At 42.2% G+C, this 117,909-nt stretch overlaps 2 protein-coding genes across 4 annotated transcripts in view; both read left to right on the forward strand.

The window, feature by feature from the left end:
- Positions 1-6,714: 6,714 nt before the first annotated feature.
- Positions 6,715-98,319, forward strand: PIP5K1B (phosphatidylinositol-4-phosphate 5-kinase type 1 beta). 3 transcript variants are annotated; one of them, XM_054178468.1, is made up of 13 exons: positions 7,378-7,446; positions 24,093-24,223; positions 38,618-38,735; positions 49,330-49,482; positions 51,187-51,486; positions 65,600-65,811; positions 69,000-69,083; positions 69,184-69,232; positions 69,745-69,829; positions 72,638-72,793; positions 74,381-74,525; positions 86,346-86,463; positions 97,600-98,319. In XM_054178468.1, exons 1-13 carry the CDS (start codon positions 7,378-7,380, stop codon positions 97,600-97,602), a joined length of 1,623 nt encoding a protein of 540 aa, XP_054034443.1. In that variant the 3' UTR covers positions 97,603-98,319. The 3 variants fall into 3 exon arrangements, with proteins under 3 accessions (XP_054034441.1, XP_054034442.1, XP_054034443.1); XM_054178466.1 differs by lacking the exons at positions 86,346-86,463; positions 97,600-98,319 and adding an exon at positions 6,715-6,798 and having other exon boundaries at positions 74,381-74,555; XM_054178467.1 differs by lacking the exons at positions 7,378-7,446; positions 86,346-86,463; positions 97,600-98,319 and adding an exon at positions 6,715-6,798 and having other exon boundaries at positions 74,381-74,555.
- An 8,702-nt stretch (positions 98,320-107,021) lies between these two features.
- The window catches only part of FXN (frataxin), a 12,702-nt gene continuing 1,814 nt past the window's right edge, over positions 107,022-117,909 (forward strand). Inside the window, exons 1-4 of the mRNA XM_054178464.1 lie at positions 107,022-107,205; positions 109,016-109,098; positions 110,373-110,493; positions 115,223-115,320. Coding sequence (XP_054034439.1) covers positions 107,080-107,205; positions 109,016-109,098; positions 110,373-110,493; positions 115,223-115,320 — 428 coding nt within the window. The 5' untranslated portion in view covers positions 107,022-107,079. The remainder of the gene's footprint in view (positions 107,206-109,015; positions 109,099-110,372; positions 110,494-115,222; positions 115,321-117,909) is intronic.

Consider the following 117,909-nt stretch of genomic DNA (forward strand, 5'->3'; position numbering starts at 1 on the left):
TTTTTTGAGCAGTCTGCAGTCCCATTATGACATTGGGGTTTTTTTATCTTCCTACATTAAAAAACCCCAAGGATTAGAAAGTGGATATCTCTAATAAATAGGTTATTCAAAATGCATGAAAGTATTGCTGACTGCAAAATTTAAGTGTGATTTGGTTTGGGTTTTTTGTTTGTTTTTTATTCCTCATATTTGAAAGTATAGATTATGCCTGCATGGATGAGCAAGGAGCTTCTGAAGGAAATCTCATGGAAGAAAGATACAGCTCATGAAAGAAGGGACTTTTCACATAGGAGAACTATAGAGAAGTTGCTAGGGCACATAGGAAGGTAACAAGGAAGGCCAAAGCCCTCTTGGAACTAAAACTGGCAAAGAAACTAAAAGAGAATAAGAAGACCTTATTTAAATATATCAGTAGGAAAAAGAAAAATAGGGAAAGTGTGGACCCACTGCTGAATGAGGAGACAGCCCTGAAAGCTGAGAAGGTGGAGAAGGCAGAGCTGCTGAATGCCTTCTTTGCTTCAGTCTTTACTCCTAAGACTGAACTTCACTATGAAGTCCCTGGATGAAAGAGAAGAAGCCTGGAGAAGGGAGGACTCTCCACTAGTCAAAGAAGACTGGGTTAGGGATCAGTTACATAAATTGAATATCCACAAGTCCATGGGCCCTGATGAGATGCACCCAAGAGTGTTGAGAGAGCTGGCTGATGTTGTCGCTCTACCACTCTCCATCATTTTTGCAAATATCCTGGCAGACAGGAGAGGTGCCTGAGGACTGGAGGAAAGCCAATGTCACTCCAGTCTTCAAAAAGGGCAAGAAAGAGGTTCCAGGAAACTACAGACCAGGGAGCCTCACCTCCCTGGAAAAATGGTGGAGTGGTTCATTCTGGAGATCATCTCTAGGCACTTGGAAGAGAAGAAGGTTATCAGGAGCAGTCAACATGGATTCACTAAGAGGAAATCCTACTTCACTAATCTGATAGCATTCTGTGACATTGTAACTGAATGGGTAGATGCAGGGAGACCAGTGGATGTAGTCTACCTTGACCTTAGCAAGACTTTTGACACTGTCTCCCATAACATCCTTGAGAGCAAGCTCAGGAAATGTGAGACAGAAGAACAGACAGTGAGATGGATTAGGAACTGGTTACAAAATAGAGCACAAAGAGTGGTGCTCAATGGTGCCAAGTCCAGCTGGAGAGCTGTAACTAGAGGAGTACCCCAGGGATCAGTGCTGGGTCTGGTCCTGTTCAACATCTTTATCAACAACATTGATGAGGGGACAGAGTGACAGAGTGTCTGCTCAGCAAGTTTGCTGACAATACCAAACTGGGAGACTTGGCTGATACACCTGAAGGCTGTGCAGCCATTCAGCAAGACCTGGACAGAGTAGAGAACTGGGTAGAGACAAACGTAATGAGGTTCAACGAGTGCAGAGTCCTGCACTTGGGAAGGAATAATAAACTGCACCAGTACAGGCTGGGAGGTGAACTGCTAGAGATCAGCCCTGTGGAGGACTTAGAAGTCCTGGTGGATAACAAGTTATCCATGGGACAGCAATGTGCTCTTGTGGCCAAGAATGCCAAGGGGATCCTGGGGCGCATTTAGAGGAGTGTGTCCAGTAGATCAAGGGAGGTTCTCCTCCCCATCTACTCTGCCCTGGTGAGACCTTACCTGGAATATTGCATCTAATTTTGGGCTCTCAAGCTCAAGAGAGACAGAGATCTACTTGAGAGAGTCCAATGGGGGGTTGCCAGGATGATTAAGGGTTTGGAGCACTGCCTCATGAGGAAAGGCTGAGAGACCTGGGGCTTTTTAGTCTGGAGAAGAGAAGACTGAGAGGGGGTTTAATAAATGTTTATAAATATCTGAGGGCTGGGTGTCAAGAGGGAAGGGATAGACTCTTCTCTGTTACACCCTGTGATAGGACAAGGGGTATTGGATATAAATGACAACACAGGAGGTTCCACCTCAGCATGTGGAGGAACGTCTTCATTGTGGTGGTCACAGAGCACCGGAACAGACTGCCCAGAGAGGTTGTGGAATCTCCTTCTCTGGAGACTTTCAAGACCCATCTGGATGTGCAACCTGTGTGAACTGTGCTAGATTCTATGGTCCTGCTCTGGCAGGGCAGTTGGACTTGATGATTTTCAGAGGTCCCTTCCAACCACTAACATCCTGTGATCCTGTGATGTCAGTTGAAAAAGCTAGCAATATGTTTTCTTTCAAAGATTCTCTTTCTGTATGTATTAGCCACAGTAGAAGCCTGCCAGGGAAAATGTTTGTCACAAAATCTGGGGAGGGGAAGTAAAAAATTAAATATCAGCCATGACAAGGCAGCAGTTTGATTTGGAAGCTGTGGGTCTGTCAAAATTAATGCCTTATGCTGTTAGTAAAAGGTTAATAACTGCTATATAAGGAAATTTCCATCAAAAAATCAAGAACAAAAAAGAGAAGCTGAATCAGAAGTTCACATGTTATCTGTTATCTCAATTTTCAAAACTGTGGCTGCATGGTGGGCAGGGCAGAGTTGACATAGTGACATTAATAGATGAGGGGCGAGCAACTGATGTCATTTACCTGGACCTGAGCAAAGCCTTTGATACTGTCCTGCACCACATCCTGGTCTCCAAACTGGTGACACATGGGTTTGATGGCTGGACCACTAGATGGATAAAGAACTGGCTTGATGGCCACACCCAGAGTGGCTGTCAATGGGTCCATGTCCCAGTGGAGGCCAGAGACAAGCGGAGTCCCTCAGGGATCAGTCCTGGGACCAGTCTTGTTCAACATCTTTGTCGGTGACATGGACAGTGGCATTGAGTGCACCCTCAGCAAGTTTGCTGATGACACCAAGCTGTGTGGTGCAGCAGACATGCTGGAGGGAAGGGATGCCATCCAGAGGGACCTTGACAGGCTGGAGAGGTGAGCACAAGCCAACGTCATGAGGTTCAACAAGACCAAGTGCAGGGTCCTGCATCTGGGTTGAGGCAATCCCAGACACAAATCCAGGCTGGGCAGTGACTGGCTGGAAAGCAGCCCTGAGGAGAGAGACTTGGGGGTGCTGGTGGACGAGAAGCTCAACATGAGCTCTCAGTGTGCACTTGCAGCCTGGAAAGCCAATCAGATCCTGGGCTGCATCAAGAGAAGTGTGGCCAGCAGGTCAAGGGAGGTGATTCTCCCCCTCTACTCAGCTCTGGTGAGACCCCACCTGGAGTACTGCGTCCAGTTCTGGAGCCCCTATTACAAGAGGGATATGGATGTGCTGCAACATGTCCAGAGAAGGGCCACGAGGATGATCAGAGGGCTGGAGCACCTCTCCTATTATGACAGACTGAAGGAGTTTGGGCTCTCCTGGAGAAGAGAAGACTCCGAGGTGACCTAATTGTGGCCTTCCAGTATCTGAAGGGGGCCTACATGAAGGCTGGGGAAGGACTTCTAAGGAAATCAGGTAGTGATAGGACTAGGGGGAATGGAATGAAGGTGGAGGTGGGGAGATTAAGGCTGGATGTGAGAAGGAAGTTCTTCCCCATGAGAGTGGTGAAGCCCTGGCATGGGTTGTCCAGGGAGGTGGTTGAGGCCCTGTCCCTGGAGGTGTTTAAGCCCAGGCTGGATGAGGCTCTGGCCAGCCTGATGTAGTGTGGGGTGTCCCTGCCCATGGCAGGGGGGTTGGAACTAGATGATCCTTGTGGTCCCTTCCAACCCTGACTGATACTATGATACTATGATCTGGCTAGGCAAAGAAATTAAAAAGGCACCCATGTAACTTTAAAGGAAAATGCATATGGTCCTTTTCCACCTGAATAGTGGAAATTGCAGTTTGTGTTACCTAAGAGGCATATGATTCAACAATTCCAATATGAGAAACTAAACTATAAATGATACCTTCTTCATTTAAAGGTTGAAGCATATATTGTCTAGGTACTACTCTTTTAAGTCTATATTTAGGACAAGGAGATTTTCTGAATAGAAAGTCGAAATTAAAGGCTTTAGACTTGTGCCTCAGAAACTAAACATGTCAGGCCAGTTTTCACTGCTCACTACTCATGAGGTCTTTGAGAGCTTTTGGGGAAAACGCTCTTTAAATTTCTGCTGGGCTTTCATTATCACATAGGGTAAGTGTTGTCTAAGAAGCTGATTAAGAGATCTTTTTAGCCCAGTCTTTCACTGAATACCAGTAGCATTTTTTTATAATAGATGTTTTCCTGCTCCATTCCACCTTCCTCCTCATCTTGCTTTATTGTAATTTTGCCCTTTGTGAGATACATGCAGTGATCCAATGCTTTAGTTACAGTAGTTTCTTGCTATTGTGATAAATATTACAGCTGAGCCTGAAAGCAGGTCCAATGCTGTTAAGTTTTGACCCACGTTTATGATGTTAAACAGCAGAACTAACAGTAGCTCTTGCTATGCATGATACAAAGCACATGAGAAGGCACCCTGCACCATTTCAGAAGCTACAGAGCAGGGAGAAATAAGATTAAAAAACACCTGTTTGTTGGGTTGGGTTTTTTGGTTGTTGTTTGTTTCTTTTCTTGTTTGTTTGGGTTTTTTTTAAATAATATTAGCATGGAATATGATACAGTTGTCACAGTAAAAATCTTGAAAGGTGCTTAATACAACCATAATTAAGTTAAAGCTGAGTGCTCTGTTTCTCAGAGCATTAGAAACTGAAACAATTCTATTCCAGATGCCTCAGGGAATTAAATAAATTGGCATAGATAGGAAAAATTTACCTTCATGGTGGATGAATGGCAGTAGTTACTGAACATGGGATCTCATTGTCTGTTTTCCTGTCCTTGGCCGTATTACAGGAGGGTATTTTCACAAGAATGAAGTATTCTTGAATTATTTGTCTGACTATGCTGGGAACAGGCAGGCTTTTCTTCCATGTCAGGCATGAGCATTCTCTTGATAGATTCCTACTGAAAGAAAATTCCTATGTTGCACTCACACTTGGCTTTTGCTGACTGTTTAGAGAATAATACAGCATCTTGTAGCGATAGTCATGAGTATCTGTGCAGAATGACTTGGGGGGTGGAGTGGCTGGTGGTTTTACCCAGGGATCAGTAGATAAAACAGTCTTCCTCCTACTGCTGATTAAAATTATATTTCTTTTCTTACAGAAGATATCTTAACAGAAGTTCTTGATGTCTGTATTTACATATTGATAGAGCTGCAAACATGTGTCAGAATTAATGTTAAACTTATGAATATAGGTAGGTTAGCTAAAGTACATTCCGGTGTAAAAGCTACCAAACCCAAGCTGTTGTCTTTATGTAGGAGTTTGATGTGTAAGATGACACTAATACATGTCCAAGTAAAGGAATTTTGATTAAAATACATTAATTGCGTGAAGGCTACAGCAAATGTGGCTGTTACTGGTATGTAGCAGTAGAAGACTGCTTTCTAAGAAGGCATTGTTTTCTCAGAATGCCCAGGTTTCCATTTGTTGTCTTGGGTGCAGTTAATAGCCTGCTTCTCAAAAGGGTGGTTGTAGCCAGGAAGGAGTTGGTCTCTTCTCCCAGGCAACCAGCACCAGAACAAGGGGACACAGTCTCAAGCTGTGCCAGGGGAGGTTTAGACTCAAGGTGAGGAGGAAACTCTTCACCGAGCGAGTTGTTCATCATTGGAATGGGCTGCCCAGAGAGGTGGTGGAGTCACCGTCCCTGGAGATGTTCAAGAGGAGATTGGATGTGGCACTTGGTGCCATGGTCTAGTCATGAGGTCTGTGGAGACAGGTTGGACTCGATGATCCTCAAGGTCTCTTCCAACCTCAGTGATACTGTGATACCGTATTGCATACTTTCCAGACTACTGGAAAACTAAATATGGTTAATGAAGTTCTGGGAATATTTTTTTGTAATCGGTATTCAAGTATGCACAAGGTGCATTGAAATAAAATGAGATCTGTATTCTCTTCCAGTGTGGTTGAGAAATTAATTTGAAGAATAGCTTTACTGATGCAGCTTAAAACAGGTGTGGAAGATGGGAGGGAGAGTTCATTGTAAAGAGGTATTACGTAGTACTTGACTATGTAATGTTTTCTCATATGTTTAGTCAAGCTGTTTTAACAATGAAAGAGCTCACCTCTGGAAGACTACTCACAGAAGTTATGCTGGTAGTAACTACCATTATGGAAAACTTCCAAACTAAGTTTATTTGTTACCTACAACTACTCAGTTTGCAGTCCTCCAAACTGCCATTCCACTTGCTTTTTTTTTTTTTTTGCTTTGGTGGAATTAAATTACAGACTGTTCAAAGTGAATGGGGTTTATAAGTATTTGTCTTTTGAAGTCCTCATGGAGAAAGATGTATAATTACACTACACTCCGGCGCATGTGTGTCTACTGCTCTACATAAATATTCTATTGTAGGGTTGCTGGTGTTGGATGATGGGTTGGATGTGATGATCTTAAAGGTCTCTTCCAACCTGGTTTATTCTACTCTACTTTACTCTGCTCTACTCTACTCTACTCTATTCTGTATCTTGGACAAGGGAAAATCAGACTGCACAGCTTTTATCCTACGTAATACTGTTAGTTCCTTTAAATGACCTATTAGTAACCAAGTTATTTGAGATAATTCATGAAAAGTGCCACTTGTAGATGGTTTCTTACTTTGGCTGAAGAATAGTGGAAAAAAGAAATCTAAAGCTGTTTTGTGAGATGTAAATATGTGATGGGATATTGATAACAGCTTTTTTTTTTTTTTTAATAGGTTCTGATAAACATTAATCACACCAGTGAATGGCTTGATCTCTGCTGTCAGCTCCAGATGACTTTTCCTGTTGTTCATAAGGGTACGTATGCTTCCAATGGGAACGCTGGCAAAATCTAGAATGATTTTAAGACATATTTTTGCTGCAGCTTTTTGTTTTACTCACTTTGGCAGTCTCATGTGGAGTGTCTTGTTCAGGTGATCTCTAATTTATTGGTTTATTCTTGATGTAGCCTTGCTTTACAGCTATAATAATATGCGATGTTAAATACCGCCTTGCTCCTCTGAGGAGATACAGCAAAGGCCTTGGACCTCTGAGACATGCCACTGGCTCACAAGCTTCATAGTTTGGCCCATCATTGTACTTTCCTATATCAGGCTGCAGAACAAGATTTCACTGCATGGTCTTCCTGTAGACCTGCATAATGCTTTGCAGAAGGAGAAACAGAGGATCATGTAAATTCAGTTATGTGCTGGGCATAGTCACGGTGCAGTGCTGCCCTTTTAGTCTTCCTGGACAATCCTAGATATGACACAGTCCATGGCAACTCACTGTTCCTATAAAAAGTTTGAATTTAGCAAAAAGTTGACAGCAAACTGTATACTGTTCTCTGAATATTTTCAAAAGCAATTTATTTATTACTTAAACTTCTGCTGTTAGATGTCGTCTGTTACTGAAAATGGTGATGTAGCTGTTGGAAAGCCAAATGAAGAGAAAACATATAAAAAGGTAAGTAAGCCTTACAGCCTTTTCATAGCATATTTTTCCCTTCATGTTAGAAATTCATACCTGCTGTAAGTGAAATATATTTCCAAACTGACTAAATACAAGAACAAACAAAACACATTCCATGCATTTTTGAAGGTATTTTATTCCTCTCTGAAATCTGGTAGAAAAAGACCTTTCTACTTACTGCAGGCTGTCTATTTGAAAACTTGTTCAGTTTAAAGTATACACTTTTGCTAGATTGACTGAAATTCTTTGCACTTAGCAACAGATATACCTCTGGGCATAAGTGCCCAAATCCTTTGAATGATTTTTGTGATGTGTTTGGACTGCAAACCTACCTTACCAGCTCCACAGTGCTTTGGCAAACAATACATTTTTTGTTTGCTTTCTTTTTATAAAAAAAGGAAGTGTCACTTAAGAGAAGTTGTGTTTAAGATAGGACTATGCATCAATGGCGGCAGCATAGGGCTATTCAGGTGTGTCAACTGTAGCTGATTTTATTTGGCTTGATTTTGGTTTTTTGTCACTGACTGTACGGAACCAGCATTATTTAGCACTGTTGAGAAGTTTGATAAAATAAGAGAAGTATAACCAAATTGTTAGCTGCTGGATTTGATTTTTTGTTTGGTTGGTTGTTTGGGGTTTTTTTGTTTGTTTAGCTTTGGGGTTTTTTTGTTGGTGGTTTTTGTTTTGGTTTGTTCTAGTTTTTAGTTTGTTTGGTTTTTGACAGATCACCTCAAGGGAGTGGTGGTTTTTTTTCTTAATTTCTGTAATCAAACACAGAGGTCCCCACGCCACTACAGCATATATCATGGATTGGTGTTTTTCATTTCTGATTGTTGCCTACAGCACTGCTGCTGAAGTCAAGGAGGACAATAAACTGTTTCATTTCCCACTCCTTTTGTAGGCAGCAACATTTTCATTACCTTGAGTGGCTTAGCATTCCAGATAACTTGCTCAGAAATGAAAGGAAATAATGTTTGAGAAAATGATTTTTTTGTCTTCTTTTAGATATAGGTTATGTCCTGTCTCCCAGGTTATTACATTAAAATGTTGAAGTCTAAATTGTTCTTAACATTAATAAGGGAAAGGAAGAAATGTTTATTGCCTGAGGTGGACACTTCTGCAGTTTTATATTGTTCAACTAGGCAAATCCCCATGGTCCCACCACAGACAATTTCCCGTTCCCCTCAGGCATCCTACATGCTTTTCTCTGTTCCTGTTCAGCTCTAAATTCACAGTATTCCAGAGGAAGCCTTGTAAAAATTTCTCACCATGCCATAAAATCTTCTGTGTATTTACCGGAAACTACTGTGTTGAAGTCTTGTTTCCAGTTAAGACCCACCTGTCTTTTATTGCTCACACCACTTTCCTTCCCACTTTTATTACAGATCTCTAGGTATATTTACATTTACAGTTCTCTAGTCATGTGTTGTTGCACTCTGTTTGGCTGGAAAATACTTGCAGTTCTGTCCTGTGACTTCCTGTGCCATTTCTGCTAGAAATCTGGCTGGGGAAGTGTTTGTTTCCTCAGCTGTGGTCTTTTCAGTTACTTGGGCAGTTCCTCTTTCCATCTGCCACTGCTCTTGATTGCAATGGAAGCACTTAGGCTAGATACTTGTGTAGTTCTGCTCATTCTTGTTGCTCAGAGGTCTCACTACTACCAGGAGACAATAATAAAGAATAAGATGCTTGTGCCATTAAGCTTACAAAACAAAGAACAGTACCTTGGCTTGAATTGTGGCAATTCTGGTTTTACTCTGCTCTGCTTTAACCTCTGATATATAGCACAAGGGCAACAGTTTAACTGCTGTTAAGATGGGACTGTGTAAATCCATAAAGGACTATGTGGCATGGTGCTCATGGTACTGATGCCTATTTTGACTTACAATATTCTCATCAGCTGTCTGCTCCCCTGAAAAGGCCTGACAGACAAAGAAGTTGGATCATGAGATGAGGGCATGGAGTTTCAATAGAGTAGTATAGTTGGAAGTAGAATGAGTAATTAGCATGTGTTCAGAAACACAGACATTAGAAACATTTTGTAATTTTGGTAATATTGGTGTGAGTAATTCAAGGGATTCTAGTGATAATTCTGAGAGATAGTCATCCTGAAGTGTGATAACAATTTCAGCTTGAACCCCAGATAAAGGCTCACACTCACAAAGCACAGAAATTAATGATGGCATTGTGACGTTGTCTCCTGGTGTGGGGACAATGATTCCACATGAAGATTCTGTAACAGTAACTCAGTCAAGAGTAGTGTTTTGGACTTAATTTCAAAATCTTCCATGGTCTCGTTATCTTCTCACAGAGCAAAACGCCAGGGTGCCTCTTTAGGCTTCGCCCAGTAATTGCAAAGGGGCATGCTGATTTAGGATCTGCAGTCACTTTGTGGGCAAAAACTATGTCATGCTCAGATGGAATATTTACAATGTCCAAAATGAAATCTTCAGGTGTAAGGGATGTACTGATACTGCCATGCTGAAATGTTGTATTTTCCTTGCATGGACTGGGGGTTAGTGAGTGCAAACCTTAATCTAATCTAAAAACTAAAATAAACTTTTTTTTTAAACAGTTTTGTATTTTGCTTAATTATATCATGTGCCATTCATCTTTCACAACAGCATGCAAGGACTATGTGCAGCTTTAGTAATATATAAAAAATACTACATACAAACAGGAAACATGCATGGCAAATGTCTGCTTTGTGATGTAAACTCCAATGGCCCATGAGAGAAAATTAAATAAATGTCTTGGCTTTAGAGGTATTTTCCCTGTGCCAGATCCAATGAGAAAGAAAGCTAACTAATCAGCATATATTAAGTAATGTTAATACCCCTTATTAAGAACTGTAAATCATCTCATAAAAGAAACTGGGGGGGGAGGAGGGGCAAAATTAGAGAAGATAATTGCAGATACTTTATTTTTAAAAAGTCAATCTGGTTTATGCAATTGGTGGGGGGGAAGGAGATTAGTATTTTCTCGAGGACAGCATCTCTAGCTTCATCCAGCATAAAGCTTTTGTGCTGCGTTACACCCATTCTGGGGCAGGGCGGTGAGAGCCCTGCTTCCCCAGGGGACAAAAGAAACCTGATCCAGGTGAACAGAGAGGGACTTGGTTTCCTCCTCCCAGGAGGAGGGGTCCCCTGGGTTGAAGGTGGTCTATTCCACTCCCCCTTCCTGTCCAGCAAGCCTATAAAAAGGAAGATGCTGTGGCCATTTGCTGTTTTTGCTCCTGCCTTACCTGTTCAAAAGGACCAACAGCTGCTGCTAGCCTCCTGGTTCTGCCACGTGGTCAGGTCTGGTCTTCTCCCTGCCACATCCACGCTTCCCTAAAAGACTGAAATCCACATATATCAAGGGAGATACAAGGCCATCCAAATTTGGTTTTTTATATTTTCCTATTCATCCTTATTCCTTACCCTTGTACATTCTCCCTGTTACTGTTTGTGGTAGGTTGAGAGAGGGCCTATCTCTCCCTCCCCCACAGAGAAAGAAACTGCAGCTAACTCAGTCGGAGAAGCAAGCTATATTTACAAGCATATATGGAATGCAGGTTATACAGGTTACAGTATATGTACAGTATTTTACTACATATATATATATATATATATATATATACAGAAATATACAGCAAAGAAAACAACACAACAAAATTCCCTCCTCGAGAGGAGGGTTTCCCTCCCTGTAACCCCCTCTCTCTCCCCCTACCTCCCTTTTTTCCCAAAAAGGGGTTAGAGAGAGAAAGAAAGGCAGTTATTAGGGAAAAGAGATGTTATTAGCCTTCAAAAGCACATGTAGGCATTAGTTTTGCTTATCTCAAGGTCAGCTCCAGCTAGTTTGCTGAGAAGCAGACAGGCTGAGAAGCAGAACAGGCTGGAATGGCAGAACAGGCTGAAACTCCGAAAAAAAATCCAACTGCCCTAAAACTTAAAGTTCCATTCTGCCCATCTACCAATGAAATTCTTTTAGAATATCATGTTTTCATTTTGATACAAAAACATACAGCCAGAGTGTTCCCAACACTGTCTCTTTCTTAAAGGCACAGCCTCAAATGGTCACACTGTTATAGATATATTTTGTTTAAATATTTACTTCTCCTACTTCCAAACTGAATCCAGATTATCTTTTTGGTAGATTTACCTCCTTTTCTTTTTCCCCTACCCCCTTTTGTTTTTACTTTCTCTCTTTTTTCCTTATCAGGGAAAAGGAGGGGTCGGGAGGCAGTGCAGGAACTCTCAGTTTTCTACTATCTCAGCTCTTAAACTCTAGTTAAGGCTCACACCACTACAGCTTTCCAGCATAATAAATAGCCTGCAGGCCTATCAGTTGCATTTCTGGGACTTCAGATTCTTCCAACATTTTCCTTACAGTCTTATTCAGCTGAGCTAAAACAGAAGTAGGTAACATCTTTATCTGAATTAATTATATCTTCCTTTCTTAAATTTCCTACAATAGTTAAGGTTTAGCCCACTTCCCTGGCAGAAGAATATCTAACTTGCCAGCTGCATGAATGTAAACACCTTGGAGCTCCAAGGAAGTGTCTTAACATTACCTCAGCCTTGGGCAAGGCCTTGCACAAGTATTGCTCTAACATCCTTTGTGATAACTAGAGCAAGACAGTGGCACTTTTTCTATTCCAAATAATGCTTCTTCATTCAGGTCTTTTACTTTCTCATGGGTTTTTTAACTTTCAGTTTTTCTGCCACTACAGTCTGACACAAATACTATTCTGGCTTCTCATCATTCAGTAATATTATTTACTCAAAGTTCTGGAGAAACAATAGAACAGAACTTTGTGTTTTGTTGTTTTGTTTCATTTTCTTCTTTTGAAATCCACAGCCTTTCCTTGCATGCTCTTTCTTTAAGGTGGTGTAAATTAAGGTGGATCTATTGGACTATTGAGCAGCAGTAATTTTCTGCAAGTGTTGTGATCTCTGAAACTCCTGGGTTTAATCTCTATCTGTAAATTTCAAGAAGCTGCTAAGTTACCAGTACGAATATCACCTTAAAAAAATTCAGTCACTCTAATCAAAGAATTTAATTTATGAAAGAGGAACTTCAAAGATTTAGTCAGTGGTTGGGGGGAGGGGGCACAGTGTGTAAGGAGAAAGGCTGTCATTGTTTATTCAATTTCACACTTGAAGATCCTAAGCAAAGTAGCCTGGCAAAAAGATGCAGTCACCAGACTGTATCTTCTCTTGGGTATCCATCAGTCTTGTCACTGAAATATGGAGTATGCAATAGCCATTTGTTTTCATTTCCTCATGATACTTCGCAGACTTTATTGTGAGAAGTTGCTGACACATATGCAGCTTTTGCTATCAATCACATAGTTGTTCTGAAGTCTGCTTCCTGACAAAACTGGTTTCAGCAGCATCATGGTGCTTGATACTAGGATGGTGGCAGGAATGGGGTGCAGACAGGTCTGTCAAAGCACATTAAGTTTGTAGAAGAAAATTACACCAGAAAACAAAGCAGATATATAGAGAGCACTTGTCAAAACCTGCTACTAGGTTACAAAAATCTCTACTTAATCTGAAAGTTCTATTCAATTAGACTGTATCTTGTTACTATGTATCTTGAGGCTCTTCTGCGTGGTGTATTACATGCAGTTTTGAACAGGTAATGTAAATTGGTGTTTGTAAGCTTGAGTAACTTTGCCCAGGAGCAAAAGGAATTTGCCTGAAGAAAGGACACCAGCTACTTATTGTTAGAGCTCACAAACATGTAGCAGCAGAATTGCTGCATCACTTTTGGCACTCTCTCATGCCTCTGTCTAATGTCTGCATGTAAACACTAAAACACTACTGCAGTTTTTGCTGCATTGAGACCTTTGTTTTCAATGGCAGACTCTTGTGTACTGTGCCCATCTGTAAAGACACTGGAATTGCCATCTTTAGTGGCTTTGTCTTAAGCAATATCTTCTACCAGACACACTGGTCTTACATTCTTTTTCTCAGAGAAATAGAAGGGCTAAAGAACTTTTACTCATGACTTCTGAACCTTTGGCATAAATGTTTTGAAATGGATGAAAACTTCATTTAAAGCTGTAGATTCACCTGAATACAATTTTGGAAAATTAACGGAGGCTCAGATTCAGCTTGGAGCAGAAAACCATTCTATTAGCAGTTGAGCAGGAGGAAAATAATGTGTGGGTGCCTTCACTGTTTCATGGGAGAGAATCCCCATGAAGCTGTTAACAATATTTTTAAAACTAGAAGAAGCTATTTTCACCAACTTTGAGCACTAATTGTATAAGGAGAGAAAACAAAAAAAAAAGTTACAATATAATCAGTTGCACACACTTAATGGTATAGCATTTGTGCTCATATTCAGCAAAATATGCTAGAAAGCAATAAGGCCTACTGTTTATACTTTAATAGCAAGGCAATTGTTAGGTATAGTAAAGAGCAGACAACACTAAATAGAGCAGTTATACAACCGTGTCATCAGTTTGTTCTGAGGCATTGTTCTAGGGTGCAAAGAAAAAGAATGGTAAAAGAACAGGGCATAGACCAACATAATGCCAACTTTCTGAATGAAAAGACATACCCTGAACATTTCTGCACTTTGCTGCAAGTCTTTATTGGCCTATCAGACATTTCTAATTACATCTGTGTTGTAAAAATAAACACCTGTCTTTCTGGTTATTTTGAGTTATAGATTGCCTTATTATAAGGAAAAACATTAGGTAGAGTTTTCACTTGGAAGTTGCAGCTGCTTCTTGCAAAGCACACCAGTAGCACTAAGGTTATTTCGTTCTGTAGGAAGAAAGAGCAAATTAGTTGTAGCTATTCAGCTATTCACACAATTCCAGACTCCCATGCCCTTCCCTGACAACCACAACAGAAAATCCAGAGATGAGGATGGTGGGCAGAAGTTCAGTTTCAAGAACTGTGATGTGCAGCACCTGGGCAAATATTTGATTTAAACCCAGTATGAACTGAAGGGAAAGTGAAGGACTGTTGTGGCTGTAGTGATGCCACGTTTACAAACTGTGAAGAAACAATAAAACTACTTCAGTCAGTGGGATTTTCTAGTAACTATTTTTATGCCCCTGTTTGTGATTTATTGTAAAAGGAAATGGATAGATCAAATATGGTGGCTGAAGAGAGTGTTATGAGATGGCAGAGCCACCTCCAGAAGCTTTAGCAGAAGCAGCTGCAAGATATGTTGTCAAATGGATTGTATGTACAGCAGGCATTCAGACAAGAGCTTTAGTGTAGAAGCAACAGAGCAGACAATAACTACACACATGTGTTGAATCTAATTGCAATGTCCTGATGTTCAAAGAAGCTCTTTTTAAATGTTGCTTGAAGAAGGCATACTGGTTTTCAACAAACATTTTCCAGAGGAGATTTGACATAAGAGTTTCCACAGTTTATGGAGGCTTAGTATCTTTTCAGGAGTCTGGAAAAAAGTAAGCTGTGCTTGCATGGGAATGGTAGTCTGTATGGATTCCTGGTACTTGTGGTAACTATAACTGAAGAACAAATCCCTATTTGCTGTCGAAAATTCCCATCTGGCTTGGCAGGATGAACCATCTTGACCAAGTGAGACCTTGTGGGCTTCATATTCTTTTTTTAAACTTCACTGAGAATGCTGCCTGAAAGAGGTAAGTGATTGTACACCAGTCTAGTTTGTTAAGTCCCACCAATCAGCAGAGTGGGCTGGTGAGATAAATGAGATGTTTCTCCACAGGCTGTAGCAGAAATAACGAACTAATAGCAGCCACACTGTAGGAAGCATGGCTGCAAAGCTGTGTTAATCAGTGGTGGCTTCTGCTCGTATGCCTTTTTCTGCCTTTCTCTTACATAGAAGTGTGAAAACTGGGTGTCTCTCTCATTTCATAAGGCAGATTATAAACTCTTTGAATGACAGCAGTACAGATGGTGAAAGAAAGCAAACAACATCTTACCTTCCAGAGTGATAATAAGGTAGAGCTGCTGAGGCAGAGTTCGTTTTTTGTCTTAATAGCTTTATAGCACCTGCAATAAGGCAGATGTCTTCTGAAAGAATCACCATCTTTGCCCCAGAAATTTCATAGGCCAAACTTCAGCTGCAGTAAAATGAGTTGTAAAAAGGGAGAACAGAGGACAAAGTTTACATCAACACAGTCTGAAATAATGTCTCTAGGATGTCTACTTTTAAGGAAGGCAACAGTATAGAGTTACATTTTCCACAAACTGCTTGTGGGAAATGCACAAAAACTTAGCAAAGAACAAGTGGAAGTTAAAAGAAGAATGGGAAAATAACTTTGTGAATGAAAGTAGAGAGGAACTTTTTAAAAATGAAACCTGCATCCTGAACAGTTCCTTTCTGCTCATAGAGAGACTTATTTCCTCTCAAATTATTTGTTTTCTATCACTAATAACCCCATGCAGATATGGAGAAAATATATTAAATTTATTAAAACAAAACAAAACAAAAAAACAACTAAGCTGTTTACTATCTTTTGTCTTAGTGTACTATGTACTTAGAACCAATCCTTTAGTTGATTTTGCTAATCATTTACAACCTTCACACCCTAATAGAAACAATTACTGAGCAATTTTTAATATATTTTCTGGAACTGTAGTGCCTATTTTTCTGTCATCCCTGGCTCATTGTTTTGGGTAAAGGACAGACTTTTGGAGTCCTTTTTAATAGCCTCTCTCAAATTACATAGTTATTAAATAGCTGCAGTCCTGTTGATTTTTTTAAAATTATTTTTATTTTTAAATCTGAATGTTAAATACCTCTACATACATTATGTGTCTCAGTAACACCTTTTTTAATGAAAATAATATATTTGAATTTTACAGAACTGTCCTGAAAGTGATTATCTTTTGGAAAAGCAGCATTAAAATCCTACTTAGTAGATGTGTGGGTTCATGTACATACTTAATACCTGATTTGAAAGGATTTAAGTTCTCAGTTATTTGGGTCCTTTCAAACAGGCAAGAAAAAGAAAAAAAGAAAAAGAAAAGAAAAAGAAAAAAATATGTTAAAATAATACTAAAAAAAAAGGCTAGCATGCCCCTCTTCCTTCATAGTCTTCTTGGACAGGAAGGAAGAGATGAACAGACCAACTCAGATCTGGGGGACCCCTCCTCCTGGAAGAGAGAAGCCAAATCCACCTGGATCAGATTTCTTTTGTCCCCTGGGGGAAGAAGGGCTCTCACAATGCCCCCCCCACCAGCCCCTTTCCACCCCCCCCACCCCCGCCCCATGTGGGTGTAACCCAGCGCACAGCAGCATCAGAAGTGAAGATCAGTGTAAGTCAGTTAGGCCTTAGCTGGTCTGAAGGCAACAAGATAGTGTGCCTACATCCATCCAAGTTTTTGCTGTTATATGTTGTCAAGGATCACAGATCTTTCCCTGCACATTAGGATCTACAGCTTTAATGCAAATAAAAGGAAGTTTGGTCTGAAGCTGACAACCTTTCTATAGATTTCCAGTTTTGTTGTCAGTAATACGCTATTTATCAAAAGGAGGATGGCAAAACTTCTACTTTGTTGTGCCCCTTTATGTAGCTAAGACAGTTGCTATCACAGTGTGCACCATTTGCTACAAATCCAGTGAATTTTACAGGTTAAAATTCATCAGCTGAAGTTGTTTATCCTGATGGTTAGTGTGGTGGGTTGAAGTTTCCCCCCAGCATTAACTTTTGAGCCAGACCAACTCAGTTAGAACAAATGAGGCTGAATTTACAAGCAAAAAGGACTCTCTACAATGGAATGCAATGATTATGTACAAAATACACAATATTTACAATGTTACACAGATATTTACAATTAGCAAACAACACAAACCCCCCCTGGTCAAAAAGAGACCAGGGGAGCTGTTCCACTGCCCCTCCAAATTTCCCCCACACCCCTGTACCAGAGAGAGAGAGAAGAGCTGGGAGAAAGCAGTGTTAGTTCATATCTCAAGGTCAGCCAGAAGCAATGTTATTAGTAGAACAGAACAGAACAGAATTAACCAGGTTGGAAAAGACCTTCAAGATCTCCCAGGCAAAGCAGAGCAGCCAAGATCAGAGAACAAATGAAAAGAAATGGGAATGGAAGTGAAATGTGAAGAATTGTTACGATACAGCTCCTTTTACCCCAAACATTTATCCAATGAATTTGTTTAGAATAATCTTTTGTTTTCCCTTTTATACTCAATAATGAATTATTTATATTTTTCTACTTTTCTGCTCAAAATCTGCAACTAATTTTTAAAGGCATAGCCTAAAACTTCCACAGTTAATATTTTATTTCATCAGAAAGTGTTGACAGCAGGTTAAATACCATCATTGTATGTTGTCAGCTCTGCATTTACAGCTGATACATGGACTCAGGACCATATTCTGAGCCTCTGCAAGAGGCAAATAGGAAGGAAAAATTATATCAGTCTCTAAAAGAGCAAACTTGTAGCACAGATAATTGAAGAGTTTTATTGCTTGCTCTACAGCAAGAGAGTATTCAAGAAGAATTGAAAGAAATAAGGGGCTTAGGTTTGAAACTGGATTTTGCTGCCTTCATGCACATTAAAAGAAGTCCCTGAGTAAGGAAAAACGCATGAGAGTTCAATTATTTAATGTGCATTTGCAGATTGCAAAAAACTTTAGTAGCAAGAAAGTGGATTGATCAAGAAAATTTCTTCTAGGGCTTAAGAAACAGATTTTTTTAATCTCTTCCTCAGATTTCATTCTTAATCACAAACTAATAATAAAAAAGTTAGACCAAGACAACTGTTTGTATTGAGACAAATTCCAAGGTTTGTTTTGTGTTGTTTTGTCATTTTAAAGCTTGTGAAAACACAACCTTGTTATTTGCTAGGGGGATATTGACTAGCCAGTCTTTCTTTGACTTAACTTTAACAGTGGTTCACAGTTTATTTCAGGCTGGCAATTGCCTTTAGCATGCTGTACTGCTGTGGATTTGTTTTGAAACAGTTGTTAAAGTGTCCTGAGTTATTTCATAATATTGTTTTTCTGTTAAACCTGTTGCTATGAGTCCTACAAAAATTATGGGTAATTACTAAAGGCACTCTTGAATAGGAATGGAAATTAACAAGAAATTAACCTTGTAGGTCTGCATCATACTAGCAGACAGACTTACATTCTGCCCTTCAGAGACTCTCCTTTGAATTTTCAGAAATCCTACAGAAATTGTTCATGAGCTTGCAATATGACCTAGTGTCCTATTGAAATTACATTTCTAGGTTACCTGCCTTGTGGCCATTAGTGGGATTTTGTTGTTGTTGTTGTTGTTTTTGTTTTGCCTTTTTTTTGTTATTTTGCTTGGGATTTTTGGAATGACTAATCCTTTCTCAGTAATAAAATACAATACTGTGCTGTCTTCTACTTTTTCAGACATATACCCTTGATGTGGAAGTAATCATCCAGCTATGAAGCAGAAAATCTGTTTTTTTGTATATTGGCTTCATCAAAATTACATAATTACTGCTTTTGATGGACATTAATCATTCATGAATAGAGGCCTTTCACTAAAACAAAAATGTGAATCTTCTTATGACCAAAGCCAAATCTTTTTAATAGTTTGAAATAGCAGCCTAAGAATGGTGGTGTTGTTTCTTCCCACCAATCTGCCTGTTCTAAACTGTTATGTAAGCACAAGTTCTGCTTGGTGTGCAGTCTTAATTTTTTAGGAGCTACACATCCCTGTTTCTTTCTAAAAATAAGCAGTCATTCTAGCACATGCTGTTCAGAGAACTGTAGCAAGAGTAGTTTTGTGTACTTGAATCCTTTCTTATGTAATTTCCACTCCTGAAATGTTTTTGTTCAAGTGATGAAGCAGTTCTGACCACAAAACCTCTGATGTTCTTTGTTTCTACTGATGTAGTCTCTTACTTGTTCATTGGATGAGAGATAAAACCCGAGAGTAGGCACAAAGTGATATCTTCAAATTCATGAAAGTACAGGATGCCAAGGGAAGATTCTTCCTTTTATACAGCCTTTTTTCACTTCCCAATGTTTGTTGGTTTTCCTTTTTTTTTTTTCTAACTCCTTCCATCTTTTCTTAAGAACTTTGCTCAACTATTTTTTTTATTTTGACTCAGTTTCACCTTTTTCTTTTCCAATCCATCCAGCAGGTTTGCCTACCCCGTGTGAGAAAGTTTCAGAGATGGTTTCGATTTATTCACATAAAGCAATTTATGTATCCATCACAATTTGATACTGTCCTTCTGAACTCTGCTCTGCCCTGCAAGCCTGATTTGTGGAATTAAGTTGTTTGGCCCTATGTGCATAGATTATTAAACAGAGATCTTTATTTCTTCTCACTTTGATTTCTCCCCACAATTAATCCACCTCTTACATTGACCATTATCAGAAATTTATAAACACACTTATATCCAGAATCTGTATTGAAGCCATTAGCCTTGCCATGCGTTACCGTTGCCTGGAATTTGTGGCTGTTTTTTTCCAGAAGATAATATGTGCTGTGTCAAACTCCTGAAGCAGTATTAATGTCCAGGAAGACTGAAAATGTCTTAAGAGGATTACAGTGGATGGTCACATCATATGCTTAAGGAAAGCCTTGAATAGGTACAGAAGTCAGCTGCAATGATTGTGGAGGCCCTATCAAGTATCTCTGGGTCAAAATCAGAGGGGTCACCTCCAACTGGAATCTTGCAGTAAGCGTGTGCTATTGACCTCCAAACCAAGATGATAAGGCTCATGAAGCAATATTTGGGTCACTTAAGGATGCTTTAGTGCAACAGAAACTATTCTTGCAGGTGATTTCAATTATGCAGGTATTTGTTGGAAGAACAATACCTTGGCTCACATGCCATCTATCAAGCTCCTGCAATGTGTAGAGGATTGGTTCCTCATAGAAATCTTGGATATGCCAGGTACAAAAGAGGCACTGCTGGACTTACTGCTCACAAACCAAGAAAACCTGCTTTGTAATATCCCAGTGACTGATAAACTTGGCCACAGTGATCACAATATTGTGGAGCCTGGCACACTGCTGAGCATGTGGAAGGTTAGTACTAAGACGAAGGCATTATATTGCAGAAAAGCAAACTTCAGCTCACTCAGAGTTTGGTTGAGAGGGCTTCTGTGGGAAGCTTCCCTGGAGAATAAAGGAGCTAGTGAGTGCTGAGAGCTTTTTAAGAATGGTCTCCTGGAAGCAGAGAAACAAGTCATCTCCTTTAAAGGTAGGGGAAATATTTGGAGAAAGAGACTTCCTTGGCTCAACTGTGAGTTTCTGAATCTGCTCAAAACCAAAAGAGAAGCATACTAGAGATGGAAAAGAGAACTAATACCCACTGAGAACTACAGAGGCATTGTCAGGGCATGCAGGGGTACTTCAGATATGTAAACAAGCAGAAACAGAAGGAAAATATTTGCATTTTGTTAAGCAGGAGAGGGAAATTAGTCATCAACAATACTGAAAGGCAGAGATTCTCAACGTTTTCCGCATATCTATCTTCACCAGCACTCTTGGGCCTCAGGCCTGCTGAGCAAAAATCCAGGTTCATGCAACCTGAGATCCATCATCAGTGAAGGAAGAGTTGGTAAGTGAACTAATAAGGTTGCTTAACCCTTACAAACTGATGAGCTCAGACAGGTGAGCTCATCCTCACCTGTCTGTGAGGGTGACAGAGTCTGTGAGGGTGTTAAGAGAGCTGGCTGACATCATGAGGCTGCTCTCCATAGTCTTTGAGAACTCATGGAGATTGGGGGACATCCCAGAAGACTGGAAGAAGGATAAAGTCATTGCCCATTGATCTACTTCAGTCCCTGTGCATGTTATGGAATAAATCTCCCTGGGGGCTATCACAGGTCAAAGAAAGGACATGCTTGGGAAAAGCCATCATGGGCAAATGGTGCCCAACCAAGGGCAAATCAACAAAGTACTCTGCTCAGTTGATGTGGCTTGAGCAGTGGACATTCTCTGCCTGGATTTCTCCAAGGCTTTTGACACTTTTTTTTTTCAGTCTCGTCAGAGGAACTGTCTAGACAAGTGGTCTGTGTGGTAGGTGGGGAAAGGACTGACAGGTTGCACTCAGAGGATGATGATAAATAGCTCCTTTTCAAACTGGCAACTTGTCACAAGTGCTATTCTCCAGGCATCAATATTGGCCCCAGTTTAATATCTTAATAAATGATCTAGATGACGGGATCAAGTATGCCTTGATAAAGCTTGCGATAATACCAAACTGAGTGAGAAAGTGCACACTTCAGAGAGAAGAACCATCTTGCAGGAAGACTTGGAAAGGCTGTCAGAGTGGGTTAACAAGGACCTTATGAAGCTCAACAAGGACAAGCCTAAGGTCATGCACATAATACAAAATATAATCCAGGAGTGCAGCACAGACTGAGATCTACCTGGCTGGAGAACAGCTCTGTGGCTTTCCATGTGAGTGCATGAAAAACAAGCGTCAATATGAATGAACAGTGGGCTGTTGCAACAAAGAAAGCCAACAGAGTATCAACAAAGGCATCCCCAGCAGAGATAAAGAAGTAATTATCCTACTCTGCTCAGTGCTTGTCAGGCCACACCTGGGATACAAACTTCAATTTTGGTCCCTACCTACCACACCAAAAAAAAAAAAAAAAAAAAAAAAAGAAGACAGGCCCCAAGATAATTACAGGAGAGGGAAGCCTGAGAGAACTGGGTAAGTTCAGCCTTGAGAAAAGAGGACTTTAGGGGAGACCTTATCACAAGGTTCCAGCATTTTAACTGCAGACACAAAGAACATGGAGATACCTTTTTTACAAGGAGTCACATGGAAAAGATAAGAGATAATAGGTACAAGTTACTTCTGGGAAGATTCCAATTGGACACAGAGAAAATTTTTTCACAATGAGAACAATCAGCCATTGAAATAATCTCCTCATGGAAGTGGTGGATTCTTCAACATTATATGCCTTTAAGATTCATCTGGGTATGGTGTTGGGCCATGTTTGCCCTGAAGGGCTGGACTAGAAATGATCCTTGAAATCCTGTACAACCTGGTGTTTTATGACTGCTGCACCTTGAGTCCTGTGTCCAGTTCTGGGCCCCTCAGTTTAAGAAAGATGTTGACTTTCTGGAACGTGTCCAGAGAAGGGCAACAAAGTTGGTGAGGGGTTTGGAACACAAGCCCTATGAGGAGAGACTGAGGGAGCTGGGGTTGCTTAGCCTGGAGAAGAGGAGACTCAGGGGTGACCTTATTGGTTGGTCTCTTCTCCCAGGCAACCAGCACCAGAACAAGAGGACACAGTCTCAAGCTGCACCAGGGGAGGTTTAGGCTGGAGGTTAGGAAGAAGTTCTACACAGAGAGAGAGATTGCCCATTGGAATGGGCTGCCCAAGGAGGTGGTGGAGTCACCATCATTGGAGGTATCATAGTATCATAGTATCAGTCTTTTGCCAGATTTGGCGACGATGGAGGTTCTTGGAATCAATACGGCTGACCAATATGATCGGGTATTGATCCTTTGTTGTTCCAGTATTGCAGGCCTATGGCTCAGGCCTATGGTGAAAGCATGGCACAGTAAAGCATGGAAGGAGAGGAGATAGGACAGGCAGGAAAAGAAGAAGTGCGTAGCAAGGAAACTGCTACAATTTATATAACCTTGGTGTGCCTTGTTGGCATGGACTCATTGGTCCCTTATGAGTGACCCCACATCACACTATTGTAGATTATTGGTCCAACTATGGATGACACGTAAGGTTTGTTGATGCAGGTGCATGTCCTGTTGTCCCAAGATAACTTAATATGTTTCTAGCTACCAGCGTCTTGTTTTAGTTACAGTGCTGCAGGCACAGCACTGTTTTGGCATACTGCTAGCTGGCTCTGCCCTTGTGCTGCGCATGGCCTACCACCATGTCAGGCTCTAGGCCTGCACTGCCAGATTGCTCACACCGCTCGTCGCTGGTGTTCCCACATCAGTCAGGGTTGGAAGGGACCACAAGGATCATCTAGTTCCAACCCCCCTGCCATGGGCAGGAACACTCCACACTAGATCAGGCTGGCCAGAGCCTCATCCAGCCTGGGCTTAAACACCTCCAGGGACGGTGCCCCAACCACCTCCCTGGACAACCCATTCCAGGGCTCCACCACTCTCATGGGGAAGAACTTCCTCCTCACATCCAGCTTGAATCTCCCCACCTCCAGCTTCATTCCATTCCCCGTACCTGACATCCTGAGAAGTCCCTCCCCAGCCTTCTTGTAGGCCCCCTTCAGATACTGGAAGGCCACAATTAGGTCACCTCTGAGCCTTCTCTTCTCCAGACTCAACAGACCCAATTCCTTCAGTCTGTCCTCATAGGAGAGGTGTTCAGGAGGGGATCATAGGGTGCTTGGTTGCATATAGGTTGGACACAATGATCTTGAAGGTCTCTTCCAACCTGTTTTTTTCTATTCTGTTCTGTTCTGTTCTATTCTATTCTATTCTATGATTCTGAGCTGAGTTAGAACTCAATGTCAAAATTTGGACAATTAGTACTTTTTCTGTCTTTTGCTACAATATAGTGTTTCTTTAAAGACTTTTAATTGAGAAGAAGTCATCTCTCTGAGGTCTAGGATGTTGAGGCATTATTGGCATTATTATGGCATTATTGATAAAATGATTAAAAGTTTGGTATAAAATGTTAGTCATGAAAACCAGAAATCTATTTTTACCACACTCATGCTGAATTTTTATTTTCTACACAGACTGCATCCTCAGCTATTAAAGGCGCTATCCAGTTGGGAATTGGATACACAGTAGGAAACCTTACATCAAAACCGGACAGAGATGTTCTTATGCAAGACTTCTATGTAGTGGAAAGCGTCTTCCTACCAAGGTAAGGACAAGCCTATTCAATTTGTTTCCAATGGAATTTCATAATTAAACTCTAACTAGATACTATGTCTTCATGCTGTCATTGAAAGTGAAGCTAGGGAGAAAACTGGGAAGAACATGCTTCAGCTGAGGTTTTGAAACTTGTCATTTGTAGAGAAGGAAAGTAGGGCACTTTCAGTTAATGGAGCTGTGAATTACAATTGGAAATGATTTATGGATCAGTGTACAGTTAACTATTCTGTGCGACGCTGATGTTCATTTACTTTCAGTTGATTTTCTAAAAACTGAGAAAATTAAAAAAAACTGAAAATTAATTTCTTTCAATGTTAACAGTAACATAAGAATTTACACTACGGTGTAGAATTCTAGCCAGGACTTTAGCCTATGGCAAGACTCAGCTCTTACTACCAATTGTGTGCCCTTACTGCTTTGCACTTGACCACCTCAGTTTGTAGCACTGCCATGCTGAAGGTATAGTTTGTAATTACAAGGTCATGCTGGTGAGAGAAAGCAAGGCCATAATCACTGTGAGGGGTTCAGAAGCTGAAGTGCAGTGAAGTGTAGCTCTTCCAAGTTACAAATGCTAGGAATGAACAAAGCAAGTTTAGGAAAAATATATTTCAAAACCAGGATTACTTGCTCTGATCAATGTTATCGGCTTCTTAGAAGTGCTAAGTACTAGTAGTGTCCATCATTTCCACAAAGTTATGTTATGTATGCAGTCTTCCCTGAATTTGGGAAAATTCTACGAGACTTTTAAGTTTTGTTCATGTGCAATTTGAATGCAACTTCATAAACTTCTAATCATTTACAATCCTTAAAAGATATTGTTGTTACTAAACCAAAGTTAAAACAAAAAAATTACAAACACTTTAAAATGGATCTCTCCTTGAGTGAAATTACTTGATTTGAATCCTATTTTCCTCTGAACTGTGATATACTTTTTCCTGTACTCTTTAGTCCCTTGTAAGTGAAGGTATTCATATTTCCTGTTCTGGAGATAACTATCCGGTTTGTGCACAATTTTGTACTTGTCTTCTGGTAGATTGGGTAAATATAGAGAAGTTAACAATGCACATGTGTTTTCATACACTGTAATCACACAGTATTGTTTGTTTTGAAAAAAATATCAAATTACAGCTGAGAAATTTGCATATCACGTGACAAAGCTTTTCTTGTTCTGAAGAATGGAGGGAGAGGGATCGAGCCATTGCATTTGTGAAATGTGTGACTGTGATAGTGATGCAGGCTTCTGTAGTTTGTCTCATTGTGATACCAACCTTGTGTTCATGGAAATTAAATGAAACACACATGCTAAAACTGTTTTATTAAGTAGGCCTTTTTTGGTTTTGGTTTAATTGGTTTAATTGGTTTGTGTTCCATAGGATAGCTGTCCTAGTTTAGAGCGGGACAGATTGCTCTATTGCTCCAAAAGGGCCAAAAGAATAACGCTGACATAAATGGATTGGATAGTAATGGAAAGTTTAAACGGAAAAGCAATTCATATGCTACAAAAACTACAAAGGATAGTGTTAAGCGTAGCAAAACATATCAAGTTCAAAGAAATCCCCAGTCTAAACTTAACACACAAACCAACACTTCCCTTCTCCCCATGAAGGGATCACCAAAAACCCCAGGGCTCTTTCTTGCCCCATGTTGCTAAGCTGGTTTCAGGCTGGCCAGGCCTGAAGTTCTCCCTTCTCCCCTTTTTACCTTGGCATTAGGCCTGAACAGGCCAAGATTGTTCAGGAAAACACTCAGGCCAAAGAGTCCTGAGATGCTCCCCCAGGGTTATCAGATAAGAGAGCCACTCTCTCCCATGGGAGCAGAAAGGGAAGAAAGAGAGACAATAACTTTGTAGCCAGATTTATAAGGGTGTAGGATTTATGGGTAGAAATATACTATTTCCTATGTCCACCCACTGGGCTGGGCACTCTAGACACTGGAGGTCTCAACTCTGTGGCTTCTTTTTTAAGAGGCACCCAGCCTAAACAGCCACAGAATGCATGTATCTTCTCTCCTGTGAAACTTACATGTATGTATCTCATAAATGAGATTTCCCTGATATTTTTGTTTCATTTCATGAGAAAGCTGGAAGACGTCCCTTTTCATTAAAAAAAACAAGCCTAAAGGTAGAAGGAATAGAATAGCCTGTTTACACAAATATAAAAGCTTTCATATCATCTTTCTAGACAGTTTCCTATAAATAGATAAATCATAGGGGGAAAATTAGACAAATGAAAGTGGCCAGAGCAGTATAGCTTTTTTTTTATTAATTAACAAGTATATACAATAGTGTAGTGAGTCATCTTGACTGAAATAGAGAGCTTCCCAATAAATATCACATGCTGATAACCTTCTCTGTGAAATAATTGACTACCCATAACAATCTCTTCACACCAGGACACTTGTTTTCATATGTTAATGCACAGAAATGTGTTTCCTGTGTCTCAATATAATGTGTGCACTCATTTATCCAAAATGGTTTCAGTGTAAAATATTAGATTGTATAAACTAATAATTTAGGATTGTACATACAAGCTTCTTTCTTGCCAGTTGAGGATGCTGAGGATATTGAATCTTTCAATGGATTACTTCTGAGTCCTATCTGCTTGTTTTACCCTACTCAGAGCTAAAAAGAAAAGGTTGCATGTTCTTTCCAGAGAGGGCTGTGCTTTCAAGTTGCACTTTGGGTGCACTTCACTCATTTCCTAGGACAGTACCTATGTATGAAGTCATTACTTTACTGGCTTTCCCTCCTCCCCTTTGGACTGGTACATTGAAAGCAATTAGTTGAAATTAGTTTCACCAGCACATACAGTGGGTTGACCTCTAACTGGAATCATTTTCGACCAAGCTGAAGTTAAATAAGCTTTCTGCCAGATGTCCACAGCTGGAGGACAACCTGACAGTGCAGCAAATGCATTGCTTGAGGCAGACACCAAAGAAAGAGCAGCCATTTGCCACTCACTTTGGCCATGCTTAATTCAGCTGCAACACCAAGCAGGCTATTAGCTGAACTTCGTCTTCATTGTGACCAGTTCACAACAACCTGGCTCTTTCCAGCTGTCCTGTTCTACCTTCTTCTTATGCTTTGCCTTCATCCTTCCCTCATTTTTATCTGGCAGCAAGGTGAGCATACAGCTGTTTTGCAGAGTTGTAGGCACAGCTGCTGTTTTGACAGCAACAGAAGCACCATTATGGTGGCAGTGACACAATAGACCTGGTAGTAGAGGTAGTAGAAACGCAATGAAACGGCAGCCTACATGCCAGCAAGCTAAACAGTGTTATCTGTGCCCTTTTACTCTTAGGGGAAAGTAGTCAACACATGCTTATGAATTTTATTAGTTGAAAAGTTAAATAGTCTCTGCGTATCTCTCAGCCCTTGAAGTAAACCTCAACACTGCCTATACCTCTAACTTTGGTAACCACAGCAAAACACTTCCAGCAATATTTAGGATTCATGGAGGAGGGAGAAAAATGCCAAGTGAAAAATAAGCGTCGGCTCAGACCTAAAGCTAACTGCTCTGTTTGTTGTGGGAGCTACTGATGCAAATCAGTAGTAACTCTATTGATTGCGCATTATGCCTGGTGCAGAGTTACTTTATAACTGGGTTAGATTGCTCATTGTTTAACCCAGATTCATTTAGGTACTTATTTCAGGAAGTGACTTTGACTGACATAAAAGTATCTGTGTCCAGTGGGTGGATTTGAATTGCGAAGGTGTTTGCTTCTATTTGTACATTGCAGTGGTGAAGGGGATGAAGAAGGGTCTTTGCTGCTTTCTGCTTCACAGAGTGGCATTGCCTTCTTTGCTTTCTCCTCAAGCTGACCGAGAGTGTATACCATGTTGCCTTTGGGAACTAAGTAAGGTATTACCAAGCGCTGCTATAAAGGAGTTCACTGAGAACCACTGTCCAAATGTACCCCTTGCATTGAAAAACAAATGCAGTGACCCAGCTGATTCTGAAAATAGTGTCTAAAGTCTTTGCCCTCCTCCCTGAACATTTCCTGGCATTCAAACAATGGAGTTGCTGAAGTGGTGCAGGTACTGTTGTAGCAGTGGCTGGAGGGTTCCGAGGGAAAATTGTTCATCCTGCCTGCACTCTCTACACTGTCCTACGACTCAGCTGTGTGGCACATATTGTCCCCTTCCTATGTTATACTCTGTGCCCCAACTTCCTTGGTTGGGACTAGCTCTTTTCTTGGTAGCACATTCTGTCTTCAAATCAATCATTTATTCAATCTGTTCACAGCAATGTTTGATTAAGGTGTGGAGCTTGCTTCCAGTAACGTGGCCATGATTACAAAGTCTCACTACTGAGCTAATAAGCCTAGCTCTGTCAGGCAGTGGTGGCTCAAGCTGGGTGCTGGGCCATGAAGCTGTCTGTGAAATAAGAATGTGATCGGCTCACTAAGCTATTCCAGCAAACATGTTCTAAATTGGCATGTTTTCCACGGTGGTGTTTGACAAGCTAAGCAGAAGGTTTTCTCCATTCTGTCACCTAACTTGTCAGTCATCCACATCTTCATACATGAAGAGCATTTGGAGTGAGGCAGTATGTTTCAGGCTCCTTCTCTGTTTTTCTCAGATGGATCTGCTGCTAAACACAGCTGGGACTTTGACCTTTTTGCAGCAAGCTCTTCCCTTGCTAATGCACTTTCTTTCCAGAGCCTAGACATTGCATGTTGAGAATATTTGCTATGATTTCTAATTTAACTACTAAGTCTGTTAGATGCTATTGGCATGTACACACCCTGCAGTTGCAGGTGTCTGTACAATGAGCTACTTCAATTACAAATTGCTTTCTACTGATGTTAATGAAATACTGTTCATTGCTTTCTGCTATTTAATGTCAAAAGCTTCATTATGATAACATTTGGATGACAGTCCAAATAAGTAGTGAAAAAGTATTAAAAATAAAACCTTGGACACATTTTAACCAATCTGTGGTTTACCCTATGTCTAAAACTGAAGTGTACTGTTTCCTGGTATGTTTTTGAGGTCTGACTTGGAAAAATGAGGAAAACTGACACGTGGCCTTGGAAATATCTTTATGGCAAACCTGTATCACAGATTACCTGATGGGTTAAGCAGTGTCTTTGTAATTAAAGAACTACAGAATATTCTGTACATTCGGTGTGAACAGTACTCAAAAGTTCACACTAACTCTTAGCTGGTGTGTAACTTGTCCCATCCTCTTTCCAGTTGAGGAGTTTCACAAGACAGATAAGAAAGTGGCCTGAGGTCTATGATAAGGTGCTGCTCCTCTCCTTTGGTGTTTTGATTGCAGAGATGCACAGAATGACACAAGTTTTGACACACTTTTTATGGTTTGTGAGTAGAGTAATAACACTGTTAGAGGGAAGCCATTCCTGTTTGCAAAACAACTAGTATTTAAAATAGGGGTGCTGTGCCAAGAAAATCAAACCCATGTTCAATATGAGTTAGTAGTTTTAGTTACTTCTGCTACTGTCAGATTTTTGGTAAAACAGTGATCGCCTGAATACTAGTGTGGTTATGTAGACAAACTGTTTGTAAAGTACTCTCAGATCCCTTGCTATAATGGCACCTCCACTGGACATTATCCCACACTACCAGAAAACTAAGCACACACCTATTTGTACAGGTAGGTGTAATACCTACTTCTATTGTGTAAGAAGCAATTGCTGTCTTGAAAGGATACATAGGAAATGAATACAGCAAAGTACTAGCTAAACCATCAGTATGTATTTATCTGATAGAGTTTGTAGACTTTCCACACATTTTGATGTATTGTAGAAGATCAGCTGTATCCAAGAACAGTGAAACACAGATTGGATATTCTTAGTTTTCAGTATTCGGGCATTAAATTTTAGATGTTTTATTTTGATTTTAAGATATTAAAGAAGTTGCTCTCACATGAGAGAACAGAGGTGTTTCTCCCCTTCTCTCTTCTTACCATATATACAAGAAGGGTTTATGCATGGGCCCATTACTACAGTGTGACTGTTTCTTTTCTTAACAGCCACACCAGAGCCTATTAACATTGCTTCGCAATAAATGCTAGCTAGCGAGGCTGCAGCTAGCCTTCTCTGCCCCTTCAGATAGCACACCTATCTCCTGAGTGAGCCCTGTCAGGGTGAGACCATAGTGAAGAAAAGCAAAAATTTAGCAAAATTTTTGTAAGCCACTGGGTTATCCATTAAAAATATAATTAGATTTGGTTCATTTTTTAATTTATATTGCAGCACCTGAACTTTAAATTGTCATCACCTTTGGAAGGAGGGGAAGGCTTCTCGAGGTATGTTCAAGGAAGTGGTTAGATTATGTAGGAATAAAATTAGAGAGGCAAAGGCCCAGTTGGAACTGAAGCTGGCCACCTCTGTGAAAGACAATAAAAAGCATTTTTACAAATATATCAACACTAAAAAGAAGGGCAAGAAGAATCTCCACTCCTTACTGGACCTGGAGGGAAACATGGTGACCGAAGACGAGGAAAAGGCTGAGGTCCTGAACACCTTCTTTGCCTCAATTTTTAACAGCAAGGTAGGAGTCCAGGATGAGTGGCCTCCTGAGCTGGGCAATGGGGTCGGGGAACAGTGTGATGCCCTGGAAATCCATGAGGAATTAGTTGGGGACCTGCTGAGCCACTTGGACACTCACAAGTCCATGGGACCAGATGGGATCCATCCTAGGGTGCTGAGAGAGCTGGCAGATGAGCTGGCCAAGCCGCTCTCCATCATTTTGCTCCAGTCCTGGCTCACTGGAGAGGTCCCAGATGACTGGAAACTGGCCAGTGTGGTCCCCATCCACAAGAAGGGTCGGATGGAGGAAACTGCAAACTCCAGGCCAGTCAGCCTGACCTCAGTGCCAGGGAAAGTGATGGAGCAGATTATCCTGGCAGCAATAACTGCGCACCTGAAGGATGGCCAAGGGCTCAGGTCCAGCCAACATGGATTTAGGAAGGGCAGGTCCTGCCTCTCCAACCTGATCTCCTTCTATGATCAGGTGACCCGTCTGGTGGACGTGGGGAGGCCTGTGGATGTGGTCTACCTGGACTTCAGCAAGGCCTTTGACACTGTCCCCCACAGTAAACTGTTGGCTAAGCTGTCAGCTCGTGGCTTGGACAGCAGCACTCTGTGCTGGGTTAGGAACTGGCTGGAGGGCTAAGCCCAGAGAGTGGTGGTGAATGGTGCCACATCCAGCTGGTGGCCAGTCACCAGTGGCGTCCCCCAGGGATCAGTGCTGGGCCCCATGCTCTTTAACATCTTCATTGATGATATGGATGAGAGGATCAGCAAGTTTGCAGATGACACCAAGTTGGGAACAGATGTTGATCAGTTAGAGGGCAGAAAGGCTCTGCAGAGGGACTTCAACCGACTGGACAGATGGGCAGAGTCCAATGGGATGGCACTTAACAAGTCCAAGTGCCAGGTGCTGCACTTTGGCCACGGCAACCCCATGCAGAGCTATAGGCTGGGGTCAGAGTGGCTGGAGAGCTGCCAAACAGAGGGACCTGGGGGTGCTGATTGACACCCGCCTAAACTCCACCACCTCCCTTGGCAGCCCATTCCAATGACAAATGACTCTCTGTGAAGAATGTTCTCCTCACCTCAAGCCTAAACTTCCCCTGGTGCAGCTTGAGACTGTGTCCCCTTGTTCTGGTGCTTGTTGCTAGAGAGAAGAGACCCACCCCTTCCTAGCTACAGCCACCTTTCAGGTAGTTGTAGAGAGCAATGATGTCTTCCCTGAGCCTCCTCTTCTCCAGGCTAAAAATCCCCAGCTCCCTCAGCCTCTCCTCATAGGGCTTGTGCTCAAGGCCTCTCACCAGCCTTGTTGTCTTTCTCTGGACATGTTCAAGTGTCTTGATGTCCTTAAACTGAGGGGCCCAGAACTAGACACAGTACTCAAGGTTGAAACCACAGGTCCAAAGGCAATCAAAGAGGACTTCAAGGCTCTGGGAAAACTGGCTGAGGGGTCAGGGGCACAGGTAATTTTTTCATCAATACTCTTACTTGAAGAAGAAATAGGAACAGGAAAGCAGGTGTAATTAACAAGTGGCTCAGAGGTTGGTGCCACCAACAGAATTTTGGGGTTTTTGATCTTGGGGAACATTCTATAGCACCAGGTCAGCTAGCAGCAGATGGACATGGGGAGGCCTGTGGATGTGGTCTACCTGGACTTCAGCAAGGCCTTTGACACCGTCCCCCACAGTAAACTGCTGTCTAAGCTGTCAGCCCGTGGCTTGGACCGCAACACTCTGTGCTGGGTTAGGAACTGGCTGGAGGGCTGAGCCCAGAGAGTGGTGGTGAATGGTGCCACATCCAGCTGGCAGCCAGTCACTAGTAGAGTCCTCCAGGGATCAGTGCTGGGACCCATGCAGTTCAATATCATTATTGATGATCTGGACAAGGGGATTGAGTCCATCATCAGTAAATTTGCAGATGACACCAAGCTGGGAGCAGGAGTTGATCTGTTAGAGGGTAGAAGAACTCTCCAGCGTGACCTTGACAGGCTGGACAGATGGGCAGAGTCCAACTCCAAACCTGAAGGGAGGTTGCAGCCAGGTGGAGATTGGTCTCTTCTCCCAAGTAACCAGCACCAGAACAAGAGGACACAGTCTCCAGCTGTGCCAGGGGAGGTTTAGGCTGGAAGTTAGGAAGAAGTTCTTCACAGGAGGAGTGATTTGTGATTGGCATGGGCTGCCCAGGGTGGTGGTGGAGTCACCATCGCTGGAGGTGTTTAAGAAGAGACTGTATGTGGCACTTGGTGTAGTTGACTAGATAATGTTGGGTAATAGGTTGGACTTGATGATCTTGAAGGTCTTTTCCAACCAGGTTAATTCTATTCTATTCTATTCTATTCTATTCTATTCTATTCTATTCTATTCTATTCTATTCTATTCTATTCTATTCTATTCTATTCTATTCTATTCTATTCTATTCTATGATTGCCAGATTCAAATTTGGCATTAAAAGCTTTTATTTTACTTTTGGTGTGGATTTGGTGTTGGGTTTTTTGTTTATTTGTTTTTCTTTTTTCTAGTTGACCTGTGCATTAAATTATCTGAGAGGAAAATTGTACAATTGCATCATCATTTTAAAAAATACAATGCATTTCTATTATGTCCAAAGCTCCATTTCACAGGTTAAGGTTTATTTGTCATCAGATCACAAGTATTTTCCTAATTCAACTTAAAAGACATAATAATTTCCATGAAACTCCCTAGCCTGATTAAAAAATTGTTGCATGTAGTGATTTGTGCATATACTTTAATTCAGCCAGAGTAAAATGCATCTGTAAAATGCATCAATAAAATGGGGAGAGAAACCATGAAATATATTCTCTTAAGCTAATAAAGTCTAAAATTGTTGGGGTCTGGGCTGTCTTGAACCGTTAACATAGGCAGCTAATTTAGAATGTGTACCATGGTAACTTTGCTCAGAATATGTATTATGATAGCCTTGTATAAGAACAAGAACTGCTGTCCTGATAAACAACTTTTGAGAAAGTTAGCAATAAGAAGACATTGTAACACAACAGGGGATGTGAATCTGGGATTGTGATCCAATTTGCACAAATGTCAACAACCAACCAGACTGATCAAAAGGGCACATGGACAGCTCGTGAAGATACATAACAGCCCATCATATTGCAGAATAGTGTGAGTATGCATTATAAAAGTAGAGCTGAGAGTTTATAAAGTGGAACAATTTATGCATCATATAGGTGTCATGTCATTCCTGTGCCCGCATGACTTAAAAGACCCCGGGAGAAAGTGAATAATATTTATGTCTAAATAAGGTCTCAATATATTTGGATCAAGTGCTCAGTTTCCACATATGCATTACTGTCTACCTGCAGACCCACCACTGGTCACTTTATTCCATATGCACTTACACCATTTCATCATCTTAGCAAACCTATCTTCATTACACATGGCTGAAAACCCAAAACCAGTACATGTTCTGATGTAGTAAGAACATGTAATCTACTTATCCCCATGCTTTCACAAAAGAAACTTTTTTAGTTATGGCTGTGTGAAGCAGGTTTTTAAAGGTATTTATGTACCAAAAGACAGGACTTCTTAATAAAGTTTAGGTGAATAATCTTCCCTTACAATGACGTGATGGTGCAGCAGAGATCACTCCATTCTGTTCTTGTCTGCATCTTACAGCAAATGCATTTATGAATTTGCCCCCAGATTCCAATGCACCTATATACTACCTCCCCCTGTGGCATTCTCATATTACACAAAAGGTCAAAGAGATGCATCCAGCTGTATAAAACTTAATGTCCGACAAGACTGGCAGTGTTTTGTGAAGCTGAAAGACCACACAAGAAAAAGTGTTAGTGAATCTTAACTGTAAAGAAAAACTGCCACCTCCAGCCTGTTTTTTATTTTTAACTATATAACAGAACAAATATATGTAGATTTGATTTTAGTACTTTGGAGTTGCAATGAAGTATACCACAAAGTGATCATTGGTTCTGTTCCATTGGGTTTTGGCAATATGCCTGCAGAAGAAACTGGGTGGGTTAGGTTATAGTTCTGTCATCAAATTGCTATTAGTGGAAGGTGATGTTCATATGACAATGCTATGGTTATTATTCAAAATGTAATAGCTGTTATTCAAAACCATCCTGACTCATGCCAGCTTCAAAATGATAGTGCTGGCTGAGCAATTATTAAGGGGCTTGAAGTTCAGATTGTAACATGAGAGGTTTCCTGTTCTGGTTCTTGGGTTTGGGTTCCAGGTTTTTAGATGTTGGGTGTCTTCCACTGGCACGGCAGTGAGAAGGGAGAGATGGGGGAGTATCTCCTGGCTTGGGTTTTTAGCTTGCTTGCCTCTGTTTGCTGCTGCTTTCTGCTGTGCCTTTTCTGCAAATAGGCTAAAGTAATTGTGCACTGGTGGTGGTGTAATCAGTAAGCTCTTACCTTATCTCGTTCTTGTCTCCACCCAGAGGTTTTTTTCTGCTCCTGCTGGCCACACTATTCCTAATACAGGCCAGGATGCCATTGGCCCTCTTGGCCACCTGGGCATACTGCTGGCTCATATTTAGGTGGCTGTCAATCAGTACCCCTAGGTCTCTTTCTGTATGGCAGCTCTCCAGCCACTCCGACCCCAGCCTGTAGCTCTGCATGGGGTTGTTGTGACCAAAGTGCAGGAACCTGGCACTTGGATTTGTTGAATGCCGTTCCATTGGACTCTGCCCATCTGTCCAGTCGGTTGAGGTCCCTCTGCAGAGCCCTTCTACCCTCTAACGGATCAACTCCTGCCCCCAGCTTGGTGTCATCTGCAAATTTACCGATGATGGACTCAACCCCCTCATCCAGATCATCAATGAAGATATTAAAGAGGATGGGGCCCAGCACTGATCCCTGAGGGACACCACTGGTGACTGGCTGCCATCTGGATGTGGCACCATTCACCACCACTCCCTGGGCTCGGCCCTCCAGCCAGAGTGCTGCTGTCCAAGCCATGAGCTGACAGCTTAGCCAGCAGTTTGCTGTGGGGGGCAGTGTCAAAGGACTTGCTGAAGTCCAGGTAGACTACATCCACAGGCCTCCCCACATCCACCAGATGGGTCACCTGATCACAGAAGGAGATCAGGTTGGAGAGGCAGGACCTGCCCCTCCTAAATCCATGTTGGCTGGACCTGAGCCCTCGTCCATCCTTCAGGTGCACAGTTATTGCCGCCAAGATAATCTGCTCCATAACTTTCCCTGGCACTGAGGTCAGGCTGACTGGCCTGGAGTTTGCAGTTTCCTCCATCCGACCCTTCTTGTGGATGGGCATCACACTGGCCAGTTTCCAGTCATCTGGGACCTCTTCAGTGAGCCAGGACTGGTGGAAAATGATGGAGAGCAGCTTGGCCAGCTCATCTGCCAGCTCACTCAGCACCCTAGGATGGATCCCATCTGGTCCCATGGACTTGTGAGTGTCCAAGTGGCTCAGCAGGTCCCCAACTAATTCCTCATGGATTTCCAGGGCAATACACTGTTCCCCGACCCCATCACCCAGCTTAGGAGGCCACTTGTCCTTAGCTCCTCCTGCCTTGCTGTTAAAAATTGAGGCAAAGAAGGTGTTCAGGACCTCAGCCTTTTCCTCATCTTCAGTTATAGAGTTCCCTTCCAGGTCCAATAAGGAGTGGAGGTTCTTCTTGCCTCTCTTTTTAGTGTTAATATATTTGTAAAAATGCTTTTTATTGTCTTTCACAGAGGTGGCCAGTTTAATATGTGTGTGTTGCTTTTCCCTCACCACTGTGTTGGGGAAAACAGATAGGTTAACCCATCATTTCATTTTAACCTGTTACAGACAAGTGTGAAGTGTAAAAGACCAAAGCTTTAAAATACTGTAACGATGCTTCATTTAGCTTTTGCAGGACGATTTTTTGCAGGCTTTTTTTCTTTGGTTGGTTGGTTTGGTTTGTTATACTTTTCATATTCTTATTGACAAGTGTAGAGGTACATGATGCATTCTGAATGATTTAGTTAGGGCAAGTAACTTAAAAAGTGTTGGGAAAGCTGATCTCAACCACTGTGTCAAGTCATGGATTTTGTACTCTTCTATCAAACCATGCAGAGGCTGATCAGACTGTCTTACAGCTGTTCTTGTTTTGTGTTGAAGTCATAGCATAAAATTTTACTGTTATGCTTGAAAACCTGCTTTTATCTTCCATCATAAATGAATCCACAGATAGTATAATATACTTCCACAACCTGGCCGTATAACATACTTTTAATTTCTGGCAACATTTTGCTTCCAACCTTTTCCATTAGCTTAAATCACATAGTATTGATCTCAAGATGCATAACAGCTGCAGCCTAAAAACACAGTGACATGGTAAATGTGAAACAAGGAAGAGCTTCAAAGAGGTCTCCATTTTAATTTTTAAAAAACATATATTTATTTTCTCCTTTAAGAAAGACTGTCATCCAGCTTGGTCACCCTAGTAGTCTTTGTGTCTCTTCTATTTTGAATCTGTATCTTGCGTATAACTGAATATTATTTTCCAGAATTCTGCTAAGGGTCTGTACCCTGTGTTCCTATCTAACCAACATGGCATTTAAGCTAGTGGTAGTTTAGACTGAGTTGGGGTAAAATGCGCAATGCAACAAGCAGACAAAAAGAAAACCTCTCTGAGGTTACTGTGGCACTTTTGGGCTATGCCTTTAAAATTAGCTGCAGATTTTGAGCAGAAAAGTAGAAAAATATAAATAATTCACTCTTGGGTGTAAAAAGGAAAACAAAAGATTATTCTAAACAAATTCATTGGACAGAATGTCTGGTATAGAAGCAGTTGTACCATAAACATCTTCCACATTTCACTTCCATTCCCATTCCTTTTATTTTCTCCTGTGGTCTTGGCTGTTCTGCTTCGCTCGGGGAGATAAATTACCACTTCTGGCTGGCCTTGAGAAAAGATAAGAACACTAGCACTGCTTCTCTATACTAACATTCCTTCATCTCAACTCCTCTTTTGTTACAAAGGAGGGGGAGGAGGTTTTGGGGGGGAAGCAGAGCAGCTTCCCTGCTCTCTGGGAAAGACAGAAGGGATACAGCAGGGTATCCGTGTTATTTTCTAATTGTAAATACCTGTAATATGTTGTAAATACTGTATATTTTTTACATATTCATTTCATTCCATTGTAGAGTGTAGTTTAGTTTGTAAATACAGCTTCCATTAATTTCCAACTGAGTTAGATGTGCTTAGTTCATGTGACCCACCACAGGTCACCAAAGTCAGAGTACCACCTCACTTCTGGACTGTACCAGCAAGCAAGAAAGAGATACCGTAATTGCAGGCTAACTGTAGAAGAGACTAATACGAGGATAGTGCCTCATAAATGAGGCTCAGCCAGTCAATATTTGCTGGCATCAGAAAAAACATGTACTCCTGCTTCCTTCCCGCTGCTCTGGCTGCACAGTTCTGCCCTGTGTGTTGTGCTGCATTTAGTAGTATCTGATTCCTTTCCATACCAATTCAAGTTACTCTGCTAGTGTGAAATAGTTACGCTGTGTTGATTTACAAACTTCTTGCCAGAGCTCATATGAGGTGGAGGTGACCCTTCCAGTGTCAGCAAGGACTGGAATATCTTGTAGGGACATCAGAAACTGTAGCATCAGTTTAAATCTGATCTTCATGCATAAGGATATGAGTAGTGAAAATAGTAATTTCCTTTAAGACAGGAGAAAGGAATTTGTTGGCAGTATTCTCTCACAGAAGTTTCTATTACACTGGTTAGTGATGATAAGGAAGTTATGAGTGCATTTATGACTCCTGTATCAGAAGACTGATGATTGATTAAGGAAGCTTTACAGTAACACTGGCTTCGGGAAGGAAATAGCTAAGACTTGTCCAGTAGTAATTTGGTTTGGTTTGGTTCATTTTTGTTTTTCCTTTTAGTGAAGGGAGCAATCTCACCCCTGCTCATCATTACCCTGACTTCAGATTTAAGACGTATGCACCTCTTGCCTTCCGCTATTTCAGAGAACTTTTTGGTATCAAGCCTGATGATTACTTGGTAAGAGCTTGCAGTTTTCCTTTGAGCTACAAATTATTATAATGTGTACTAGTTTCATAGCGACACAAGAGGATGCTAAAATGGTGCCCAAATGGGTTATAATTTTTTTGTGTGGTGTTGTTTATAACTAGTGAATGTTTGTAGTGTTTTACAAAAAACACTAATTCCTCACATGTGAGATAATTCCTTTAAAGTGATTTGTGTATTCTCATTCAGGTCATTGTTTCTACAGTCAATACTTGTGTGAATTCTACCAGTTCAGTTCTAATATTTTGGTATTTGTGTTATTTGCTCACTTCATTAAATAACTGTCTGCAAATGTTGCCATCTAGCTTTGAGAAAAGTGGGTGGTACGCTAATAAAGAAGGATTTTAGCATATCTCCTTCGCACTCCGTAATTATAGCTTGAAGACTTGCACCTTGGTATTCCACTATTTACATGAGAAAAAAAGTGATGCACTTTCTGCTATCATAAAAGCAGTCTTTACTTGGTAGAACCACTTCTTGAATTGCCAGGGATGAGGATCCACTATATTTCTCTCTTCTATAATTTGGAAAGGTAGTGTGAAAGCAGAGAACTGGATTTTTTGCCCCATGTCCAGTTTCCCTCATGGCTGTGTACCCCACAAATCAGAACCCCAGTACAAAGCTGCAATTTTATATGTTTATTTGACTTATTTTAATTTATTCTTTTGTAGATCTCTTTGTTTGATTATAAATAACTGTTCCTTACAAACAAACAAACAAAAAATTACAAGTGATGAAATGTTATTTAATATGTGACTTCACTGACTTCTGTTGTGTTTGAGTGTGTTATAATGTCCTTTTTGCTTCTTGGATAATGAGCCTAAAAGCAACAATTACATGGTTTTAATTTTATTTAGGTTGAATGTGGATAACCGATTTTAGTTCTTTAGTACTAAAGTACTATTACCAACCCTCATGAAAACAGTTATGTGTAACAACAGATCTTTCATCTGAATTACAGGTGTTAGTAGCAGAGAAGTACAGTTGGGCTGAAGTTTAATAAATCATAGAATGGTTTGGAATGGAAAGATGTTCAAAGATCATTTAGTTTCAACCTCCCTGCTATGGGCATGAATACCTTCCTCTACACCAACTTTCTCAAAGCCCCATCCAGCCTGGTCTTGAATATTTTCAGGTACAGGGCATCCACAGCACATCTGAGCAACCTGTTCCAGTGCCTCACCACCCTCAGCGTGAAAAACTTCTTCCTTGTATCTAGTCTAAGCCTACATCTTTCAGTTTAAAACTGTTATCTCTTGTCCTATTACTACATGCCTTTGTTAAAAATCTCAGTCCAGCTTTCTTTTAGGCCCTCTTTAGGTTCTGGGAGACTGCTACAAGATCTCCCCAGAGCCTCTTCTGCTCCAGGTTGAATAATCCCAGCTCACTCAGCATGTCTTCATAGCAGACACGCTCCAGCCCTTTGATAATCTTTGTGGCTCTCTTCTGGACCTGCTCCAAGAAGTCCATGTCTTTCTTATGCTGGGGACCCCAGATCTGAACACAATACTCCAGGCGGGGTCTCATGAGAGTGGAGCAGGCAGGGAGGCTCACCTCCCTTGACCTGCTGGTTATACTTCTTTTGATGCAGCCAAAGATAAAATTGCCTTTCTCAGTTGCAAGCGCATATTGCTGGATCATGTTGAGCTTCCTGTCAACGAATACCCCCAAGTCCTTCTTTGCAGATCTGCTCACAATCCACACATATTTGTGCTTTGGATTGTTCCCACCCAGGTGCAGGACCTTGCACTTGGCTTTGTTGAAATCTATGAGGTTTGCACAGGTCCACCCCTCAAGCCTGTCCAGGTTGCTCCAGATGGCATCCCTTCACTCCAGCATGTCAACCACACCACACAGCTTGGTGTCGTTGACAAATCTGCTGAAGGTGCACTCAGTGTTACTGTTCAAGTCACTGACAAAGATGTCAAACAGTGTCAATACAAATACCACTTGTCACTGCTCTCCCCTTGGACACAGAACTGTTGACCACAAGTCCTTGACTGCAGCTATCCAGCCAATCCCTTATCCACAGAGTGGTTCATGCATCAAATTCATATCTCTCCAGTTTAGATACAAGGGTGTTGTTTGGGACAGTGATGCTGTTACCTAATATGTTGTTTATCTGTCTCCTTTTATGGACTTGGCAAAAGATAAAGTTTACAGGCTATATTGCCAGCTGCTGGAAAGACCATGCTTCCTAGAATAAAGCTATGTCACCTTCAACTTCTATTTCATTTAAGGAAGCATTTACGGTAACAAAAACTGGAGATTATAAAGACACTTTTCTGTTGGTAAGGTGTTTTTGACATTCAGCTTAGTTGCAAAAGCAGTAATCTCTGAGGAAAACTCTCTGTAAAGGTAACTTTTTGCAGATTATTTTTCCTCTTGGCATAGAAAAAGACACCAGTGGTCTGTTTCCAAGGAAAAGAGGCAACAAGAAATCCAGTGTGTTGCTGTAACTGGTCATGCATGACTTTACTAGGGTTATACTCATCTGCAAGTGTGTTAGAATCTGCTTGGTTGTTGTTGCTGTTGTTGTTTCTGATTCCTAATGGGCATCACTTTGTGATTAGAGCAGATTTCACTCCCTTGCAGTCCAGAGGCAAGGTACTATGACCATAAAACAGAATTATTTTTATTTCTGGACCCTCTTCCCAATTGGTTGTGACCAAAGCATCTGGTTGAGAGTTTGCTCACAATAGGATGTGTCAGGGTTTTGGCTGAATAGTCCTTCACGCTTCTGTGAAATCTGGATCATGTAGTGACCATGTTTTAAATTCAGTATCTAAACCACTTTACTGCAGCTATGTGCAAGTGATGGTCCAGTTATGGCTGAAGGGGAAGGGAAGTGAAACAGCAAGCATATGTGAGTTTACACTGTAAATCTGCAATGGCAAAGCCCAAAGATTTACAGTTTCAGCTTTTCCAATGAGGTTGATCAGTAATGCACTGTAGGAGTCTGACTAAATAACAAGTGTAAATGCATTTCAACAACAGGTAGAATTAAATTGTCAGTGGAAACCTCATGGACTACTGGGATTTTGCAGGGAAATACATTGATAGCAAAGTACCTAATTGTCAGTGGCTTGTGGATTTTCTTACTTTTTAATTTTTTTTGTTCTGTTTTTCATAAGTCAAAATTCCCTAGGCTTTCTGTATAGCAGTGCTTGGTGGGTAGATTTTTATTTCACAGGAATGATCTCAGCTGTTAAATGACCAACATACAATGTGAGTTTAATAACCTGACTTATGCTATAGCCATTTTGGCTGGAGAGCTGACCTGGGACTGCCACCAGCACCAGTGTGCTTGATCTCAGACCTTTCTATTTCAGCTTCTTTTTGGGGCTTTTTGGAGTGGCAGGACCTCTGCAGTCAGCGAGGACTGGCAGGGTCATCTTCCCTTGTGCCTGCTGAAGATCATGACGTCAGCCACAGGAAATTTAAAACCTGGCAGGGTTGAGCCGTGCAATGCCATTTTGGCTAGAGAGCATTCTTGCACAACTGCACATGTTGGATCACCTGACAGAGTACAGAAGCCTCTCTGTAACTCGGACAAAATATAGTAGTTAGGTGGAATATATATTTTTAACAACAAACAATAAAACCCCTAAACTTAATTTCACCTGCCTGAAGGGATCTTGCCATGGTAACAGCTCGACCAAAGCCACTGAAAAACGGTAGGTACCCAGAGTTGGTGCACAAGCTCACAGGTGTCCCTGCTACTAGCTGCAGAGAGTGCTGGAGCTTGGCACTCGGAATGGAGGGGGAAGGAGATAACACCTGTGCCAGGTGTGACCAGGTGAATTTTCTCCTCAAGCTGGCAGCTGAGCTTAAGGATGGGGCCCAGCACTGAAACCTGGGGAAACACCACTGGCTGCCATCTGGGTGTGGCACCATTCACCGCCACTCTCTGGGCTCAGCCCTCCAGCCAGTTCCTAACCCAGCACAGAGTGTTGCTGTCCAAGCCACAAGCTGACAGCTTGACCAGGAGTTTGCTGTGGGAGATGGTATCAAAGGCCTTGCTTGAAGTCCAGGTAGACTACATCCACATCCTTCCCCACATCCCACCAGGTGGGTAACCTGATCCTAGAAGGAGATCAGGTTGGTCAGGCAGGATCTGCCCCTCCTAAATCCATGCTGGCTGGACCTGCGCCCTTGACCATCCTTCAGGTGCACAGTGATTGCACCCCAAGATGATCTGCTCCATAATTTTCCCTGGCACTGAGGTCAGGCTGACAGAGCTGGAGTTTGCAGTTTCCTCCATCTGACCCTTCTTGTGGATGGGCACCACATTGGCCAGCTTCCAGTCATCTGGAACCTCTCCGGTGAGCCAGGACTGGTGGAAAATGATGGAGAGCAGCTTGGCCAGCTCATCTGCCAGCTCTCTCAGCACCCTAGGATGGACCCCATCCGGTCCCATGGACTTGTGAGTGTCCAAGTGGCTCAGTAGGTCCCAAACTACTTCCTCTTGGATTTCAGGGGGACTACACTGCTCCCTGACCTCATCTACCATTTCAGAAGGCCAGTTATCCTGAAGTCCTCCTGCCTTATTGTTGAAAATGGAAGCAAAGAAGGTATTTAGAACCTCAGGCTTTTCCTCATCTTTAGTTACAATGTTCCACTCCAGTTCCAATAAAGAGTGGAGGTTCTTCTTGCCCCTCTTTTTAGCATTAATATATATATAAAAATGCTTTTTATTGTCATTCACAGGAGTGGCCAGCTTGAGTTCTAACTGGGCTTTTACCTCTCTAATTTTTCTCCTACACGATCTAACAACATCTTTAAACATATCACAAGTTGCCTCCCCCCCTTTCCAATTCCTTCAAGAGCTGCTTGCCCATCCAGGCCAGTCGCCTTCCCTGGCCACTCATCTTTCAGCACATGGGCACAGCCAGTTCCTGTGCCTTCAAGAGCTCCTGTTTGAAGTAGGTCCAACCATCCTGGACCCCTTTGTTCTTGAGGGCTGCTGCCCAGCGTACTCTCCAAATAAGCTGCTTAAACAAGCTGAAGTTTGACCTCTGGAAGTCCAAAGTGAATGTTCTGTTACTGCTCCTCCTTATTTCCCTGTATATTGAAAACTCCACTATCTCATGGTCACTGAAGCCTAGACAGCCTCCTGCCATCACATCTCCCACCAGCCCTTCTCTATTTGAGAACAGCAGGTCAAGCAGACCCTGACCGCTGGTAGGCTCACTTAACGGCTGCCTCAGGAAGCTGTTCTTCATGCATTCTAAGAACCTTCTGGACTGCCTCCTCTCTGCTGAGTTAAGTTCCCAGCAGATGTCTGGCAGGTTAAAGTCACTCACAAGGACAAGATCTGATGATCTTGAGACAGCCTTCAGTTAATTATAAAATATTTCATCTGCCTCCTCATCCTGGTTGGGTGGTCTATAACAGACTCCAATCGGGATGTAACTTTAGTTAGGCCTCCCTCTGATTTTGACCCACAGGCACTCAATCCTTTCATCCTCTACCTCAAGTTTTGAGGCATCAAGAGATTCCCTAATATAGAGAGCCACCCCTCCTCCTCTTCTCCCTCACCTGTCTCTCCTAAAGAGCTTGTGACCCCCTAGTGCAGTACTCCAATCATGTGAATTGTCCCACCATGTTTCTGTAATGGCAACTACGTCATAGTTTTCCTGGTGGACGAAGACTTCCAGTTCCTCTTGTTTGTTACCCATACTGCGTGTGTTGGTGTACATGCACTTCAGCTGGGCTGCTGATTTCTCATCTAACTCTAGTTTATGTCCTTCCCTCTCCTCTCCAGAGAGACTGATTTCCTCATCCACCCCCTTCAGACCTAGTTTAAAGCCCTCCCAATGAGCTCTGCCAACTCCAGTGCTAGAATTCTCTTACCCTTCCTAGATAAATTCACCCCATCTAGGGCCAGCATGTCAGGTGCAGTAAAAGATGCCACTTGGTCAAAGAGCCCAAAGCTCTGCTGCTGGCACCATCCCTTGAGCCCATTGTTGACAGTATAGGTTCTCCTGATCCACACAGTATACACCCCTGCCACTGAGGGAACTGAGCAGAACACCATTAATCACTTGACCAAGAGCCTTGAATTCCTTTTTGATTGTCCTGATGCCCTTCTTATCAATCTCATCAATTCCAGCTTGGATTACCAGCAATGGGTAATACTTAGAGGGCTGGATCAGTATGGAGAGTCTCCTGGTGATGTCCCTTATTTGGGCCCCAGATAGGCAGTGGACATCCCTGTGGGATGGATCAGGATGACATATGGGTCATAGAATCATAGAATCAATAAGCAGGGAAAAGACCTCAAAGATCATCAAGTTCAACCTGTCACCCAAGACCTCATGACTACTAAACCATAGCTTCAAATGACATGTCAAATCCCCTCTTGAGCACCTCCAGGGACAGTGACTCCACCACCTCCCTGGGCAGCCCATTCCAATGGCTAACAACTCTGTAAAGAACCTTATCCTCACCTGGAGCCTAAACTTCCCCTGGTAGCTTGAGACTGTGTCCTCTTCTTCTGGTGCTGGATGCCTGGGAGAAGAGACCAACCCCCTTCTGGCTACAACCACCATTCAGGTAGTTGTAGACAGCAATAAGGTCTCCCCTGGGCCTCCTCTTCTCCAGGCTAAACAACCCCAGCTCCCTCAGCCTCTCCTCATAGGGCTTATGCTTGAGGCCTCTCCCCAGCCTCATTGCCCTTCTCTGGACACGTTCAAGAGTCTCAATGTCCTACTTAAATTGAGGGGCCAGGAACTGGGCACAGGACTCAAGGTGTGGCCTAACCAATGCAGAATACAGGGGCACAATGACCTCCCTGCTCCTGCTGGCCACACTATTTCTGGTGCAGGCCAGGATGCCATTGGCCTTCTTGGCCACCTGGGCACACTGCTGGCTCATGTTTAGGCGGTTGTCAATCAGTACCCCCAGGTCACTTTCTGTTTGGCTGCTCTCCAGCCACTCTGACTGCAGCCTGTAGCTCTGCATGGGGTTGTTGTGGCCAATGGGCAGCACCCAGCACTTGGATGTGTTAAATCTCATACTGTTGCATTCTGCCCATCTGCCCAGCCTGTTGAGGACCCTCTGCAGAGCCCTCCCACCCTCTAACTTATCAACACCTGCTCCCTACTTGGTGTCATCTGAAAATTTACTGATGATGGACTCAACCCCCTCATCCCGATCATCAATGCAGATATTGAACAGGCTGGGGCCCAGCACTGACCCCTGGGGGATACCACTAGTGACTGGCTGCCAGATGGATGTGGCACCATTCACCACCACTCCCATAAGACCAGATGGGATCCATCCTAGGGTGCTGAGACAGCTGGCAGATGAGCTGGCCAAGCCGCTTTCCATCATTTTCCACCAGTTCTGGCTCACTGGAGAGGTCCCAGATGACTGGAAGCTGTTCAATGTGATGCCCATCCACAAGAAGGGCCAGATGGAGAAACCTGGAAACTACAGGCCTGTCAGCCTGACCTCAGTGCCAGGGAAAATTATGAAAGAGGTCATCTTGACTGCAGTCACTGAGCACCTGAAGGATGGCCAAGGGATCAGGACCAGCCAACATGCATTTAGGAAGTGCAGGTCCTACCTCACCAACCTGATCTCGTTCTATGATCAGGTGACCCGCTTGGTGGATGTAGGGAAGGCTGTGGATGTAGTCTATTTGGACTTCAGCAAGGTCTTTGACACCGACCCCCACAGCAAACTCCTGGCCAAGCTGTCAGCCCATGGTTTGGACAGCAGCACTCTGTGCTGGGTTAGGAACTGGCTGGACAGCAGTGCCCAGAGAGTGGTGGTGAATGGTACCACATCCAGTTGGCAGCCAGTCACTAGTGGTGTCCCCCAGGGATCAGTTCTGGGCCCCATTCTCTTCAATATCTTCACTGATGATCTGGATGAGGGGATTGAGTCCATCATCAGTAAATTTGCAGATGACAGCAAGTTGGGAGCAAGTGTTGATCTGTTAGAGAGTAGAAAGGCTATCCAGAGGGACCTTGACAAGCTGCACAGATGGGCAGAGTCCAACATGATGGCATTCAACAAGTCCAAGTGCTGAGTGCTGCACGTTGGCCACAACAACCCCATGCAGTGCTACAGGCTGTGGACAGAGTGGCTAGAGAACTGCCAAACAGAAAGGGACCTGGGGGTACTGATTGACAACCGCCTAAACATGAGCCAGCAGTGTGCCCAGGTGGCCAAGAGGGCCAATGGCATCTTGGCCTGTATCAGGAATAGTGTGGCCAGCAGGAGCAGAGAAGTCATTGTGCCCCTGTACTCTGCATTGGTTAGGCCACACCTTGAGTCCTGTGTCCAGTTCTGGGCCCCTCAATTTAAGTAGGACATTGAGACACTTGAACGTGTCCAGAGAAGGGCAATGAGGCTGGCAAGAGGCCTTGAGCACAAGCCCTGTGAGGAGAGGCTGAGGGAGCTGGGATTGTTTGGCCTGGAGAAGAGGAGGCCCAGGGGAGACCTTATTGCTGTCTACAACTACCTGAATGGTGGTTGTAGCCAGGAGAGGGTTGGTCTCTTCTCCCAGGCAACCAGCACCAGAAGAAGAGGACACAGTCTCAAGCTGCACCAGGGGAAGTCTATGCTCAAGGTGAGGAGAAATTTTTTCACATAGAGAGTCATTAGCCATTAGAATGCGCTGCCCAGGGCAGTGGTGGAGTCACCCTAGTCACCATCCCTGGAGCTATTTAAAAAGGGATTGGATGCAGCATTTGAAGCTATGGTTTAGTAGTCATGAGGTCTTGGGTGACAGGTTGGACTTGATGATCTTTGAGGTCTTTTCCATGCTTATTGATTCTATGATTCTATGATTATACTAGTTTATTGAACTTTAATATTTAGGACAATTGGTTTCAATTGCTTACAACAATGGCAAATTACTCATGAAGCTTTACAATTTTTGGCAAGAAAAACAGCACTTGTAATAAAACTGATTATTTGTTCTGTGTTGTTACAGTCAGGTATTGATGTTCTATCTGTAGACAGTTGCAACTGTAGGATCAGTATACAGGATCTCTCATATTAATTGAACTGAGCAAACTGGAGAAGTAGGGGAGAAACATGAAACAATTTTATATCATGCAAAAATCTCTTACAAATTGCAAGCACAGGAGAAGTCTCAGCTGGACCCAGAATAAGAAAATGTGTTAAGGCAATGGTCTGAGTCCTTAGGAAGCATGCTTCTTCAGTTCAAGTGCTTGAAAACTTCATATTCATTAGATTTCATTGTATCACTTTTCATTGCTGTCACCACCCACTGAAATTAGAGGGCAATACTCCAGCTGAATTTAATGACATGTGTTTTCAACAAACAAAACTGGTTTTTTATGTGGAATTGCTCAACTCCTCTCAGGCAATGAGACAATAACACAACTCTTTGTTACTGAAATGGTTATTCCTTTTGTTCTGAGAAGACAGAAGTCACACAGCACTGCTAAGAATAATGCCCTGGTGCTTATGCTGCTCACATTTCATTCCGGTATAGTTTTGTTTCTTTCAGGCTGAAGCCTTAAAGTATTGGACTGTACAATAAAATCTCCAGGTGTGTAACATATAAAAAGGGGATTATATTATATTATTATATAATTATTATAAAAATTGTTATTCTATAAAAAGGGAATTATATAAAAAGGTATTATATAAAAAGGGAAAAGAGCGTGTGAATGAAATTTTAGTGATATTATATTATAAACAAGATCTTGACTTTAACATAAACAGATTTTTCTGGGTTTGAGCTTAATGTCTCTCCACCCCCACTTTAGTTTTAATGAGGTATAAAGTGTGTGTTTGTGGAGATTCAATACATGTACATTAATATCTGTGTGAGATCTGCTTCTACTAGAAAGGAATATTAATTGGTGTCCTTTTTATACTTAGTGTGATAGACATTATTGCTATGTTCTGTGGAAGAGAAAGCTTGTCTAAGCATCCAAAACAACAGTCTTCCAAAACCAAATTTTTCCTACTTACTGGTATTACTGGTATTTAATTTCTCTGTTTCAAGCACTTTCCAATCAGAAAACTACATCAACAGCCATACTGAGATTATTATTTTAATGGCTTCCATCCTAATTTTGCAGACCAGTGGTGTGTCTTCTGGTCTGTAGTGAGGGACCTTTTCTCCCAATGTGCTTGTCTAACAACTTCCTATACCTCTTTCATTTATGGAACTGAAGAGTTGCAGTGTAACTGGAATCTTATGGCTTCTGAATCAAAAGTTTGCAATGCTGACATTGTGAGAATGGAATCTCTCCAGCTCAACTACTTTCTTAACTCCAGGAAACAGTCAGCAGGTGCAGTGGAACATCAAGAGATACCATACACTGGGCTGCCAACTGCTCTTCCATGGTTGTTCAATTTGTCCTGAGCAGAGCAGAGTGTAAAAACTGTGCTGCCAAAGCTCAGCCAACAAGCTGTGACCCAGCTTGTACAGTAGTAGAGTTGCTGCAGCTGAAGACTAAAGAAAAAAATTCCAGGATCATGCTGTGCCTATTTGAGCCTGCAATTCTTTGTATTAAACTCATCTGAGTGACACATGCATTGGCACCAAAAAACATCTTTTTGTCTCTTACAGTATTCAATCTGCAGTGATCCTTTAATTGAATTATCCAACCCAGGTGCCAGTGGATCCTTATTTTTTGTAACTAGTGATGATGAATTTATCATCAAAACAGTTCAACACAAAGAGGCTGAGTTTCTTCAGAAGCTCTTGCCAGGTTATTATATGGTAAGTAACTGGAGACTGTTTTTCACTTGTATTTTTCCTGGTTTCAGTCACACTTCTGATGATTCAGTTTCTTTTGTTGTCTTTTAATCCTTCATTGGCCCTACCTATGCTTTTGATAATGCTCATGATCTTCTTTACTTTTCTTTCAACTTTGTACCCCGCACACCCATCAGAAAGAACAAATATAAAGTAAGGATCTATTTACAATTAAGGATCTATTTACAATAATAATTGCTGGTTTTTTACCATTCAAGATGAAGCTGAATATCACCTTCTAATCTGATACCAAACTTTCCTTCTAATAATCTGGAGACAAAATATTTTTTTAACATTTCTAATTCAACTTTAATTTTTTTCCCCCATTTCATGTTTGTCTACTCTCTGCATTTCACTCAGAGTGGACAAGGAAACTAGAGTGGTCAGTTTCACTTCTATTTCTGGACTACTTCTAATTTCCATTTCTCACATATTAGAACAGTGATGTAAAAAATGTTATCCATAAAATTTTTTGAAAACTTATTTTTTTAAATGGAGCTTTCTGAGGGCTAATGTTAAGTGGATTGCATTGGTTTTTATGTATCACTCACCAGAAAGGGAAACCACTGATCCAAAGTAAGTAGAACTTAATTCTCATTTACTTAATGATCTTTCTATGTTTTTTAAAAAATCTTTTATTAAAATAAACAAACACCAAAACCAAACAAACAAACCAAAACAAAACATAAACCCAAAGCTACTCATACATGTGAACATAATTTCTTTTGGGGTTCATGCAGGGTTTCAGAGTATTAGACCTGTGACAGACACTTCTCTTTCTTAAGTCAAGACTTGAGAATTTAATCTCTCACTTGTATTAAAAATGAGAAATATTATCATTATTATGTTAAAGCAACACAGGTGCACTCTTTGTTTAAAAAAAACCTATGCACTGACAGCATCAAAAAGAGCAGTCATGGCAGGTACTGGTTTTGTTGTTATTTCTAATCACGATAATAAGCTCAGCATAAGTTTGAGTTACTACGAGTAAATACAAGGCCACTTTGCTTTGTTTCTGAGAAGTTTATTCTTACTGCTACCATAAGCAAGAGTTTCCAAAGTGTAAAACTTTAATTATTGTGATCATTTCCTATGAAAGTACTTTCTTCCCATAGTTGTATGTTGTGACTTAGTAGCCACGTACTTTTCCATGTCAGAAACTGGGATTAGTTGTATTCAGCAGGAGGATTTTCACTGTCACCTCTCCTACCTTCTCTTAGTTAATTTTCTGCCTGTTGTGAAATTTAGCACTAACCCTTGATGTGAAACCCTTGATGGACACAACAGTGTTCTGGTTTTCAGAATCTACATCTGGATGATGAGAAATACATTTGACCAAAACTCCTTCCAGCAGGTAGAATGAAAAGGTTGTTCAAGTCAGAATAAATAAATTAAATCTTCAAGATACTTTTAAGTTTGGCCTAGGGAGCTCATTCATGAGCTAAGAAAGAGAAACCTGGCATAAATGCAATTATTGGCCTGTGTGAGTTGCTGACAGCGTTCATGCTAGGTTTCTGAAATGCAGACCCACAGGAAAATCAGCCTATTCAAGAAACTTCACTGAACATGAAAACACTCACAGTTTTCTTGATGCTTGCTAATGTCTTTCTTAAACATGGAAGATTATTGAAAATAGACATCTTTAACAACGTCTCTCTTTTGTTTTAGAACCTGAACCAGAATCCAAGGACTCTTCTGCCCAAATTTTATGGGCTATACTGTGTTCAGTCAGGAGGCATTAATATCAGAGTCATTGTAATGAACAATGTTTTGCCACGAGCCTTGAAAATGCATTTCACATATGACTTGAAAGGATCCACATACAAACGGAGAGCATCAAGAAAAGAGAGGGAGAAGTCCAACCCTACATTCAAAGACTTGGATTTCTTGCAAGATATGCATGAAGGGTTGTATTTTGACTCTGAAACACACAGTGCACTAATGAAAACACTACAGCGGGATTGTCGAGTAAGTAAAAATTATTGTCTAGTTAAACTTCTGTGTTCATATCTATTCTAGACTTATCTCTATATCTACCTGTTCGAGACTTTTCTAGATTTAACAGAGGTCAGGGCATGGCTCTGTATGTTGTTTAACTTCTGTTCCCCTTCCGTACAATTTAATTAGGGAAAACTGTGAATGTCAAAGCACTGATGAAGCCTGTATATTTGTCAAGTTGTTAGAATCTGCAGTCATAGAATCAGAATGGAATATCTTGAATTGGAAATTATCTGTAAGAGTCACTGAATCCAACTCCCAATACAGGATAATCTAAAAGTTAAACCTCATATCTAAGTGTGTTGTTCTGGAACAACAACAGGCTTAGGGCCATGTTCACTTCGCTGGGGAACTTGGTAAAGTGTTTGACCATCCTATCACTGAAGAATTTTTTCCTAATATCCAATCTGAACTTCCCCAATGCATACTGAGGCTATTGTCTCATTTCCTTTTACCTTGTATCTGAGATCAGCATCATCATTTCTGCCCCACCTCCTGAGGAATTTGTAGATAGCAATGAGATCACACCTTAGTTGCTTGCAAACTGAACAGAACCTAATATCCTCATTTGCTCTTCACAAGTCATGCCTTCTAGTCCTTTCACCATCTTTGTTGCCCTTTTTGGGACACATTTTTAAAATCAGAGGGAGGCCTAATAAAAGTTACATCCTGATTGGAGTCTGTTATAGACCACCCAACCAAGATGAGGAGGCAGATGAAATATTCTATAAGCAACTGAAGGCTGTCTCAAGATCATCAGATCTTGTCCTTGTGAGTGACTTTAACCTGCCAGACATCTGCTGGGAACTTAACTCAGCAGAGAGGAGGCAGTCCAGAAGGTTCTTAGAATGCATAAAGAACAGCTTCCTGAGGCAGCCGTTAAGTGAGCCTACCAGTGGTCAGGGTCTGCTTGACCTGCTGTTCTCAAATAGAGAAGGGCTGGTGGGAGATGTGATGGCAGGAGGCTGTCTAGGCTTCAGTGACCATGAGATAGTGGAGTTTTCAATATACAGGGAAATAAGGAGGAGCAGTAACAGAACATTCACTTTGGACTTCCAGAGGTCAAACTCAGCTTGTTTAAGCAACTTATTTGGAGAGTACGCTGGGCAGGAGCCCTCAAGAACAAAGGGGTCCAGGATGGTTGGACCTACTTCAAACAGGAGCTCTTGAAGGCACAGGAACTGGCTGTGCCCATGTGCTGAAAGATGAGTGGCCAGGGAAGGCAACTGGCCTGGATGGGCAAGCAGCTCTTGAAGGAATTAAGGGAAACAAAGAGTCTGTGTCACCTTTGGAAAGCAGGGGAGGCAACTTGTGATATGTTTAAAGATGTTGTTAGATCATGTAGGAGAAAAATTAGTGAGGCAAAAGCCCAGTTAGAACTCAAGCTGGCCACTCCTGTGAATGACAATAAAAACCATGTCCAAGTCCATGGGACAAGCACATGGGACTGGATGGGATCCATCGTAGGGTGCTGAGAGAGCTGGCAGATGAGCTGGCCAAGCCGCTCTCCATCATTTTCCACCAGTCCTGGCTCACTGGAGAGGTCCCAGATGACTGGAAATGGACCAGTGCAATGCTCATCCACAAGAAGGGTCGGATGGAGGAACCTGGAAACTCCAGGCCGGTCAGACTGACCTCAGTGCCAGAGAAAATTATGGAGCAGATCATCTTGAATGCAATCACTGCACATCTGAAGGATGGCCAAGGGATCAGGCCCAGCCAACATGGATTTAGGAAGGGCAGGTCCTGCCTGACCAACCTGATCTCCTTCTAGGATCAGGTGATCTGCGTGGTGGATGTGGGGAGGCCTGTGGATGTAGTCTACCTGGACTTCAAGCAAGGCCTTTGATACCGTCTCCCACAGCAAACTCCTGGCCAAGCTGTCAGCCTGTGGCTTGTACAGCAGCACTCTGTGCTGGGTTAGGAGCTGGTTGGAGGACCGTGCCCAGAGAGTGGTGGTGAATGGTGCCGCAGCCAGTCACCAGTGGTGTGCCCCAGGGATCAGTGCTGGGCCCCATCCTGTTTAATATCTTTGTTGATGATCTGGATGATGGGGTTGAGTCAGTCACCAGTAAATTTGCAGATGACACCAAGTAGGGAGCAGGTATTGATAAGTTAGAGGGTTGAAGAGCTCTGCAGAGGGACCTCACAGGCTGGACAGATGGGCAGAATGCAACAGTATGAGATTTAACAGATCCAAGTGCCAGGTGCTGCACTTTGGCCATAACAACCCCATGCAGAGCTACAGGCTGCAGTCAGAGTGGCTGGAGAGCAGCCAAACAGAAAGGGACCTGGGGGTACTGATTGACAACCGCCTAAACATGAGCCAGCAGTGTGCCCAGGTGGCCAAGAAGGCCAATGGCATCTTGGCCTGCATCAGAAATAGTGTGGCCAGCAGGAGCAGGGAAGTCATTGTGCCTCTGTACTCTGCAATGGTTAGGCCACACCTTGAGTCCTGTGTCCAGTTCTGGGCCCCTCAATTTAAGTAGGACATTGAGACACTTGAATGTGTCCAGAGAAGGGCAATGAGGCTGGTGAGAGGCCTCAAGCATAAGCCCTATGAGGAGAGGCTGAGGGAGCTGGGGTTGTTTAGCCTGGAGAAGAGGAGGCCCAGGGGAGACCTTATTGCTGTCTACAACTACCTGAACGGTGGTTGTAGCCAGAAGGGGGTTGGTCTCTTCTCCCAGGCATCCAGCACCAGAAGAAGAGGACACAGTCTCAAGCTGCACCAGGGGAAGTTTAGGCTCAAGGTGAGAAGAAAATTCTTCACAAAGAGAGTTGTTAGCCACTGGAGGTGGTGGAGTCACCATCCCTGGAGGTATTCAAGAGGGGATTGGTGCCATGGTTTAGTAGTCATGAGGTGCTGGGTGACAGGTTGGACGACAGGTTGGACTTGATCATCTTTTAGGTCCCTTCCAACCTTATCAATTCTGAGTCAATGATGCTAATATTTTTATGTTCTTCTTATTTTGTGGAACCCAAAATTGTGCACAGTACTTAAGGCGAACCTCCACCAATGCTGAGTGTAGTGCAACAAATCCCTTCTTTCAGCCAGTTGGCTGTACTGTGCTTAATGCACCCCAGGACACAGCCATTTTGACTGCCAATGAACCTATCTGACTCACTGAGCTTACCATCCAGCACAATATCCTGAACGCTTTCTGCAGGGTTGTCCTTGTATTTGCCTGTATGTCCGGGGTTACACTGATCTGTCTGTGAAAATATGAATTAATATAAGAAAGTAGTGCAGTAGCGAGTTTTGTAATTCTTTTTCTTGCTTTCCATTATTTTGGAGATTTTAATGACTTTTTTCTGAGGCACAGTTAGCTCTGTGGTACTCTTGTTACATATGATAAGCTGCTTCACAACAAGTACTAAGAAACCAAATGGGGGAGGTGCATCTAGTGGCAGCAGTCCTGTTACTGGAGAAGTAACATTCTCTGCTGAAAGGTGCTGCTTAATATCCACATAACATTTTTAAGGCAGAAGGAGAATATCTGCCAATTGACCTTTGAGAGGACATTGGTGAATGGAGTCAGTGCCTCTTGTGGACAAGGAGAATTGCTGTAAATTTTTTATATTATTCTTTTTCTGTAGCAAAACATAAGAAAAAGTAAAGTAGGGAAAAGGGGAGCTATCTGGTTCTCAGAGTTTCACAGGATGCACAGAGGCTATGCAAAGAAAAGACTGGCTTTGTCCAAGGAGAATCCTAAGAGTTTCACAATAAAACAGCAGAATGTGTAGACTGAACTCATCACATAGAAGTGGCATCCTGAATGTCAGTGTTGTTCAGTGCCACCTGTGGTGCAAGATGGAAAGTATTGTGTTTGCACATGAATAGTACTTTTTGTTTAATTACACAGAAGTCTGCAATGCCTTGTGCTCGGTTTGTAAAGCTGAATGATCTAATGTTCAGCTATGTATTTGCTGCAACACATTTATCTAACACCACACACTGTTCTTTCTGTGGCCTCTTGTTCCCTGAGTTCCTGGCAAGTGTGATAATGCAGAATGCATCAGTATGTCACATCTATGCATTTGGATGCCCTTTTGTGCATCCTCCGAGTTGTCAAATATTATTCACCCGGTCAAAGCCTTGGGGGAATCGCCTGGGAGGGATCTGTTGTATAGAAAAATATAAACAGAATCTAAAGGAAGGAACTGAACTGAGAAGTTAAAAAACAATCAATTATTTAATTGAAGGGGTTTCTTACTGGTTCTTTGAAAGTACAGGTAAATTATTAGTAAATGTTATTTGAGTGCTAAACTAACCATCAGCTTAGCTAGACCAAGGACTGTAGCTTTACGGTTTTGCTAAAGGTGAGTTTACCATGCATACAATTTCAATTTAAAAATTGGAATTCCAATTCCAGGCTACTGTTGAGATTAATTTTAACTATCTTATCCTAGCCAGCAGATGCAATTATAGCTACTGGGGTGGGTGGCAATGAAGAGGGGGTGACACACTGCAGGCAAACAGTACTAAAAATAAATAATTTCACTTGCCAGAATAGCTTTTCTAAAAATGCTTGCTTTGAAGCCTTATTCACTTCAGAGTGCTGTGATTTGAAAATCCAGCGTGTCTGAGTTTTGTGTAATTGTAAATTCTGAGTATCAGAAGGTATCAATAGCTGCAATTTATTTTTGTAGTCATGCTGTTCGCCAGTGTGATCATGGTATAAAATTCATTAATTGTTGAAGAATAGCCCAGATTCTCCAATTTCCAAATAAATTTGGTCTTACAAATATTAACAGAAACCATTCTGTTAATTATTGAGTCTAAGAATTAATAGCTTTATGGCACATAAGACCTAAATCAGTGAAGACATTAAAAACGGCTTAAACTACATTTGGGGAGTTAAAAAATGTAATTTAATTTCTCTTAAAGGTGTAGAAAATTAAGCTCCATGTCAAGCTGAGCTGCTCTCATGCTTCATTATAGTTACCTAATCTTGCAGAAATTGTGTGGAACAAAAGTTATGTCGGGCAAAGCATAAAGTATGGCAGCATGATGTGTTAGGTACAAGTAACATTAGCCCAACTCTACATGAAAGACTAGAAGTGAAGTAATTGTAGTATTAGTGAAGTTAAGCATCTGTTATACTTATTTGATCACTCCTAGAGTTCTTAAACTGTTTAATAAGTACAAATAAGCTCTGTTCCATGCAAAAAGCATGGGGAAGTACAAGGAATGGACAAACAAAACACACAAGCAGCAAAGTTTGTCTTTTAATCATCCCATGTCAAAAATGCAGATAGAGCTTTATAAAGGCACACATCAAAAATTACTGTAGGAAAGGTACACCAAAACATCTCATCAGAATGGTCCTGTGGTTTAATTATGAAAACACTCTTAGTATCTTCCTTCTAATCCCTTTAAGGACAGAAGGACTGGTAACCATTTATTAAAACAGAAAAGAAGGAAGTCCCTTTTAAAACTGACAATGTTGGGATTATAGAGGAATATTATTCTATGAATTGGTACTCAGCTATCTAACAAAGCATGTTAATGTAACTTTAAATAAGAAACATGATTTCAGGAGAACAGATAAACATAGGATTAAAGTTTGTAGCATCACCCTTTTGTCTAGTAGTCAGAATAGGAGTTCAGGTCATGTTTTGTGTTTGGTTTTTTTTTCATTCTTATTGTTTAAAACTTTTTCTGACACGAAGAACAAAACATTCTGCTGCTAAGACTTTCAAGTAGAATTAGAAATCAAACAACACAATATAGCTTTCTTTTTTTATTAGGGGACTTTCCTTCAGATCATTTTGAATGGAAATTAAGTCTATTTATTTCAAGGTTGCACTTTACCAGAATTCTTTTAATTTAGCTTGATGCAATATTGTTACAGCTTCTGTCTGATTTCCTGTTTCAGACAGTTGGTAGCAATTGTGGGAAATTATCCTGTTGCTGAAAAAGCAAAAGGCATAGTTTGCTAGGAGTGCTCTTACATTTATAAGAATTTCATGCAAATGTTGGAGAAAATTCTAAACAAAAGTATGTGGTTGGTCTTTTTTCATCTGCAAGTTAATAATCAATGTATTGACACTTGTACTGCAAAATGTCTGTTACAGAAGCAATGACAATCAAATTGCAGTCACACAGTTTTTGAGAACAAAAAGAAAACTATTTCAGGTTTTACTGATGAAAATTGAATTAGGTCAATGGCTGACTCAATAATCCTAGAGGTCTTTTCCAACCGAAACAATTCCATGGGTTTTTTTAGAGTTTGGATTTTTCCTTTGTTTTATTAGCAAAGAACATTATGGACTTCTCCAAGGAAATCACATTATTTAATAGTGGCATTAATATCCTGACTAACAAAGACTGTAAAGACAAGGAAAACAAAGAGGGTCATATCTTATGAGTTTCAGGTCTGGGAATTATTTCTATGCCTGCTGTTCTAACCAGTTGCTGCAAAAGTCTCAAGATTTGTGGTATGAATGTGTATCTGTTGTGTGCCGAAGTAGCTGTGACAAAGATCTTGTATGATAGAATTTATTCAGTAGATTTTTTAAACCTTTAGTAGTGCATGTGGAGAATCTACACAGATGATTATTTAACCCAGATAATTTCAGTGACCAATTTTACAGCATATCCTTACAAAGAGTAGTGTTGGGACAACTTGCAGTATTGAATTGCAGCATAAGGGAGAAATAATAGCCAACATGACATGAGGATGGAGAATGTACTAATCATAGATGAAGTAGTAGGTTGAGGACAATGGGCACAGAATGTTACTACAGATCTCTTATATAACACTTCATGTATTATCACTTCTGTATTATCAATTGACATTCCAAATTTCTCTTTCTTTCTACTTTGAAAATCAGAAAGAAGACTGTCATTTTTAGGACTGTTAAAAATGTGTTTCAAGGACTCTGTTGAAATGAGAAATTACTCCACATACACTTTGTGTGAGTTGGTGATAAGTTTTCTTGGGACAGATTATTTCTACACTGAACCAATCACTACGCATTTGACATTTACACATTTGTTTCTTAGAAATTATTATTCATTTTTCAACAGTCCTGGCTCACTGGAGAGGTCCCAGACGACTGGAAGCTGGCCAACGTGATGCCCATGCACAAGAAGGGCCGGTTGGATGAGCCAGGGAATTACAGACCTGTCAGCCTGACCTCGGTGCCAGGCAAGATTATGGAACAGGTCCTCTTGAGTGCAATCACACAGCACTTACAGGATGGCCAAGGAATCAGGCCCAGCCAACATGGATTTAGGAAGGGCAGGTCCTGCCTGACCAACCTGATCTCCTTCTAGGATCAGGTGACCCAACTGGTGGATGTGGAGCAAGCTGTGGATGTAGTCTACCTGGACTTCAGCAAGACCCCATCCCCCTCAGCAAACTCCTGGCCAAGCTGTCAGCCTGTGGCTTGGACAGCAGCACTGTGTGCTGGGTTAGGAACTGGCTGGAGGGCCGAGCCCAGAGAGTGATGGTGAATGGTGCCACATCCAGTTGGCAGCCAGTCACTAGTGGTGTCCCCCAGGGATCAGTGCTGGGCCCCATCCTGTTCAATATCTTTGCTGATGATCTGGATGATGGGATTGAGTCAGTCACCAGTAAATTTGCAGATGACACCAAGTAGGGAGCAGGAGTTGGTCTGTTAGAGGGTAGGAGAGCTCTGCAGAGGGACCTCGACAGGCTGGACAGATGGGCAGAGTCCAATGGCATGAGGTTTAACACATCTAATTGCCAGGTTCTGCACATTGGCCACAACAACCCCATGCAGTGGTTTGGAGCACAAGCCCTATGAGGAGAGGCTGAGGGAGCTGGGGTTGCTTAGCCTAGAGAAGAGAGGCTCAGGGGTGATCTTACTGCTCTCTACAACTACCTGAAGGGTGGTTGTAGCCAGGAGGGGGCTGGTCTCTTCTCCCAGGCAACCAGCACCAGAACAAGAGGACACAGTCTCAAGCTATGCCAGGGAGGTTTAAACTTGATGTTAGGAAGAAATTCTTCATAGAGAGAGTGATTTCCCATTGGAATGGGCTGCCCAGGGAGTTGGTGGAGTCACTATCACTGGAGGTTTTTAGGAGGAGACTTGATGGGGTGCTTGGTGCCGTGGTTTATTTGATTGGGTGGTGTTGGATGATGGGTTGGACACGATGATCTCGAAAGTCTCTTCCAGCCTGGTTAATTCTATTCTATTCTATTCTATTCTATTCTATTCTATTCTATTCTATTCTATTCTATTCTATTCTATTCTATGAGGTAGTACCTTGCTTTGTTAGATTTTTGTATCTCCTTAGTTTGGCGAATAATTATTGAGTCTTTCTGTTACATCACTTACTTTGTCCCTTATCCAAAATGTTTGTAAGAGAGGAATTGCTTGCTGTCATGGCTATCCTTTTAGGTTTTGCATCTCATATGCTTGTGAAATTATAAATTTTTGTGCAGCATTTTCCTTGAGTCATTTATGAAAATGACCTGCTGACTTGTTTTGCATGGCTAACAACGTCAATGCAGTTTTCTCTGTTAGTACACACCCTCAGCTCATTGCATCTCTAACAGAGATGATATTCCAAGGTAGAAATACTTGTTTTGCTCCATCACTGGCGGAGATAGTTGAGTCCAAGATGATATAGAATGCTACAATATTTTGTTAGCTCAGGGAAAAGAAAATCTGACTCAGGGGGTTCCAAAACAATTTACTTGTGGTACTGTTTCACTGGGATTTTTATGTGATAAAAAAGCACAATAGTGCTTAAGACTAGATGGGGGATGACTGGAAGTTGTCAGAGCAGCCAAAGCCAGTCTTGAGCACAGTACTTTGTGAACAAGTAACAACACTGTCTTGACAAAATCTGTGTAGCTAGTGACATAACACATATATAAATACAAATGAAATTAACAATTTAATGTTTACTTGTCATTATCAAATACAACTGCAAATTAACATAATAATATGATGGAATCTTCTGGTGCCATTTTGCTAAAAAGTTGCACTTCAGGGTGGTTGCATGAGTAAAGATTGAATTCCTTGACTTCAGCTGCACGAGAGTGTATTTCTGGAAGTTAATGGCAATTTCTAGTGATCTCACATGAATGACATCAGGTACTTTACAGGGCTTTCTATTTTTGCTACGAATATAGGCCTTAAATATTGTGATTTGAGTGTTTATTCATTAGACTGGGAGCTCATTTTGATATCTTTGTAGCAAAAACTTGCTTTCAGAAGCAGTTTAGTCTAAAATTATTAAAGCTACTTGCAAGCAACCTTCAACTCAGGAACAGGCCTTTTTGTGTTCTCGTAGGATAAGGCATGTTCAGAAATAGCTTGACAGTTGCATTCTGTAATTTTTTCCTTGACAAACTTGTACAACAAATTTGTGCAACTGAGTGAGGAAATTGTTACTTACATATTTAAAAATAATTATTATTTGGAATTTTATATACTAATGTTGATACATACATGAATACCCCTCAGATATATTTAACTGGAAATCCCACTGACTGAAGTAAACTTTCTGTCTTAATACAGACTGCAGTATTTGACATAAAGCAAGTTTTCACTGAATATTGATTTTTGAGATTCTTCCTTGTTATTCTGGTTAGTAATTTCTTATCAGAATTTTCCTTAGCAACAAACAGGGGAGTAACACATGCTTAGATCATCGGAACAGTAAGGTTGGAAAGGGCATTATTGAGTCCAACCATCAACCTAAGTCCACCATGGCCATTAAACCATATCCCTAAGTTCCATGTGTATGTGTTTTCTGATGGTGACTCCATCACTTCACTGGGCAGCTTGTTCCAATGCCTGACCTCACTTTCAGTAAAGACATTTTTTCCTAATATCCAACCTAAACCTCCCTTGGCACAACTTGAGGTCATTTCCTCTTGTCATATCCCTAGTTCCTTGAGGAGTTACTACTCCTTTCAGATAGTTGTAGAGCAATAAGGTCCCCACTCATCCTTCTCTTCTCCAGACTAAACAACCACACCTCCCTCAGCTACTCCTCATAAGACTTGTTCTCCAGACGTCTAACCAGTTTCATTGCCCTCTCTGAACAAGCTCCAGCACTTTAATGCCTTTTTTTAATGAAGTGCCCACAACTGAACATAGCACTCAGGCTGCAGCCTCATCAGTGTTCAATACAGGGGCAGAATCACTTCCCCACTCCTGCTGGCCACACTATTTGTGGTACTAGCAAGTATGCTGTTGGGCTTCTTGGCCACCCAAGCACGCTGCTGGCTCATGATCAGCTGGCTATCAGCCAGCAGCCCAGGTCTTTTTTTGCCAGGCAGCTTTCCAGCCTCTCAACCCCAAGCCTGCAGTATTTTGTGAGGTTGTTGTGACCAAAGTGCAGTCATCAGCTCATTGATCTGGCCCATCCAGATCCCTCTGCAAAGTTTTTTTACCCTCCCACTCAATTTAGTGTCATCTACAAACTTACTGAAAGTGTACTTGGTCCCCTCATCCAAATCATTGATAAAGATGTTAAGACTGGCACCAAAACTTAGCCCTGGGGAATACCACTATTGACTAGCCACCAACTGAACTTAACTCCATTCACTGCAACTCTCTGGGATCAGCCATCCTGCCAGTTTTCATCTCAGAGAAGAGTACATCTTTCTAAGCTATGAGCCATCAGCTTCCCCAGAAGAATACTGTGAGATAAAGTGCTAAAGGATTTACTGAAGTCCAGGTAGAAAATATTCACCAGCCTTCCCCTCATCCACTAGGAAGGTCACCTGGTCATGCTGTTTGGCCCTGATCTTATGGTCACCCTGCACATGCCATGAGTGTGCTCAAGATGAACCACTCCATAAGCTTTCCCCGAACAGAAGTCAGGTTGTCAGATCTGTAGTTCCTTGGATCCTCCTTCCAGCCTTCCCTGTAGGTGGACATCATATTGCAAGCCTCCAGTTCTCTGGAACTTCCCATATTAATCAGGACTGCTGATAGATGATGGAAAGTGGTTTGGCAAGCTCATCTACCAGCTCTCACAGCACTCTGGGTGGATCCCACCTGGCCCCAAAGACTTGTGAGGGTGAGAATAGCCTATCCCACAGAGGGAAAAGGGTACTAGGAAGGGAGTTGGCAGGACTCATTGACAGGGCTTTAAATTCGAAGGGGGAAGGGGCTGAAAGCAGTCCCCCCAGACAGGAGTCTGAGGGTGGCAAGCTGGAATCAGAGGTGAAACCAGCAGCCCAGCTGAAGTGCATGTACACTAATGCACACAGCATGGGTAACAAACAAGAGGAGCTGGAAGCCTTGTTACAGTAGGAAAGTTATGATGTACTTGCCATCACAGAAACGTGATGGGATGACTCACATGACTGGAGCACTGTAATTGATGGCTACAGGCTCTTCAGGAGAGACAGGCAAGGGAGAAGGGGTGGAGGGGTGGCCCTGTACCTCATAGAGGCTCTAGATGCTGTGGAACTAGAGATCAAGGATGATCAAGTTGAGTGCTTGTGGGTGAGAATTAGAGGGAAGGCCAACAAGGCTGACATCCTGGCTGGAGTCTGTTATAGACCACCCAACCAGGATGAAGAAGTTGATGAATTATTGTCTCAGGATCACCAGACCTTGTTCTTATGGGTGATTTTAACCTGCCTGATATCTGCTGGGAACTCAACACAGCAGAGAGGAGGCAGTGTAGAGATTTTTTTAGTCTATTGTACAGTACAAGTAATACGGGTTTAAGTGACAGTGATGAATTGACATAGTCAGAAAGATTAATTTGATCTCATAAGAGGCCCCTGTCAAAGAAGCAGCAGCACATAATATCCACAGCCTTCCATGAGGCTACTTCAAATCCTGTATGTAGGTTACATAGCTAGTGCAGTTAAATGGTCACATATTTAATGCAATTTAATTCAAAAGGCAGTAAAGAATAGTTGAGGGCAGAGCTGTCAGCAGTTACATTTATAACTCTAAAATAACAGTGACAATGCTTTTTTTCAAGTCTGTAATCTGGCATTGCATGAACAGTATTGCTGACTGCATTACTAAAGTAAGTACTTTTACAAAAGATTAATTAGTTTTGGTTTGGCTTGGTTGGTTGTTTTGGTTTTTTGGTTTTATTTACCCAGAATCTGCTCTCAGTACTTAGCAGCAAATATCAATTTCTATCTGCTTTTAATGACTACATTATATAGTAATTTCTTCTTGAGAAAAGCTGAGTAAAGAGCAGCAATAGGCAAGCAGCAAAGGAAACTCTAGACCATCATGTACAATAATATTTCTTTATAGAATCACAGAGTCATTTCAGTTAGAAAAGACCTTTAAGATCATTGGGTTCAACCATTATGTAACTCTACCAAATCTGGTGCTAAACCATGTCATTACCACCATATTCATGGGTCTTTTAAACACCTCCATAATGATGATTCAACCTATTCCTGGGGAGCCTATCCCAGTGTTTGATAACTATTTAGTGAAGAAGTTTATTCTAATATCCAATTTAAATCTCCCCTGCTGAAACTTGATGCCATTTCCTTTTGCCTTCTCTGGGGAGAAGAAGCTGACCCCTGCCTTGCTGCAACCTCCTTTCAAGTGGTTGTAGAGTGATAAGGTCTCCTCTCAGACTTCTTTTCTTTCTTTAGGGCATTGTGTGCCAAAACATGTCACACATCATTGTTAAGCTGCATGAGGTAAAGGAAGGGTGAGTGGCACAGTGTAAATTTCTTCTTTGGTACCAGTTTTTCTCCCTACACTTAGCACTGCTCTTATATAAGGTATTTATCAGAGCTGCTATCTGCCAACTGGTTATATTGCTACATATGATCACAGCTTGTTTTAATTCACATCTGCATATTAACTTGAACTGTATTCCTTTTTAATTCTAGTATGCCAGGCAGAATTCAAAGCGACCTGACTGACTAAAAACTTACGGCAGCACATGTGCATGAAAAAAAGGAAGGGAATTTTCCCACTGACAGAGGGGAAAAAAACAGATTGCTGCAACTAGAAGAAAAGGCTGATTGGCTAAGTCATACTTCAGAGATAAAACTACATTTGCAGCTTATATAGACCCTATTTAGGCTGATAAAAAGAGTTGCATAATTTTTTTATTAAAATTCCATCTGTTGTTAATGAGACAGTGGTAGCAAATACATTTTTAGACATTTGGAAGTTCTCTAAGAATATTTTTTCAATTATAAACAAAATGTAGACAGGGGGTAGAAAAAAGTTTAGGAAAAAATGTGCCCTGAAGTCCAGAACATGCGTTTCAGGGTACACCACATGCGTCTGTAGCTCATAAGTATGTGGTGGAACTATTGATTTATTATTTGCTATAAATGAAAAGGGTGCTAACTTGATATATCTTCCTGGACTACAAAATAACATTTGAGCTATGAATCTCTCTCTCCAAGACCACTGAGCTAATTAGAGAACTAGCACTTTGACTTCTGTGGGGTAGTAAAAGATGGCTTTTGTTGTTGTTAGAATTTCACACATTTTCCTAATAAGAGAAACTTGTGCTTCAAAGACCTACTTTTACTTAGGTTTTCAAAATGCTGCTGTGTAATTCATATTTTATTGAGTTATTTTTTATTTCAGTACAGCCATTGTTTCTTTGTTGATAGGATGTTGACTTGCTGGAACGAGTCCAGAGAAGGGCAACAAAGTTGGTGAGGGGTTTGGAACACAAGCCCTATGAGGAGAGGCTGAGGGAGCTGGGGCTGCTTAGCCTGGAGAGGAGGAGACTTAGGGGTGACCTTATTGCTGTCTACAACTACCTGAAGGAAGGTTGTAGACAGGAGGGGGCTGGTCTCTTCTCCCAGGCAGCCAGTACCAGAATAAGAGGATACAGTCTCAGGGTGTGCCAGGGGAGGTTTAGGTTGGATGTTAGGAAGAAGTTCTATACAGAGAGAGTGATTGCCCATTGGAATGGGCTGCCTGGGGAGGTGGTGGAGTTGTTGTCATTGGAGGTTTTCAGGAGAAGACTTGATGGGGTGCTTGGTGCCATGGGTTAGTTGTTTAGGTGGGTTGGATTGGTTGATGGGTTGGACGCAATGATCTTGAAGGTCTCTTCCAACCTGGTCTATTCTATTCTATTCTATTCTATTCTATTCTATTCTATTCTATTCTATTCTATTCTATTCTATAGGTTCTAGAAAGTTTTAAGATCATGGATTACAGTCTGCTACTGGGAATCCACATCCTGAACAGTAAAGCAAAGGAAAAAGAGGGAGAGAATTCCCAGAGTGCTTCAGAAACAAAACGTCCTGGAGGGCAGAAGGTTCTCTATTCCACAGCCATGGAGTCTATACAGGGCCCTGGGAAGTCAGGGGACTCTGTCACCACAGAGACAACAAACACGTAAGTGCCATGACTTGCTCTTAAGGTTATTATCCAAACTTGCACATTCTGTTTCTTCAGTCTATGTCACTTGGTATTAAGAGGCAAAACTTCCAAGAGTACACTGCAGCAGGACTTTTTCTTTCTTTAAAAAAAAAACAAGCTGGACCAGCAAGATTTGCTGCAGAGCAGGAAATGAAGATGTTGATTAGTATATTGATCATTTTTAAGTACATGATAGCAAATGTGGTTAGTTCAGAGTGACTTATGTATGCACAAGTATATTAATTTATGAAAGAGATGCTATGAAACAGCTATTGCAAGAGTCTCGGGTATAATCTAATTTTAACTGGAAGCAGACTGAGCCATAAGCAAAACCTAATTAATAGCATTGAAACAGATATACCTACAGTGGTTATTTTCATCTCAAATTAGTATACTCAATACATAAAATTATATCATCAACCACTGAAGTGCAGTCATATCCATGTATGATATTTCTGGAGATAAAAACTTCTGCCATCTCTTATTTTTCTGCCTGGTAAGAACTGCGGTTGACATTCAAGTATAGAGATGATAATTATTCTGTTGTTTACTTTGAAATAGATTCAGTGTTAGTAAGACCATTATGTTCACCGTTTTTTAATATATTCAGTCCTTCATTATAACAAGAGTTTAATTTCAAATTAAGGACTTACTCTTCTCCTACTTCTCAAGAGACATGTCTAGGTAAATGTAACTAATTATATAGAAACATGTGCTTAACTTGCAAACAAATGGGAGAAATGTGGTATTTAGCTTTTATTGAGAGATTCCAGGTGTTCAGAGCTCTAGAATGTAAATTACACAAGGATGAATTTCACTCAGGTTTTAGAGCAGTACTCGCATTCACACAGAAGATAGTAAATGCTCTAGTGTGCTGGCAGTGGTGTTGGTTTTGGAGTGTGTTGGGTTTTGGGTCTGTTTTTCAACTGATACCCAAAGCTGATTATATAGTCCCTTTGTTTATTATATATGGAGATCCATCCTGGACTCCTACATCACCATAAATGTGTCCCTTTTACTCCCAGTTGCCCCAGGTTTTATTGCTTGGCATGTGTGGCAGTTTGGGCTGGGTGCCTCCTGCTGCTGCCATACGGGGTGCACCTCTGGTGCCCTGGGTGTCCAGCCCAGTGGGTGGACACAGGAAGCTGCATATTTCATACCCATAATGTCCTGCTTCCTATAAATCCATCTGCAAGGTCTCACACTTCCTCTTTCTTCCTTCATCTGCTCTCGTAGGAGATGCTCCCTATCTGGTAATGGAAGGGGAGTTATCTCAAGGCTTCTTGCACCTGGCTAGGCCTAATGCCAGGAGGAGAAGGGGGAAGGGCGATCTCAGATCTGTCCAGCTGAAATTAGTCTAACAGTGTGGGGAGAAGAAAGAGCCCTGGGGGTTTGGGGTGTACCCTCATATAAGGAGAAGGGAAATCTTGGGAGGCTTTCTGAGTATGCTTTGGGTTTCTTTTGCTGTGCTTGTAGTTCTCTGTAAAACATTCACTGCTTTTCCATTTAAACTTTCCATCACGTGTGCAATCTGTTTGAGTCTTGTGTTTTCTGCCCTGGTGGGAGGCAAGAGAGGATCTGCCTCAAACTGGGACAGCATGAGATTGTATGGCCTGTGATATCTGGGCAGCTGAGCTGAGCTGTGCCAAATGTTCCCTTCATAACTTCTTGTCCACCCCCAGCCTCCTCACTGGTAGGGTGATGTGAGAAGCAGAAAAAGCCTTGGTGTTGTGTAAGTACTGCTCAACAATGACTAAACCCTTGGCGTGCTATCAACACTGTTTTGGTCACAAATGCAAGTTATAGCACCACAGAGCTACTACAAAGAAAATTAACTCTGTCCCAGACAAACCCAGTGCACTGTACCTTCCAAAGAGTCCAAACACTGCAGTCACTACTACCTAGGCAAAGGAGGATAAGATTTCAGCAAAAATATTAGAGAAACAGCTATTACATGTATCTTCCAAACTGAAAATAATAAATAAATGTTGCCTTAGTCGCATGGATTGAGCAGTATAGGTATTTTATCATAATATGGGTACAGCTAAGAAGCAAAACAACAGAATTTGCAAGTACTAAGGAACAGATTTATTTTCATACTTGATGTATTTAGCCTGAGCAAAAATGAAGGGAGGAACGTTTAGCTGCTGTTCAAGAACACACATCTTGAACATAAACCCATACGCTAATATCTGCCTTAAATTACATTCCATCCAGGTCTGATATTCTTATTGCACAAACAAACAAACAAACAAAAATCAACCAAAGTTCAGAGACTCATCTCACAGCCTTTTTCCATTAGAAGTTCACATCAGGTTTTATTTTCACTAAAATTTCTACCAGTGGAAATCATCATTTTTCAGACTGTACTGGCCTTTGTTACTCTGCACTTTGTCTATAAATAGTATTACTTTTCTGAAGATCAGTATCCATCTTTTTTTGGGAAACAATCAAATTCAAGACAGCCAGCATAGCTTTATTAGGGGCAAATCCTGCCTGATCAACCTAGTGGCTTTCTATGATAAATTAACTATGTCAGCAGATAAGAGACAACCTATGGTTGTGAACTAATGTAGTGCTGCTGCTGAAAGCCTACTGCAGAAGTTGAGTCCTCCCTTAGACCCTTCTCCTCTTATATTGCCCATTGGAATGGGCTGCCTGGGGAGGTGGTGGAGTCACCATCATTGGAGGTGTTTAGGAGATGGCTGGATGGGGTGCTTGGTTGCAGGTTTAGTTGATTAGGTGGTGTTGGATGATAGGTTGGATGCGATGATCTTGAACGTCTCTTCCAACCTGGCCTACTCTATTCTGTTCTATTCTATTCTGTTTTGTTTTGTTCTATTCTATTCTATTCTATTCTATTCTATTCTATTCTATTCTATTCTATTCTATTCTATTCTATTCTATTCTATTCTATTCTATTCTATTCTATTCTATTCTATTCTATTCTATATTGACCTAGCTGGCAATGTGGCAGACCTCACTCAGGTGGATGGAAATAAGCCCGAACCACCTCTCCAGGCAACCTGTTCCAGTGTTCCACTACCCTCATGGTGATGTTTTACCTCTTCCTTAGGTTTGCAGATGGGTACAGTTCACCTATTAACTGATGATCAGAGACGTCTTTGAAGATAATCTAACTACATTTCTGTTGTTTCTCTCAGAATGGGAGGTATTCCAGCTAAAAGCCATAAAGGAGAAAAGCTGCTTCTGTTTATGGGTATTATTGATATACTTCAGTCTTATAGGTAAGTTGAATTTCAGGCTTTTATTGAGTAAGCTATTCTGAAATCACTTTAAATGCAGGAGCTTAATAAAACAACTCTTACTTTGTTTTCATATGCTTAGGCTAATGAAGAAGCTGGAACATTCATGGAAAGCTCTTGTATATGATGGGGTAAGTAAAGATTTATTTTTTTCCAAACTGCTGATATTCTAGCTATTGGAGCTTTGACTTGCTTTGATCAGGGAAGAGTATATTCATAGTATGCCATCACCAGGACATCTTCAGATCCGTTTCCAATACATTCCCTGATTTTAGTTACTGGTCTTTCAAAAAGCAACTAGAATAAGCAGCTTGTCCTTATAACATACAAAAGATAGTGGAGACTTAGCAGGAAATGGATGAATCCGTAATTGAATAATGTGGGTAATGTGAAAAAGAAATTACAAGTGCTAAGAAAACTTTACAGAATATGGCTCATAACTCATAATCTCAGAAATGTAATACCTAAAGAAAATATCTTGAAGAATTAACCCTTAAAAAAAGAAGCACTTCTTAGGATTAACTTGTATTAAGTGTGCCTGAAACATATGATGAAATGTACCTGAGGTGTCCAGCTTCTTTCTTGACAATTTACTTTCATTTACTTATGGAAACAGTGACTGAGAGCTTATTCAATCTTGCAGGACACTGTTTCAGTTCACCGGCCAAGTTTTTATGCAGACAGATTTTTAAAGTTTATGAGTACAAAGGTTTTCAAGAAAGTTCAAGGTAAGAGAATTGCAACTTTTACTCTTTTGGATATTTTTATAATCATTACTTTACAGTGTTCTTGTCCTGCAATAAAAGAATCTTTTCTTCATCATCATGTAGCACTTGTACTCCCAGAAGCTGAGTTTCTTCACTGGAGCTAATGAAATTACTTACAGAAAATTATTTGCTATGTATTGTTTTTTGCCACATCAGGGGCATCTGAAGATAAAATAGGTTCCCAGCAGCTTCTCAGAGAAGCCAGTGCTGTAGCCCCTCCCACTACCAAAGCTTTGCCATACAAATCCAGGACACAGGGAAAAAGAAAAAAGCCAAGAGAACACACTCTCACTATAGGGCAACATTGCTACAAAGAGTTGTCCAAAGGCTTAAGTTTAAGTCTTGCAACAATAATTTAACTATTGATTGTCACATTTTTCAAATAAAATTAATCATTTTCTTTAACTTAAAAATACACCATTAAACTACAGATCCTCTTAAGACATAAGGGATGGAGGGTAAACTAATCCTACAAAGGTAAGTTCTTCCTGTATGTGGTGGTTTTTAACTTCAGCGGGCAGCTGAGCTCCACATACGTGATTGCTCACACCCTCTACCCTGCCCTGGTGAGACTAGGAAGGGACTAGGAAGGGTAAAAGGAAGGAAATTCTTGGATTGAGATAGTTTGATGGGGAAAATAAAAGTTTCATTTGCAAACAAAACTAAGTAAGGAATTAATCCAGTACCCATTGGCAGGCAGGTGTCCAGCCATCTGCAGGATGGTCATGCTGCTGAAACGAAATTTCTGAATCATCCTGAGCTCAGAGATGGATGGTGATGATCTCTGGGATGCCTTCAGAGTGTATGCAGTGAGGAAGACTGTAGGAAAGACCTGATAAATACACCAGTAAGGCAAAAGATGAGGCTTGGCATTCACTGTGGCCCCAGTGTCCTTTTGGGCAAAAGATTACCTGGTTGTCTGAACAATAAGGATTTTTTTCAGCAGTTATGGCAAGAGGTACAAAACCTCATTGTAAGACATACGTATCATCTGGCTTCAATAGTATGCATCCGTATGAATTTACTGCTGTACTGCCAAATTATTCTTTAAATTTGTGGAGGTACTGGAATTGAATTTTTAAATGTTTAATTTTTTTTTCCTCCTGCAAGGGAAGCGATGTTTCTGTTTAGCCTCTGGGAAACAGGGTCATGTGACTTTCAAGGCTTTTACTAAAGCAAAGTTTTTGACAGATAAATATAAATTGACTGGCTAGAACTATGTCATTAGTAGAGAAACTTAATCATACTTGTGAAACTGTGTGGTTTGGAGTTGGTTGTCAAAATGTAGAGTGGACACTGGACTCAGATACTATAGAAGAACTATTAAGCACATGTCATTGTATCAAACCAGTAGAAATTAAGCATCTTTTTGACCACCATTCTCTTAACACTGTCATTATTTATCCTAAATGGCAAAAAAAAAAGTCTATGTGGACAGATGTAAAACAAAATACTATCAAGAATTAACTTAAGGTGTTAAATCCTTCTGAAAAAAATTGATTAGAATTATAGAATTGTTAGGGTTTGAAGGGACCTCAAGGGTCATCTACTTCCAAGCCCCAAGTCATGGGCAGGGACACCTCACACTAGAGCAGGTTGCTCAGAGCCACATCCAGCCTGGCCTTAAAAACCTCCAGGGATGAGGCTTCTAACACCTCCCTGGGCAACCTGTTCAGTGTTCAGTGTCTCACCACCCTCATGGGAAAGAACTTCTTCCTAACATCCAATCTGAATCTACCCATTTCTTTTTTTTTTTTACATTACCCCTAGTCCTATCACTACCTGACACCCTAAAAAGTCCCTCCCCAGCTTTCTTGTAGGCCCCCGTCAGATACTTGAAAGCCACAATAAGGTCTCCTAATTGTCTTCTCTTCTCCAGACTGAATAGCCCCAACTCCCTCAGTCTGTCCTCATAGGAGAGGTGCTCCAGCCCTCTGATCATCCTCGTGGCCCTTCTCTGGACACACTCCAGCACGTCCAGATCCTTCTTGTAATAGGGGCTCCAGAACTGGACAGAGTACTCCAGGTGGGGTCTCATCAGAGCAGAGTAGAGGTGAAGAAACACCTCCCTCAACCTGCTGGCTATGCTTCTCTTGATGCAGCCCAGGATATGATTGGTTTTCTGGGCTGCAAGTGCACCCTGGTGGCTCATGTTGAGCTTCTTATCCACCAGCACCAGGTGGGGTCTCACCAGAGCAGAGTAGAGGGGGAGAATCACTCCCCTTAATATAAAATAATCTCGCATAACGTGAAAAATACAAAGCAAAGCTCAACTGGAGGGATTTCTGTCAGTGCAAGACACAACTGAAAGGTACAATGTACAATTAAGGACATTATGTCTAATTTTCTCTCTAATCTTAATTTGTCTGTGCCATTTTTTTTCAGGCTATTAACCTGTCTTAATATCCCACTCTTACAGATCTGCTCTGCATATATGACTATTAATCTACCTTTAAACAGATTAATGGTTTTAATGCATTATCATTCTTCTGTAAAGAATCAGGAGTGTTCCTGCCCTCAGGAACACTGTTTCTAAACTTTGAGTTAGACATTCCAGTTTAAACTCTTTAAGACTTGTCATGTATGTATTCTTTTTCTCCTAGTGCAGACAATAAGCCTCCATAAGAGTAATAAGGACACAACAAGCAGATTCATACTTCCTTTATATTCAGAAACTCTAGTTTTATAGATGGCTTTCTTTTCTATATGCTGATAAAGCTGTGCAGGGAGATGACATTATTAAACACCTGTGTTCATTTGGTAATGCAGCTTTAAAACCTTCGCCTTCAAAGAAACGGTGCAATTCCATCACAGCCCTAAAGGCAACATCACAAGAAATAGTGTCTACAGTCAGCCAGGACTGGAAGAATGAAAAGTGTGGCATTCTTGCTGAAGGACAAAGCTGCACCAGCCTTGATGAAGAAGGTAATGTCCTTCAAACCAACAGCCAAAACAATGTTTTAAATGGAATTTTGTATAAGCCCTAGAAGCACACTCACTAGAAAGCTTACAGTCTGGCTGACTTCTCAAAACTGAAGAGTCAGGTTATTATCATGGAGAGAGTTGGTTATCATATTTGGTATAATGGACCTTCAGGACCAATAGGAAGTCAGAGTTAAGGTTATAGCATGATGGTGATCTTTCAGATTTCAGGGGATCCTTAAAAAAAAAAGGTATCCAGCCCAGATAGTGGATTAGTATCTTTATCAGTGATCTGGGTGAGGGGATTGAGTGCATCCTCTGTAAGTTTGCAGATGACACTAAGCTGGGAGGGTCAACTGATCTGCTTGAGGGTAGGAAAGCCCTCCAGAACTGGATAGGCTGGACCGATGGGCCAGGGCCAATTGTGTGGGATTCCATAAGGCCAAGTGCCAGGTCCTGCATTTGGGTCACAACAATCCCAGGCAACTCTACAACCCTGGGGCAGAGCAGCTGGAAAGCTGCCCAGCAGAGCAGTACTTGGGGCTGTTGAATGACAGCCATCTGAACATGAGCCAGCAGTGTGCTCAGGTGGCCAAGAAGGCCAACAGCTTCCTGACATGTGTCAGGAGTAGTGTGGCCAGCAGGAACAGGGAAGTGTTTGTGCCTCTGTACTCAGCATTGGTGAGGCCACACCTGTGTTTATTTTGCAGCCCTCACTATAAGAAAGACATCAAGGTCCTGGAGAGGGTCCAGAGAAGGGCAATGAAGTGAGGAGCAGATGAAGGAACTGGGATTGTTGAGTTGGGAGAAGAGGAGGCTGAGGGAAAACCTTATCGCTCTCTAAAACTGCATGATAGGAGGTTGTCCTGTCCCTAGTATCAAGTGATAGGACAAGAGGAAATGGCCTTAGGGTAGGCCATTAGGGTAGGCTTGGATATTAGAAGAAACTTTTTCACTAAAAGGGTTATCAAACACTGGGACAGGCTCCCAGGAAGGTGGTTGGATCCTCGACCCTGGAGGTGTTGAAATGACACATAGATGTGGTGGCAAAGGACATGGTTCAGTGCTAGACTTGGTAGATAATGATTGGACTTGTTTATCTTAAAAGCCTTTTCCAGACAAAATGATTCGAAGGCCAGAGCTAGTGCTATTCTTTCCACTGACTTTTAAATGTGGTTTGAAGCTCATGGTTCCTACAGGACATTGTTCCTACAGTACAGAAATACAGACCTTGCCCCTTTCAGAGCTCATTTACCGCCAGGTTCAAAGGAGAACCAGCCATCTAATCCTGTTAGTGTGATACCAGTCCCAGTAGTTAGAAGACTGAATCAGATATTAATACCATTGTTTAATATTTGATCTTGGGATTGTTCTGTATTCTGCTGAGTGTACTGGCTGGCAGCTGAAATACACCCTGTAATGCATAAGAGTGTGGGTATGGGCACATGAGTACCACAATCTTATCAATACTAATATATTAAGAAGCTTCTAGAAGCCGTTGAGAGGACTATGTGACTCCACACACTTGCATAGTGATTCTTGGATTTGATTTGAAAGAGTTAACACTGTTCTTTATTTTTGTGTGTGCAGTACTAAGTTCTTGCCACCGTCCAGATCTAGTCCCAAGCACTCCATCTCTGTTTGAAGCAGCTTCCTTGGCAACCACTATTTCTTCTTCTTCTTTGAATGTAGATGAACACTGTCAATGTGATCAATCTATGCTCTGTTCTAGCAGGTAAGGGCTGTGTATGTGGTAGAGGACTCCTCACTTTTTTTGATACAAGTCTGACAATGTGTGCAATGGAAGGGGACTCTGCAAAAGAAAATAACAGAAGGGGCAGGTGTCTCATTAGCTCAGTCTTGAACCTCTCCAGTGGAAGAAAGATGCCACAAGCTCATAGGATTTGTTATACATTTGTGGTTTATTGTATGTATTATGATTTTGATCACAAAGTAGAAAGCATAAATATGCAAAGATATTACAGTATATTTTGAATTTTTTGCCATGTTCCAAAACTAAACTGGGCATTAAAAACTTTTTTTATGCTTCAGTTGGTAGCATAAACCAAACTAGGTAGGAAATACTTGTAATTTGGCTGTAGCCAAACAGCAGCAGAAAACTGTGATGGGCTAAAAAAAGTGACCTAGTTTCAAGCTGATCTTTATTCTGAATGTACAATGCCGAATGGTCTGCTTCAAGTTCTTTCAAAATGACTATTTGCTAAAGTGAATTTCTATGAAGCTTCACACACGGGTGTGATTCTAGCCTGCCTCACTTTAACCCAGGAAAGATAAAACCAGGAAAGTCTCAAGAAAAGGTTTGTAGATGCTTGTGAGAGCTAGCTTGGTTTTGATTTGTGTTTGAATTTACTTTAGCCCATTACTGCTGATGACCATGCTTATGCCCATAAATCTTGCTGGGAAATGCTCTGTGTGTGTGTGTTCTTCCTTGTACACTTGAAGTGTGCTGCGCTATGTCATCTCACCTGCTTGCAGATCTCTTTGCCATCTATGGTACTGCAGAAGTTTTGTCAAGAAGGGTGAATTTGTTTGGTGTGATTTGGAATACTGGACTATACAGTGTCCCTATACGTTTGATAAGCTTACTCATGGTCCCTAACCCATGTTATTTTAAACTGCGTGTTTAAAAATGTCGAGTTATTTTGAAGCAATGTTGAGGCAGTACAAGTTTACCTCCTATTAAAATCTGACCAACTGCATTTTCATAAGGAAAGTGACTTGCAGATTTTCTTGATCAAAGTGTTATTTGCAGCTTCCATTTTCATTAAGGTGAAATAAGTCTCACTGATGCAGCATAATCCATAGGTCTGATGTTTTTCAGTAAAAGTGTTCCATGACCTTTTTCTATCTTTTAGCTTTGCTAGAAATAAGATTACAAAATAAGGGGGAGGGTGTGTGTTTGTGTGTGAGTGCTATTTTATTTAAGCATCAAATAAAACTACAGGTTGGTCTCTTCTCCCAGGCAACCAGTACCAGAACAAGAGGGCACAGTCTCAGGCTGCGTCAGGGGAGGTTTAGGCTGGAGGTTAGGAGGAAGTTTTACACAGAGAGAGTGATTGCCCATTGGAATGGGCTGCCTGAGGAGGTGGTGGGGTTGCCATCACTGGGGGTGTTCAGGGCAAGGCTTGACAGGATGCTTGGTTCCATGGTTTAGTTGATTGGGTAGTGTTGGATGATAGGTTGGACATGATGATCTTGAAGGTCTCTTCCAACCTGGTCTATTCTATTCTATTCTATTCTATTCTATTCTATTCTATTCTATCCTATCCTATCCTATCCTATCCTATCCTATCCTATCCTATCCTATTCTATTCTACAGAGCTATTTTATATTAGCATCAGTCAGCAAAGGAGAACTGTGGAGTAGTCTGGATAAAGAGTTCAGATTTACTGCAGATAAAACATTTCAAATATTCTTTACTCTCTATAAGTAGGGTAGTAAAGGGAGATGATCCTGCATGCATTATTATAATACAGTATCTGTACAGCTCCTTGACCCTAATTAATGATAACAAGCAGTATGTGGCCATACAAGTGAGATGCCATTACTTGCCTCATTAAAAAGACAGCAGTAATGTTTTTGGATAACTTGAGGAACCTTTTCTATTTTTAACTTTTGTTGGTGTGGTGGGTTAACGCCCATCCTGAAAACTGGGTGGAGGGCTTGTGAGTGCTTTGCTCTCCCTTGCAGGGCGTTTTACCCCCTGGGAAACTGAGCCTGTTCCACTCCCCCCTTCCTGCCTAGATAGGGTATAAAAGGGACAACATTGCTCCTGCCTCTCCTGGATGAGAGCTACTTCAGCTGCCTTCCTGTTCCTCTGCCACATGGCTGGGCCTGATCCTTCTCCCTGCTGCCTCTGTGCCTCTTCAGGGAGAGAGACTGGTTTTGTATTCTTGGTTTATGTAGTTTAAAGAAAACTCTTTACCACTCTACTTCCAAGGCAGCTCCAAATTATTGCTTGGTGGATTTGCTCCTTTCCTTTTTTTTTTCCCTCTCTTTTGGGAGGGAGGAGGGAGGAGTGGGGGAGAGATTCTCAGCCTTTCCCCCATCTGAGCTCTTAACTCCCAGTTAAAGCTCAAACCACCACAATTTTTGGCACCTCCAACATGGGGTTTGGAAATTAATATTGTATTGGGAAAGCAATACTTTTTCTGAAAGAAAGGGACTGGAAGTAGAGATGGCAATTTTGAAGAATCTGATGGTCCAAGCCTTTGCATGGGTGTTTGGCTGGATCTTTTGGATCCATATCTACAAATTAATAACTTACCATGTGGTGTGGTTAATGATAGAGATGCTGCTCAACTGGATAAAAACATTACCAATGAAGTTGGGCATGTACCTCTTGAATTCTTTGAATTTTACTGGCAGTGGCAACTTCTCTAACACAGAAAATTTTCCTGAAGCAAGCTATGAAACCAACGGTGTAGATAAAAATGTCTGTAATGGAATATTACTTTATATTGCAATATGCTCCATATGCTTAAATGTAATCCTTATAGGGGCATTTGCTGTGACCTTGTTGGGTGGGGGAAGAGCTAACCCATTAAGAGCTGTTTGGAGGGTGATAACACACTCCTTTGCACTCTTTAACGACCGGGGGTGTGTCTGCTGTGGGCATTGTGAGCACTCTGTAAAAACAAAGAGGGAGGGGTTGGTTTGTAATGAATGTGCCAGATCTCAGCCTGAGCCCCAGGCACAAGGGTTTGCCCCAGCACCAGCAGTTCCACACTTAACCCCTGATGCTCCTGCCAATGAAGTTTCTCTAGCACCGGTCACCACAAGCAGGAAAAGAAGTCAAAAATCATCTCCAGGCACAGATGATGAGGAAGGCACATCAGTGGGGCCCAGCACTTCACAGAACCCAGCCATGGATGAAGATGAGTCAGATCAGGAAATAACTGTTACATCTCTGCCCAGAAAGGAACTAAGGCTGGATTATGCAAGGAAAGAGGCTGAGTCAATACTAAACTGGGCCCTGAGATGCTGGTATGAGGGGGTGGACACAGTGGACCTGGATGAGAGGAAGGTGAAGCTTTTAGGCTCCCTGACTCATGATAGTGGTCTGGACAAAGTTAGCCAAAGTCGATGGAACACACACTCTCTGGGCCCAGATTCTCAATGCCATCAAGAGCTGGTACTGCTCAAGAGACGACCTGCCCTGGGCCCCAGTTAGATGGACAACTATGGAACAGGGCATTCAGTATCTGAGACAGATGGCTGTGCTGGAAATAATTTATGGGGATGGCCAGCTCCCTTCGGACCCAGATGAGGTACCCATGAGACGGCCCTTCGTAAAGAAACTCATTCAGGGTGCTCTTCAGAAATATGCTCCCACATTAGAAGGGATACTCTTGACTGCACAGGGTTGAAGTCCTAAAACTGTCTGTGAGTTTGCCAGTGATTTAAGGGAATATGAGGACAGTGTAAATCAGAAACCCCTGATCTCAGCCATAGAAACTATGGCTAAAGACATTGTCAAAGAGATCACGACCTCCATGTCTGAACTGAAAAAGGGGAGCGATGCCTCCTTTTCCCCTTCTCCTTCAGAATGGGTCCAGGTTTCAGCAATCAGGAACAGGTGACCTTCCCCTAGGAGATCACCCCAAGCCAATCAGGGGATGTCAAGGGGGTTTCTGTGGAGGATCCTCTGTGACCATGGAGAAGACATGGACACCTGGCATGGCCAACCCACCTCTGCCCTCTGGAACAGAGTGCGGGAACTGCAAGGTGGGCACCACGGGGATAACTCATCCAGGAGAAGGGCTGCCCCAGTGTCCCGGAGGGGTCCCTCTCACTCAAGAGACCCTTCCCCTAGTAACACAGGACCCTGTGATAAGTGTGGTCATCACCACCAGCATTAGAGGTGCCCTACCTCCAGCCAGGTGGAGGCCAGGGACAACAGAGGGTACTGAAACGTCTACGTGAAATGGCCTGGCACTTCAGAAGCCCTGAAGTTCCAAGCTCTGGTGGATACAGGGGCCCAATGCACCCTGATACCATCGAGGTACAAAGGGGCTGAGCCCATAAGCATTCAGGGAGTCACAGGGGGCTCACAAGACCTGACTGTACTGCAGGCTGAGATAAGCCTGACCAGGAATGAATGGGGAAAGCATGACATAGTGACTGGTCCAGATGCACCTTGCATTCTTGGCATTGACTTTTTGTGGGAGGGATGCTTCAAGGACTCTACGGGGCACAAGTGGGCATTTGAGGTAGCAGCTGTAGAGACTGCAGGCAAAGCACAGCTGTCTACCACGCCCGAGCTGGTACAACACATCGATGTACACATCCCCAAGAGCAGAGCCACTGAGGAACACAAGCACAACCACCAAGCAGATCTGGCTGCTAAAATTTCCCAAATAGACTTGGACTGGGAACACAAGAGTGAGCTGTTCTTAGCTCACTGGGCCCATGACACTTCTGGCCACCAAGGGAGAGATGCCACATACCGGTGGGCTGGGGGCAGATCAGTGGACATCTCTATGGAGGCCATCTCACAGGTCATCCATGAGTGTGACATCTGTGCTGCCATCAAGCAGGCCAAGTGCAGGAAGCCTCTGTGATATAGGGGGAGATGGCAAAAATATAAGTACGGAGAGGCCTGGCAGATCAACTACATCACCCTTCCTCGGTCTCACAGCAGCAAGCAGTACATACTGACCATGGTGGAGGCAAGTACAGGAAGGCAGGAAACCTCATGCCATTGCTTGCAACACCATCCTGGGCCTAGAGAGACATGTCCTGTGGAGCAAGATACCACACCCCACTTTTGAGTCTCTCCTCAGTTCTAGTACTAAACAGGTAGTCAGTCAACCTCAAGGCAGAGTGAAAAGATTTTGCCCTCTTCCAAGGTTTATTTCACTGTCATGACTGATGGACCCTTCTTTTGATATGTTCACAAGGTCGTTCCACTCAGAAAAACTGAAAACCTCCTGGAAAATTAATGTTCTGTTTTCAGCAGGCCAATGCAGATTTCAGGTTCTGCTGATATTTTGATGTTACCTGCATTTACCATCAGGTAATTGAGATAAGTGGTTATTAAGGAACAGATATTGGTAGCTCTATTCTGAAGAATGTATCCTTCACCAGTAAATACATATATGACTGTTTTATGGATATTTATTTATTTATTTAAGTCTCACTATTATAAGTGTAAAATCAGCACTACATATCTGAAAGGAGTGAGCCTTTTCATGTTTGCACCATTTGGCAGTATCATGAAATACAGTGTTGCTGCAGTTAGGCTCTCTGTCCTATCTTCTCTTAACACATTCTACCATATCACAAGCCAGCCAGCAGAATTATCATAAACTTCAACACTGCTGTATAGAATGAGCTATTTTCATGTTTCCTTAGAACAGGGTGACATAAGTTGACATTGCAGTCTGAACAGTGCGTTAGGTTTTAGTTTTCTTCTGGCACATTTTCAAAGCAGCGCTTCATGTTGCTGTGAATTTTCTTGTGCATATGTACTGAAGTAGGAATGTCTCCATCTGTGCTTACTAAATTCATTCAAGCTAATCCTTTTCAGCTGTTGATGCCCTGTTTGCAGCACTTTTTGTTGTAATTTAATAGATAATAGAATAGAATGGAATGGAATAGAATAGAATGGAATGGAATGGAATAGAATTGACCAGGTTGGAAGAGACCTTTGAGATCATCAAGTCCAACCTATCATCCAACACTATCTAATCAACTAAACCATGGCACAAAGCACCCCATCCAGTCTAGCCCTTAGGCGATCATAAGAATTTTCCTTCACAGAAAACAAAAATAAAATAAAACCCCAACCAACCAACCACAAAGGTTTTATCAATTATTTAGCCAATGTTTCTGGAAACGACATGATTGCTTTTCCACCCTAGACAGAAATGAAATGCAAGATTGTTTTTCAGAGGTGATATAATATTTCTACATTGTAAACCTCGGACCTGCATTTAACAGGTCCATAAACACCTGTTCACACTGATATGTATGAAGAGAAGACTTTCTGCAACAGTTGGTATTCAGTCATACCTTAGAACAATAGTTTTACTACTTGTTTGTCCTTGTATTTCTGACTTCTGAAAGTAGAGATTTTAAAAAATAAAAAGTCATGATGCAATGATCTGTTATTTTTTTAAAAAGCTTATGTAAGAGTTTTCAAACACACTGGATGTTGCAAATGTGCTGCTATTTAGAGGATCAATATTCTGTGGCATATGCTACAGGAAAGCATATTTAACATACAGAAAAAACTCATCACAATGGGGAGACCTAATGGCTCATCCTGATTCATGGCTGTTGTATTTCGGCACTATCTGAAAGAAACTGATAATTATATTCCTACAAAAACTGTTCTTCATGCTGGAAGAGAAAAACCCAACCAACCACCACCAACAACAAAAAACAAAACAAACAAACAAAACCCAGACAGGTAAAACCAAACAATATAGCTCAGACTTCTGCTTCAGTAAGTCGTTACTATATGGCACTGTTTCTTGAAAAGGAGACTGAAGAGTTTTACCTCTCCTGCAGGCTGCCTTGCAAGTAGATGCATTATGATGAGTCATTCATGTTTTTCCATGACAAAAAAAGTTCTGGGCCCCTCAGTTTAGGAAGGATGTTGACCTGCTGGAACGAGTCCAGAGAAGGGCAACAAAGTTGGTGAGGGGTTTGAAACACAAGCCCTATGAGGAGAGGCTGAGGGAGCTGGGGTTGCTTAACCTGGAGAAGAGGAGACTCAGGGGTGACCTTATTACTCTCTACAACTACCTGAAGGGAGGTTGTAGACAGGTGGATGTTGGTCTCTTCTCCCAGGCAGCCAGCACCAGAACAAGAGGACACAGTCTCAGGCTGCGCCAGGGGAGGTTTAGGTTGGATGTTAGGAAGAAGTTCTATACAGACGAGAGTGATTGCCCATTGGAATGGGCTGCCTGGGGAGGTGGTGGAGTCACCATCATTGAAGGTTTTCAGGAGAAGACTTGATGGGGTGCTTGGTGCTGTGGGTTAGTTGTTTAGGTGGTGTTGGATTGGTTGATGGGATGGATGCGATGATCTTGAAGGTCTCTTCCAACCTGGTTTATTCTATGTATTCTATGTATTCTAAAATCTGTCATTTCAGTTTAGCATAAACAAAACATGAAGGACAGTAATTTTGAAGGTTTTGAAGAGCACCAGTCATTGGATTTTATTTTATTATTATTGGTAGAAGTAGAAGCCCAGAGAGTGGTGGTGAATGGTGCCACATCCGGCTGGCGGCCAGTCACCAGTGGCGTCCCCCAGGGATCAGTGCTGGGCCCCATCCTCTTTAACATCTTCATTGATGATCTGGATGAGGGGGTTGAGTCAGTCATCAGCAAGTTTGCAGATGACACCAAGTTGGGAACAGATGTTAGTCAGTTAGAGGGTAGAAAGGCTCTGCAGAGGGACCTTGACCGACTGGACAGATGGGCAGAGTCCAATGGGATGGCATTTAATAAGTCTAAGTGCCGGGTGCTGCACTTTGGCCACGGCAACCCCATGCAGAGCTACAGGCTGGGGTCAGAGTGGCTGGAGAGCTGCCAAACGGAGAGGGACCTGGGGGTGCTGATTGACACCCGCCTAAACATGAGCCAGCAGTGTGCCCAGGTGGCCAAGAAGGCCAATGGCATCCTGGCCTGTATTAGGAATAGTGTGGCCAGCAGGAGCAGGGAGGTCATTGTGCCCCTGTACTCTGCATTGGTTAGGCCACACCTTGAGTACTGTGTCCAGTTCTGGGCCCCTCAGTTTAGGAAGGACATCGAGACACTTGAACGTGTCCAGAGAAGGGCAACAAGGCTGGTGAGAGGCCTTGAGCACAAGCCCTATGAGGAGAGGCTGAGGGAGCTGGGATTGTTTAGCCTGGAGAAGAGAAGGATCAGAGGCGACCTCATTGCCCTCTACAACTACCTGAAGGGTGGTTGTAGCCAGGTGGGGGTTGGTCTCTTCTCCCAGGCAACCAGCACCAGAACAAGGGGACACAGTCTCAAGTTGTGTCAGGGGAGGTTTAGACTCGAGGTGAGGAAAAAGTTCTTCACTGAGCGAGTCATTCGTCATTGGAATGGGCTGCCCAGGGAGGTGGTGGAGTCGCCGTCCCTGGAGGTGTTCAAGGGGAGATTGGACGTGGCACTTGGTGCTATGATCTAGTTGTGAGGTCTGTTGGAACAGGTTGGACTTGATGATCCTTGGGGTCTCTTCCAACCTTAGTTACTGTGATACTGTGATACTGTGATATACTATTATTTGAGACAATCCTGCATGATTATGTTCATTCCTTGACAATGTGTACATTTTTTGCTTTATTCCTGAGAAACTTACTAGGATTTAACATATATCACCCTTAGATTAAATATATAAAAGTTACACTCTTCTGCACATCTGCAGAAAGTGAGTCTAAAGGAATTGTTCTTACTGAAGATCTTGTGTCTAACATCCTATTTTTCATGTTAGCCAGTAGTAATCCATAATTATATTTAGCTTTTTGAGCTAATTTGGGTGAGGATATTTTTGCTCTCATGTTCAAGAGAGCATTTTAGAAGGACATCAGAAAATGAAGATTTTATTTTATTTTTTCTACTTAAAAAAATTTGAGCCTGCTTTTGGTTTGGGTTTGGGTTTTTATTAAATGTGTTGAAATGTGCCAATTTAGAAGGTAAAAGCATCAAAGTATGGCTTTCCCCCTCCCTTCAGCATAAGGAAAAAGAATTTAGTGCTTCTTAAAATAGGATCCACTTCAGCACTGAGGATGCTTTCTCCTTTGCACAGAAAATTTGGAAAACCTTCTTAAGCATATCTTCATGTAATTCGTGTTCACTTAGCCAGTTGGGCTGCATGTTTTTCATGCTGTCATTCCAAGGAAAGTGCAACAAACAACCTGGCTGTCATAATCTGCCATGAAAAGTATTTCTAACTAAGCAGCTCTAAGTAGGAAGGTGTCAATACATTATTACATGTAAGCACTACACTGCAGTTGCAGTAGAGTTCAGAGTTCTGCTTATACTGACACCAGCATGGACACCAGCATGGACTCCAGGTGCAAATTAAGTTGGCAATTTCCACTTTGTCCTTTATACACTTACAGATTTGTTTCCCAGAGTGGACAGTTTTTGTTCTTCAAAACAGAGAAAAATCTCTAGTTACTGAACTTCTGGAATATAAAAGAACACTGGTTTTCAACAGCTTTTGTACAATTGTGGTGGAGTCACCATCATTAGAGGTGTTCAGAAGGAGACTTGATAGGGTGCTTGGTTGCATGGTTTAGTTGATTAGGTGGGCTGGATGATAGGTTGGACACAATGATCTTGAAGGTCTCTTCCAACCTGGTTTATTCTATTCTAATCTATTCTATCCCTTTAACAAGGAGATGAGTCTTCATTAGAATAGAATAGAATAGAATAGAATAGAATAGAATAGAATAGAATAGAATAGAATAGAATAGAATAGACCGGGTTGGAAGAGACCTTCAAGATCATCGCGTCCAACCCCTCAATCAATCCAACCCACCTAAACAACTAAACCATGGCACCAAGCACCCCTTCAAGTCTCTTCCTGAAAACCACCAATGACGGCAACTCCACCACCTTCCCAGGCAGCTCATTCCAATGGGCAGTCACTCCCTCTGTATAGAACTTCTTCCTCACATCCAACCTAAACCTCCCCTGGTGCAGCCTGAGGCTGTGTCCTCTTGTTCTGGTACTGGCTGCCTGGGAGAAGAGACCATCATCCGCCTGTGTACAACCTCCCTATTACTTGCAAAGTTTCTCTCTAATTAATGAGTGTGAAAGTCAAGGCAGCAATGAGATTACAATCTAAATAAGTTGTGGGTTGGTAAGAAAAAAGGTGAACTGGCATCTGTGACATTTCATTCTCTTCTTTTATGCCAGATTTTATTGCAGGGTCTTTAGTTGCCACTGTTTTTCTGTATGTGCGATTATTTTATCTTAGCACTTTCTTCTCCCTCTTTTCTCCTTTTTCTCTCTGTACTTCAATATATATTTTTATATATTGTTTGTTTTTATATACAAATCTCCTTTTCAGGGCATTCAGTACTAAATAACCAAATATGACCTTTATAAGAGCTTCTCTGACTCCTCTTGCTGGTTTTATTTGAAACCTTATTTTGCATCTGAGTGTACAGTATATTTTTTGTAACAAGCAGAGAAAAAAAAGAAAAAGAAAAAGAAAAAGAAGAAGGAAAAAAAAAAGAAGGCACACACCAAAACACCAAAAGGGAAAGGGCAGTGTCTTTATTTTATGTTATAGGTAAAACCAGTAGTTTAGTAATCCCAAGACCAAATTCTGAACTCGTATTGCTTTTGTTTGCAATCCACAGCAGGCTGTGAAGAAACAGAATACAATTTAACAGAGTAAGAGCAAAAGAAAACATAGTGCCTTCTAATGGAAAAGCTGAGACAAGAGGAAGAAAAATGTCACAGTATATCAGGGAATTAAAGTAAAATAATAGGATGACTAGGTCTTAGTCTTCTGGTGTATGAAGGATATAAAGTAAAATGCCACTGAATGGCAGAATTCTCACTGTGTCTAGAGTACAGCTTGCAAAGGTTTTCTGGAAGCGAAAGGAGTTAAAAACAGCAGCAGTAATGCTCTCAGTTATGTGGCCTGGTATGTATGTGAAAGTAGTAACTATTACAATTTTCTTTTCTTGAAACCTAACTTGATGCAGGAACAAAAGCTAGGTATACACCACAGCCTCCCTAACTTCATTTACAGTTAGCAATGAAAAGCACTGTCTTTCAGAAAGAATAGTTGACCACTGGGTTTGTGTATTTTTGTAGCAGTAGTAGCACCTCACTGCACTCGTATCTCATGTCACACGTCTTTCATATATGGGCCTATGCACATTCAGAGGCCTGAACCATGTAACACCAGAGACCAAAATAATGCAGTGAAAAGTGACTCCCTCCACTTCTCCTTTAGCCAAGATATCTTTTGTGCCAGAGCTTATGTTGCGGAAGATGATAAAACGTAGTTCAACCCTTGGCAGCTGTCCATTTTTTTCCCTTCCTGCCTGTTCTTCCCCCTTCAGTAAAACAAAACCTGTGTGACTAAAAACGTGTGACTGAAATGTTGCTCAATAGAATTACAGCTAACAGGTGTGAGAAAAGTGCCTCTGAATTCAATGGGAGCATTGCAAAGACACCTAATATGCCATATAATAAAAGGAACATTGCAATGTGGCAAATGTTATGCTGTGCTTAGTACTAATGAGGGTGACTGCTGATTCATTGTTTTGTTGAACATTTTGTTTCCCATTTTGCATGCCAGCTTTGCCCTTTCTGAAATTGTAGCCCACCTAAAACAAACTAAAAAGCACTGGAAAGGGAGGGGGAAATAAGTAACTTGTGGTGTGCTGGCTATAATCATGTTTTCATACACAGTCGTAACGTGTTTGTCTACCTACATTCCCTGTTTCCAAGTATTTGAAGCTTTTACATTGACAGGAGAAATGTATTTTAAAACATTCATCTGTGACTGAGCTATCCATTAACTTATATTTCTGGTTAACTCTTTGCAGTAAAGGGTTACCTTCAAGTTCAACATTCACTTTAGAAGACAGTGCCATCTATTTGACTTCAGAACAGAGCACACTGGAAATGGAAAATGATAATGCTTCAGTTTTGGATGTCTACTTAGTAAGTTGTTGAACTGTTTCTAATGGGCTTTCTTCTGTAATTTCTTTGACTCCAGCTCAATAACTGACCAAAATACTTGTTACATTTCAAGATCCAGGTGTTTATTAAGGTATTTCTTCTGTGAGACAAATGCTTAAGTTCCTTGCCAAAGAAAATCCTTAAAGAACCTACGTTCCTATTAACTACTGTGTTACTAATCATAGGCTCATAGAATCACCTGGATGGAAAAGATCTTAAGATTGAGTCCAACCACAGCTTAATACACAGCTGTTAGACAACGTCCCTAAGCACCTCATTCAAACTTCTTTTAAACACCTCCAGGAATGGTGACTCCACCAGTTCCCTGGGCAGTCTGTTCCAGTGCCTGATGACCTTTTCAGTGAACAAATTTTTCTGAATATCCAATCTAAACTTCCCCTGGTGCAACTTAGGACAAGAGGAAGTGGACCTATCACTTACTACCTGGGAAAAAAGGCAAGTCCCCACCCTGCTACAACTTCCTTTCAGGTAGTTGTAGAGACCAGTGAGGTCTCCCCTCAGCCTCCCCTTCTTCAGTCTGAACATGCCCAGCTCTTTCGACTGCTCCCCATAGGATTTGCGTTCAAGACCCCTCAACAGTCTTGATGCCCTACTCTAGACACTCTTCAGCACCTCAATGTCTTTGTACTGAGGGGCCCAAAACCAAACACAGTAAATGAAATATGCCAATATGCTGTCAGTTTCTCTCTAATTATAGGCAATGTTTTTTTCCTCTTTTTTTTTTTTCCATAAGAGGGGAAAAAAGAAACATCTTTCTTCTTCAAGGTAGACATTACATTTTCTCAGAGAGGAAAATTTAGATTAATTTTTAGATTCATAGAGTCTACCTCAAGGATCATCTAGTCCAACCTTTCAGGGTAAGAACATAGTTTAAATGAGATGGCTCTGTGGCTCTGCTGGCCATGGTCTTCTTAATGCACTCCATTTAATGCACACCTTTGGCCTTCTCAGCCACAAGGGCACATTGCTGATTCATGGTGAACTTCTTGTTCACCAGCAGTCCCAAGTTTTTCTCCCTAGAGCTGTTTTCCAGCAGGTCAACTCCTAACCCGTAGTGGTACATGTGGTTATCCCTCCCCAGGTGCAGAACTCCACACTTGCCCTTGTTGAACTTCATGAAGTCCAGCTTTGCCAACTGTCTGGCCTGCCCAGGTCATGCTGAATGGCAGCACAGCCTTCTGATGTGTCAGCCACTCCTCTCAGTTTGTATCATCAGCAAACTTGCTGATGGTGCACTCTGTCCCTTCATCCAGGTTGCTGATTAATATGTTGAACAAGACTGGACCCAGTACTGACCCTTGAGGAACACCATTAGCCACAGGCCTCCTGCTACACCTGATCACAGCCCTCTGAGCTCTGTCATTCAGCCAGTTCTCAACCCACCTCACTGTCCACTCACCTAACTCACACTTCTTCAGCTTACCAATGAGCATGTTGTGGGAGACAACATCAAAAGCTTTGCTGAAGCCAAGGTAGAAAAACAGCCACTGCTCTCTCCTCATCTACCCAGCTGGTCACATCATAGAAGGCAATCAGATTGGTCAAGTATGATCTCCCCTTCATGAATCCATGCTGACTGTTCCTGAGAATCTTCTTTCCTTCACATGCTTAGAGGTAACCTCCAGCACCTTTCCAGGGATGGAGGTGAGGCCATCTGGTCTGTAGTTTCCTGCATCTTCCTTCTTGCCCTTTTTGAAGATTGGAGTGACACTGGCTTTCCTCCAGTCCTCAGGCACTTCCCCTGTTCTCCATGACCTTTCAGAAATGGTGGAGAGTGGCTTAGTAATAACCTTAGCCAGCTCCTTCAGCGCTCATGGGTGAATCTCATCAGGGCTCTTGGACTTGTGGGTGTCCAGCTTGTCTAGGTGATCTCCAACACAGTCCTCCTTGAAAAAGGGAGATTCTTCCTTCCTCCAGACTTTTTTCCTCTTACCTCCAGGCACTAAGGGCTGAGCAGTAAAAACTGAGGCAAAGAAGGCATCAAATAACTCTACCTTCTCTGTATTCTCTGTCACCTAATTCAGCAGCAGGTCCACACTCTTCTTTTTCCCGATAATGTCTTTGAAGAAGTCCTTCTTGTTATTTTTTACATCCTTTATCAGATTTATTTCCATGAGAGCCTTGGATTTCCTTGTAGCATACCTACATACTTTGGCCCAAACAAGGACCCAAGAAACTACATGGCCATTAGACTTTCCTTGGGCCCTGGGTAAGTGGTGGAACAACTCCAGAAAAGTATTACAAACCAAATGAATCAGGTGAACAAAAAAATCCAGCACAGATTTACCAAAGGCACATCATGCCAGACTAAGCTGATCACCTTCTACAACAAAATACCTTCTGTTGCCATGGAGAGAGCAGTGGAAGTTGTTTACCTGCACTTCAACTGTCTGTTCAGTACTATTTCCCACAGCCTTCTGCTGGATAAATTGGCAAGATACAGATTGCATGTGTGGCCTGCAACATTGGCAGGACATTGGCTAATGGGCCACACTCAGAGAGTAAACAATGGTTTTTACTCAAGCTGGCAACCTGGCATAAGTGGAGTTCCTCGGGAATCAGTATTGGCCCCCACAATGTTCAACATTTTCATAAATGATCTGGATGAGGAGACTGAAAGCACCCTCACCAAATTTGCTGACAACACTAAAACAGGTGGTGAAGTGGACACATCAGGAGTGAGAGCCATCTTTCAAAGAGGCCTGAACAGGCTGGAAGAATGGCTTAGCAAGTTTTAACAAAGACAAGTGCCAAAGTCCTTCATCCAGGACGATATAACCAAGAAGCCCAGCACAGGCTGTGATTGAGTGGCTGGGGAGCAGCCTTACTGAGACGGACTTAGGTGTCCTGGTGGACAAACTGAACATAAGTCAAACAAACTGGATCCTGAGCTGTATCTGCAGGGACACTCCTATCAGGGATAAAAATGCCATCATACCACTTTACTCAGTGCTTGCCAGGCTGCTTCTTGAGTACTGTGTCCAGTTCTGGTCCCGAGACTTCAACAAAAGACATGGACAGACTGGAGAGGGTCCAAAGGAGGGCCATGAAGTTGATCAAAGCCCTGGGAGAACCTGCTACATGAGGAAAGACTGAAGAAGTTAGGTCTTCTCAGTCTGTAGAAGTTTCAGGAGGGACCTCCAGTAATTACCTGTTGACTGCAGAGTATGGAGGCTCTCTGTTCAGTGTAGGTTGTGGGTACAAGTTGGCTTGGAGAGGTTTCATCTTGATATAAGAAAGAACTGTTTTTACAGTGAGAACAACCAGTCACTGGAACAACCTCTGCAGGAGTGTAGTGGAATTCCCATCACTGGAAGCTTTCAAGATGCAATGGGACAAGTGCTAGATAAACCCCTCCAGGCTCCCTTTCACAGGAAAGATTGGACTAGATTATTTTTCAAGGTCACCTGGGCTGCTCAGTGGTTCCATTTGTTCCACTTAACAGAGATACCATTTCTTTTTGATGATTTTTTAATTTTGTTTATAATATAATAATCTTGTTTACCACTAACACTGCCCAGCACCATGAAGTGATTTGGGTTTGGTTTTTTTTAAGTTTGAAGTCTTTAGGGTTGATGGTAGAATGCTTTAAAAATCTACTGACATAGAACCACTGAATCATTTCAGATGGAAAATGTCTTTAAGATCATGTAGTCCAACCATTATCTAACTACCAAGTCTGGTGTTAAACCATGTCTCTTAGCCCTTGACCCTTTCCCTTAACCACTACTTAACACCTCCAGGGATGGTGATGCAATCACCTCCCCGGGGAGCATATTCCAGTATTTGACAACCTTTTTAGTGAAGAAGCTTCTTCTCCTGTGCAGTTTACACTTCCCCTGATGCACCAGGAGGTCATTTCCTCATGAATGTTTTTGAGAACACTAGGAGTAGCTCAGTCATTTTGAATGTATGTCCTAAAAATAAAGCAGGTATCTTTGCACTAGGCTGATTTAAGCCTCAACTGTAATCATTACAAGGCACACTTTGAACTTTTTGAAAATGGGAGCAAAAAATGTAGCTTGGAATGGCACTCCCAGATTTTCCTTTAATCCCACAGTTAATAATGCTTGTGTGTGTTTCTGCTGCAAGGCAGGCTGCTGTAGTCTTTCCCGATAGATGTTAGAGTCAGGGGACACCATACAGACTGACACAGCACACACTTTACCTGCTAATAAAGAGAATTTTTTGTTCCTGGATGCATATACAAAGACATTTTGAGTTAATAATAATAATAATAATAATAATAATAATAATAATAATAATAATAATAATAATAATAATAATAATAACAATAATAATAATAATAAACAACCAGATTGGAAGAGACCTTCAAGATCACTGCGTCCAACCCCTCTACCAATCCAACCCACCTAAACAACTAACCCATGGCATGAAGGGATGGTTGGGAATTTTTTATATTCAAGCTTACTGTGTTATCTCATTGGTTTATTTCCTCTTAAGTCTTCTGACCCACATAATGACTTAAGAAGTCTAGCTTTTATGAATAAAATATGACTAGCCATGATCTGCACTAAACAGTAAGCAGAAGGCAATCTAAATTATTTCCAAGTATTCTAGTGCCATACTGTGGTATGACAAGCACAGAACGAGAGGCCTCCTGAGCTGGGCAATGGGGTCGGGGAGCAGTGTGATGCCCTGGAAATCCATGAGGAATTAGTTTGGGACCTGCTGAGCCACTTGGACACCCACAAGTCCATGGGACCAGATGGGATCCATCCTACGGTGCTGAGAGAGCTGGCAGATGAGCTGGCCAAGCTGCTCTCCATCATTTTCCTCCAGTCCTGGCTCACCGGAGAGGTCCCAGATGACTGGAAACTGGCCAGTGTGGTCCCCATCCACAAGAAGGGACAGATGGAGGAACCTGGAAAATCCAGGCCAGTCAGCCTGACCTCAGTGCCAGGGAAAGTGATGGAGCAGATTATCCTGGTGGCAATAACTGCGCACCTGAAGGATGGCCAAGGGCTCAGGTCCAGCCAACATGGATTTAGGAAGGGCAGGTCCTGCCTCTCCAACCTGATCTCCTTCTATGATCAGGTGACCCGTCTGGTGGACATGGGGAGGCCTGTGGATATAGTCCACCTGGACTTCAGCAAGGCCTTTGACACCATCCCCCACAGCAAACTGCTGGCTAAGCTGTCAGCTCGTGGCTTGGACCGCAACACTCTGTGCTGGGTTAGGAACTGGCTGGAGGGCTGAGCCCAGAGAGTGGTGGTGAATGGTGCCACATCCAGCTGGCGGCCAGTCACCAGTGGCATCCCCCAGAGATCAGTGCTGGGCCCCATGCTCTTTAACATCTTCATTGATGATGTGGATGAAGGGATTGAGTCAGTCATCAGCAAGTTTGCAGATGACACCAAGTTGGGAACAGATGTTGGTCAGTTAGAGGGTAGAAAGGCTCTGCAGAGGGACCTCGACCAACTGGACAGATGAGCAGAGTCTAATGGCATGGCATTTAACAAGTTCAAGTGCCAGGCGCTGCACTTTGGCCACGGCAACCCCATGCAGAGCTACAGGCTGGGGTCAGAGTGGCTGGAGAGCTGCCAAACAGAGAGAGACCTGGGGGTGCTGATTGACAGCCACCTAAACATGAGCCAGCAGTGTGCCCAGGTGGCCAAGAAGGCCAATGGCATCCTGGCCTGTATTAGGAATAGTGTGGCCAGCAGGAGAAGGGAAGTCATTGTGCCCCTGGACTCTGCATTGGTTCGGCCGCAGTTCTGGGCCCCTCAGTTTAAGAAGGACATTGAGACACCTGAACGTGTCCAGAGAAGGGCAACAAGGCTGGTGAGAGGCCTTGAGCACAAGCCCTATGAGGAGAGGCTGAGGGAGCTGGGGTTGTTTAGCGTGGAGAAGAGAAGGCTCAGGGGTGACCTCATTGCCCTCTACAACTACCTGAAAGGTGGTTGTAGCCAGGAAGGGGTTGGTCTCTTCTCCCAGGCAACCAGCACCAGAACAAGGGGACACAGTCTCAAGCTGTGCCAGGGGAGGTTTAGACTCGAGGTGAGGAGAAAGTTCTTCACCGAGCGAGTCGTTCGTCATTGGAATGTGCTGCCCAGGGAGGTGGTGGAGTCACTGTCCCTGGAGGTGTTCAAGAGGAGATTGGATGTGGCACTTGGTGCCATGGTCTACTCATGAGGTCTGTGGAGACAGGTTGGACTTGATGATCCTCATGGGCTCTTCCAACCTTAGTTATACTGTGATACTGTGATACTGTAAACCAATAATGAATATTCTATAATTTTGCTTTTAATTAAAGAATGCAGAAAGATGGAAGCAGATATAAACAATAGCGCAAAATTTGAAATGGCACTGCAGTGAATTCAAGCATTAAAGGGTTCTTGCTTTTATGCATATGTAATACAATCATAGAGCAGATACTTAGAAATAAAGATGCCATCTGAGAAAACAGGTGTCCTGTACATAAGCCTGCTACAGAGAAGGTAAGACACTTCTGTTTAGCACTTTGATGTAGACATACACAAAGCAACAGAGTGAAACAGGGTTTCCTTCTTTCTCTGGAAATAAATGTAGTCTCTTTAAAAATCTCCTGAAGCCCTATGTATTGGTGTTAGCTCAATCAGGTGATACATAGCAGAAAAGCACTAAATGTCAACAAACACTGTTGAATGCAAAAGTCTACTGTGTTATATGGAATATGATTAGTAGGAAATAAAAACCAAATTCTGCAGAATAATCTTAAGAAAGATCAGCCAGCGAGTGTAACTGATCCTGAAGTAACACTTAGTCCAGTGTTATTAAGGACTAGTACTTGAAATTGAGTATCTTAAAAGAGATAACTTCACCCAGAAAGTAAGGAATAATTTAAAAGTCACCTTGTTCCTTCTGTTCTTCAGTGAAGTCCCAATTCCTTGGGTGAGTTTTCTGTCCCTGAAAGAGAAACATACACAGTTCTGAGCTACTCCACTGTTTTCTTAGCCTAGCCCTGAAATTATTTACAAAGGTAGCTGAAACATTATTTTGACAAACTCTAATATAAGTAAAATCTGAGTAGTAAGGCTTAAGAATTATTTTATTTGATTCATTACATGTAGGCTTGATTTCCTTTACATTTAAAATGGAGCAAGAATACGCATGTAAATGGCACAGCAACAGACTTAGAAGTCAAGCGGTCAAATGGTCACAAGTGTGATGCTGTACATCTTAAGTAATTTAGTGATGAATATAGGATTTAAATAAATATAGGCCCTGCCCGTAGAATTTCATTAATGAGCTATTTTGCTTACAAAACACTTGTGTATATTTAAATGCAATGGAAGATTCTTTGGGAGCACAGAAATTGTTGCATGGTAGTACAGCATTTCTCTCTGCTGTTGAAGGAAAGGCTACAAAATTTGTATGTAATTTAGATGTCACTAGCACTGAAGATATAGTTGCAAACACTTGATAAGGACTTCAATAAAATACAAAAGTGAAAGTATTGTAGTGAAGAGTAAGCCCAGCATATTGAGAGTCAGGTCATTATAGCAATGATTTGTGTCAGATTAATTGTGTAGATAACAATATTACTTCTAGAATTGCTTATGTTGTGGTTTGTGGCCAAAAGCCAATTTTATTACAGTATTGTGAAATCTTAAAACATCACTGGAGTATTTCACTGTTGTATTTCAAAGCTTCTGAAGATGCATAGATAAGCAAATTTACAAATACTACCTACGAAATGCCTGTTTAGAAACTGTCAAAACTGCCCGGCTCTTGCTCTTCAGTGCTCTTTCTCTTCTCAGTCCCAAAGTCCTCTATCAAAGCCTGTCTCTTTGAGCATTTCCTAATTCATACTCAAACACTTCTGACTGACAGGTTACTGTCTTCACTTATCATCTTCATAGTTACTTTCTTTCACAAATGTTTTCATCCCTTCAGCTATTTTCATTTTAGCAGCCTGAGCTCTGTATTCTGGTATAAAGTTTTCCTTAAGAAATTAAAATTCCTGGCTGTGATCAAATGATGCATCCTAGGCAGATGCAACTTTGACTAGGGGATTGTACTTCCACCATAATACCTCCTTGAGGGGTTTTGTTTGTTTGTTTGTTTATAATTTTTGTTTGTTGTTTTTTCTATTTAGAAATATTTTAATTCTAATCTTTCACAACATTTGATTCAATTCTAATCATGTTGTAGTCTTTTTTAGCATTCTCTTGTGGAGTAATAAAGCAGTTTCCAGGCAGCATACATGCAAAAAGCTAAAAATGTAGAGTCACATGTGCATACCTCAGTTTTTGATATGTTTTTGTTCTCTTCCTGGAGGCTTCAGCTTCTCTGCCTTCTCTATCTTCTGAAGATAGTGATGGAAATAGCAGATTGAACACTTATTCTGGGAGTACAGGAAGGGTATTCAAGCCTCCTCACAGACATCCTTTCTTTCACCTGTTAGAAATGCTTAATTCCTTAAAACACTGTATGTGCATACAGGAACCAATAAAGCCCTCTTGCCTCGAAGTAGAATCATGTTTAAGTAAGGCTGAAGGGGGCAAACCTACTTGTTTTACGCTATAAGGTAACTGCTCCTTTATGCTATGAGGTAACTGCTCCTTTTCTCTGTTATCTGTCTTACTCCTGTATCCATCCATGCCTGATCTTAAAAAGAAAAAGGAGCCCATGTCTCACATAGAACTGAAACCTGGTGTGAAGTGAAACAACAACCAAGGACTTTAAAACATAGTGCTTTCAGTAGCAAAGTAGGAAGTAACATATCAGCAACATTTCACTCACCTTTGCATGAAAATCAGACATTAGAATTATGTGCTTGATTACATTAAAAATGTACTATGTCAGATTACAACTTATACATTATTTGAGTAAAACAAGTGCGAAAATGCCGGGACATATTGTCATTAAATTGCACATTCTCATGCCCAGGGCATTTAATGCACCATATGAGGAAATCAATTAGCTGGGAAATAAATCCATGAGAGAATTGGAGCACAAAAATACTGCAATACAAAATGCCTCAGTAGGCTCAAACAGTGTAAATTCACCATATACACTGTGAGACATCTCGGATGGTGATTCCAGGAGTGCATTTTGTAGTGTCACCTGTCTATTATTAAAATTTATTTTAGACTAAATTGCTATGACCAAACTACATCGCTGTCACAAAGTAATGCTTCTTATATCTGCAATCACAGTAAACCCAAAAGTTGTGTGGTGGTTACAGAGTTGCTTAGAGGACTATGTGCTGTACCTTGAAATAAACTGAGTTTTTTCCCAGAATATTATGCACACAACTGGACTGTACATGACACAAAGATGACATCTGACAATCCCATCTCCTTAAAATGGCATCAGTACCATTAGCAGCATTTCTGAGACTTACACAATTGGCACTTGCTACAAGTTTCTGTCAGGTCCATTTTCCCCAACTCTAATGTGTTATATTTTTTCCCATTGCTGATCCCTCTGAATTGCTCTGGAATCATCAGAGGACTCACATTATGCAGTTATCAGAGTATTATAACACTAGCACTAGCAATACTATTAGTATCCTTAGAGAGTGAAAAGTAGTGATAAGGCCAGAGGGTATGAAGCTGTATTGAATGACCATTGTGCCTGCCAAAAACAGACCTGCAGTCATTCAGCTCTGAGCCTTCAGGAAAAACTAGATGCTAGTGAAACTAAGTGTTAGTGCAATGTTGACTTCTTAAGTCTTGGCTTCATAAGACAATATTTCATTTATCAGTTCAACTTTTTTTTTTGCCAAACTGATCCTTTTTTTTCCCCCTCAATCCTTGTTAGCCTTATGTAACATTCTTTTTGAACTACCACTTTCTTTAACTCATTCCTCCAACAATTTCAGTTTTCATATTAAATTCTTCTGCATCCTCTAAGTACTCACTACTGTACTCCCTTAACACATTCAGGTGCTTAAATAGGAGTAGATAGACTTTATTGCCAGATCACAGCTATGCAGAGTGAGAGAACAGCCTCTGACGCTAGCATCAGTGATTGTGAACGCTCTAACACTGGTGCAAAATGCAGTAACAGGTTTAATGATTGTCATAGAATGATATTGGAATGCCATTCTTCCAGATTCAAGGTCTAGTGCTAGAAGTCTTAACTAAAATATTGATTTCAATCTACTGATTACCTTTTTTTTTTTCTAATATATGCTTTAAAAATGCATTTGGAGATTTTTTTTCTTTTTGTTGTTCATAGTCAAGATTAGATTGCAGAACTACTTAATGCCTGCACCAAAATGTACAGTTTAATGTTAAAAATTTGTTTAATAAACAAACTTACACCTTTGTTTTATTCTTTAGCAGGGTTTTAGATTAAGGTCAGTACAGATGTCTTTACTTTGGTGTTATGTTCTGCTCTGTGTTGGATACATTAGCTGAGATGCATTCAATGCACTGAACTGCTGCGTTGTTTGTCAGTTTATCCTCTGTTTGAGTCTTAGCAGTCAGGCATTCAGCAAAGAAGAGTTTCTTCATCTCTGGCTCCAAAGAGCTACTAAGAAGAGATCAACCATTTGTATTCTGTAACCAAAACTTCTATAGAAAATTCTAATTCATTAACATTATGAAGCAATTTTTTTTTTTATTTTTTTTTTGTGAAATCAAATGATTGCTGTGACATCAACTAGAATATTAGTTGTGCATGACAGTTTTTGGATAGGTATGGTTTTTCAGCTGGGGAAGGGTTTCACGCAGAAATTAACAGGATTTTTATAGGTGACATAAGAAAGCTGACACTTACAAGTTAAGTTCTGCAGTAAGTCCCAGTCAGTGCTGCAAGGTAATAAAAGCTGTTGTGAACTACTGAGCGTGCTCAGTTTGGACTGTCTTTACAGATGTCCAGAGTGCTCAGCATTTTGCAGCAGCAAGTGGTTTTATTTCATGTAAATATAAGCATAATGTAATGTCTGCCAAACCGTAGGGGTTAGCTGTTATGCAAGGAAAGAGACACAATGCCTTTGATTAGGGTGCAAGGTAAAAAAAATAATCATTGCCAGACTGTGCTGCAGCCTGCTTAGAGGAAGAAATAAGTTAACTGTTATATTCCTGTAAGAAAACAAACAAACACAACTCTTGATTTTACTTTTAATTTATGTATTTCCAGTAACAAAGAATATGTGAAGAGCAGAACTATAAGACATGGCCATGGTTAATGAAGAGCACTTTCTGCATTCCTGATTTAAGAGGGAGGAATTTGTTGAGCCTAATAGCCAAAGAGTAATGATCAGCTGAACTTATTCTAAGAAGAGTCAGGATCTTGGAACCACAGTAAAGATTAATGGACTTAGCAAAAAAATGACATGAAACATTCTACACTCCGCTATCATCTGCTGTTACTTGCTGGACTGTAAGGAACTCTGTATTCAGGCTGCTTTCTGCTATATTGCAAATCACCTTTTCTGGACTTGAAAGTGATATTTTCTTACCAGCTCTCTAGTGGTTTCATCTGCAGGCATTCTGAAACTGTACACGAGCAAAATTTATTGTCTGCTTTACCTATTTAAAAATAAGCATAGTGGTGAATAAAATTAATTTCATTTGTTTTGACCTTTCTGTTCTAATCACTTAGGTCCACATCAGTGGAAACTGGAACTGATGTCATAAAAGGTTAGGATAAACCTCTGCATATATTACATGAAAATGAGCCTCTAAAGATGTTTTTATTGTTGGTGAAAAGGAGAAAAGAAGTTATTTATAGCAAAGCCTTATATTGTGTACATATATTATCTTTGAAATATTTTTGATTTTAGTTTATTTCTTGTAAAAGAGAAATTATATAATTTATTTAGAAAATATTACTGTAAACTATAGTTTTCTTGATGAATAAAATATTTTGTTCTCAACACTGTCACAGCTGTCAGACTGCTCTTGATTTATACAGGACTTCCTGTTCTGGTGTTTTTCTACCTTTGTGAGGTGGTAAGAGGCATCTCAAGAGGTATGACAACCACTTGATAACATGGCATCTGTCTTTATCTTCTATCAGCTCTGCAATGAAGAGGGGAATCTTAAAATTGGAGCAGACAAGACAAAGGAACATACTCAACAGGCATTGCTTCAGAAAAGCATTTCAGGCTTTTCAGCAGGGTAGTAATTTTAAGATAACTATAGAAACTGGTTTGGTTTCCTTAATTTCCCTAGCAGTAGAGCAATAATCCAAAACAGCAGTGACCATCAGTGCAAGATTTAATGCTTCAATGTGGTGTTTTAAAAAACTATGTAGCTGTCACTTCAAAAGCTTATGGAAGTTTTGGTAATAACATCTCGAAGGAAATGTAACAAACCTGCTGGATTGTGAAAAACCCAATGTGGAACTTTAATTTCAGAGGTTTTGGTGTGGCTGGTTAAGGGTTTTTTAGTATTTTTATGTAATCATATAGCCCTAAAAATGTGCAGGGTGTGCTTCATTAATTATGCACAGAACAGAGAAATGTAAAGGGGTTGATGTTTTTTCTCTAAATATGCAGAGTCTCTATTTTAATTTATATCCTGTGACTCATGATTACCCCTTTTCTGTACTTGAGATTGCTTAATCTCGGCAAGATAATTCTTCTGCAGCTCTTCTCTTAGAAATGCAAGAGTCAATCTGCATGCCCTGTGAACAAAATATTTTGCACATCCATGTGAAGTGTCTGCTCCTCCATACACAATGTATAGCTTACTTAGAATGAGTCTCTATGCATAGCAGACATATCTTATCAGTCTCATTTAGGGAAAAAAAACAACTTCATAAAACACATAAATGTATTTTTTCCCAATTACCCAGCAGACTGTAATGTCTGCATCATCTGTTCTCAGGAGGACCCATGAGGACAGGCAGCTAAAACAATTCTGTTCAAAACCAGTATGTCTGTACGAAAAAAATTCAGCCAGCCATCCCTTGTGTACAATCCTTTTAACACTGTAATTTATAAATTAAACCAGTAATTTCACACTTGCAAAAGGAAAATATGTATAGACTGTAGATTCTACTGGGAAACCCTTCTACAAAGCATGTGCACTTACAAGTTTGGGTTTTTTTTTCCCTCTCTCATTTTTCTGTTTGGTTGGTTGGTTGGTTTTGGGGTTGGGGTTTTTTTGTCTCTCTGTGTTACCACACAGTTCCACTCAGAGGGAAGAGGAATTACAGCTAAGCAATGTTAATGATCAACAACTTGGAACCTATTTCTTTCTCTACAAATATAAAGCTTCAACCATCAAAGAGTACAGTAGCTTGTAAGGATGTATATGTTAGGTGCCCAAGTACTCTGTTTCTCTTAATCTTGTATTCTTGTATTGCACTGGTATTCACTTCAAGCCTGAGTACGGCATTCATCATGCACTGGTATTTTGCTTTGGTATGATTTTGCTGAAAATGTGAACACTAGAATAGAATAGAATAGAATAGAATAGAATAGAATAGAATAGAATAGAATAGAATAGAATAGAATAGAATAGAATAGAATAGACCAGGTTGGAAGAGACCTTCAACATCATTGCATCCAACCTATCATCCAACAATACCTAATCAACTAAACCATGCAGCCAACCACCGTATCAAGTCTCCTCCTGAACATCTCCAGTGATGGCGACTTCACCACCTCCCTGGGCAGCCCATTCTCTGTCTCTGTGTAGAATTTCTTCCTAACATCCAGTCTGAACCTCCCCTAGCACAGCTTGAGACTGTGTCCTCTTGTTCTGGTTGCCTGGGAGAAGAGACCAGCCCCTGCCTGTCTACATCCTCCTTTCAGGTAGTTGTAGAAAGCAACAAGGTCTCCCCTGAGTCTCCGCTTCTCCAGGCTAAGCAACCCCAGCTCCCTCAGCCTCTCCTCATAGGCCTTGTGTTCCAAACCCCTCACCAACTTTGTTGCCCTTCTCTGGACTCGTTCCAGCAAGTCAACATCCTTCCTAAACTGAGGGGCCCAGAACTGGACACAGGACTCAAGGTGTGGCCTAACCAGTGCAGAGTACAGAGGCACAATGACCTCCCTGCTCCTGCTGGCCATACTGTTCCTGATGCAGGCCAGGATGCCATTGGCCCTCTTGGCTGCCTGGGCACACTGCAGGCTCATGTTCAGCCTACCATCGACCAGTACCTCCAGGTCCCTCTCTGCCTGGCCTCTCTCCAGCCACTCTGACCCCAGCCTGTAGCACTGCATGGGGTTGTTGTGGCCAATGTGCAGAACCCGGCACTTGGATGTGTTCAATCTCATGCCGTTGGACTCTGCCCATCTGTCCAGCCTGTTGAGGTCCCTCTGCAGAGCCTCTCTACCCTCCAGCAGATCAACTCCTGCCCCCAGCTTCGTGTTGTCTGCAAACTTACTTATGATGGCCTCAATCCCCTCCTCCAGTTCATTGATAAAGATATTAAAGAGGATGGGGCCCAGCACTGATCCCTGGGGGACACCACTGGTGCCTGGCTGCCAGCTGGATGTGGCACCATTCACCACCACTCTCTGGGCTTGGCCCTCCAGCCACTTCCTAACCCAATGCAGTGTGCTCCCATCCAAGCCATGGGCTGACAGCTTGGCCAGGAGTTTGCTGTGGGGGACAGTGTCAAAGGCCTTGCTGAAGTCCAGGTAGACTACATCCACAACCTTCCCCACATCCACCAGGTGGCTCACCTGATCCTAGAAGGAGATCAGGTTGGTCAGGCAGGACCTGCCCTTCCTAAATCCATGCTGGCTGGGCCTGATCCCTTGGCCATCCTGTGAGTGCTGTGTGATTGCACTCAGGATGACCTGTTCCATAATCTTGCCTGGCACTGAGCTCAGGATGACAGGCCTGGAATTCCTTGGCTCATCCAACCAGCCCTTCTTGTGGATGGGCACCATGTTGGCCAGCTTCCAGTCCTCTGGGACCTCTCCAGTGAGCCAGGACTGCTGAAAAATGATGGAGAGCAGCCTGGCCAGCTCATCTGCCAGCTCTCAGTACCCTAGGATGGATCCCATCTGGCCCCATGGACTTGTGGGGATCAACATGGCTGAGAAGGTCTCTAACTACTTCCTCCTGGATTACAGGGAAACTGTACTGCTCCCTGCCTCCATCTGCCAGCTCTGGAGGCCAGCTGTCTGGAAGACAATCTGTCCAGCTATTAAAATTTGATGCAAAAAATGTGTTAAGTACCTCTGCCTTTTCCTCATCTTTTGTTACTATGTTCCCCTCCACGTCCACCAAGGAGTGGAGGATGTTCTTGCCCTTCCTCTTGCTATTAATACATTTATAGAAGGATTTTTTGTTGTCCTTCCCATCAGAGGCCAGTCTAAGCTCTAAATGGGCTTTTGCCTCCCTATTTTTTTTCCTACAAGACCTAGCAACATCCTTAAACATTCTACAGGTTGCCTCACCTTTCTTCCAAAGATGGTACACCCTTTTTTTTTCTCTTAGTTCTTTTAGATGTTCATTACCCATCCAGGCTGGCCATCTGCCCTGGCAACTCATCTTCTGGCACATTGGCACAGCCTGTTCCTTCAAGAGTTCTTCCTTGAAGTAGGCCCAGCTCTCCTGGACCCCTTTGTTTTTAAGGGCTGTTTCCCAAGGAACCTTCTGAGTTAGTTCCTTGAGTAACCTGAAGTCTGCCCTCTGGAAGTCCAGAGTGGAGGTCTTCTTGCTGCCCCTCTTAGATTCACCAAATACTGAAAATTCAATTATCTCGTGGTCCCTGGCCCCTAGACACCCTCCGACCACCACATCACCCACCAGCCCTTCCCTGTTGGTGAAGAGGAGATCAAGCAGAGCCTTACCCCTGGTAGGCTCGCCCAGCACGTGAGATAAGAAGCTGTCCTCCATACACTCTCAGAACCTCCTAGACTGCCTCCTCTCTGCTGTGTTGAGATCCCAGCAGATGTCAGGCAGGTTGAAGTCGCCAATGAGAACAAGGTCAGGAGATCTTGAGACAGCCTTTAGCTGCCTATAGAATGCTTCATCAACATCTTCCTCCTGGTTGGGTGGTCTATAACAGACTCCAACCAGGATGTCTGCCCTGCTGGTCTTCCCTCTAATTTTCACCCACAAGCACTCAACCCAATCATCCCTGATCTCCAGCTCAATGGCATCCAGTGCCTCTGTGATGTACAGGGCCAGCCCTCCACCCCTTCTCCCTCGCCTGTCTCTCCTGAAGAGCCTGTAGCCATCAACTGCAGTGCTCCAGCCATGAGTCGTCTCACCACGACTCTGTGATGGCAACTACATCACAACTCTCCTGCTGCAACAAGGCTTCCAGCTCCTCTTGTTTGTTGCCCGTACTTTGTGCATTAGGGTACATGCACTTCAGCTGGGCTGCTGGTTTCACCCCTGGCTCCAGCTTATCACCCCCAAACTCCTGCCTGGGGGGACTGGTTTCAGCCGCTTCCCCCTTCCAATCTAGTTTAAAGCCCTATCAATGAGACCTGCCAACTCCCTTCCTAGAATCTTTTTCCCTTTGAGGGATAGGCCATTCTCCTACACTGTGATCTTTCCCCTCCTCTGGGACAGATGTACTCCATCTGTTGCCAGCTGAGCTGGTGCAACATAAAGTTCTCCAAGGTCAAAAAACCCAAAATTCTTTTGGTTGCACCAGCCTCTAAGCCACTTGTTGGCTATGGCTGCTGTCCTGTTCCTTCTGGTATTCCCTCCTGCAACTAAGGGTATTGAGGAGAAAATTATTTGTGCCCCTGACCCCTCAACCAGTTCTCCCAGGGCCTTGAAGTAATTTTTGATAGCCCTGGGAGTTCTGGTTGCAACATTTTCATTCCCTAACTGCATAACTTTCAAGGGATAGTAATCAGAGGGCTGCACCAGACTAGGCAGCCTTCTGGTAACATCTCTGACCTGGACTCTTGGGAGGCAGCAAACTTCCCTGTGAGAAGGATCTGGCCAACATATGGAGCCCTCTGTTCCCCTCAGGAGGGAATCACCAATAACAATTACCCTCCTCCTTTTTTTTTGAGGGAACAAGTCCTGATGCTGGGGGAAGGCTCTTTTGCCTTAGGCTGTTTAGCCTTAGGGAAAACCTCAGATGGTGTGTCCTCCGGCATCAGAATCACCTCACCCTTGACCTCCAGTGCCCCATATTTGTTTTCCAAGAGCAGTGGGGAAGGTGAGGGGAGGCAAGGAGGTTTTTACTTTGTGTCTTTTGAGAGCAACCTGCATCATTCCCCTTTGCTTTTTGGATAACCAGCCTCTGCTAGGGGAGCCTGCAGAGACTGGTTACTCAAGTTCATCTCCCTTCTACATTCCCTTACAGCTCTAAGTCTAGCAACCGTAGATATGAAGCTAATGAGGCAGTGCATGTTGAGTAAAAATAAAATATATGCAGGAGGGATAATCAACTCCCTGGAGTATTAAAGTAACATATTTTTTCATTTATCCAAGTATTAACAGATGGACCATTCCACAGGATGCAAAATTTGAAGAATTAGGTCACAGACTTAGGCTATCTGTGTGCAGTGGTATCTGAATATTCTGGCCCTGCAAGCTGACCAGAGGGAAAAACCATAGGTTGATACCTGATTAGAGAAAGGTAGTAGGCATTCAGTGAGCAAGTGTTACCTTTGGTAGTAGTTTAGAACTTGAACAATTCTGTCATCTTAAAAGATCTGGTGAGAAGGCTAACACCAGAGAAAATATTTACTATATTCATTCATTTGTCATTAACCTATAAAGAAGTAATGAACAATCTTATTGAGCGTTGGGGGACTACTTCGATAATGCCAAAATATATCTTCTGACACTCTCTTATAGGAATGGCAAGGTATGTAAAAGAGCACGATCTTTTACTGCAACAAATGTTACATAAAACAACACAAATTCTTCTGTTCTTCACTTTCTTTCCTCCCCCACCCTTGCATGAAAAAGAAATTGTGTGCTTATGGCTTTTTCTACTGCAGTCTTATATAAGTTTTTTTCTCCCTACAGGACATACCTCAGTATGTAAAACATTATAGCTGACAAAAACACAATCAGTGTCTTCCAGAAGTGGTAAGTTTTCAAGGAACTAGGGTGTATCTTGTTTCTAACTGAGGTAGAAAATATTCCCTCACAAAATGCCACAAACCACAGACTGCTAGCAAAGGAACACACAGGACTGCTGGAAAGAGACAAGAGGCTCACTGGGCTAAAAAACATGGGCTGGCACTGCCAATTCTTAGCTAGGACACATATCAAAGTCTCAGCTGAAATCAGCACAACTGACTCAATTTGTCTTGAGCTTTTGTCCTTCCTGTGGTAGAAAATAATTTCAGCTTAAGGGAAGTAAAAAAATAGGATTGCCGAGAAACTTGACAGCTTATTCCCTACAGGATTGCAAGATGCCAGCTGCTTACTTGAGTGAGAGTTTTAGAAACCTAAAAATGCATCACATGGTAGCTAGTGGTAAGCTTAATATGTATTTATGATTTTACTTGCAAATGTTGCATCTTTCAGTCCTGTCTTCTGGAATGACTTGAAACTCAATTTGTCTATGTTCCCACAAAAAATGTGGAGGGCTTTTTAAAGAAACTTTCCCGTTAGAATTATTTCATATGTCTCATCTCCCTGGGAAGCCTATTTTCTTTTTTCCATTTAAGTAACAACAAAAGATAGCTATGTGAGACTTCTGACATCTTCATATATCATTAATAAAACAATATCATCAGCACTTCAGGAATTTGGTGGGAACTTGGCCAGTCACCTACCTAAATTCCCTTCTTTTTCCCCTGCTTTTTACATATGTCAGGTGTGATGAATCACACGCTTTCATTTCCCTTTACTGGTTCAGGGTAGCACTTTATCTATTATAGTTAATGGATCAGGGTACCTGCTATCACAGAAAATACTTAGAACAGGTTCCTGAGTGAACACTACATTCTGTAATAATGTATCTTTCCATGGGCTCAGGTATTCAGTCAGCTAAAAGAGCTCCTGGACAAACTGGGGCCTGTCATCTCATGTGGTCTGTATCATCACGTCAGTGCAGTTACCTGGAATTGATTGGCTGCAGTTAGTAGGAATTGAAATATCAACATGATTTTTGAATGAGTTGCAGCTATTCCAGTTTGGTGTGTGAATTCATTGTCCATCTGGCCTGCTTTGAAGTTTGATCCCAGGACAGTAGCCCTGGTGCTACCCTCCTGGTAGCACAGGAGGGTGCTACAGCCCTCCTGTACTGCCAGTGTCCTACAGTTCTTGTCCCAGATTACATGGAAGAGTCCTTCTCTACTACCACTTAAGTCTGGAAAAGCTGTAGATATTGTGCTTTGAAAATTTGCCAGAGGAGAGGAACTGTGGAACAGCACCACTAGAAGTGGAGTCATACCATGCAGTTTTGGAAATTACTGTGATTACAACGAACTATGAAAGTATTTTGATTTGTAGTTCATGCTGCTGAAATTAGACTGCTGTCAGCACCTGTGGTGTGTAGGAGCTGTCCCTATGTTCCACTCCAATTACTAGTCCTTCCAAGAGCAACTTTCCTACACCCTGCCTGCATTTTAATTTTTTTTTAAACAGTGAAGGGGGTGGTGTGATTAGTGAGACTTGTAGTTGCTGTCCTTTCCAGGCTCCAGCAACTTGTACATGTACTCACCAGGACTGCGGTGCCAGAATGGGTACCTACAACAACTTGCTCATGACATGAGAATAGCAGCTGAGGTGAAGGTGTGCAGGTGAGTCAGTCGTGTTACCAAGTCACTGTCACAGCCACTTGCCTGCATGATACCAGTCCGACCTGAGATCCACTACTTCTCCTAAGCACATAAAACGTCAGAGCAACACGCTAGGCCCCAGCACCTCTCTCCTGGGTAAAGCTTTGCTGTTGTGGTGGATGGTGGGGGCATTGGGGGAAGGCCACCCTGCTGCTTCACTGCGCAGATGGAGAAAGTACCACCTCCTGAAAAAGGCACTGCGTAGAGAAAGACCGTACTGGACTCCAGGGCGGCTTTGTTTTCTCAGTAGCAAAACAGACGGGTTTAATTCAGTCTGGATGGACTTGCAGGTGAAGTCAGCAGAGACCGGGAGGGAAAGGAGGAAAGGACAAATCCCAGGCACTATTTCCCTCCTTCAGCCTCGTGTATGCGGGTGCGCAATGGCGCCGGGACGCCCTCTGCAGGGCCAAGCGCTCGGGCCCCCGGCGCCTGTACACGCCCGCGCTAAGGACACGGAACCAGACAGGCGGACACGGAACCAGACAGGCGGACACGGAACCAGACAGGCGGACACGGAACCAGACAGGCTCACACCAGCGTGGCGCGAAGGGCCTGGCCGGTATCGGGACACGGTGCCCCACAGCCCGTGCACAGTGGGGCGCCCCTGCGAAGTGCCTCGCCGGGCCCCGGGCCCACTAGCGCGCGGGAGGGACCTAGCCTGCATGGGCGACCCACCGCCGGCTGCGACGGGGAAAACCTGCGCCGCTCGAGCCCACCGGCGGTGAAGTATGAAGAGGGCCGGCTCCGCTGCCTCCCGCCGGAGCCGGCCGTCTGCCCGCGCCTGGGTGGACCTGCTAGGCGTCTGGGCCTGGCCTCACCAGCGGCTGACTCAAGACGGCCCATCACGGCCGACAGAGGGCGGCAGCAGCCGCACCGCATATCGTTCACGGCCGGCGCCGTAGGCTGGCTCCTCCCCGGCCGCTTCCGTAGCGAGCTGGGGAGATATGTGGAGGCCGGGGATAGCTGGCGCTATACGCGCCGCACGGCAGGCGGCAGCTGCACGGCGGTGGAATGGAGGCCCTGGGGACACCCCGCTGGCGGGGACAGCCGCCGCTAGCTTTGGCAGGACGGTGAGCGTGAGGCAGGCAACGACGAAGGGCCTCCCGTTGCCTGGAGGGAGGAGGCGAGCCGGCCGCACTGCAGCTGGCTGTGAACAGGCGGGCCAGCCTCGGGCTGCTGCGGGCGGGCCTTGAAGCGTAGCGGGGGACGGGTAGCTGCCAGATTCCCTCGGCCGGCCGCGGCCCTCGCTTTGTTCCTCGGTCGCGAGGCCAGGCAGGGGCCCCGCTGCAGCGCCCCGCGGGCCGGCCGGCATCGCGGAATGCCCTTCTCTGTTCCTCGCCGGCTGCGAGGCACCGCCCCAGTGCAAGCGGTCCGGAGGCGGGCAGGCGGGCCGAGCGCGGTGGCGCTTCGGCAGCTGCTTGCAGCAGCGCGCTTAGGCCTTCCCGCTGTGGGAAGTAGGTGAGCGTGGGAGTGCTGGGCCAGTGTCCTCGGCGGCTTCCAGTGTCGCCGTGCTGCGCAGTAGAAACGGCAGCGGTCGTTCTCTGCTCCGGTGCTATTACCTTGTTTGTTACTGTTTTCCACTTACAGAGTTGTGTGCTGGCCACCCTTAGAGCTGGGTTGGTACCTGGAGGTGTGGTACCAACTGTGTGCTAGTGCCGTTTTGCCAACCTCAAGTTACAAAATTAGTATGAGCGCGCAAACGGGAGTTACAGCCTCTCAGTCTCGCCAGAACCTAAACTCGTCTTGCAGTTTTTGCCTTAAGTCTGCATTAAAGAAATGCTAAAGGGTACTGTCAAAAACGCGCATGCATCAGTACCTGTATCATTGTGATAGTATAAGAAGCTGGCAGTTCTCCGCGCTTTTATGTTACATTTTGTGGCTTTGGACTAAGATCATCATCTGCAATTCCTGAGTTCAGTTTGTTTTCCTCTTACGTATGCTTTAAAAGTGGCTGTTGCAGTTCTTCTCTAAGTATCGCTTGCTTTTCCCCTCACTGTTAATTTGAAAAACTTCACAAGTACACAATAAGCAATCAGGAATGCTATTTTACCATTCATCCCAAACTACATACCTTCGTAGTCCTGGTTAAGAGGAAAATGGTAAGTATTTTACCTGCCTTTCTTGGTGGATAGCATAGATACTTAGTGGATACTGCTAGTGCAGTAGACTAGGGGATCGGCTTTATTTGTATCTTTACTGATGCACTGTTTCCCCTCGAAGGAGCTGGCCATTTTGCTGGCTGTTGATACGGCTTTTCTGTCATTTTTATTTAGTTGGTTTAAGCTTCCCTCTTCACCCCCTTTTTTTTTTTTTTTTTTTTTTTAAACACACAAAAGACCAAACCAACCAACCAAAAAAACCCAACCCAAAACAAAACCACAAAACCAGAAGAGAAACCAGAAATAAAACAGCTTGAAAATACCTGAAATGTGAAGTGTGGTATTAGCTCTTCAGTAAGTAAGGCAGATTCAGAACTTCTGATTATTTCAGCTGCATATATTCATTGCTTCTGAAAGAAGAGCACAAGTTGTTGGTAGTGAAACATCTGAGCAGTGGATACTTGTGAAATCTTGGCCTAAGGTAGTTCTCTGAAGTTGCTCAGTAGTTCTGTGATAGAGCAATGTAAAAGAAAACAGCTCTTCTCTCTCCTAGTTCACTATTCTATTAATAAAGTTCCTTTTCATTTGTATCAGAAGACAAGGATATTCTGGGTTCCCTCAACCATCTAAGCACTAAAGCTGCATATTTCCATATTAGCTCTGTGATAGAGAATATGAATATTTTATTTGGAGGTAATGGGACGGTCTTCAAGGATCTATGTGATAAATAATAATTTTTCATGTTGTACCTTTTAATTCCATTTTACTTAACTTTCAACAGCAATTACAATATGCTTCAGAAATGCGAAGCAAGACTGTTCAGTTCATGAATTTAAGAAATGTGGGAACTCTGAATGACACAAGGTAAATGGTGTTTTGAGATACTCCTATGAAAATACTGTCTCTGCATTTTAAAATAATTCCTAGGCATGGTAAGACTATTATACTAATGTAATATTGATGTGATGGTGGAAAGGAAAAGTACAGTTTTAGTGAAAGCATTTTGAATGAATTTGAGAAGTCACTTAGGGAATAATTTGTGTACCTAGAATAGGTGTCAGGGTACGTGAAGTTTCTGCTTATGCTGAGAGGATGTGTTACAGTACTTATCAGAGACTTTCTGATGCAGCAATTGGAGGCCAGATGAAGGGTGGTGCAGATGTCTTACCATTAAGCACCTGAGCCACATGTTGAACAGGTGTTAATAAATCCTGCACATGAATCCTTCCTAATCCTAAGGTTTTCTGTTCTCCATGCTCCTAGTGTTTCTATGGTGTACTTCATATAAGTGGTGGGCGTGGAGTATATTTCAGCAACTGTCTAGCAAGAAACTTAAAAAAAATATGCTTTTTTATAATCACCTGAAAGATACTGAGTCGCTGCAGATCATAGTAACTGTCATATTGCCATTCCCATTAGGAATTAGGAAAAGTTATTCCACTTGTCTGCTGCTAGAGATACTTACCTGCACAGTTAGTTGTGGATAGTTACTTTTGGTTAATTAAACCGATCTAGACTTTGCCCTCACTACCTTTTTATACTTCTTTAAAGAGGGTAACACAGGTAGTCTAACAAGTAAGCATTACATAGTGGGATGATTTGAGACTCTCTGAAGAAGGCAAATGTATGCATTACTTCGTAAGCACACTTTAAATAACATCTAATTACCAGGTTGTGTTGCTAATTCCAGTGAGGAGTCAAGTGCTGTATGTAGACATGACATTGATACTGATATTTCCAAGCTGTTTACAGCTACAGTGAGCTTCTTAGAGTCAAATGACATGCGCTTCTAATGAGGTGTTTGTCTCTATTTGTAGAGTTCAAAACTCAAGTAATTCTTATACAGAGTCCTTTTGTAAAATTGCCTCATTTTAAAATCTAATTCAGTCCTTTTAGGGGTCACTATATCTTGGGAAGAAGTATATATTCCTCTGTGGTCTACCAAAATTTCAACATTTCATCTCCATTTATAAGGTGGAGTGTTACCTACATTACCTTAAGATAACTACTTGTATTCTAAGATCATTTCATAGTGACTGTTTTCCCCAAGGTCATGGTCTTGCTATGTTTTTTATTATAGGGAAAATACTGTCTTCAATATTTTTTCTCCTAATTATTGGCTTCTATGTCATTTGTAGCTCTTTAGATGAGACTACTTACGAAAAACTGGCTGAAGAAACATTGGACTCCTTAGCAGATTTCTTTGAGGACCTGACAGATAAGCCTTTTACTCCAGAAGATTATGATGTCTCTTTAGGGGTATATTTTAAACATTACACTACCACTGTAATTGCTGTAATTTTTTTTATCATTATTTTGTCTTTTGGAGATAGTTTTAAATTCGTTATGTTAGTGTCAACATTTAATATAAAACAAGTTTTTACGGCTTTATTATTAGAATATGCCTCCTTACACGTATTGGAGCAACTATTCTGGTAGAAAGATATGTGCTGTTATGTGATTAATATCTTTATTGATCATCTGGATGAGGGCATTGAGTCCATCATCAGTAAATTGTGCAGATGACACCAAGCTGGGGGCAGGTGTTGATTTGTTAGAGGGTAGAAGAGCTCTGCGGAGGGACCTCGACAGGCTGGACAGATGGGCAGAGTCCAATGGCATGAGATTTACACATCGGCCACAACAACCCCATGCAGTGCTACAAGCTGGGGTCAGAGTGGCTGAAGAGCAGCCAGGCAGAAAGGGACCTAGGGGTGCTGGTTGATAGAAAGCTGAGCATGAGCCAGGGATGTGCCCAGGTGGCCAAGAAGGCAAATGGCATCCTGGCCTGTATCAGGAATAGTGTGGCTAGCAGGAGCAGGGAGGCCATTGTGCCCCTGGACTCGGCACTGGTTAGGCCACACCTTGAGTCCTGTGTCCAGTTCTGTGCCCCTCAGTTTAGGAAAGATGTTGAATGGGCAGCAACAAAGCTGGTGAGGGGTTTGGAGCACAAGCCCTATGAGGAGAGGCTGAGGGAGCTGGGGTTACTTAGCCTGGAGATGAGGAGGCTCGGAGGAGACCTTATTGCTGTCTACAACTGCCTGAAGGGAGGTTGTAGACAGGTGGGGTTTGATCTCTTCTCCCAGGCAACCAGCACCAGAATAAGAGGACACAGTCTCAAGCTGCACCAGGGCAGGTTTAGGCTGGATATTACGAAGAAGTTCTTCATAGAAAGAGTGATTTGCCATTGGAATGGGCTGCCCAGGGAGGTGGTGGAGTCACCACCACTGGAGATGTTTAGCAAGAGGCTGGATGGGGTGCTTGGTGCCATGGTTTAGTTGATTAGATGATGTTAGGTGATGGGTTGGACTCGATGATCTTGGGGGTCTTTTCCAACCTGATTTATTCTATTCTATTCTAGGATTTTAAATCTTTATACAGAAAGACATAACAGAGTACAGTAAGTGAGCACAAGAGGAAGAGCACAAAAAGATGGTTTCTAATTTCACAGCAGTCTGTACTTTTTTCTAAACACAGAGACCTGTGAGACATCAGCAGTCACTTCCCACCCAGTGAATACTAGGACACGTCTATGTGGCTTGGGACAGGGGCATCACATGTAACTCATAGAGCAGTTTCTTTGATTGCCCTAAATACTGAGAAGCAGCATTTGTCATGTTCATACAGTCTATATTTGTCTTCTATTTACTGCTATCAGCCTGTGGTGGAGAGACATAAACGAATACAATGTTTGGATAGGTTTTTGGAAAACAGACCAGAGCATAAATGAGAGATGTCTAGTGTCATGGGCCACATTGTGGGGCTGCTAGTCTGGTAATAGGAGCCTTTAATAGGTCAGCCACTCAATTTGTCTACCGAAGTGACATGCTCAGATTAAAAATGTCTGTTCTAATTGTGTAGGGAGATAACTTGTTTTACATACAATTCCTGAAGTGGCTTGTGTTACAGCCATCTATCACTTGGAGGAGAGAGCAGTTTCTCTCTGTGCTATCTCCAAAAGAAGTCTTTCACTACTGAGTTTTTTTGAAGTCACATAACTGCTGTTCCCTTCTTTATGTCTTACCATGAGCAGGTTACTCTCTAGTAGTCTTGTCAGTTAAGGTTTTATGCTTGGGATCATCGCATCTGATGGTTTGGGTTGCAGTGTGCAAAAAAAAATATAAAATGGCAACATCCCATAACCACAAAAATCCTATCCTTTTCAGACATCCTCGTGTGTGACCTTTTCCATCATTATACTCATTCTTTACTTATAGCTAAGATAGAAAATAACATGTTCCCATGGTTTAGTGGTCATAGGTCCTGGGTAACAGGTTGGATTTGAAGATCTTTGAGGTCTTTTCCAACCTTATTGATTCGGTGATTCTATATTGTTCATAGGAGTCTTGGTTTGCCCTTAGCAAATGCTGTTTCTTGTTTTAAGTATGTAGTTAGTATTACAGCTAAATGATCTTGCAGTAAAAAACAGAGGGTTGTTTAACTGTTACAATTCATTATGTTTTAGTATATCTGCACCTATTAGCCTGATTTTAAAAGCTTAGGCCAACAATTAGTAAAAGTATTTTAATATGCCAGGTTAATATCTTTAGACACTTCATTACATGAAGATAGTAAGTCATCATGCATCAAAATTTTATCTCTACTGCAGAGTGGATTGTGTTTGACATTGATTCACTGCAAGGCTGAAAAGTAATTATTTTTACTTACTTCATAATTTTTGCCAGTACTTATTTGTTACATAGACTGTGATGACATAAAAAATAGATTGTTGTTTCCATTGGGAGCAAAAGGTACTAACTAGGACCAAGTCTACCAAATAAATTCCAAACAAACAAGGCCAGTGCTATAGCAAGCCACAAGGTGGCGAACATGATAGAAGTCTGTTATGCTTGTGAATTGTGAACTTCATTTCTTCACCCAGTTTATATGTTTAGATCCAGGGGAAAAAAACTCTCTTTGGAAGAATATGCATATTACCAGGAGCTAACAAACATTCATCCAGTAGGACAAAATACATGCAGCAGTGTTCCATGCTCTAGCAGGTCCATGTCCTTCTTGTGTTGAGGGCCCCAGCACTGGACACAATGCTCCAGGTGAGGTCTCACCAGAGCAAAGTGGCAGAATCACCTTTCTCGATCTGCTGGCCACACTTCTTTTGATGCAGCCCAGGATGCAAGTGTGCATTGTTGGCTCGTGTCCAGTTTTCCATCCACCAGTATCCACATGTCGTTCTCTGCAGGGCTGCTTTCTATCACCTAATCCCCCAGGCTAAATGGCTAAATTGATAACAAGACCTGTCCCTTCCCAAAGTGCAGGACCTTTCATTTGGTCTTACTGAAACCAGTGAGGCTCACCAGGGCCCACTTCTCCAGTTTGTCCAGGTCCCTCAGGATGACCTCCTGTCCCTCTGGCATACCAACACCACCACTCAGCTTGGTGTCATCTGCAAACCTGCTGACGATGCACTCATTTCCACTGTCTGTATCACTGTTTAAGATACTAAACAGCACTGGTCCCAGTATGAACACCTGAGGGACAACCCTTGTCACTCATCTCCATGTGGACCTGGAGCCTTTGAGCACTACTCTCTGTATGCAACCATCCAGCCAATTCCTTATCCACCAAACAGTCCACCCACTGAATCCATATCTCTCCAATTTTGAGAGTAGTGTGTTGTGGGGGACCATGTCAGAGGCCTTGCAGAAGTCCAGATAGATGACATTCATTGCCCTTGACTTGTCCACTGATGGAGTCATTCCATTGTAGAAAGCTACTAGGCTGGTGAGACAGGATTTGCCCTTAGTGAAGCCTTGCTGGCTGTCTCAAATCACCTCCCTGTCTTCCATGTGCCTTATCAGAGCTTCTAGGAGGATCTGTCCCATTATCTTTCCAGGTACAGAGGTGAAGCTTACAGGTTGGTAGTTCCCAGGGTCAAAAATATGTCAGAAAACAGTCAGATTGAGTTGCTTCCTAGGGAAAGCCAGCTGCAAGCTTCTGCCTGTGCTACAGACTAAGTCTGTTGGCAGTCATAAATGAAAGTATTTTTCCCCATCGACAAGTGTTGATATGTAATGGATAGTCCTGGCAATGGTAGTAGCTGTAGTAGTGTATTCTGACTAAAGCATGAGAAGTGTAATTCACATCGTGAAGCTTTATCATGCTGCAGAGCAGGAAATACTTGAGAAACTGTAGATTAGATACGATGAACCTATTACCTAAATCGTGAAACTGTTGTCTTTAGAGGTGACCTTTCTAATTAGCATAATTTCAGATCATCTGCAGGTTAACTCTAGTCCAAGTATTGGTGTTCTTTTAAAGTCAGGACAGAAATTTTTTTGTTGGTTACATACGTGTTTCAAATGCACCTGTGAAAATGTCAGAGGAATGTGAATCATGTTGTTAGTAAGAAAGAGAAAACAACTGCTCACTGGGATGGTGTTCTGAAGCTGACACAATTTAAACAAAACAGACCTCATGGAATTTAGAATTGGAACATTTTTGTGGTATGATTCAGGATCTAGGCACTTAATTAGAATTATTGGAGGAAGAATTAGGTTTATTCACTGGGAAACTGTTACTTTAGAAAAAGTTAGGTAAAGGAACCTATCAGCAATACATAAGGCTTCTTGACTTTGAACCACATGAAATCCACATTGTTAATTTGTGGAAAAAGTTGTTACTGGGTGGTGTTTTAATCACTGCAAAATGAACTAGCAGTCTTCTGAAGATAACAGGTCAAAGTTCAGGAGCATTGTTTAAGCAGTGCCATTGTCAGTTGTACAAACACACTAAGTCAAACTAACCAGAATGTTTGAAGTTTACATCAGACTCAAAGATATGCAGGTTGTCCTAGGTATTAACACTTAAGTTTTTGGTACCTCATTATCCTTCTTCCAGCTTATTATTGTTTGGAAAATAGTTGGGAATGTGATAACAGATATGTAAATTTCTGTTTATCTACTGTAGAATATGCTAAGTAACAGGATGAAAATTTTTAATTTCTTACTTTTTTCCTTTCTGTTGTAAGAGTGGAGTCCTAACAGTTAAATTAGGTGGAGACATGGGAACATATGTCATCAATAAGCAAACTCCAAACCGGCAGATTTGGCTGTCCTCACCCACTAGGTAAGTTAGTATAAATTCGTTGCGTAATGTCTACAGATCAAGTGAAAATGTACTTCCTCTTTTTTATAGCATGGTCACACTATGTAGTACCCTTTTCATAATTAACTCTTTTACTCAGTATATTTTCAAAATATGATATAATTTAAGTGTTTGATAATTGTTGGCTACATAGGTTTGACACAGAGTGCAGTATACTGACATACCTGCATTACTCCAAGAATATGTAATACAGAAATTTCATACCCTGTTCTGATCCAAAGCCAATCTACAGGAATATAGGTTAGTCATTAAAATAAAAAACAAACAGCCATGACTGTTAAAAAAAAAAAAAAAACCACCACCAAAGCTTCTCTTGTAAAAAGTGGGATGATATTATGATCTAAACCTCTCTTTGTATTTAAGCAGGGTGGCTCCTTCCCTTCTAGGCTTGTGGGATTTCCTGCTTTGTGTGTTTATGTCCTCTCCCACTGGTTGTTTTTGTCAGGCATCTGCGTTTTGCAGGAGACTTGGCTAGCTGTTCCTTCTGCCTTCTTTAATGCTATGTTTTGATTCATTCCAGGTTTTCTGGTTGGTTTCAGCAGGGAAGACATCCAGATATGTGGGAAAATGTTGCCTTCTCCCCTGAAAATCTGTAATCTCTGACACTATTCCAGGGAAAGTACTGAGGTTGTTGGTCAGTGTTACTGATGAAGGAATAAGCTAGCTGGAAAGTATGAGCACTCCCAGTAACTGTGCCTGTGTACCTCTTTAATGCTGTTCAGGAAAATTGTATTGATCACAAAACCAGCAACAGTTTTGCAGTAGTAGAATTATGTAGTAGAGTTTTCATTGGCAGGAAGTAAGAAAAAAAGCAGCACAGTGAAATTTAAGATTTAAATAGACATAGAAGTTACCTGAAGAAAACTCCTAATTTCACTGTAGTGTCCTTATGTACTGGCTGCTCCACAGCATACTAGGCTAATAATTTTTTTCTAACTCCTCCCCTATCCCGGAATCCTTCTATTAATTAATTAGCCTAACAGGTACATAACTTGATAAGGCACAGGCCTAGCATGGTGACAAACATTTTTTTTTTTTTTAGACAAGTGCAGGCTGTGTGTCAGAATTTATTAGTTCCATGTATTTTGGAACAAGCAAAATTTCCAAACCACGATTCTGTTTTAAGATGACCAAGACACAAAACTTTAATCTATTTATGAAAACAAAAATTCAGAGAATTCCTATGTGTTTGAAGGCAGCTGTAGTTAAGCTGCGACCTGGATGAGGACATTGAGTCCATCATCAGTAAATTTGCAGACAACACCAAGCTCGGGGCAAGAGTTGATCTGCTGGAGGGTAGAGAGGCTCTGCAGAGGGACCTCGACAGGCTGGACAGATGGGCAGAGTCCAATGGCATGAGATTTGACACATCCAAGTGCTGGGTTCTGCACATTGGCCACAGCAACCCCATGCAGTGCTACAGGCTGGGGTCAGAGTGGCTGGAGAGCAGCCAGGTGGAGAGGGACCTGGGGGTACTGGTCGATGGTAGGCTGAACATGAGCCTGCAGTGTGCCCAGGCGGCCAAGAGGGCCAATGGCATCCTGGCCTGCATCAGGAACAGTGTGGCCAGCAGGAGCAGGGAGGTCATTCTGCCCCTGCACACTGCACTGGTTAGGCCACACCTCGAGTGCTGTGTCCAGTTCTGGGCCCCTCAGTTTAGGAAGGATGTTGACTTGCTGGAACGAGTCCAGAGAAGGGCAACAAAGTTGGTGAGGGGTTTGGAGCACAAGTCCTATGAGGAGAGGCTGAGGGAGCTGGGGTTGCTTAGCCTGGAGAAGAGGAGGCTCAGGGGAGACCTTGTTGCTTTCTACAACTACCTGAAGGGAGGTTGTAGACAGGCAGAGGTTGGTCTCTTCTCCCAGGCAACCAGCACCAGAACAAGAGGACACAGTCTCAAGCTGTGCCAGGGGAGGTTCAGACTGGATGTTAGGAAGAAATTCTACACAGAGAGAGTGATTGCCTATTGGAATGGGCTGCCCAGGGAGGTGGTGAAGTCGCCATCACTGGAGGTGTTTAGGAGGAGGCTCGTGTTGGATGATAGGTTGGACACAATGATCTTGAAGGTCTCTTACAACCTGGTTTATTCTATTACTCCAGTAGTGTACAAAAACACACAAGGAAAGAGAGAAACTTGAAAATTTTCTGATGTTATTTTTCATCATCTGTGATAAAGAAATGATTCACTTACAGACATTACATTTTGTGCTTCCTTAACTAGTATTATGCTACACAGTGGCATTTCCTGAAACGTGATAGTACATGTTCATTTACTTCCCTAAGGTCTGAAAAGCAGCTCCAGCAAACACTATATGGTGTGGAGTGACTTGCTGCATGCAAGTGTTACTTCCACTGGTCACTTCCATTGAATGTTGTGCATGGGAAATTTGTACAGTAAATGTGGAATCTTGAATCCTGAGAGAGAAAAGTTCTTAAGATGTGGTAAAGACATTTTCTTGGGGTTTTTTTGACCACCTTTTTTCTGTCACCAATTTACACACCAAACTGAATTTAAGCTTGTGTTTGTGAAGCTTTACATAGTTGATAACAGAG

Source organism: Dryobates pubescens, chromosome Z, assembly GCF_014839835.1.
Source record: "Dryobates pubescens isolate bDryPub1 chromosome Z, bDryPub1.pri, whole genome shotgun sequence".
Classification (NCBI taxonomy): Eukaryota; Metazoa; Chordata; class Aves; order Piciformes; family Picidae; genus Dryobates; species Dryobates pubescens.

What these genes read in the sequence shown, in the direction of transcription:
- PIP5K1B (XM_054178468.1), top strand. Translation starts at nt 7,378, where the DNA reads ATGTCGTCTGTTACTGAAAATGGTGATGTAGCTGTTGGAAAGCCAAAT. An exon ending in CACTACAGCGGGATTGTCGA is followed by an intron (nt 51,487 to 65,599) that starts GTAAGTAAAAAT and finishes TCTATTCTATAG; the next exon opens with GTTCTAGAAAGTTTTAAGAT. An exon ending in ACCACAGAGACAACAAACAC is followed by an intron (nt 65,812 to 68,999) that starts GTAAGTGCCATG and finishes TGTTTCTCTCAG; the next exon opens with AATGGGAGGTATTCCAGCTA.